Raw genomic sequence first — 144,179 nt, 5'->3', positions numbered from 1 at the left:
ATTGCATCAGAATACAAACAAAAGGCACAATGCCGACTTATGTACAAGAAGATTGGCTCTTCTTACTGTCTATGTTTTGAACCTTTCCTGTGAGACCGGTTTTAGATTTCGATGCTTCACTTCAGGTTTATTGTATCCCTTGGACAATCTTATTGACGTCGAAACACAGAAATTGCATCGGATCTAAATAGAAAAGGCACAATGCCGGGTTAAGTACAAGAAAACGGACTCTTCTTACTGTCTATGGTTTGAACCATTCCTGTGACACTAGTTATAGATTCCGATGCATCACCTCAGGGTTACTGTATCCCTCTGACCTTCTTATTGACGATGAAACACAGAAATTGCATCGGAATTAAATACAAAAGGCACAATGCCGACTTAATTATTAGAAAACTGACTCTTCTTACTGTCTATGTTTTGAACCATTCCTGTGACTCTAGTTATAGATTCCGATGCTTCACTTCAGGTTTACTGTAACCCTCTGACCTTCTTATTGGCGATGAAACACAGAAATTGCATCGGAATTAAATGCAAATAGCACAATGCCGACTCTAGTTCAAGAAGACTGGCTCTTCCTACTGTCTATGTTTTGAACCTTCCCTGTGAGACCGGATTTAGATTCCGATGCTTCACTTCAGGTTTACTGTATCCCTTGGCCCTTCTAATTGACGACGATACACAGAAATTGCATCGGAATTAAATACAAAAGGCACAATGCCGACTTAAGTACAAGGAAACTGACGCTTCTTACTGTCTATGTTTTGAACCATTCCTGTGACACTAGTTATAGATTCCGATGCTTCACTTCAGGTTCACTGTATCCCTGTGACCTTCTTATTGAAGATGAAACACAGAAATTATATCGGAATTAAATACAAAAGGCACAATGCCGACTTCAGTACAAGAAAACTGACCCTTCTTACTGTCTATGTTTTGAACCATTTCTGTGACACTAGTTATAGATTCCGATGCATCACTTCAGGTTTACTGTATCCCTCTGACATTCTTATTGACGATGAAACACAGAAATTGCATCAGAATACAAACAAAAGGCACAATGCCGACTTAAGTACAAGAAGACTGACTCTTCTTACTGCCTATGTTTTGAACCATTCCTGTAACACTAGTAATAGATTCTGATGCTTCACTTGAGGTTTACTGTATCCCTCTGACCTTCATATTGGCGATGAAACACAGAAATTACATCGGAATTAAATACAAAAGGCACAATGCCGACTCAAGTTCAAGAAGACTGGCTCTTCCTACTGTCTATGTTTTGAACCTTTCCTGTGAGACCGGTTTTAGATTCCGATGCTGCACTTCAGGGTTACTGTATCCCTTGGCCGTTCTAATTGACGACGAAACACAGAAAGTGCATCGGAATTAAATAGAAAAGGAACAATGCCGACTTCAGTACAAGAAAACCGACTCTTCTTACTGTCTATGTTTAGAACCATTCCTGTGACACTAGTTATAGATTCCGATGCTTCACTTCAGGTTTCCTGTATCCCTCTGACCGTCTTATTGACGATGAAACACAGAAATTGCATCGGAATTAAAACAAAAGGCACAATGGCGACTCAAGTACAAGAAGACTGGCTCTGGTTACTGTCTATGTTTTGAACCTTTCCTGTGAGACCGGATTTAGATTTCGATGTTTCACTTCAGGTTTACTGTATCCCTTGGACCTTCTTATTTACGACGAAACACAGGAATTGCATCGGAATTAAATAGAAAAGGCACAACGCCGGAATAAGTACAAGAGAACTGACTCTTCTTACTGTCTATGTTCTGAACCATTCCTGTGACACTAGTTATAGATTCCGATGCATCACTTCAGGGTTACTGTATCCCTCTGACCTTCTTATTGACGATGGAACACGGAAATTGCTTCGGAATTAAATACAAATGGCACAATGCCGACTTAATTATTAGAAAATTGACTCTTCTTACTGTCTATGCTTTGAACCATTCCTGTGACTCTAATTATAGATTGCGATGCTTCACTTCCGGTTTACTGTATCCCTCTGACCTTCTTATTGACGATGAAACACAGAAATTGCATCGGAATGAAATACAAAACTCACAATGCCAACTTAAGTACAAGTAAACCGATTCTTCTTACTGTCTATGTTTTGAACCATTCCTGTGACACTAGTTATAGATTCCGATGCTTCACTTCAGGTTTGCTGTATCCCTCTGACCGTCTTAATGACGATGAAACACAGAAATTGCATCGGAATTAAAAACAAAAGGCACAATGCCGACTCAAGTACAAGAAGACTGGCTCTTCTTACTGTCTATATTTTGAACCATTCCTGTGACACTAATTACAGATTCCAATGCATCACTTCAGGGTTACTGTATCCCTCTGACCTTCTTAATGACGATGAAACACAGAAATTGCATCGGAATTAAATTTAAAAGGAACAATGCCCACTTAATTATAAGAAAACTGACTCTTCTTACTGTCTATGCTTTGAACCATTCCTGAGACACTAGTTGTAGATTCCGATGCTTCACTTCAGGTGTACTGTATCCCTCAGACCTTCTTATTGGCGATGAAACACAGAAAATGCATCGGAATTAAATACAAAAGGCACAATGCCGAATTAAGTACAAGAACACTGACACTTCTTACTGTCTACGTTTGAACTATTCCTGTGACATTAGTTATAGATTACGATGCTTCAGTTCAGGTTTACTGTATTCCTCTGACCTTCGTATTAACGATGAAACACAGAAATAGCATCGGACTTAAATACAAAAGGCACAATGCCGACCTAAGTACAAGGAAACTGACCCTTCTTACTGTCTATGTTTTGAACCATTCCTGTGACACTATTAATAGATTCCGATGCTTCACTTCAGGTTTACTGTATCCCTCTGACCTTCTTATTGACGATGAAACACAGAAATTGCATCGGAATTAAATACAAAAGGCACAATGCCGACTTAAGGACAAGAAAACGGACGCCTCTTTCTGTTTATATTTTGAACCACTCCTGTGACCCTTGTTACAGATTCCGATGCTTCACTTCAGGTTTACTGTATCCCTTGGACCGTCTTATTGACGACGAAACACACAAAGTGCACCGGATTTAAATAGAAAAGGCACAATGCCGACTTAAGTACAAGGAAACTGACGCTTCTTACTGTCTATGTTTTGAACCATTCCTGTGACACTAGTTATAGATTCCGATGCATCACCTCAGGGTTACTGTATCCCTCTGACCTTCTTATTGACGATGAAACACAGAAATTGCATCGGAATTAAATACAAAAGGCACAATGCCGACTTAATTATTAGAAAACTGACTCTTCTTACTGTCTATGTTTTGAACCATTCCTGTGACTCTAGTTATAGATTCCGATGCTTCACTTCAGGTTTACTGTAACCCTCTGACGTTCTTATTGGCGATGAAACACAGAAATTGCATCGGAATTAAATACAAATAGCACAATGCCGACTCAAGTTCAAGAAGACTGGCTCTTCCTACTGTCCATGTTTTGAACCTTCCCTGTGAGACCGGTTTTAGATTCCGATGCTTCACTTCAGGTTTACTGTATCCCTTGGCCCTTCTAATTGACGACGATACACAGAAATTGCATCGGAATTAAATACAAAAGGCACAATGCCGACTTAAGTACAAGGAAGCTGACGCTTCTTACTGTCTATGTTTTGAACCATTCCTGTGACACTAGTTATAGATTCCGATGCTTCACTTCAGGTTCACTGTATCCCTGTGACCTTCTTATTGAAGATGAAACACAGAAATAGTATCGGAATTAAATACAAAAGGCACAATGCCGACTTCAGTACAAGAAAACTGACTCTTCTTACTGCCTATGTTTTGAACCATTTCTGTGACACTAGTTATAGATTCCGATGCATCACTTGAGGTTTACTGTATCCCTCTGACCTTCTTATTGACGATGAAACACAGAAATTGCATCAGAATACAAACAAAAGGCACAATGCAGACTTAAGTACAAGAAGACTGACTCCTCTTACTGTCTATGTTTAGAACCATTCCTGCGACACTAGTTATAGATTCCGATGCTTCACTTCAGGTTTGCTGTATCCCTCTGACCGTCTTATTGACGATGAAACACAGAAATTGCATCGGAATTAAAAACAAAAGGCACATTGCCGACTCAAGTACAAGAAGACTGGCTCTGCTTACTGTCTATGTTTTGAACCTTTCCTGTGAGACCGGTTTTAGATTCCGATGCTTCACTTCAGGTTTACTGTATCCCTTGGACCTTCTTATTTACGACGAAACACAGGAATTGCATCGGAATTAAATAGAAAAGGCACAATGCCGGGATAAGTACAAGAGAACTGACTCTTCTTACTGTCTATGTTCTGAACCATTCCTGTGACACTAGTTATAGATTCCGATGCATCACTTCAGGGTTACTGTATCCCTCTGACCTTCTTATTGATGATGGAACACAGAAATTGCTTCGGAATTAAATACAAATGGCACAATGCCGACTTAAATATTAGAAAATTGACTCTTCTTACTGTCTATGCTTTGAACCATTCCTGTGACTCTAATTATAGATTGCGATGCTTCACTTCAGGTTTACTGTATCCCTCTGACCTTCTTATTGACGATGAAACACAGAAATTGCATCGGAATGAAATACAAAACTCACAATGCCAACTTAAGTACAAGTAAACCGACTCTTCTTACTGTCTATGTTTTGAACCATTCCTGTGACACTAGTTATAGATTCCGAGGCTTCACTTCACGTTTACTGTATCCCTCTGACCTTCTTATTGACGATGAGACACAGAAAATGCATCGGAATTAAATACAAAAGGCACAATGCCGACTCAAGTTCAAGAAGACTGGCTCTTCTTATTGTCTATGTTTTGAACCTTTCCTGTGAGACCGGTTTTAGATTCCGATGCTTTACTTCATGTTTACTGTATCTCTTGGCCCTTCTTATTGACGACGAAGCACAGAAAGTGCATCGGAATTAAATAGAAAAGGCATAATGCCGACTTAAGTACACGAAAACTTACTCTTCTTACTGTCAATGTTTTGAACCATTCCTGTGACACTAGTTATAGATTCCGATGCTTCACTTCAGGTTTGCTGTATCCCTCTGACCGTCTTATTGACGATGAAACACAGAAATTGCATCGGAATTAAATACAAAAAAGAACAATACCCACTTAATTATAAGAAAACTGACTCTTCTTACTCTCTATGCTTTGAACCATTCCTGAGACACTAGTTATAGATTCGGATGCTTCACTTCAGGTTTACTGTTTCCCTCTGACCTTCTTATTGACGATGAAACACAGAAATTGCATCGGAATTAAATACAAAAGGCACAATGTCGACACAAGTACAAGTAAACTGACTCTTCTTGCTGACTATGTTTTGAACCAATCCTGTGACACTAGCTATAGATTCCGATTCTTCACTTCAGGTTTACTGTAACCCTCTGACCTTCTTATTGACGATGAAACACAGAAATTGCATCGGAATTAAATACAAAAGGCACAATGCCGACCTGAGTACAAATAAACTGACTCTTCTTGCTGTCTATGTTTTGAACCATTCCTGTGACACTAGTTATAGATTCCGATGCTTCACTTCAGGGTTATTGTATCCCTCTGACCTACGTATTGACGATGACGCATAGAAATTGCATCGGAATTAAAGACAAAAGGCTCAATTCCGACTTTAGTACAAGAAAACTGACTCTTCTTACTGTCTATGTTTTAACCATTCCTGTGAAACTAGTTATAGATTCCTATGCTTCCCTTCAGGTTTACTGTATCCCTCTGACCTTCTTTTTGACGATGAAACACAGGAATTGCATCGGAATTAAATACAAAAAGCACAATGCCGACTTAATTATTAGAAAACTGACTCTTCTTACTGTCTATGTTTTCAACCATTCCTGTGACTCTAGTTATAGATTCCGATGCTTCACTTCAGGGATACTGTAACCCTCTGACCTTCTTATTGGCGATGAAACACAGAAATTTCATCGGAGTTAAATACAAAAGGCACAATGCCGACTCAAGTTCAAGAAGACTGGCTCTTCCTACTGTCTATGTTTTGAACCATTCCTGTGAAACTAGTTATAGATTCCGATGCATCACCTCAGGGTTACTGTATCCCTCTGACCTTCTTATTGACGATGAGACCCAGAAATTGCATCGGAATTAAATACAAAAGGCACAATGCCCACCTAATTATTAGAAATCTGACTCTTCTTACTGTCTAAGTTTTGAACCATTCCCGTGACTCTAGTTATAGATTCCAATGCTTCACTTCAGGTTTACTGTAACCCTCTGACCTTCTTATTGGCGATGAAACACAGATATTGCATCGGAATTAAATACAAAAGGCATAATGCCGACTCAAGTACAAGAAGACTGGCTCTTCCTACTGTCTATGTTTTGAAACTTTCCTGTGAGACCGGTTTTAGATTCCGATGCTTCAGTTCAGGTTTACTGTATCCCTTGGCCCTTCTAATTGTCGACGATACACAGAAATTGCATCGGAATTAAATACAAAAGGCACAATGCCGACTTAAGTACAAGGAAACTGACGCTTCTTACTGTTTATGTTTTGAACCATTCCTGTGACACTAGTTATAGATGCCGATGCTTCACTTCAGGTTTACTGTATCCCTGTGACCTTCATATTGACGTTGAAACACAGAAATTGCATCGGAATTAATTACAAAAGGCACAATGCGGACTTAAGTACAAGAAAACTGACTGTTCTTACAGTCTATGTTTTGAACCATTTCTGTGACACTAGTTATGGATTCCGATGCTTCACTTCAGGTTTACTGTATCCCTCTCACCTTCTTATTGTCGATGAAACACAGAAATTGCATCAGAATACAAACAAAAGGCACAATGCCGACTCAAGTACAAGAAGACTGGCTCTTCTTACTGTCTATATTTTGAACCATTCCTGTGACACTAATTATAGATTCCAATGCATCACTTCAGGGTTACTGTATCCCTCTGACCTTCTTAATGACGATGAAACACAGAAATTGCATCGGAATTAAATTTAAAAGGAACAATGCCCACTTAATTATAAGAAAACTGACTCTTCTTACTGTCTATGCTTTGAACCATTCCTGAGACACTAGTTATAGATTCCGATGCTTCACTTCAGGTGTACTGTATCCCTCAGACCTTCTTATTGGCGATGAAACACAGAAAATGCATCGGAATTAAATACAAAAGGCACAATGCCGAATTAAGTACAAGAACACTGACACTTCTTACTGTCTACGTTTGAACTATTCCTGTGACATTAGTTATAGATTCCGATGCTTCAGTTCAGGTTTACTGTATCCCTCTGACCTTCGTATTAACGATGAAACACAGAAATAGCATCGGACTTAAATACAAAAGGCACAATGCCGACCTAAGTACTAGGAAACTGACCCTTCTTACTGTCTATGTTTTGAACCATTCCTGTGACACTATTAATAGATTCCGATGCTTCACTTCAGGTTTACTGTATCCCTCTGACCTTCTTATTGACGATGAAACACAGAAATTGCATCGGAATTAAATGCAAAAGGCACAATGCCGACTTAAGGACAAGAAAACGGACGCCTCTTTCTGTTTATATTTTGAACCACTCCTGTGACCCTTGTTACAGATTCCGATGCTTCACTTCAGGTTTACTGTATCCCTTGGACCGTCTTATTGACGACGAAACACACAAAGTGCACCGGATTTAAATAGAAAAGGCACAATGCCGACTTAAGTACAAGGAAACTGACGCTTCTTACTGTCTATGTTTTGAACCATTCCTGTGACACTAGTTATAGATTCCGATGCATCACCTCAGGGTTACTGTATCCCTCTGACCTTCTTATTGACGATGAAACACAGAAATTGCATCGGAATTAAATACAAAAGGCACAATGCCGACTTAATTATTAGAAAACTGACTCTTCTTACTGTCTATGTTTTGAACCATTCCTGTGACTCTAGTTATAGATTCCGATGCTTCACTTCAGGTTTACTGTAACCCTCTGACCTTCTTATTGGCGATGAAACACAGAAATTGCATCGGAATTAAATACAAATAGCACAATGCCGACTCAAGTTCAAGAAGACTGGCTCTTCCTACTGTCCATGTTTTGAACCTTCCCTGTGAGACCGGTTTTAGATTCCGATGCTTCACTTCAGGTTTACTGTATCCCTTGGCCCTTCTAATTGACGACGATACACAGAAATTGCATCGGAATTAAATACAAAAGGCACAATGCCGACTTAAGTACAAGGAAGCTGACGCTTCTTACTGTCTATGTTTTGAACCATTCCTGTGACACTAGTTATAGATTCCGATGCTTCACTTCAGGTTCACTGTATCCCTGTGACCTTCTTATTGAAGATGAAACACAGAAATAGTATCGGAATTAAATACAAAAGGCACAATGCCGACTTCAGTACAAGAAAACTGACTCTTCTTACTGCCTATGTTTTGAACCATTTCTGTGACACTAGTTATAGATTCCGATGCATCACTTGAGGTTTACTGTATCCCTCTGACCTTCTTATTGACGATGAAACACAGAAATTGCATCAGAATACAAACAAAAGGCACAATGCCGACTTAAGTACAAGAAGACTGACTCCTCTTACTGTCTATGTTTAGAACCATTCCTGCGACACTAGTTATAGATTCCGATGCTTCACTTCAGGTTTGCTGTATCCCTCTGACCGTCTTATTGACGATGAAACACAGAAATTGCATCGGAATTAAAAACAAAAGGCACATTGCCGACTCAAGTACAAGAAGACTGGCTCTGCTTACTGTCTATGTTTTGAACCTTTCCTGTGAGACCGGTTTTAGATTCCGATGCTTCACTTCAGGTTTACTGTATCCCTTGGATCTTCTTATTTACGACGAAACACAGGAATTGCATCGGAATTAAATAGAAAAGGCACAATGCCGGGATAAGTACAAGAGAACTGACTCTTCTTACTGTCTATGTTCTGAACCATTCCTGTGACACTAGTTATAGATTCCGATGCATCACTTCAGGGTTACTGTATCCCTCTGACCTTCTTATTGACGATGGAACACAGAAATTGCTTCGGAATTAAATACAAATGGCACAATGCCGACTTAAATATTAGAAAATTGACTCTTCTTACTGTCTATGCTTTGAACCATTCCTGTGACTCTAATTATAGATTGCGATGCTTCACTTCAGGTTTACTGTATCCCTCTGACCTTCTTATTGACGATGAAACACAGAAATTGCATCGGAATGAAATACAAAACTCACAATGCCAACTTAAGTACAAGTAAACCGACTCTTCTTACTGTCTATGTTTTGAACCATTCCTGTGACACTAGTTATAGATTCCGAGGCTTCACTTCACGTTTACTGTATCCCTCTGACCTTCTTATTGACGATGAGACACAGAAAATGCATCGGAATTAAATACAAAAGGCACAATGCCGACTCAAGTTCAAGAAGACTGGCTCTTCTTATTGTCTATGTTTTGAACCTTTCCTGTGAGACCGGTTTTAGATTCCGATGCTTTACTTCATGTTTACTGTATCTCTTGGCCCTTCTTATTGACGACGAAGCACAGAAAGTGCATCGGAATTAAATAGAAAAGGCATAATGCCGACTTAAGTACACGAAAACTTACTCTTCTTACTGTCAATGTTTTGAACCATTCCTGTGACACTAGTTATAGATTCCGATGCTTCACTTCAGGTTTGCTGTATCCCTCTGACCGTCTTATTGACGATGAAACACAGAAATTGCATCGGAATTAAATACAAAAAAGAACAATACCCACGTAATTATAAGAAAACTGACTCTTCTTACTCTCTATGCTTTGAACCATTCCTGAGACACTAGTTATAGATTCGGATGCTTCACTTCAGGTTTACTGTTTCCCTCTGACCTTCTTATTGACGATGAAACACAGAAATTGCATCGGAATTAAATACAAAAGGCACAATGTCGACACAAGTACAAGTAAACTGACTCTTCTTGCTGACTATGTTTTGAGCCAATCCTGTGACACTAGCTATAGATTCCGATTCTTCACTTCAGGTTTACTGTAACCCTCTGACCTTCTTATAGACGATGAAACACAGAAATTGCATCGGAATTAAATACAAAAGGCACAATGCCGACCTGAGTACAAATAAACTGACTCTTCTTGCTGTCTATGTTTTGAACCATTCCTGTGACACTAGTTATAGATTCCGATGCTTCACTTCAGGGTTATTGTATCCCTCTGACCTACGTATTGACGATGACGCATAGAAATTGCATCGGAATTAAAGACAAAATCTCAATTCCGACTTTAGTACAAGAAAACTGACTCTTCTTACTGTCTATGTTTTAACCATTCCTGTGAAACTAGTTATAGATTCCTATGCTTCCCTTCAGGTTTACTGTATCCCTCTGACCTTCTTTTTGACGATGAAACACAGGAATTGCATCGGAATTAAATACAAAAAGCACAATGCCGACTTAATTATTAGAAAACTGACTCTTCTTACTGTCTATGTTTTCAACCATTCCTGTGACTCTAGTTATAGATTCCGATGCTTCACTTCAGGGATACTGTAACCCTCTGACCTTCTTATTGGCGATGAAACACAGAAATTGCATCGGAATTAAATACAAAAGGCACAATGCCGATTCAAGTTCAAGAAGACTGGCTCTTCCTACTGTCTATGTTTTGAACCATTCCTGTGAAAATAGTTATAGATTCCGATGCATCACCTCAGGGTTACTGTATCCCTCTGACCTTCTTATTGACGATGAGACCCAGAAATTGCATCGGAATTAAATACAAAAGGCACAATGCCCACCTAATTATTAGAAATCTGACTCTTCTTACTGTCTAAGTTTTGAACCATTCCCGTGACTCTAGTTATAGATTCCAATGCTTCACTTCAGGTTTACTGTAACCCTCTGACCTTCTTATTGGCGATGAAACACAGATATTGCATCGGAATTAAATACAAAAGGCATAATGCCGACTCAAGTACAAGAAGACTGGCTCTTCCTACTGTCTATGTTTTGAAACTTTCCTGTGAGACCGGTTTTAGATTCCGATGCTTCAGTTCAGGTTTACTGTATCCCTTGGCCCTTCTAATTGTCGACGATACACAGAAATTGCATCGGAATTAAATACAAAAGGCACAATGCCGACTTAAGTACAAGGAAACTGACGCTTCTTACTGTTTATGCTTTGAACCATTCCTGTGACACTAGTTATAGATGCCGATGCTTCACTTGAGGTTTACTGTATCCCTGTGACCTTCATATTGACGTTGAAACACAGAAATTGCATCGGAATTAATTACAAAAGGCACAATGCGGACTTAAGTACAAGAAAACTGACTGTTCTTACAGTCTATGTTTTGAACCATTTCTGTGACACTAGTTATGGATTCCGATGCTTCACTTCAGGTTTACTGTATCCCTCTCACCTTCTTATTGTCAATGAAACACAGAAATTGCATCAGAATACAAACAAAAGGCACAATGCCGACTTATGTACAAGAAGACTGACTCTTCTTACTGCCTATGTTTTGAAGATTCCTGCGACACTAGTTGTAGATGCCGATGCTTCACTTCAGGTTTACTGTATCCCTGTGACCTTCATATTGACGATGAAACACAGAAATTGTATCGGAATTAATTACAAAAGGCACAATGCCGAATTAAGTACAAGAAAACTGACTCTTCTTACTGTCTATGTTTTGAACCATTCCTGTGACACTAGTTATGGATTCCGATGCATCACTTCAGGGTTACTGTATCCCTCTGACCTTCTTATTGACGATGAAACACAGAAATTGCATCGGAATTAAATAGAAAAGGCACAATGCAGATTTAATTATAAGAAAACTGACTCTTCTTACTGTCTATGCTTTGAACAATTCCTGTGACACTAGGTATAGATTTCGATGTTTCACTTCAGGTTTACTGTATCCCTCTGACCCTCTTATTTACAATGAAACACAGAAATTGCATCGGAATGAAATACAAAACGCACAATGCCAACTTAAGTACAAGTGAACTGACTCTTCTTACTGTCTATGCTTTGAACCTATCCTGTGACACTAGTTATAGATTCCGATGCTTCACTTCAGGTGTACTGTATCCCTCAGACCTTCTTATTGACGATGAAACACAGAAAATGCATCGGAAATAAATACAAAAGGCACAATGCTGAATTGATAACAAGTAAACTGACTCTTCTTACTGTCTATGTTTGAACTATTCCTGTGACACTAGTTATAGATTCCGATGCTTCAGTTCAGGTTTACTGTATCCCTCTGACCTTCGTATTAACGATGAAACAGTGACATAGCATCGGAATTAAATACAAAAGGCACAATGCCGACCTAAGTACAAGGAAACTGACCCTTCTTACTGTCTATGTTTTGAACCATTCGTGTGACACTAGTAATAGATTCCGATGCTTCACTTCAGGTTTACTGTATCCCTCTGACCTTCTTATTGACGATGAAACACAGAAATTGCATCGGAATTAAATACAAAAGGCACAATGCCGACTTAAGAACAAGATAACTGACGCCTCTTACTGTTTATATTTTGAACCACTCCTGTGAGCCTTGTTACAGATTCCGATGCTTCACTTCAGGTTTACTGTATCCCTTGGACCGTCTTCTTGACGACGAAACACACAAAGTGCATCGGAATTAAATAGAAAAGGCACAATGCCGACTTAAGTACAAGGACACTGACGCTTCTTACTGTCTATGCTTTGAACCATTTCTGTGACACAAGTTATAGATTCCGATGCCTCACTTCAGGTTTGCTGTATCCCTCTGACCGTCTTATTGACGATGAAACACAGAAATTGCATCGGAATTAAAAACAAAAGGCACAATGCCGACTCAAGTACAAGAAGATTGGCTCTTCGTACTGTCTATGATTTGAACCTTTCCTGTGGGACCGGTTTTAGATTCCGATGCTTCACTTCTGGTTTACTGTATCCCTTGGACAATCTTATTGACGACGAAACACAGAAAAAGCATCGGAATTAAATAGAAAAGGCGCAATGCCGGGTTAAGTACAAGAAAACTGACTCTTCTTACTGACTATGGTTTGAACCATTCCTGTGACACTAGTTATAGATTCCGATGCATCACCTCAGGGTTACTGTATCCCTCTGACCTTCTTATTGACGACGAAATACAGAAATTGCATCGGAATTAAATACAAAAGGCACAATGACGACTTAATTATTAGAAAACTGACTCTACTTACTGTCTAAGTTTTGAACCATTCCTGTGACTCTAGTTATAGATTCCGATGCTTCACTTCAGGTTTACTGTAACCCTCTGACCTTCTTATTGGCGATGAAAGACAGAAATTGCATCGGAAATTAATACAAAAGGCACAATGCCGACTCAAGTTCAAGAAGACTGGCTCTTCCTACTGTCTATGTTTTGAACCATTCCTGTGAAACTAGTTATAGATTCCGATGCTTCACCTCAGGGTTACTGTATCCCTCTGACCTTCTTATTGACGATGAGACCCAGAAATTGCATCGGAATTAAATACAAAAGGCACAATGCCCACCTAATTATTAGAAATCTGACTCTTCTTACTGTCTAAGTTTTGAACCATTCCCGTGACTCTAGTTATAGATTCCAATGCTTCACTTCAGGTTTACTGTAACCCTCTGACCTTCTTATTGGCGATGAAACACAGATATTGCATCGGAATTAAATACAAAAGGCATAATGCCGACTCAAGTACAAGAAGACTGGCTCTTCCTACTGTCTATGTTTTGAAACTTTCCTGTGAGACCGTTTTTAGATTCCGATGCTTTAGTTCAGGTTTACTGTATCCCTTGGCCCTTCTAATTGACGACGATACACAGAAATTGCATCGGAATTAAATACAAAAGGCACAATGCCGACTTAAGTACAAGGAAACTGACGCTTCTTACTGTTTATGTTTTGAACCATTCCTGTGACACTAGTTATAGATGCCGATGCTTCACTTCAGGTTTACTGTATCCCTGTGACCTTCATATTGACGATGAAACACAGAAATTGCATCGGAATTAATTACAAAAGGCACAATGCGGACTTAAGTACAAGAAAACTGACTGTTCTTACAGTCTATGTTTTGAACCATTTCTGTGACACTAGTTATGGATTCCGATGCTTCACTTCAGGTTTACTGTATCCCTCTCACCTTCTTATTGTCGATGAAACACAGAAATTGCATCAGAATACAAACAAAAGGCACAATGCCGACTTATGTACAAGAAGACTGACTCTTCTTACTGCCTATGTTTTGAAGATTCCTGTGACACTAGTTGTAGATGCCGATGCTTCACTTCAGGTTTACTGTATCCCTCTGACCTTCTTATTGACGATGAAACACAGAAATTGCATCGGAATTAAATAGAAAAGGCACAATGCAGATTTAATTATAAGAAAACTGACTCTTCTTACTGTCTATGCTTTGAACAATTCCTGTGACACTAGGTATAGATTTCGATGTTTCACTTCAGGTTTACTGTATCCCTCTGACCCTCTTATTTACAATGAAACACAGAAATTGCATCGGAATGAAATACAAAACGCACAATGCCAACTTAAGTACAAGTGAACTGACTCTTCTTACTGTCTATGCTTTGAACCTATCCTGTGACACTAGTTATAGATTCCGATGCTTCACTTCAGGTGTACTGTATCCCTCAGACCTTCTTATTGACGATGAAATACAGAAAATGCATCGGAAATAAATACAAAAGGCACAATGCCGAATTGATAACAAGTAAACTGACTCTTCTTACTGTCTATGTTTGAACTATTCCTGTGACACTAGTTATAGATTCCGATGCTTCAGTTCAGGTTTACTGTATCCCTCTGACCTTCGTATTAACGATGAAACAGTGACATAGCATCGGAATTAAATACAAAAGGCACAATGCCGACCTAAGTACAAGGAAACTGACCCTTCTTACTGTCTATGTTTTGAACCATTCCTGTGACACTAGTAATAGATTCCGATGCTTCACTTCAGGTTTACTGTATCCCTCTGACCTTCTTATTGACGATGAAACACAGAAATTGCATCGGAATTAAATACAAAAGGCACAATGCCGACTTAAGAACAAGATAACTGACGCCTCTTACTGTTTATATTTTGAACCACTCCTGTGAGCCTTGTTACAGATTCCGATGCTTCACTTCAGGTTTACTGTATCCCTTGGACCGTCTTCTTGACGACGAAACACACAAAGTGCATCGGAATTAAATAGAAAAGGCACAATGCCGACTTAAGTACAAGGACACTGACGCTTCTTACTGTCTATGCTTTGAACCATTTCTGTGACACAAGTTATAGATTCCGATGCCTCACTTCAGGTTTGCTGTATCCCTCTGACCGTCTTATTGACGATGAAACACAGAAATTGCATCGGAATTAAAAACAAAAGGCACAATGCCGACTCAAGTACAAGAAGATTGGCTCTTCGTACTGTCTATGATTTGAACCTTTCCTGTGGGACCGGTTTTGGATTCCGATGCTTCACTTCTGGTTTACTGTATCCCTTGGACAATCTTATTGACGACGAAACACAGAAATTGCATCGGAATTAAATAGAAAAGGCGCAATGCCGGGTTAAGTACAAGAAAACTGACTCTTCTTAATGACTATGGTTTGAACCATTCCTGTGACACTAGTTATAGATTCCGATGCATCACCTCAGGGTTACTGTATCCCTCTGACCTTCTTATTGACGACGAAATACAGAAATTGCATCGGAATTAAATACAAAAGGCACAATGACGACTTAATTATTAGAAAACTGACTCTACTTACTGTCAATGTTTTGAACCATTCCTGTGACTCTAGTTATAGATTCCGATGCTTCACTTCAGGTTTACTGTAACCCTCTGACCTTCTTATTGGCGATGAAAGACAGAAATTGCATCGGAAATTAATACAAAAGGCACAATGCCGACTCAAGTTCAAGAAGACTGGCTCTTCCTACTGTCTATGTTTTGAACCTTCCCTGTGAGACCGGTTTTAGATTCCGATGCTTCACTTCAGGTTTACTGTATCCCTTGGCCCTTCTAATTGACGACGATACACAGAAATTGCATCAGAATAAAATACAAAAGGCACAATTCCGACTTAAATACAAGGAAACTGACGCTTCTTACTGTCTATGTTTTGAACCATTCCTGTGACACTAGTTACAGATTCCGATGCTTCACTTCAGGTTTACTGTATCCCTGTGGCCTTCTTATTGACGATGAAACACAGAAATTGTATCGGAATTAAATGCAGAAGACACAATGCCGACTTAAGTACAAGAAAACTGACTCTTCTTACTGTCTATGTCTTGAACCATTTCTGTGACACTAGTTATAGATTCCGATGCATCACTTCAGGTTTACTGTATCCTTCTGACCTTCGTATTGACGATGAAACACAGAAATTGCATCAGAATACAACCAAAAGCACAATGCCGACGTAAGTACAAGAAGACTGACTCTTCTTACTGCCTATGTTATGAACCATTCCTGTAACACTAGTAATAAATTCTGATGCATCACTTCAGGTTTACTGTATCCCTCTGACCTTCTTATTGGCAATGAAAGAGAGAAATTGCATCGGAATTATATACAAAAGGCACAATGCCGACTCAAGTTCAAGAAGACTGGCTCTTCCTACTGTCTATGATTTGAACCTTCCCTGTGAGACCGGTTTTAGATTCCGATGCTTCACTTCAGGTTTACTGTATCCCTTGGCCCTTCTAATTGACGACGATACACAGAAATTGTATCAAAATTAAATACAAAAGGCACAATGCCGACTTAAGTACAAGGAAACTGACGCTTCTTACTGTCTATGTTTTGAACCATTCATGTGACACAAGTTATAGATTCCGATGCTTCACTTCAGGTTTACTGTATCCCTGTGACCTTCTTATTGACGATGAAACACAGAAATTGTATCGGAATTAAATACAAAAGGCACAATGCCGACTTAAGTACAAGAAAACTGACTGTTCTTACTGTCTATGTTTTTAACCATTTCTGTGACACTAGTTATAGATTCCGATGCATCACTTCAGGTTTACTGTATCCCTCTGACCTCCTTATTGACGATGAAACACAGAAATTGCATCAGAATACAAACAAAAGGCACAATGCCGACTTAAGTACAAGAAGACTGACTCTTCTTACTGCCTATGTTTTGAACCATTCCTGTAACACTAGTAACAGATTCTGATGCTTCACTTCAGGTTTACTGTATCCCTCTGACCTTCATATTGGCGATGAAACACAGAAATTGCATCGGAATTAAATACAAAAGGCACAATGCCGACTCAAGTTCAAGTAGACTGGCTCTTCCCACTGTCTATGTTTTGAACCTTTCCTGTGAGACCGGTTTTAGATTCCGATGCTTCACTTCAGGGTTACTGTATCCATTGGCCCTTCTAATTGACGACGAAACACAGAAAGTGCATCGGAATTAAATACAAAAGGCACAATGCCGACTTAAGGACAAGAAAACTGACGCCTCTTACTGTTTATATTTTGAACCACTCCTGTGACCCTTGTTACAGATTCCGATGCTTCACTTCAGGTTTACTGTATCCCTTGGACCGTCTTATTGACGACGAAACACACAAAGTGCATCGGATTTAAATAGAAAAGGCACAATGCCGACTTAAGTACAAGGAAACTGACGCTTCTTACTGTCTATGTTTTGAACCATTCCTGTGACACTAGTTATAGATTCCGATGCTTCACTTCAGGTTCACTGTATCCCTGTGACCTTCATATTGAAGATGAAACACAGAAATTGTATCGGAATTAAATACAAAAGGCACATTGCCGACATCGGTACAAGAAAACTGACTCTTCTTACTGTCTATGTTTTGAACCATTTCTGTGACACTAGTTATAGATTCCGATGCTTCACTTCAGGTTTACTGTATCCCTCTGACCTTCTTATTGACGATGGAACACAGAAATTGCTTCGGAATTAAATACAAATGGCACAATGCCGACTTAATTATTAGAAAACTGACTCTTCTTACTGACTATGCTTTGAACCATTCCTGTGACTCTAATTATAAATTGCGATGCTTCACTTCAGGTTGACTGTATCCCTCTGACCTTCTTATTGACGATGAAACACAGAAAATGCATCGGAATTAAATACATAAGGCACAATGTCGACTCAAGTTCAAGAAGACTGGCTCTTCTTACTGTCTATGTTTTGAACCTTTACTGTGAGACCGGTTTTAGATTCCGATGCTTTACTTCATGTTTACTGTATCTCTTGGCCCTTCTTATTGACGACGAAACACAGAAAGTGCATCGGAATTAAATAGAAAAGGCATAATGCCGACCTAAGTACACGAAAACTTACTCTTCTTACTGTCAATGTTTTGAACCATTCCTGTGACACTAGTTATAGATTCCGATGCTTCACTTCAGGTTTGCTGTATCCCTCTGACCGTCTTAATGACGATGAAACACAGAAATTGCATCGGAATTAAAAACAAAAGGCACAATGCCGACTCAAGTACAAGAAGACTGGCTCTTCTTACTGTCTATATTTTGAACCATTCCTGTGACACTAATTATAGATTCCGATGCTTCACTTCAGGTTTGCTGTATCCCTCTGACCTTCTTATTGACGATGAAACACAGAAATTGCATCGGAATTAAATACAAAAGGCACAATGCCGACCTGAGTACAAGTAAACTGACTCTTCTTGCTGTCTATGTTTTGAACCATTCCTGTGACACTAGTTATAGATTCCAATGCTTCACTTCAGGGTTACTGTATCACTCTGACCTACGTATTGACGATGACGCACAGAAATTGCATCGGAATTAAAGACAAAAGGCACAATGCCGACTTTAGTACATGAAAATTGACTCTTCTTACTGTCTATGTTTTAACCATTCCTGTGAAACTAGTTATAGATTCCTGTGCTTCCCTTCAGGTTTACTGTATCCCTCTGACCTTCTTTTTGACGATGAAACACAGAAATTGCATCGGAATTAAATACAAAAAGCACAATGCCGACTTAATTATTAGAAAACTGACTCTTCTTACTGTCTATGTTTTGGACCATTCCTGTGACTCTAGTTAGGGATTCCGATGCTTCACTTCAGGTTTACTGTAACCCTCTGACCTTCTTATTGGCGATGAAACACAGAAATTTCATCGGAATTGAATACAAAAGTCACAATGCCGACTCAAGTTCAACAAGACTGGCTCTTCCTAGTGTCTATGCTTTGAACCTATCCTGTGAGACCGGTTTTAGATTCCGATGCTTCAGTTCAGGTTTACTGTATCCCTTGGCCCTTCTAATTGACGACGATACACAGAAATTGAATCAGAATTAAATACAAAAGGCACAATGCCGACTTAAGTACACGGAAACTGACGCTTCTTACTGTTTATATTTTGAACCATTCCTATGACACTAGTTATAGATGCCGATGCTTCACATCAGGTATACTGTATCCCTGTGACCTTCATATTGACGATGAATCACAGAAATTGTATCGGAATTAATTACGAAAGGCACAATGCCGACTTAAGTACAAGAAAACTGACTGTTCTTACTGTCTATGTTTTGAACCATTTCTGTGACACTAGTTACAGATTCCGATGTTTCACTTCAGGTTTACTGTATCCCTCTGACCTTCTTATTGTCGATGAAACACAGAAATTGCATCAGAATACAAACAAAAGGCACAATGCCGACTTAAGTACAAGAAGACTGACTCTTCTTACTGCCTATGTTTTGAACCATTCCTGTGACACTAGTTATAGATGCCGATGCTTCACTTCAGGTTTACTGTATCCCTGTGACCTTTATATTGACGATGAAACACAGAAATTGTATCGGAATTATATACAAAAGGCACAATGCCGACTTAAGTACAAGAAAACTGACTCTTCTTACTGTCTATGATTTGAACCATTCCTGTGACACTAGTTATGGATTCCGATGCATCACTTCAGGGTTACTGTATCCCTCTGACCTTCTTATTGACGATGAAACACAGAAATTGCATCGGAATTAAATACAAAAGGCACAATGCCGACTTAAGTACAAGATAACTGACGTCTCTTACTGTTTACATTTTGAACCACTCCTGTGACCCTTGTTACAGATTCCGATGCTTCACTTCAGGTTTACTGTATCCCTTGGACCGTCTTATTGACGACGAAACACACAAAGTGCATCGGATTTAAATAGAAAAGGCACAATGCCGACTTAAGTACAAGGAAACTGACGCTTCTTACTGTCTATGTTTTGAACCATTCCTGTGACACTAGTTATAGATTCCGATGCTTCACTTCAGGTTCACTGTATCCCTGTGACCTTCATATTGAAGATGAAACACAGAAATTATATCGGAATTAAATACAAAATTCACATTGCCGACATCGGTACAAGAAAACTGACTCTTCTTACTGTCTATGTTTTGAACCATTTCTGTGACACTAGTTATAGATTCCGATGCTTCACTTCAGGTTTACTGTATCCCTCTGACCTTCTTATTGACGATGGAACACAGAAATTGCTTCGGAATTAAATACAAATGGCACAATGCCGACTTAATTATTAGAAAACTGACTCTTCTTACTGACTATGCTTTGAACCATTCCTGTGACTCTAATTATAAATTGCGATGCTTCACTTCAGGTTGACTGTATCCCTCTGACCTTCTTATTGACGTTGAAACACAGAAATTGCATCGGAATGAAATACAAAACTCACAATGCCAACTTAAGTACAAGTAAACCGACTCTTCTTACTGTCTATGTTTTAACCATTCCTGTGACACTAGTTATAGATTCCGAGGCTTCACTTCAGGTTTACTGTATCCCTCTGACCTTCTTATTGACGATGAAACACAGAAAATGCATCGGAATTAAATACAAAAGGCACAATGTCGACTCAAGTTCAAGAAGACTGGCTCTTCTTACTGTCTATGTTTTGAACCTTTACTGTGTGACCGGTTTTAGATTCCGATGCTTTACTTCATGTTTACTGTATCTCTTGGCCCTTCTTATTGACGACGAAACACAGAAAGTGCATCGGAATTAAATAGAAAAGGCATAATGCCGACCTAAGTACACGAAAACTTACTCTTCTTACTGTCAATGTTTTGAACCATTCCTGTGACACTAGTTATAGATTCCGATGCTTCACTTCAGGTTTGCTGTATCCCTCTGACCGTCTTAATGACGATGAAACACAGAAATTGCATCGGAATTAAAAACAAAAGGCACAATGCCGACTCAAGTACAAGAAGACTGGCTCTTCTTACTGTCTATATTTTGAACCATTCCTGTGACACTAATTATAGATTCCGATGCTTCACTTCAGGTTTGCTGTATCCCTCTGACCTTCTTATTGACGATGAAACACAGAAATTGCATCGGAATTAAATACAAAAGGCACAATGCCGATCTGAGTACAAGTAAACTGACTCTTCTTGCTGTCTATGTTTTGAACCATTCCTGTGACACTAGTTATAGATTCCGATGCTTCACTTCAGGGTTACTGTATCACTCTGACCTACGTATTGACGATGACGCACAGAAATTGCATCGGAATTAAAGACAAAAGGCACAATGCCGACTTTAGTACAAGAAAACTGACTCTTCTTACTGTCTATGTTTTAACCATTCCTGTGAAACTAGTTATAGATTCCTGTGCTTCCCTTCAGGTTTACTGTATCCCTCTGACCTTCTTTTTGACGATGAAACACAGAAATTGCATCGGAATTAAATACAAAAAGCACAATGCCGACTTAATTATTAGAAAACTGACTCTTCTTACTGTCTATGTTTTGAACCATTCCTGTGACTCTAGTTAGGGATTCCGATGCTTCACTTCAGGTTTACTGTAACCCTCTGACCTTCTTATTGGCGATGAAACACAGAAATTTCATCGGAATTAAATACAAAAGTCACAATGCCGACTCAAGTTCAACAAGACTGGCTCTTCCTAGTGTCTATGCTTTGAACCTATCCTGTGAGACCGGTTTTAGATTCCGATGCTTCAGTTCAGGTTTACTGTATCCCTTGGCCCTTCTAATTGACGACGATACACAGAAATTGAATCAGAATTAAATACAAAAGGCACAATGCCGACTTAAGTACACGGAAACTGACGCTTCTTACTGTTTATATTTTGAACCATTCCTATGACACTAGTTATAGATGCCGATGCTTCACATCAGGTATACTGTATCCCTGTGACCTTCATATTGACGATGAATCACAGAAATTGTATCGGAATTAATTACGAAAGGCACAATGCCGACTTAAGTACAAGAAAACTGACTGTTCTTACTGTCTATGTTTTGAACCATTTCTGTGACACTAGTTGCAAATTCCGATGTTTCACTTCAGGTTTACTGTATCCCTCTGACCTTCTTATTGTCGATGAAACACAGAAATTGCATCAGAATACAAACAAAAGGCACAATGCCGACTTAAGTACAAGAAGACTGACTCTTCTTACTGCCTATGTTTTGAACCATTCCTGTGACACTAGTTATAGATGCCGATGCTTCACTTCAGGTTTACTGTATCCCTGTGACCTTTATATTGACGATGAAACACAGAAATTGTATCGGAATTAATTACAAAAGGCACAATGCCGACTTAAGTACAAGAAAACTGACTCTTCTTACTGTCTATGATTTGAACCATTCCTGTGACACTAGTTATGGATTCCGATGCATCACTTCAGGGTTACTGTATCCCTCTGACCTTCTTATTGACGATGAAACACAGAAATTGCATCGGAATTAAATACAAAAGGCACAATGCCGACTTAAGTACAAGATAACTGACGTCTCTTACTGTTTATATTTTGAACCACTCCTGTGACCCTTGTTACAGATTCCGATGCTTCATTTCAGGTTTACTGTATCCCTTGGACCGTCTTATTGACGACGAAACACACAAAGTGCATCGGTATTAAATAGAAAAGGCACAATGCCGACTTAAGTACAAGGAAACTGACGCTTCTTACTGTCTATGTTTTGAACCATTCCTGTGACACTAGTTATAGATTCCGATGCTTCACTTCAGGTTCACTGTATCCCTGTGACCTAGTTATTAAAGATGAAACACAGAAATTGTATCGGAATTAAATACAAAAGGCACATTGCCGACTTCAGGACAAGAAAACTGACTCTTCTTACTGTCTATGTTCTGAACCATTCCTGTGACACTAGTTATAGATTCCGATGCATCACTTCAGGGTTACTGTATCCCTCTGACCTTCTTATTGACGATGGAACACAGAAATTGCTGCGGAATTAAATACAAATCGCACAATGCCGACTTAATTATTAGAAAACTGACTCTTCTTACTGTCTATGTTTTGAACCATTCCTGTGACTCTAGTTATAGATTCCGAGGCTTCACTTCAGGTTTACTGTATCCCTCTGACCTTCTTATTGACGATGAAACACAGAAAATGCATCGGAATTAAATACAAAAGGCACAATGTCGACTCAAGTTCAAGAAGACTGGCTCTTCTTACTGTCTAAGTTTTGAACCTTTACTGTGAGACCGGTTTTAGATTCCGATGCTTTACTTCATGTTTACTGTATCTCTTGGCCCTTCTTATTGACGACGAAACACAGAAAGTGCATCGGAATTAAATAGAAAAGGCATAATGCCGACCTAAGTACACGAAAACTTACTCTTCTTACTGTCAATGTTTTGAACCATTCCTGTGACACTAGTTATAGATTCCGATGCTTTACTTCAGGTTTGCTGTATCCCTCTGACCGTCTTAATGACGGTGAAACACAGAAATTGTATCGGAATTAAAAACAAAAGGCACAATGCCGACTCAAGTACAAGAAGACTGGCTCTTCTTACTGTCTATATTTTGAACCATTCCTGTGACACTAATTATAGATTCCGATGCTCCACTTCAGGTTTGCTGTATCCCTCTGACCTTCTTATTGACGATGAAACACAGAAATTGCATCGCAATTAAATACAAAAGGCACAATGCCGACCTGAGTACAAGTAAACTGACTCTTCTTGCTGTCTATGTTTTGAACCATTCCTGTGACACTAGTTATAGATTCCGATGCTTCACTTCAGGGTTACTGTATCCCTCTGACCTACGTATTGACGATGACGCACAGAAATTGCATCGGAATTAAAGACAAAAAGCACAATGCCGACTTTAGTACAAGAAAACTGACTCTTCTTACTGTCTATGATTGAACCATTCCTGTGAAACTAGTTATAGATTCCTGCGCTTCCCTTCAGGTTTACTGTATCCCTCTGACCTTCGTTTTGACGATGAAACACAGAAATTGCATCGGAATTAAATACAAAAAGCACAATGCCGACTTAATTATTAGAAAACTGACTCTTCTTACTGTCTATGTTTTGAACCATTCCTGTGACTCTAGTTATAGATTCCGATGCTTCACTTCAGGTTTACTGTAACTCTCTGACCTTCTTATTGGCGATGAAACACAGAAATTTCATCGGAATTAAATACAAAAGTCACAATGCCGACTCAAGTTCAAGAAGACTGGCTCTTCCTACTGCCTATGCTTTGAACTTATCCTGTGAGACCGGTTTTAGATTCCGATGCTTCAGTTCAGGTTTACTGTATCCCTTGGCCCTTCTAATTGACGACGATACACAGAAATTGCATCGGAACTAAATACAAAAGGCACAATGCCGACTTAAGTACACGGAAACTGACGCTTCTTACTGTTTATATTTTGAACCATTCCTGTGACACTAGTTATAGATGCCGATGCTTCACTTCAGGTATACTGTATCCCTGTGACCTTCATATTGACGATGAAACACAGAAATTGTATCGGAATTAATTACAAAAGGCACAATGCCGACTTAAGTACAAGAAAACTGACTCTTCTTACTGTCTATGGTTTGAACCATTCCTGTGACACTAGTTATAGATTCCGATGCATCACCTCAGGGTTACTGTATCAATCTGACCTTCGTATTGACGACGAAATACAGAAATTGCATCGGAATTAAATACAAAAGGCACAATGACGACTTAATTATTAGAAAACTGACTCTACTTACTGTCTATGTTTTGAACCATTCCTGTGACCCTAGTTATAGATTCCGATGCTTCACTTTAGGTTTACTGTAACCCTCTGACCTTCTTATTGGCGATGAAAGACAGAAATTCCATCGGAATTAAATACAAAAGGCACAATGCCGACTCAAGTTCAAGAAGACTGGCTCTTCCTACTGTCTATGTTTTGAACCTTCCCTGTGAGACCGGTTTTAGATTCCGATGCGTCACTTCAGGTTTACTGTATCCCTTGGCCCTTCTAATTGACGACGATACACAGAAATTGCATCAGAATTAAATACAAAAGGCACAATTCTGACTTAAGTACAAGGAAACTGACGCTTCTTTCTGTCTATGTTTTGAACGATTCCTGTGACACTAGTTATAGATTCCGATGCTTCACTTCAGGTTTACTGTATCCCTGTGGCCTTCTTATTGACGATGAAACACAGAAATTGTATCGGAATGAAATACAAAAGGCACAATGCCGACTTAAGTACAAGAAAACTGACTCTTCTTACTGTCTATGTTTTGAACCATTTCTGTGACACTAGTTATAGATTCCGATGCATCACTTCAGGTTTACGGTATCCCTCTGACCTTCTTATTGACGATGAAACACAGAAATTGCATCAGAATACAAACAAAAGGCACAATGCCGACTTAAGTACAAGAAGACTGACTCTTCTTAATGCCTATGTTTTGAACCATTCCTGTAACACTAGTAATAGATTCTGATGCTTCACTTCAGGTTTACTGTATTCCTCTGACCTTCTTATTGGCGATGAAAGACAGAAATTGCATCGGAATTAAATACAGAAGGCACAATGCCGACTCAAGTTCAAGAAGACTGGCTCTTCCTACTGTCTATGTTTTGAACCTTCCCTGTGAGACCGGTTTCAGATTCCGGTGCTTCACTTCAGGTTTACTGTATCCCTTGGCCCTTCTAATTGACGACGATACACCGAAATTGCATCAGAATTAAACACAAAAGGCACTATGCCGACTTAAGTACATGGAAACTGACGCTTCTTACTGTCTATGTTTTGAACCATTCCTGTGACACTAGTTATAGATTCCGATGCTTCACTTCAGGTTTACTGTATCCCTGTGACCTCCTTATTGACGATGAAACACAGAAATTGTATCGGAATTAAATACAAAAGGCACAATGCCGACTTAAGTACAAGAAAACTGACTCTTCTTACTGTCTATGTTTTGAACCATTTCTGTGACACTAGTTATAGATTCCGATGCATCACTTCAGGTTTACTGTATCCCTCTGACCTTCTTATTGACGATGAAACACAGAAATTTCATCAGAATACAAACAAAAGGCACAATGCCGACTTATGTACTAGAAGACTGACTCTTCTTACTGCCTATGTTTTGAACCATTCCTGTAACACTAGTAATAGATTCTGATGCTTCACTTCAGGTTTACTGTATCCCTCTGACCTTCATATTGGCGATGAAACACAGAAATTGCATAGGAATTAAATACAAAAGGCACAATGCCGACTCAAGTTCAAGAAGACTGGCTCTTCCCACTGTCTACGTTTTGAACCTTTCCTGTGAGACCGGCTTTAGATTCCGATGCTTCACTTCAGGGTTACTGTATCCCTTGGCCGTTCTAATTGACGACGAAGCACAGAAAGTGCATCGGAATTAAATAGAAAAGGAACAATGCCGACTTAAGTACAAGAAAACTGACTCTTCTTACTGTCTATGTTTTGAACCATTTCTGTGACACTAGTTATAGATTCCGATGCATCACTTCAGGTTTACTGTATCCCTCTGACCATCTTATTGACGATGAAACACAGAAATTGCATCGGAATTAAATACAAAAGGCACAATGCAGACTTAATTATTAGAAAACTGACTCTTCTTACTGTCAATGCTTTGAACCATTCCTGTGACTCTAATTATAGAATGCGATGCTTCACTTCAGGTTTACTGTATCCCTCTGACCATCTTATTGACGATGAAACACAGAAATTGCATCGGAATTAAATACAAAAGGCACAATGCCGACTTAATTATTAGAAAACTGACTCTTCTTACTGTCTATGTTTTGAACCATTCCTGTGACGCTAGTTATAGATTCCGATGCTTCACTTCAGGTTTACTGTATCCCTCTGACCATCTTATTGACGACGAAACACAGAAAGTGCATCGGAAATAAATAGAAAAGGCACAATGCCGACTTAAGGACACGAAAACTCACTCTTCTTACTGTCAATGCTTTAAACCATTCCTGTGACACTAGTTATAGATTCCGATGCTTCACTTCAGGTTTTCTGTATCCCTCTGACCGTCTTATTGACGATAAAACACAGAAATTGCATCGGAATTAAAAACAAAAGGCACAATGCCGACTCAAGTACAAGAAGACTGGCTCTTCTTACTGTCTATATTTTGAACCATTCCTGTGACACTAATTAAAGATTCCAATTCATCACTTCAGGGTTACTGTATCCCTCTGACCTTCTCAATAACGATGAAACACAGAAATCGCATCGGAATTAAATAAAAAAGGCACAATGCCGATTTAATTATAAGAAAACTGACTCTTCTTACTGTCTATGCTTTGAACCATTCCTGAGACACTAGTTATAGATTCCGATGCTTCACTTCAGGTTTACTGTATCCCTCTGACCTTCTTATTGACGATGAAACACAGATATTGCATCGGAATTAAGTACAAAAGGCACAATGTCGACACAAGTACAAGTATGCTGACTCTTCTTACTGACTATGTTTTGAACCAATCCTGTGACACTAGCTATAGATTCCGATTAATCACTTCAGGTTTACTGTATCCCTCTGACCTACGTATTGACGATGACGCACAGAAATTGCATCGGAATTAAAGACAAAAGGCACAATGCCGACTTTAGTACAAGAAAACTGACTCTTCTTACTGTCTATGTTTTAACCATTCCTGTGAAATTAGTTATAGATTCCTATGCTTCCCTTCAGGTTTACTGTAACCCTCTGACCTTCTTATTGGCGATGAAACACAGAAATTGCATCGGAATTAAATAAGAAAATGCACAATGCCGACTTAATTATTAGAAAACTGACTCTTCTTACTGTCTATCTTTGAACCATTCCTGTGACTCTAGTTATAGATTCCGATGCTTCACTTCAGGTTTACTGTATCCCTCTGACCTTCTTATTGGCGATGAAACACAGAAATTGCATCGGAATTAAATACAAAAGGCACAATGCCGACTCAAGTTCAAGAAGACTGGCTCTTCCTACTGTCTATGTTTTGAACCTTTCCTGTGAGACCGGTTTTTGATTCCGATGCTTCACTTCAGATTTACTGTATCCCTTGGCCCTTCTAATTGACGACGATACACAGAAATTGCATCGGAATTAAATACAAGAGGCACAATGCCGACTTAAGTACAAGGAAACTGACGCTTCTTACTGTTTATGTTTTGAACCATTCCTGTGACACTAGTTATAGATTCCGATGCATCACTTCAGGGTTACTGTTTCCCACTGACCTACTTATTGACGATGAAACACAGAAATTGCATCGGAATTAAATACATAAGGCACAATGCCGAATTAATTATAAAAAAACTGACACTTCTTACTGTTTATGCTTTGAACCATTCCTGTGACACTAGTTACAGATTCCGATGCTTCACTTCAGGTTTACTGTATCCCTGTGACCTTCATATTGTCGATGAAACACAGAAATTGTATCGGAATTAATTACAAAAGGCACAATGCCGACTTAAGTACAAGAAAACTGACTCTTCTTACTGTCTATGTTTTGAACCACTTCTGTGAAACTAGTTATAGCTTCCGATGCTTCACTTCAGGGTTACTGTATCCCTCTGACCTTCTTATTGTCGATGAAACACAGAAATTGCATCAGAATACAAACAAAAGGCACAATGCCGACTTAAGTACAAGAAGACTGACTCTTCTTACTGCCTATGTTTTGAACCATTCCTGTGACACTAGTTATAGATTCTGATGCTTCACTTCAGGTTTACTGTATCCCTCTGACCTTCATATTGGCGATGAAACATAGAAATTGCATCGGAATTAAATACAAAAGTCACAATGCCGACTCAAGTTCAAGAAGACTGGCTCTTCCCACTGTCTATGTTTTGAACCTTTCCTGTGAGACCGGTTTTAGATTCCGATGCTTCTCATCAGGTTTACTGTATCCCTTGGCCCTTCTAAATTACGACGAAACACAGAAAGTGCATCGGAATTAAATAGAAAAGGAACAATGCCGACTTAAGTACTAGAAAACTGACTCTTCTTACTGTCTCTGTTTAGAACCATTCCTGTGACACTAGTTATAGATTCCGATGCTTCACTTCAAGTTTGCTGTATCCCTCTGACCGTCTTATTGACGATGAAACACTGAAATTGCATCGGAATTAAAAACCAAATATCACAATGCCGACTCAAGTACAAGAAGATTGGCTCTTCTTACTGTCTATGTTTTGAACCTTTCCTGTGAGACCAGTTTTAGATTCCGATGCTTCACTTCAGGTTTAATGTATCCCTTGGACCTTCTTATTTACGACGAACCACAGGAATTGCGTCGGAATTAAATAGAAAAGGCACAATGCCGGATAAGTACAAGAGAGCTGACTCTTCTTACTGTCTATTTTTTGAACCATTCCTGTGACACTAGTTATAGATTCCGATGCTTCACTTCAGGTTTGCTGTAACCCTCTGACCGTCTTATTGACGATGAAACACAGAAATTGCATCGGAATTAAAAACAAAAGGCACAATGCCGACTCAAGTACAAGAAGACTGGCTCTTCTTACTGTCTATGTTTTGAAGCATTCCTGTGACACTAATTATAGATTCCAATGCATCACTTCAGGGTTACTGTATCCCTCTGACCTTCTTAATGACGATGAAACACAGAAATTGCATCGGAATTAAATTCAAAAGGCACAATGCCGACTTAATTACAAGAAAACTGACTCTTCTTACTGTCTATGCTTTGAACTATTCCTGTGTCACTAGTGATAGATTCCGATGCTTCACTTCAGGTTTACTGTATCCCTCTGACCTTCTTATTGACGGTGAAACACAGAAATTGCATCGGAATTAAATACAAAAGGCACAATGTCGACATAAGTACAAGTAAACTGACTCTTCTTACTGTCTATGCTTTTGAACCAATCCTGTGACACTAGCTATAGATTCCGATTATTCACGTCAGGTTTACTGTAACCCTCTGACCTTCTTATTGACGATGAAACATAGAAATTGCATCGGAATTAAATACAAAAGGCACAATGCCGACTTGAGTACAAGTAAACTGACTCTTCTTACTGTCTATGTTTTGAACCATTCCTGTGACACTAGTTATAGATTCCGATGCTTCACTTCAGGGTTACTGTATCCCTCTGACCTACGTATTGACGATGACGCACAGAAATTGTATCGGAATTAAAGACAAAAGGCATAATGCCGACTTTAGTACAAGAAAACTGACTCTTCTTACTGTCTATGTTTTAACCATTCCTGTGAAACTAGTTATAGATTCCGATGCTTCCCTTCAGGTTTACTGTATCCCTCTGACCTCCTTTTTGACGATGAAACACAGAAATTGCATCGGAATTAAATACAAATGGCACAATGCCGACTTAAGTACAAGAAAATTGACTCTTGTTACTGTCTATGCTTCGAACCATTCCTGTGACACTAGTTATAGATTCCGATACTTCACTTCAGGTTTACTGCATCCCTCTGACCTTCTTATTGACGATGAAACACAGAAATTGCATCGGAATTAAATACAAAAGGCACAATGCCGTCTTACGTACACGAAAACTGACTCTTCTTACTGTCTATGATTTGAACCATTCCTGTGACACTAGTTATAGTTTGCGAAGCTTCACTTCATGTTTACTGTATCCCTCTGACCTTCTTATTGACGATGAAACACAGAAATTGCATCGGAATTAAATACAAAAGGCTCAATGCCGAATCAAGTACAAGAAGACTGGCTCTTCTTTCTGTCTATGTTTTGAGCCTTTCCTGTGAGACTGGCTTCAGATTCCGATGCTTCACTTCAGGTTTACTGTATCCCTTGGATCTTCTTATTGACGGCGAAACACAGAAAATGCATCGGAATTAAATAGAAAAGTCACAATGCCGGGTTAAGTACAAGAAAACTGACTCTTCTTACTGTCTATGTTTTGAACCATTCCTGTGACACTAGTCATAGATTCCGATGCATCACTTCAGGGTTACTGTTTCCCACTGACCTACTTATTGACGATGAAACACAGAAATTGCATCGGAATTAAATACATAAGGCACAATGCCGACTTAATTATAAAAAAACTGACACTTCTTACTGTTTATGCTTTGAACCATTCCTGTGACACTAGTTACAGATTCCGATGCTTCACTTCAGGTTTTCTGCATCCCTCTGACCTTCTTATTGACGATGAAACACAGAAATTGCATCGGAATTAAATAGCAAACACACAATGCCGACTTAAGTACAAGAAGACTGACACCTCTTACTGTCTATGTTTTGAACCATTGCTGTGACACTAGTTATAGATTCCGATGCTTCACTTCAGCTTTACTGTATCCCTCTGACCTTATTTTTGACGATGAGACACAGAAATTGCATCGGATTTAAATCCAAATGGCACAATGCCGATTTATGTACAAGAAAACTGACTCTTCTTACTGTCTATGTTTTGAACTATTCCTGTGACACTAGTTATGGATTGCGAAGCTTCACTTCAGGTTTACTGTATCCCTCTGTCTTCATATTGACGATGAAACACAGATATTGCATCGGAAATAAATACAAAACGCACAATGCCGACTTAAGTTCAAGAAGACTGACAATTCTTACTGTCTATGTTTTGAACCATTCCTGTGACACTAGTTATAGATTCCGATGCTTCACTTCAGGTTTACTGTATCCCTCTGACCTTCTTATTGACGATGAAACACAGATATTGCATCTTAATTAAATACAAAAGGAACAATGCCGACTTAAGTACTAGAAGACTGACTCTTCCTATTGTCTATGTTTTGAACCATTCCTGTGACACTAGTTGTACATTCCGATGCTTCACTTCAGGTTTACTGTATACCTCTGACTTCTTTATTGACGATGAAACACAGATATTGCATCTTAATTAAATACAAAAGGAACAATGCCGACTTAAGTACTAGAAGACTGACTCTTCCTATTGTCTATGTTTTGAACCATTCCTGTGACACTAGTTGTACATTCCGATGCTTCACTTCAGGTTTACTGTATACCTCTGACTTCTTTATTGACGATGAAACACAGAAATTGCATCGCAATTAAATACAAAAGGCACAATGCCGACTCTAGTACTAGAAGACTGGCTCTTCTTACTGTCTATGCTTTGAACCATTCCTGTGACACTAGCTACAGATTTCGATGTTTCACTTCAGGTTTACTGTATCCCTCTGATCCTCTTATTGACGATAAAACACAGATATTGCATCGCAATTAGATACAAAAACCACAATGCCGACGTAAGTACAAGAAGACTGGCTCTTCTTACTGTCTATGCTTTGAACCATTCCTGTGACACTAGTTATAGAATCCGATGCTTCACTTCAGGTTTACTGTATCCCTCTGACCTTCATATTGACGATGAAACACAGAAATTGCATCGGAATTATATACAAGAGGCATAATGCCGACTTCAGTACAAGAAGACTGACTCTTCTTACTGTCTATGTTTTGAACCATTCCTGTGACCCTAGTTATATATTCCGATGCTTCACTTCAGGTTTACTGTATCCCTGTGACCTTCTTATTGACGATCAAAAACAGAAATTGCATCGGAATTAAATAGAAAAGCACAATGCCGACTAAAGAACAAGAAAACTGACTCTTCTTCACGTCTATGTTTTAAACCATTCCTGCGACACTAGTTATAGATTCTGATGCTTCACTTCAAGTTTACTGTATCACTCTGACCTTCTCATTTACCATGAAACACAGAAATTACATCGGAATTAAATACAATAGGCACAATGCCGACTCAAGTACAAGAAAACTGGCTCTTCTTACTGTCTATGTTTTGAACCTTTCCTGTGAGACCGGTTTTAGATTCCGATGCTTCACTTCAGGTTTACTGTAACCCTCTGACCATATTATTGACGATGAAACACAGAAATTGCATCGGAATTAAATACAAAAGGCTCAATGCCGAATCAAGTACAAGAAGACTGGCTCTTCTTTCTGTCTATGTTTTGAGCCTTTCCTGTGAGACTGGCTTCAGATTCCGATGCTTCACTTCAGGTTTACTGTATCCCTTGGATCTTCTTATTGACGGCGAAACACAGAAAATGCATCGGAATTAAATAGAAAAGGCACAATGCCGGGTTAAGTACAAGAAAACTGACTCTTCTTACTGTCTATGTTTTGAACCATTCCTGTGACACTAGTTATAGATTCCGATGCATCACTTCAGGGTTACTGTTTCCCACTGACCTACTTATTGACGATGAAACACAGAAATTGCATCGGAATTAAATACATAAGGCACAATGCCGACTTAATTATAAAAAAACTGACACTTCTTACTGTTTATGCTTTGAACCATTCCTGTGACACTAGTTACAGATTCCGATGCTTCACTTCTGGTTTTCTGCATCCCTCTGACCTTCTTATTGACGATGAAACACAGAAATTGCATCGGAATTAAATAGCAAACACACAATGCCGACTTAAGTACAAGAAGACTGACACCTCTTACTGTCTATGTTTTGAACCATTGCTGTGACACTAGTTATAGATTCCGATGCTTCACTTCAGATTTACTGTATCCCTCTGACCTTATTTTTGACGATGAGACACAGAAATTGCATCGGATTTAAATCCAAATGGCACAATGCCGATTTATGTACAAGAAAACTGACTCTTCTTACTGTCTATGTTTTGAACTATTCCTGTGACACTAGTTATGGATTGCGAAGCTTCACTTCAGGTTTACTGTATCCCTCTGTCTTCATATTGACGATGAAACACAGATATTGCATCGGAAATAAATACAAAACGCACAATGCCGACTTAAGTTCAAGAAGACTGACAATTCTTACTGTCTATGTTTTGAACCATTCCTGTGACACTAGTTATAGATTCCGATGCTTCACTTCAGGTTTACAGTATCCCTCCGACCGTCTTGTTGACGATGAAACACAGAAATTGCGTCGTAATTGTATACAAAAGGCACAGTGCCGACTCAAGTACAAGAAGATTGGCTCTTCTTACTGTCTATGTTTTGAACCATTCCTGTGACACTAGTTATAGATTCCGATGCTTCACTTCAGGTTTATAGTATCCCACTGACCTTCATATTGGCGATGAAACACAGATATTGCATCTTAATTAAATACAAAAGGCACAATGCCGACTAAAGTACAAGAAAACTGACTCTTCTTACTGTCTATATTTTGAACCATTCCTGTGACACTAGTTATAGATTCCGATGCTTCACTTCAGGTTTACTGTATCCCTCTGACCTTCTTATTGACGATGAAACACAGATATTGCATCTTAATTAAATACAAAAGGAACAATGCCGACTTAAGTACTAGAAGACTGACTCTTCCTATTGTCTATGTTTTGAACCATTCCTGTGACACTTGTTGTACATTCCGATGCTTCACTTCAGGTTTACTGTATACCTCTGACTTCTTTATTGACGATGAAACACAGAAATTGCATCGCAATTAAATACAAAAGGCACAATGCCGACTATAGTACTAGAAGACTGGCTCTTCTTACTGTCTATGCTTTGAACCATTCCTGTGACACTAGCTACAGATTTCGATGTTTCACTTCAGGTTTACTGTATCCCTCTGATCCTCTTATTGACGATAAAACACAGATATTGCATCGCAATTAGATACAAAAACCACAATGCCGACGTAAGTACAAGAAGACTGGCTCTTCTTACTGTCTATGCTTTGAACCATTCCTGTGACACTAGTTATAGAATCCGATGCTTCACTTCAGGTTTACTGTATCCCTCTGACCTTCATATTGACGATGAAACACAGAAATTGCATCGGAATTATATACAAGAGGCATAATGCCGACTTCAGTACAAGAAGTCTGACTCTTCTTACTGTCTATGTTTTGAACCATTCCTGTGACCCTAGTTATATATTCCGATGCTTCACTTCAGGTTTACTGTATCCCTGTGACCTTCTTATTGACGATCAGAAACAGAAATTGCATCGGAATTAAATAGAAAAGCACAATGCCGACTTCAGTACAAGAAAACTGACTCTTCTTACTGCCTATGCTTGGAAGCATTCCTGTGACAGTAGTTATAGATTCCGATGCTTCACTTCAGGTTTACTGCACCCCTCTGACCTTCTTATTGACGATCAAACACAGAAATTGCATCGGAATTAAATAGAAAAGCACAATGCCGACTTCAGTACAAGAAAACTGACTCTTCTTACAGTCTTTGTTTTGAACCATTCCTGTGACACTAGTTATAGATGCCGATGCTTAACTTCAGGTTTACTGTATCCCTCTGACCGTCTTATTGACGATGAAGCACAGAAATGGCATCGGAATTATATACAAAATGCACAATGCCGACTCAAGTACAGGAAGACTGGCTCTTCTTACTGTCTATGTTTTGAACCTTTCCTGTGAGACCAGTTTTAGATTCCGATGCTTGACTTCAGGTTTACTGTATCCCTTGGTCCGTCTTATTGACGACGAAACACAGAAATTGCATCGGAATTAAATACAAAAGGCACAATGCCGACTAAAGAACAAGAAAACTGACTCTTCTTCATGTCTATGTTTTAAACCATTCCTGCGACACTAGTTATAGATTCTGATGCTTCACTTCAAGTTTACTGTATCACTCTGACCTTCTCATTTACCATGAAACACAGAAATTACATCGGAATTAAATACTATAGGCACAATGCCGACTCAAGTACAAGAAAACTGGCTCTTCTTACTGTCTATGTTTTGAACCTTTCCTGTGAGACCGGTTTTAGATTCCGATGCTGCACTTCATGTTTACTGTATCCCTGGGACCTTCTTATCGACGACGAAACACAGAAATTGCATCGGAATTTAACAGAAAAGGCACAATGCCGGGTTAGGTACAAGAAAACTGACTCTTCTTACTATCTATGTTTGAATCATTCCTGTGACACTAGTTATAGATTCCGATGTTTCACTTCAGGGTTACTGTATCTCTCTGACATTCTTATTGACGATGAAACACAGAAATTGCATCGGAATTAAATAGAAAAGGCACAATGCCGACTTCATTATAAGAAAACTGACTCTTCTTACTGTCTATGCTATAAACCATTCCTGTAACACTAGTTATAGATTCCGATGCTTCACTTCAGGTTTACTGTATACCTTTGACCTTCTTATTGTCGATGAAACAGAGAAATTGCATCAGAATTAAATTCAAAGGGCACAATGCCAACTTAAGTACAAGAAAACTGACTGTTCTTACTGTCTATGCTTTGAACCATTCCTGTGACATTAGTTATAGATTCCAATGCTTCACTTCAGGTTTACTGTATCCCTCTGACCTTCGTATTGACGATGAAACACAGAAATTGCATCGGAATTAAATACAAAAGGCACAATGCCGACTCAAGTACAAGAAGTCTGTCTCTTCTTACTGTCTATGTTTTGAACCATTCCTGTGACACTAGTTATAGATTCCGATGCTTCACTTCAGGTTTACTGTATCCCTCTGACCTTCATATTGACGATGAAACACAGAAATTGCATCGGAATTATATACAGGAGGCACAATGCCGACTTAAGTACAAGAAGACTGATTCTTCTTACTGTCTATGTTTTGAACCATTCCTGTGACACTAGTTATAGATTCCGATGCTTCACTTCAGGTTTACTGTATCCCTCTGACCTTCTTATTGACGATGAAACACAGAAATTGCATCTTTATTAAATACAAAAGGCACAATGCCGACTTAAGTACAGGGAGACTCACTCTTCTTACCGTCTATGTTTTGAACCATCCCTGTGACATTATTTATAGATTCCGATGCTTCACTTCAGGTTTACTGTATCCTTCTGACCTTCTTATTGACGATCAAACACAGAAATTGCATCGGAATCAAATACAAAAGGCGCAATGCCGACTCAAGTACAAGAGGACTGGCTCTTCTTACTGTCTATGTTTGAACCTTTCCTGTGAGACCGGTTTCAGATTCCGATGCTTCACTTCAGGTTTACTGTATCCCTTGGACCTTCTTATTGACGACGAAACACAGAAATTGCATCGGACTTAAATAGAAAAGCACAATGCCGACTTAAGTACAAGAAAACTGACTCTCCTTACAGTCTTTGTTTTAAACCATTTCTGTGACACTAGTTATAGATACCGACGCTTCACTTCAGGTTTACTGTATCCCTCTGACCGTCTTATTGACGATGAAACATAGAAATTGCATCGGAATTAAATACAAAACGCACAATGCCGACTCAAGTACAAGAATACTGGCTCTTCTTACTGTATATGTTTTGAACCTATCCTGTGAGGCCGGTTTTAGATTCCGATACTTCACTTCAGGTTTACCTTATCCCTTAGACCTTCTTGTTGACGACCAAACACCGAAACTGCATCGGAATTAAGTAGAAAATGCACAATGTCGACTTAAGTACAAGAAAACTGACTCTTCTAACTGTCTATGTTTTGAACGGTTCCTGTGACATTAGTTATAGATTCCGATGCTTCAGTTCAGGTTTACTGTATCCTTTGGACCTTCTTATTGGCGACGAAATACAGAAATTGCATCGGAATTAAATAGAAAACCCACAATGCCGACTTAAGTACAAGAAGACTGACTCTTCTTACTGTCTATGCTTTGAACCATTCCTGTGACACTAGTTATAGATTCCGATGCTTGACTTCAGGTTTGCTGTATCCCTTGGACCTTCTTATTGACGACGAAACACAGAAATTGCATCGGAATTAAATAGATAAGGCACAATGCCGACTTAAGAACAAGAAAACTGACTCTTCATACTGTCTATGTTTGAACCATTCCTGTGACACTAGTTATAGATTCCGATGCTTCACGTCAGGTTTACTGTATCCCTCTGACCTTCTTAATGACGATGAAATAAAGAAATTGCATCGGAATACAAACAAAAGGCACAATGCCGACTTAAGTACTAGAAGACTGACTCTCCTTACTGTCTATGTTTGAACTATTCCTGTGACACTTGTTATAGATTACGATGCTTCACTTTAGGTTTACTGTATCCCTCTGACCGACTTCTTGACGATGGAACACAGGAATTGCATCGGAATTAAATACAAAAGGCACAATGCCGACTCAAGTACAAGGAGACTGGCTCTTCTCACTGTCTATGTTTTGAACCTTTCCTGTGAGACCGGTTTTAGATTCCGATGCTTCACTTCAGGTTTACTGTATCCCTCTGACCTTCTTACCGTCGATGAAACACAGAAATTGCATTGGAATTAAATACAAAAGGCACAATGCCGACTCAAGTACAAGAAGACTGGCGCTTCTTACTGTCTATGTTTTGAACCTTTCCTGAGAGACCGGTTTCAGAATCCGATGCTTCACTTCAGGTTTACTGTATCTCTTGGACCTTCTTATTGTCGACGAAACACAGAAATTGCATCGGAAATAAATAGAAAAGGCACAAAGCCGGGTTAAGTACAAGAAAACTTACTCATCTTACTGTCTATGCTTTGAACCATTCCTTTGACACTAGTTGTAGATTCCGATGCTTTACTTCAGTTTTACTGTATCCCTCTGACATACTTACTGACGATGAAACACAGAAATTGCATCGGAATTAAATACAAATGTCACAATGCCGACTTAAGTACAAGTTAACTGACTCTTCTTACTGTCTATGTTGTGAACAATCCTGTGGCACTAGTTATAGATTCCGATGCTTCGCTTCAGCATTACTGTTACCCCTGACCATCTTATTGACGATCAAACACAGAAATTTGCATCGGAAGTAAATACAAAAGGCACAATGCCGACTTAAGTACAAGAAGACTGACTCCTCTTTCTGTCTATGTTTTGAACCATTCCTGTGACACTAGTTATAGATTCCGATGCTTCACTTCAGGTTTACTGTATCCCTCTGACCTTCTTTTCGACGATGAAACACAGAAATTGCATCGGAATTAAATACAAAACGCACAATGCCGACTTGAGTACAAGTAAACAGACTCCTCTTACTGTCTATGTTTTGAACCATTCCTGTGACACTAGTTATAGATTCCGATGCTTCACTTCAGGTTTACTGTATCCCTTGGACCTTCTTATTGACGATGAAACACAGAAATTGCATCGGAATTAAATACAAAAGGCACAATGCCGACTTAAGTATTAGAAGACTGACTCTTCCTACTTTCTATGCTTTGAAACACTCCTGTGGCATTAGGTATAGATTCCGATGCTTCACTTTGGGTTTACTGTATCCCTCTGACCTTCTTATTGACGATGAAACACAGAAATTGGATCGGAATGAAATACAAAAGGCACAATGCCGACTTAAGTACAAGAAGACTGACTCCTCTTTCTGTCTATGTTTTGAACCATTCCTGTGACACTAGTTATAGATTCCGATGCTTCACTTCAGGTTTACTGTATCCCTCTGACCTTCTTTTCGACGATGAAACACAGAAATTGCATCGGAATTAAATACAAAAGGCACAATGCCGACTTAAGTACAAGAAGACTGACTCTTCTTACTGTCTATGTTTTGAACCATTCCTGTGACACTAGTTACAGATTCCGAAGCTTCACTTCAGGTTTACTGTATCCCTCCGACCTTCGTATTGACGACGAAACACAGAAAGTGCATCTTAATTAAATACAAATGGCACAATGCCGACATAAGTACAGGAGGCCTGACTCTTCTTACCGTCTATATTTTGAACCATTCCTGTGACACTAGTTATAGATTCCGATGCTTCACTACAGGTTTACTGCATCCCTCTGACCTTCTTATTGACGATCAAACACAGAAATTGCATCGGAATTAAATACAAAAGGCACAATGCCGACTCAAGTACAAGTGGACTGGCTCTTCTTACTGTCTATGTTTTGAACCTTTCCTGTGAGACCGGTTTTAGATTCCGATGCTTCACTTCAGGTTCACTGTATCCCTTGGACCTTCTTATTGACGACGAAACACAGAAATTGCATCGGAATTAAATAGAAATGCACAATGCCGACTTAAGTACAAGAAAACTGACTCCTCTGACAGTCTTTGTTTTGACCCATTCCTGTGACACTAGTTATAGATACCGATGCTTCACTTCAGGTTTACCGTATCCCTCTGACCGACTTCTTGACGATGGAACACAGGAATTGCATCGGAATTAAATACAAAAGGCACAATGCCGATTCAAGTATAAGAAGACTGTTTCTTCTTACTGTCTATGTTTTGAACCTTTCCTGTGAGACCGGTTTTAGATTCCGATGCTTCACTTCAGGTTCACTGTATCTCTTGGACCTCCTTATTGACGACGAAACACAGAAATTGCATCGGAATTAAATAGAAATGCACAATGCCGACTTAAGTACAAGAAAACTGACTCTTCTTACTGTCTATGTTTTGAACCATTCCTGTGACACTAGTTGTAGTTTCCGATGCATCACTTCAGGTTTTTTGTATCCCTATGTCCTTCTTATTGATGGTGAAACACAGATATTGCATCGAAATTAAATACAAAAGGCACAATGCCGACTTGAGTATAAGAAAACTGACTCTTCTTACTGTCTATGATTTGAACCATTCCTGTGACACTAGTTACAGATTCCGATGCTTCACTTTAGGTTTACTTTATCCCTCTGACCTTCTTATTGACGACGAAACACATAAATTGCATCTGAATTAAATACAAAAGGGACAATGCCGCCTCAAGTACAAGAAGACTGGCTCTTCATACTGTCAATGTTTCGAACCTTTCCTGTGAGACCAGTTTTAGATTCCTATGCTTGACTTCAGTTTTACTGTATCCCTTGGACCTTCTTATTGACGACGAAACACAGAAATTGCATCGGAATTAAATAGAAATGCACAATGCTGTCTTAAGTACAAGAAAACTGACTCCTCTTACAGTCATTGTATTGAACCATTCCTGTGACACTAGTTATAGATTCCGGTGCTTCACTTCAGGTTTGCTGTATCCCTCTGACCTTCGTATTGACGACGAAACATAGACAGTGCATCGGTAGTACATACAATAGGCACAATGCCAACTTAAGTACAAGAAGACTGACTCTTCATACTGTCTATGTTTGTAACCTTTCCTGTGACACTAGATATAGATTCCGATGCTTCACTTCAGGTTTACTGTATCCCTCTGACCTTCTTAATGACGATGAAACAAAGAAATTGCATCGGAATTAAATACAAAAGGCACAATGCCGACTTAAGTACAAGAAAACTGACTCTTCTTACAGTCTTTGTTTTGAACCTTTGCTGTGACACTAGTTATAGAAACCGATGCTTCACTTCAGGTTTACCGTATCCCTCTGGCCGTCTTATTGACGATGAAACACAGAAATTGCATCGGAATTAAATACAAAAGGCACAATTCCGACTCAAGTATAAGAAGACTGGCCTTTCTTACTGGCTATGTTTTGAATCTTTCCTGTGAGGCCGGTTTTAGATTCCGATGCTTCACTTCAGGTTTACTGTATCCCTCTGACCTTGTTATTGACGGTCAAACACAGAAATTGCATCGGAATTAAATACAAAAGGCACAATTCCGACTCAAGTACAAGAGGACTGGCTCTTCTTACTGTCTATGTTTTGAACCTTTCCTGAGAGACCGGTTTTAGATTCCGATGCTTCACTTCAGGTTTACTGTATCCCTTGGACCTTCTTATTGACTACGAAACACAGAAATTGCATCGGAAATAAATAGAAAAGCCACAAAGCCGGGTTAAGTACAAGAAAACTTACTCTTCTTACTGTCTATGTTTTGAACCATTCCTGTGACTCTAGTTATAGATTCCGATGCGTCACTTCAGGGTCACTGTATCCCTCTGATCTTCGTATTCCCGATGAAACACAGAAATTGCATCGTAATTAAATACAAAAGCATAATGCCGACCTAACAATAAGAAAACCGAATCTTCTTACTGTCTATGCTTTGAACCATTCCTTTGACACTAGTTATAGATTCCGATGCTTCACTTCAGGTTTACTGTATCCCTCTGACATACTTACTGACGATGAAACACAGAAATTGCATCGGAAATAAATACAAATGTCACAATGCCGACTTAAGTACAAGTTAACTGACTCTTCTTACTGTCTATGTTGTGAACCATACCTGTGACACTAGTTATAGAGATCCGATGCTTCACTTCAGCATTACTGTTACCCCTGTCCATCTTATTGACGATGAAACACAGAAATTGCATCGGAATTAAATACAAAAGGCAGAATGCCGACTTAAGTACAAGAAGACTGACTCTTCTTACTGTCTATGTTTTGAACCATTCGTGTGACACTAGTTATAGATTCCGATGCTTCACTTCAGGTTTACTGTATCCCTCTGACTTTCTTATTGACGATGAAACACAGAAATTGCATCGGAATTAAATACAAAAGGCACAATGCCGACTTGAGTACAAGTAAACAGACTCCTCTTACTGTCTATGTTTTGAACCATTCCTGTGACACTAGTTATAGATTCCGATGCTTCACTTCAGGATTACTGTATCACTTGGACCTCCTTATTGACGATGAAACACAGAAATTGCATCGGAATTAAATACAAAAGGCACAATGCCGACTTAAGTATTAGAAGACTGACTCTTTTTACTATCTATGATTTGAACCATTCCTGTGACACTAGTTATAGATTCCGATGCTTCACTTCAGGTTTACTGTATCCCTCTGAGCTTCATATTGACGATGAAACACAGAAATTGCATCGGAATTATATACAAGAGGCACAATGCCGACTTAAGTACAAGAAGACTGACTCTTCTTACTGTCTCTGTTTTGAACCATTCCTGTGACACTAGTTACAGATTCCGAAGCTTCACTTCAGGTTTACTGTATCCCTCCGACCTTCTTATTGACGACGAAACACAGAAAGTGCATCTTAATTAAATACAAGTGGCACAATGCCGACTTAAGTACAAGGAGACTGACCTTTCAAACTGTCTACGTTTTCAACCATTCCTGTGACACTAGTTGTTGATTCCGATTCTTCACTTCAGGTTTACTGCATCCCTCTGACCTTCTTATTGACGATCAAACACAGAAATTACATCGGAAATAAATACAAAAGGCACAATGCCGACTCAAGTACAAGTGTACTGGCTCTTCTTACTGTCTATGTTTGAACCTTTCCTGTGAGACCGGTTTTAGATTCCGATGCTTCACTTCAGGTTCACTGTATCCCTTGGACCTTCTTATTGACGACGAAACACAGAAATTGCATCGGAATTAAATAGAAATGCACAATGCCGACTTAAGTACAAGAAAACTGACTCTTCTTACAGTCTTTGTTTTGACCCATTCCTGTGACACTAGTTATAGATACCGATGCTTCACGTCAGGTTTACCGTATCCCTCTGACCGACTTATTGACGATGAAACACAGGAATTGCATCGGAATTAAATACAGAAGGCACAATGCCGATTCAAGTATAAGAAGACTGTTTCTTCTTACTGTCTATGTTTTGAACCATTCCTGTGAGGCCGGCTTTAGATTCCGATTCTTCACTTCAGGTTTACTGTATCCCTTGGACCTTCTTAATTGACGACGAAACACAGAAACTGCATCGGAATTAAATAGAAAAGGGACAATGTCGACTTAAGTACAAGAAAACTGACTCTTCTTACTGTCTATGTTTTGAAGCATTCTTGTGACACTAGTTATAGATTCCCATGCATCACTTCAGGTTTTTTGTATCCCTATGACCTTCTTATTGATGGTGAAACACAGATATTGCATCGAAATTAAATACAAAAGGCACAATGCCGACTTAAGTATAAGAAAACTGACTCTTCTTACTGTCTATGATTTGAACCATTCCTGTGACACTAGTTACAGATTCCGATATTCACTTCAGGTTTACTGTATCCCTCTGACCTTCTTATTGACGACGAAACACATAAATTGCATCGGAATTAAATACAAAAGGGACAATGCCGCCTCAAGTACAAGAAGACTGGCTCTTCATACTGTCAATGTTTCGAACCTTTCCTGTGAGACCAGTTTTAGATTCCTATGCTTGACTTCATTTTTACTGTATCCCTTGGACATTCTTATTGACGACGAAACACAGAAATTGCATCGGAATTAAATAGAAAAGTACAAAGCAGACTTAAGTACAAGAAAACTGACTCTTCTTACTGTATATTTTTAGAACCATTCCTGTGACATTAGTTATAGATTCCGATGCTTCCCTTCACGTTTACTGTATCCCTCTGACCTTCTTATTGACGATGAAACACAGAAATTGCATCGGAACTAAATACAAAAGGCCCAATGCCGACTTAAGTACAAGAAGACTGACTCTCCTTACTGTCTATGTTTTAACCATTCCGATGACACTAGTTATAGATTCCGATGCTTCACTTCAGGTTTACTGTATCCCTCTGACCTTCTTATTGACGATGAAACACATAAATTGCATCGGAATTAAATACAAAATGCAGAATGCCGACTCAAGTACAAGAGGACTGGTTTTTCTTACTGTCTATGTTTTGAACCATTCCTGTGACACTAGTTATAGATTCCGATGCTTCACTTAAGGTTTACTGTATCCCTCTGACCTTCATATTGACGACGAAACATAGAAAGTGCATCGGTAGTATATACAATAGGCACAATGCCAACTTAAGTACAAGAAAACTGGCTCTTCTTACTGTCTATGTTTTGAACCTTTCCTGTGAGGCCGGTTTTAGATTCCGATGCTTCACTTCAGGTTTACTGTATCCTTCTGACCTTCTTATTGACGGTCAAACACAGAAATTGCATCGGAATTAAATACAAAAGGCACAATTCCGACTCAAGTACAAGAGGACTGGCTCTTCTTACTGTCTAAGTTTTGAACCGTTCCTGTGAGACCGGTTATAGATTCTGTGGCATCACTTCAATTTTACTGTATCCCTCTGACCATCTTATTGACGATGAAACACAGAAATAGCGTCTTAAATAAATACAAAAGGCACAATGCCGACTTAAGTACAGAAAGACTGACTCTTCTTACTGTCTATGTTTGAACCATTCCTGTAACACTAGTTATAGATTCCAATGCTTCACTTCAGGTTTACTGTATCCCTCTGACCTTGTTATTGACGATCAAACACAGAAAATGCATCGGTATGCAATACAAAAGGCACAATGCCGACTCAAGTACAAGAGGACTGGCTACTCTTACTGTCTATGTTTTGAACCTTTCCTGTGAGACCAGTTTTAGATTCTGATGCTTGACTTCAGTTTTACTGTATCCCTTGGACCTTCTTACTGACGACGAATCACAGAAATTGCATCGGAAATAAATAGAAAAGGCACAAAGCCGACATATGAACAAGAAAACTTACTCCTCTTACTGTCTATGTTTTGAACCATTCCTGTGACACTAGTTATGGATTACGATGCTTGACTTCAGGTTTACTGTATCCCTCTGACCTTCTTATTGACCATGAAACACAGAAATTGCATCGGAATACAAACAAAAGGCACAATGCCGACTCAAGTACAAGAAGACTGGCTCTTCTTACTGTCTATGTTTTGAACCTTTCCAGAGAGACCGGTTTTAGATTCCGATGCTTCACTTTAGGTTTACTGTATCCCTTGGACCTTCTTATTGACTACGAAACACAGAAATTGCATCGGAAATAAATAGAAAAGGCACAAAGCCGGGTTAAGTACAAGAAAACTTACTCTTCTTACTGTCTATGTTTTGAACCATTCCTGTGACTCTAGTTATAGATTCCGATGCATCACTTCAGGGTCACTGTATCCCTCTGATCTTCGTATTCCCGATGAAACACAGAAATTGCATCGTAATTAAATACAAAAGCATAATGCCGACCTAATTATAAGAAAACCGAATCTTCTTACTGTCTATGCTTTGAACCGTTCCTTTGACACTAGTTATAGATTCCGATGCTTCACTTCAGGTTTACTGTATCCCTCTGACCTACTTACTGACGATGAAACACAGAAATTGCATCGGAATTAAATACAAATGTCACAATGCCGACTTAAGTACAAGTTAACTGACTCTTCTTACTGTCAATGTTGTGAACCATACCTGTGACACTAGTTATAGAGATCTGATGCTTCACTTCAGCATTATTGTTACCCCTGACCATCTTATTGACGATGAAACACAGAAATGGCATCGATATTAAATACAAAAGGCACAATGCCGACTTAAGTACAAGAAGACTGACTCTTCTTACTGTCTATGTTTTGAACCATTCGTATGACACTAGTTATAGATTCCGATGCTTCACTTCAGGTTTACTGTATCCCTCTGACCTACGTATAGACGAAGACACACAGAAATTGTATCGGAATTAAATACAAAAGGCACAATGCTGACTTAAGTACAAGAAAACTGACTCTTCTTAATGTCTATGTTTTAACCACTCCTGTGACACTAGTTATAAATACCGATGCTTCACTTCCGATTTACTGTATCCCTTTGACCTTCTTATTGACGATGAAACACAGACATTGCATCGGAATTAAATACAAATGGCACAATGCCGACTTAAGGACAAGAAAACTGACTCTTCTTACTGTCTATGTTTCGAACCATTCCTGTGACACTAGTTATAGATTCCGATACTTCACTTCAGGTTTACTGCATCCTTCTGACCTTCTTATTGACGATGAAACACAGAAATTGCATCGGAATTAAATACAAATGGCACAATGCCGACTTAAGTATAAGAAAACTCACTCTTCTTACTGTCTATGTTTTGAACCATTCCTGTGACACTAGTTATAGTGTGTGATGGTTCACTTCAGGTTTACTGTATCCCTCTGACCTTCATAGTGACGATGAAACACAGAAAATGCATCGGAATTAAATTCAAAAGGCACAATGCCGACTTAAGTACAAGAAAACTGACTCTTCTTACTGTCTACGTTTTGAACCATTCCTGTGACACTAGTAATAGCTTCCGATGCTTCACTTCAGGTTTACTGTATCCCTCTGAGCTTCTTATTGACGATGAAACACAGAAATTGCATCGGAATTAAATACAAAAGGCACAATGCCGACTTAAGTACAAGGAGACTGACCTTTCAAACTGTCTACGTTTTCAACCATTCCTGTGACACTAGTTGTAGATTCCGATGCTTCACTTCAGCTTTACTGTATCCCTCTGACCTTCTTATTGACGATGAAACACAGAAACTGCATTGGAATTAAATACAAAAGGCACAATGCCGACTTAAGTACAAAAAGTCTGACTCTTCTTACTCTCTATGTTTTGAACCATTACTGTGACACTAGTTATAGATTACGATGCTTCACTTCAGGTTGACTGTATCCCTCCGACCGTCTAATTGACGATGAAACACAGAAATTGCATCTTCATTAAATACAAAAGGCACAATTCAGACTTATGTACAAGAAAACTGACTCTTCTTACTGTCTACGTTTTGAACCATTCCTGTGACACTAGTTATAGATTCCGATGCTTCACTTCAGGTTTACTGTATCCCTTGGACCTCCTTATTGACGATGAAACACAGAAATTGCATCGGAATTAAATACAAAAGGCACAATGCCGACTTAAGTATTAGAAGACTGACTCTTCTTACTATCTATGATTTGAACCATTCCTGTGACACTAGTTATAGATTCCGATGCTTCACTTCAGGCTTACTGTATCCCTCTGAGCTTCATATTGACGATGAAACACAGAAATTGCATCGGAATTATATACAAGAGGCACAATGTCGACTTAAGTACAAGAAGACTGACTCTTCTTACCGTCTATATTTTGAACCATTCCTGTGACACTAGTTATAGATTCCGTTGCTTCACTTCAGGTTTACTGCATCCCTCTGACCTTCTTATTGACGATCAAACACAGAAATTGCATCGGAATTAAATACAAAAGGCACAATGCCGGCTCAAGTATAAGTGGACTGGCTCTTCTTACTGTCTATGTTTTGAACCTTTCCTGTGAGACCGGTTTTAGTTTCCGATGCTTCACTTCAGGTTCACTGTATCCATTCGACGTTCTTATTGACGATGAAACAAAGAAATTGCATCGGAATTAAATAGAATGCACAATGCCGATTTAAGTACAAGAAAAGTGAACCATTCCTTTGACACTAGTTGTAGACACCGATGCTTCACTTCAGGTTTACCGTATCCCTCTAACCGTCTTACTGACGATGAAACACAGAAATTGCATCGGAATTAAATACAAAAGTCACAATGCCAATTCAAGTATAAGAAGACTGTTTCTTCTTACTGTCTATGTTTTGAACCATTCCTGTGAGGCCGGTTTTAGATTCCGATGCTTCACTTCAGGTTTACTGTATCCCTTGGACCTTCTTATTGGCGACGAAACAAATAAATTGCATCGGAATTAAATACAAAAGTCACAATGCCGACTCAAGTACAAGAAGACTGGCTCTTCTTACTGTCTATGTTTTGAAACTTTCCTGTGAGACCAGTTTTAAAGTCCTATGCTTGACTTCAGTTTTACTGTTTCCTTTGACCTTCTTATTGGCGACGAAACACAGATATTGCATCGGAATTAAATAGAAAAGGCACAATGCCGACTTACGAACAAGAAAACTGACTCTTCTTACTGTCTATGTTTTGAACTATTCCTGTGACACTAGTTATAGAATACGATGCTTCACTTCTGGTTTACTGTATCCCTCTGACCATCTTATTGACGACGAAACACAGAAATTGCATCGGAATACAAACAAAAGGCACAATGCCGACTTAAGTACTAGAAGACTGACTCTCCTTACTGTCTATGTTTTGAACTACTCCTGTGACACTAGTTATAGATTACGATGCTTCACTTCAGGATTACTGCATCCCACTGTCCTTCTTATTGACGATGAAACACAGAAATTGCATCGGAATTAAATACAAAAGGCACAATGCCGACTTAATTATAAGAAAACTGACTCTTCTTACTGTCTATGCTTTGAATCATTCCTGTGACACTAGATATAGATCCCGATGCTTCACTTCAGGTTCACTGTATCCCTCTGACCTTCTTATTGACGAAGAAACACAGAAATTGCATCGGAATTAAATACAAAGTCACAATGCCGACTTATGTACAAGAAAACTGACTCTTCTTACTGTCTATGTATTAACCATTCCTTTGACACTAGTTATAGATTCCGATGCTACACTTCAGGTTTACCGTATCCCACTGACCTTCTTTTTGACGACAAAACACAGAAATTGCATCGGAAGTAAATACATAAGGCACAATGCCGGCACAAGTACAAGAAGACTGGCTCATCTTACTGTCTATGTTTTGAACCATTCCTGTGACACTAGTTATAGATTCCGATGCTTCACTTGAGGTTTACTGTATCCCTCTGACCTTCTTATTGACGATGAAACACAGAAATTGCATCGGAATTAATACAAAAGGCACAATGCCGACTCAAGTACAAGAAGTCTGGCTCTTCTTACTGTCTATGTTTTGAACCTTTCCTGTGAGACCGGTTTTAGATTCCGATGCTTCACTTCAGGTTTACTGTATCCCTCTGACTTTCTTATTGACGATGAAACACAGAAATTGCATCGGAATTAAATACAAAGGGCACAATGCCGACTCAAGTACAAGAAGACTTGCTCCTCTTACTGTCTATGTTTTGAACCTTTCCTGTGAGACCAGTTTTAGATTCTGATGCTTGACTTCAGGTTTGCTGTATCCCTTGGACCTTCTTATTGACGACGAATCACAGAAATTGCATCGGAATTAAATAGAAAAATCACAAAGCCGCCATATGAACAAGAAAACTGACTCTTCTTACTGTCTATGTTTTGAACCATTCCTGTGACACTAGTTATGGATTACGATGCTTGACTTCAGGTTTACTGTATCCCTCTGACCTTCAAATTGACCATGAAACACAGAAATTGCATCGGAATACAAACAAAAGTCACAGTGCCGACTTAAGTACAAGAAGACTGACTCTTCTTATTGTCTACGCTCTGAACCATTCCTGTGACACTAGTTATAGATTTCGATGCTTCACGTTAGGTTTACTGTATCCCTCTGACCTTCTTATTGACGATGAAACACAGAAATTGCATCGGAATTAAATACAAAAGGCACAATGCCGACTCAAGTACAAGAAGACTGGCTCTTCTTACCGTCTATGCTTTGAACCTTTCCTGTGAGACCGGTTTTAGATTCCGATGCTTCACTTCAGATTTACTGTATCCCTTGGCCCTTCTTATTGACGACGAAACCCAGAAATTGCATCGGAATTAAATACAAAAGGCACAATGCCGACTTATGTACAAGAAAACTGACTCTTCTTACTGTCTACGTTTTGAACCATTCCTGTGACACTAGTTATAGATTCCGATGCTTCACTTCAGGTTTACTGTATCGCTTGGACCTCCTTATTGACGATGAAACACAGAAATTGCATCGGAATTAAATACAAAAGGCACAATGCCGACTTAAGTAAGAGAAGACTGACTCTTCTTACTATCTATGATTTGAACCATTCCTGTGACACTAGTTATAGATTCCGATGCTTCACTTCAGGTTTACTGTATCCCTCTGAGCTTCATATTGACGATGAAACACAGAAATTGCATCTGAATTATATACAAGAGGCACAATGCCGACTTAAGTACAAGAAGACTTACTCTTCTTACTGTCTATGTTTTGAACCATTCCTGTGACACTAGTTATAGATTCCGAAGCTTTACTTCAGGTTTACTGTATCCCTCTGACCTTCTTATTGACGATGAAACACAGAAAGTGCATCTTAATTAAATACATAAGGCACAATGTCGACTTAAGTACAAGAAGACTGACTCTTCTTACCGTCTATACTTTGAACCATTCCTGTGACACTAGTTATAGATTCCGTTGCTTCACTTCAGGTTTACTGCATCCCTCTGACCTTCTTATTGACAATCAAACACAGAAATTGCATCGGAATTAAATACAAAAGGCACAATGCCGGCTCAAGTATAAGTGGACTGGCTCTTCTTACTGTCTATGTTTTGAACCTTTCCTGTGAGACCAGTTTTAAATTCCTATGCTTGACTTCAGTTTTACTGTTTCCTTTGACCTTCTTATTGGAGACGAAACACAGATATTGCATCGGAATTAAATAGAAAAGGCACAATGCCGACTTACGAACAAGAAAACTGACTCTTCTTACTGTCTATGTTTTGAACCATTCCTGTGACACTAGTTATAGAATACGATGCTTCACTTCTGGTTTACTGTATCCCTCTCACCATCTTATTGACGATGAAACACAGAAATTGCATCGGAATACAAACAAAAGGCACAATGCCGACTTAAGTACTAGAAGACTGACTCTCCTTACTGTCTATGTTTTGAACTACTCCTGTGACACTAGTTATAGATTACGGTGGTTCACTTCAGGATTACTGTATCACTCTGACCTTCTTATTGACGATGAAACACAGAAATTGCATCGGAATTAAATACAAAAGGCACAATGCCGACTCAAGTACAAGAAGACTGGCTCTTCTTACTGTCACTGTTTTGAACCTTTCCTGTGACACCGGTTTTCGATTCTGATGCTTCACTTCAGGTTTACTGTATCCCTTGGACCTTCTTATTGACGTCGAAACACAGAAATTGCATCGGAATTAAATACAAAAGGCACAATGCCTACTTAAGTCCAAAAAACTGACTATTCTTACTGACTACGTTTTGAACAATTCCCGTGTGACAGGTTTTAAATTCCGATGCTTCAGTATATGTTTACTACATCCCTTGGACCTTCTTATTGACGATGAAACACAGAAATTGCATCGAAATTAATTACAAAAGGCACAATGCCGACTTAAGTACTAGAAGACCGGCTCTTCTTACTGTCTATGTTTGAACCATTCCTGTGACACTAGTTTTAGATTCCGATGCTTCACTTTAGGTTTACTGTATCCTATTGACCTTCTTATTGACGACGAATCACAGAAATTGCATCGGAATTAAGTACAGAAGGCACAATGCCGACTTAAGTACAAGAAGACTGGCTCTTCTTACTGTCTATGTTTTGAACCATTCCTGTGCCACTAGTCATAGATTCCGATGCTTCACGTCAGCTTTACTGTATCCCTTGGACCTTCTTATTGACGTCGAAACACAGAAATTGCATCGGAATTAAATACAAAAGGCACAATGCCTACTTAAGTACAAGAAAACTGACTATTCTTACTGACTACGATTTGAACAATTCCCGTGTGACAGGTTTTAAATTCCGATGCTTCAGTATATGTTTACTACATCCCTTGGACCTTCTTATTGACGATGAAACACAGAAATTGCATCGAAATTAATTACAAAAGGCACAATGCCGACTTAAGTACTAGAAGACCGGCTCTTCTTACTGTCTATGTTTGAACCATTCCTGTGACACTAGTTTTAGATTCTGATGCTTCACTTTAGGTATACTGTATCCCTTGGGACTTCTTATTGACGACGAAACACAGAAATTGCATTAGAGTTAAATACAAAAGGCACAATGCCGACTTAAGTACAAGTAGACTGGTTCTTCTTACTGTTTATGTTTTTGAACCATTCCTGTGGCACTAGTTATAGATTCCGATGCTTCACTTTATGTTTACTGTATCCCTTGGACCTTCTTATTGACGACGAAACACAGATATTGCATCGGAATTAAATACAAAAGGCACAATGCCGAATTAAGTAGAAGAAGACTAACAATTCTTACTGTCCATGTTTTGAACCATTCCTGTACCACTAGTTATAGATTCTGATGCTTCACTTCAAGTTTTACTGTATTCATTGGACCTTCTTAATGTCGACGAAACACAGAAATTGCATCGGAATTAAATACAAAAGGCATAATGCCGCCTTAAGTACAAGAAGACTGGCTCTTCCTACTGTCTATATTTTGAACCATTCCTGTGACACTAGTTATAGATTCCGATGCTTCACTTCATGTTTACTGTATCCCTTGGACCTTCTTATTGACGACGAAACATAGAAATTTCATAGGAATTAAATACAAAAGGAACAATGCCGACTTAAGTACAAGAACTCTGGCTCTTCTTACTGTCTATGTTTTTAAACATTCCTGTGACACTAGTTATAGTTTCCGATGCCTCACTTCAGGTTTACTGTATCCCTTGGACCTGCTTATTGACGACGAAACACAGAAATTGCATCGGAGATAAATACAAAAGGTACAATGGCGACTTAAGTACAAGAAGACTGGCAATTCTTACTGTCTATATTTTGAAATATTCCTGTGACACTAGTTATAGATTTCGATGCTTCACTTCAGGTTTACTGTATCCCTCTGACCTTCTTATTGACGATGAAACACAGAAAGTGCATCTTAATTAAATACATAAGGCACAATGTCGACTTAAGTACAAGAAGACTGACTCTTCTTACCGTCTATACTTTGAACCATTCCTGTGACACTAGTTATAGATTCCGTTGCTTCACTTCAGGTTTACTGCATCCCTCTGACCTTCTTATTGACGATCAAACACAGAAATTGCATCGGAATTAAATACAAAAGGCACAATGCCGGCTCAAGTATAAGTGGACTGGCTCTTCTTACTGTCTATGTTTTGAACCTTTCCTGTGAGACCAGTTTTAAATTCCTATGCTTGACTTCAGTTTTACTGTTTCCTTTGACCTTCTTATTGGAGACGAAACACAGATATTGCATCGGAATTAAATAGAAAAGGCACAATGCCGACTTACGAACAAGAAAACTGACTCTTCTTACTGTCTATGTTTTGAACCATTCCTGTGACACTAGTTATAGAATACGATGCTTCACTTCTGGTTTACTGTATCCCTCTCACCATCTTATTGACGATGAAACACAGAAATTGCATCGGAATACAAACAAAAGGCACAATGCCGACTTAAGTACTAGAAGACTGACTCTCCTTACTGTCTATGTTTTGAACTACTCCTGTGACACTAGTTATAGATTACGGTGGTTCACTTCAGGATTACTGTATCACTCTGACCTTCTTATTGACGATGAAACACAGAAATTGCATCGGAATTAAATACAAAAGGCACAATGCCGACTCAAGTACAAGAAGACTGGCTCTTCTTACTGTCACTGTTTTGAACCTTTCCTGTGACACCGGTTTTCGATTCTGATGCTTCACTTCAGGTTTACTGTATCCCTTGGACCTTCTTATTGACGTTGAAACACAGAAATTGCATCGGAATTAAATACAAAAGGCACAATGCCTACTTAAGCCCAAAAAACTGACTATTCTTACTGACTACGTTTTGAACAATTCCCGTGTGACAGGTTTTAAATTCCGATGCTTCAGTATATGTTTACTACATCCCTTGGACCTTCTTATTGACGATGAAACACAGAAATTGCATCGAAATTAATTACAAAAGGCACAATGCCGACTTAAGTACTAGAAGACCGGCTCTTCTTACTGTCTATGTTTGAACCATTCCTGTGACACTAGTTATAGATTCCGATGCTTCACTTTAGGTTTACTGTATCCTATTGACCTTCTTATTGACGACGAATCACAGAAATTGCATCGGAATTAAGTACAGAAGGCACAATGCCGACTTAAGTACAAGAAGACTGGCTCTTCTTACTGTCTATGTTTTGAACCATTCCTGTGCCACTAGTCATAGATTCCGATGCTTCACGTCAGCTTTACTGTATCCCTTGGACCTTCTTATTGACGTCGAAACACAGAAATTGCATCGGAATTAAATACAAAAGGCACAATGCCTACTTAAGTACAAGAAAACTGACTATTCTTACTGACTACGATTTGAACAATTCCCGTGTGACAGGTTTTAAATTCCGATGCTTCAGTATATGTTTACTACATCCCTTGGACCTTCTTATTGACGATGAAACACAGAAATTGCATCGAAATTAATTACAAAAGGCACAATGCCGACTTAAGTACTAGAAGACCGGCTCTTCTTACTGTCTATGTTTGAACCATTCCTGTGACACTAGTTTTAGATTCTGATGCTTCACTTTAGGTATACTGTATCCCTTGGGACTTCTTATTGACGACGAAACACAGAAATTGCATTAGAGTTAAATACAAAAGGCACAATGCCGACTTAAGTACAAGTAGACTGGTTCTTCTTACTGTTTATGTTTTTGAACCATTCCTGTGGCACTAGTTATAGATTCCGATGCTTCACTTTATGTTTACTGTATCCCTTGGACCTTCTTATTGACGACGAAACACAGATATTGCATCGGAATTAAATACAAAAGGCACAATGCCGAATTAAGTAGAAGAAGACTAACAATTCTTACTGTCCATGTTTTGAACCATTCCTGTACCACTAGTTATAGATTCTGATGCTTCACTTCAAGTTTTACTGTATCCATTGGACCTTCTTAATGTCGACGAAACACAGAAATTGCATCGGAATTAAATACAAAAGGCATAATGCCGCCTTAAGTACAAGAAGACTGGCTCTTCCTACTGTCTATATTTTGAACCATTCCTGTGACACTAGTTATAGATTCCGATGCTTCACTTCATGTTTACTGTATCCCTTGGACCTTCTTATTGACGACGAAACATAGAAATTTCATCGGAATTAAATACAAAAGGAACAATGCCGACTTAAGTACAAGAACTCTGGCTCTTCTTACTGTCTATGTTTTTAAACATTCCTGTGACACTAGTTATAGTTTCCGATGCCTCACTTCTGGTTTACTGTATCCCTTGGACCTGCTTATTGACGACGAAACACAGAAATTGCATCGGAGATAAATACAAAAGGTACAATGGCGACTTAAGTACAAGCAGACTGGCAATTCTTACTGTCTATATTTTGAAATATTCCTGTGACACTAGTTATAGATTTCGATGCTTCACTTCAGGTTTACTGTATCCCTCTGGCACTCTTATTGACGATGAAACACAGAAATTGCATCGTAATTCAATACAAAACGCACAATGCCGACTTAAGTACAAGAAGACTGGCTCTTCTTACTGTCTATGATTTGAACCATTCCTATGACTCTAGTTATAGATTCCGATGCTTCACTTCAGGTTTACTGTATCCCTTCGACCTTCTTATTGACGACGAAACACAGAAATTGCATCGGAATTAAATACAAAAGGCACAATGCCGACTTAAGTACAAGAAGACTGGCTCTTCTTACTGTCTATGTTTTGAAACATTCCTGTGACACTAGTTATAGATTCCGATGCTTCACTTCAGGTTTACTGTATCCCTTGGACAATATTATTGACGACGAAACACAGAGATTGCATCGGAATTAAATACAAAACGCACAATGCCGACTTAAGTACAAGAAGACTGGCTCTTCTTATGTGTCTATAAGTTTGAACCATTCCTGTGACACTAGTTATAGACTCCGATGCATCACGTCAGGTTTACTGTATCCCTTGGACCTTCTTATTGACGACGAAACACAGATATTGCATCGGAATTAAATACAAAAAGCACAAGGCCGACTTAAGTACAAGACGACTGGCTCTTCTTACTGTCTATGTTTTGAACCGTTCCTGTGACACTAGTTATAGACTCCGATGCTTCACGTCAGGGTTACTGTATCCCTTGGACCTTCTTATTGACGACGAAACACAGAAATTGCATCGGAATAAAATAAAAAAGGCACAATGCCGACTTAAGTACAAGAATACTGGCTCCTCTTACTGTCTATATTTTGAACCATTCCTGTGACACTAGTTATAGATTCCGATGCTTCACTTTAGGTTTACTGTATCCTATTGACCTTCTTATTGACGACGAATCACAGAAATTGCATCGGAATGAAATACAGAAGGCACAATGCCGACTTAGGTACAAAAAGACTGACTATTCTTACTGACTATGTTTTGAACATTTCCTGTGAGACCGGTTTTAAATTCCGATGCTTCACTATATGTTTACTGTATCCCTTGGGACTTCTTATTGACGACGAAACACAGAAATTGCATCGGAGTTAAATACAAAAGGCACAATGCCGACTTAAGTACAAGTAGACTGGTTCTTCTTACTGTTTATGTTTTTGGACCATTCCTGTGACACTAGTTATAGACTCCGATGCTTCACTTCATGTTTACTGTATCCCTTAGACCTTCTTATTGACGACGAAACATAGAAATTTCATCGGAATTAAATACAAAAGGAACAATGCCGACTTAAGTACAAGAACTCTGGCTCTTCTTACTGTCTATGTTTTTAAACTTTCGTGTGACACTAGTTATAGATTCCGATGCCTCACTTCAGGTTTACTGTATCCCTTGGACCTGCTTATTGACGACGAAACACAGATATTGCATCGGAATTAAATACAAAAGGCACAATGCCGAATTAAGTAGAAGAAGACTAACAATTCTTACTGTCCATGTTTTGAACCATTCCTGTACCACTAGTTATAGATTCTGATGCTTCACTTCAAGTTTTACTGTATCCATTGGACCTTCTTAATGTCGACGAAACACAGAAATTGCATCGGAATTAAATACAAAAGGCATAATGCCGACTTAAGTACAAGAAGACTGGCTCTTCCTACTATCTATATTTTGAACCATTCCTGTGACACTAGTTATAGATTCCGATGCTTCACTTCATGTTTACTGTATCCCTTGGACCTTCTTATTAACGACGAAACATAGAAATTTCATCGGAATTAAATACAAAAGGAACAATGCCGACTTAAGTACAAGAACTCTGGCTCTTCTTACTGTCTATGTTTTTGAACATTCCTGTGACACTACTTATAGATTCCGATGCCTCACTTCAGGTTTACTGCATCCCTTGGACCTGCTTATTGACGACGAAACACAGAAATTGCATCGGAGATAAATACAAAAGGTACAATGGCGACTTAAGTACTAGAAGACCGGCTCTTCTTACTGTCTATGTTTTGAACCTTTCCTGTGAGACCAGTTTTAGATTCTGATGCTTGACTTCAGGTTTGCTGTATCCCTTGGACCTTCTTATTGACGACGAATCACCGAAATTGCATCGGAATTAAATAGAAAAATCACAAAGCCGACATATGAACAAGAAAACTGACTCTTCTTACTGTCTATGTTTTGAACCATTCCTGTGACACTAGTTATGGATTACGATGCTTGACTTCAGGTTTACTGTATCCCTCTGACCTTCAAATTGACCATGAAACACAGAAATTGCATCGGAATACAAACAAAAGTCACAGTGCCGACTTAAGTACAAGAAGACTGACTCTTCTTATTGTCTACGCTCTGAACCATTCCTGTGACACTAGTTATAGATTTCGATGCTTCACGTTAGGTTTACTGTATCCCTCTGACCTTCTTATTGACGATGAAACACAGAAATTGCATCGGAATTAAATACAAAAGGCACAATGCCGACTCAAGTACAAGAAGACTGGCTCTTCTTACCGTCTATGCTTTGAACCTTTCCTGTGAGACCGGTTTTAGATTCCGATGCTTCACTTCAGATTTACTGTATCCCTTGGCCCTTCTTATTGACGACGAAACCCAGAAATTGCATCGGAATTAAATACAAAAGGCACAATGCCGACTTATGTACAAGAAAACTGACTCTTCTTACTGTCTACGTTTTGAACCATTCCTGTGACACTAGTTATAGATTCCGATGCTTCACTTCAGGTTTACTGTATATCTTGGACCTCCTTATTGACGATGAAACACAGAAATTGCATCGGAATTAAATACAAAAGGCACAATGCCGACTTAAGTATTAGAAGACTGACTCTTCTTACTATCTATGATTTGAACCATTCCTGTGACACTAGTTATAGATTCCGATGCTTCACTTCGGGTTTACTGTATCCCTCTGAGCTTCATATTGACGATGAAACACAGAAATTGCATCGGAATTATATACAAGAGGCACAATGCCGACTTAAGTACAAGAAGACTTACTCTTCTTACTGTCTATGTTTTGAACCATTCCTGTGACACTAGTTATAGATTCCGAAGCTTTACTTCAGGTTTACTGTATCCCTCTGACCTTCTTATTGACGATGAAACACAGAAAGTGCATCTTAATTAAATACATAAGGCACAATGTCGACTTAAGTACAAGAAGACTGACTCTTCTTACCGTCTATATTTTGAACCATTCCTGTGACACTAGTTATAGATTCCGTTGCTTCACTTCAGGTTTACTGCATCCCTCTGACCTTCTTATTGACGATCAAACACAGAAATTGCATCGGAATTAAATACAAAAGGCACAATGCCGGCTCAAGTATAAGTGGACTGGCTCTTCTTACTGTCTATGTTTTGAACATTTCCTGTGAGACCAGTTTTAAATTACTATGCTTGACTTCAGTTTTACTGTTTCCTTTGACCTTCTTATTGGCGACGAAACACAGATATTGCATCGGAATTAAATAGAAAAGGCACAATGCCGACTTACGAACAAGAAAACTGACTCTTCTTACTGTCTATGTTTTGAACCATTCCTGTGACACTAGTTATAGAATACGATGCTTCACTTCTGGTTTACTGTATCCCTCTGACCATCTTATTGACGATGAAACACAGAAATTGCATCGGAATACAAACAAAAGGCACAATGCCGACTTAAGTACTAGAAGACTGACTCTCCTTACTGTCTATGTTTTGAACTACTCCTGTGACACTAGTTATAGATTACGATGGTTCACTTCAGGATTACTATATCACTCTGACCTTCTTATTGACGATGAAACACAGAAATTGCATCGGAATTAAATACAAAAGGCACAATGCCGACTCAAGTACAAGAAGACTGGCTCTTCTTACTGTCACTGTTTTGAACCTTTCTTGTGACACCGGTTTTCGATTCTGATGCTTCACTTCAGGTTTACTGTATCCCTTGGACCTTCTTATTGACGTCGAAACACAGAAATTGCATCGGAATTAAATACAAAAGGCACAATGCCGACTTAAGTACTAGAAGACCGGCTCTTCTTACTGTCTATGTTTGAACCATTCCTGTGACACTAGTTTTAGATTCCGATGCTTCACTTTAGGTTTACTGTATCCTATTGACCTTCTTATTGACGACGAATCACAGAAATTGCATCGGAATTAAGTACAGAAGGCACAATGCCGACTTAAGTACAAGAAGACTGGCTCTTCGTACTGTCTATGTTTTGAACCATTCCTGTGCCACTAGTCATAGATTCCGATGCTTCACGTCAGCTTTACTGTATCCCTTGGACCTTCTTATTGACGTCGAAACACAGAAATTGCATCGGAATTAAATACAAAAGGCACAATGCCTACTTAAGTACAAGAAAACTGACTATTCTTACTGACTACGATTTGAACAATTCCCGTGTGACAGGTTTTAAATTCCGATGCTTCAGTATATGTTTACTACATCCCTTGGACCTTCTTATTGACGATGAAACACAGAAATTGCATCGAAATTAATTACAAAAGGCACAATGCCGACTTAAGTACTAGAAGACCGGCTCTTCTTACTGTCTATGTTTGAACCATTCCTGTGACACTAGTTTTAGATTCTGATGCTTCACTTTAGGTATACTGTATCCCTTGGGACTTCTTATTGACGACGAAACACAGAAATTGCATCAGAGTTAAATACAAAAGGCACAATGCCGACTTAAGTACAAGTAGACTGGTTCTTCTTACTGTTTATGTTTTTGAACCATTCCTGTGGCACTAGTTATAGCTTCCGATGCTTCACTTCATGTTTACTGTATCCCTTGGACCTTCTTATTGACGACGAAACACAGATATTGCATCGGAATTAAATACAAAAGGCACAATGCCGAATTAAGTAGAAGAAGACTAACAATTCTTACTGTCCATGTTTTGAACCATTCCTGTACCACTAGTTATAGATTCTGATGCTTCACTTCAAGTTTTACTGTATCCATTGGACCTTCTTAATGTCGACGAAACACAGAAATTGCATCGGAATTAAATACAAAAGGCATAATGCCGCCTTAAGTACAAGAAGACTGGCTCTTCCTACTGTCTATATTTTGAACCATTCCTGTGACACTAGTTATAGATTCCGATGCTTCACTTCATGTTTACTGTATCCCTTGGACCTTCTTATTGACGACGAAACATAGAAATTTCATCGGAATTAAATACATAAGGAACAATGCCGACTTAAGTACAAGAACTCTGGCTCTTCTTACTGTCTATGTTTTTAAACATTCTGTGACACTAGTTATAGATTCCGATGCCTCACTTCAGGTTTACTGTATCCCTTGGACCTGCTTATTGACGACGAAACACAGAAATTGCATCGGAGATAAATACAAAAGGTACAATGGCGACTTAAGTACAAGAAGACTGGCAATTCTTACTGTCTATATTTTGAAATATTCCTGTGACACTAGTTATAGATTTCGATGCTTCACTTCAGGTTTACTGTATCCCTCTGGCACTCTTATTGACGATGAAACACAGAAATTGCATCGTAATTCAATACAAAACGCACAATGCCGACTTAAGTACAAGAAGACTGGCTCTTCTTACTGTCTATGATTTGAACCATTCCTGTGACTCTAGTTATAGATTCCGATGCTTCACTTCAGGTTTACTGTATCCCTTCGACCTTCTTATTGACGACGAAACACAGAAATTGCATCGGAATTAAATACAAAAGGCACAATGCCGACTTAAGTACAAGAAGACTGGCACTTCTTACTGTCTATGTTTTGAAACATTCCTGTGACACTAGTTATAGATTCCGATGCTTTACTTCAGGTTTACTGTATCCCTTGGACAATATTATTGACGACGAAACACAGAGATTGCATCGGAATTAAATACAAAACGCACAATGCCGACTTAAGTACAAGAAGACTGGCTCTTCTTATGTGTCTATAATTTTGAACCATTCCTGTGACACTAGTTATAGACTCCGATGCATCACGTCAGGTTTACTGTATCCCTTGGACCTTCTTATTGACGACGAAACACAGATATTGCATCGGAATTAAATACAAAAAGCACAAGGCCGACTTAAGTACAAGACGACTGGCTCTTCTTACTGTCTATGTTTTGAACCGTTCCTGTGACACTAGTTATAGACTCCGATGCTTCACGTCAGGGTTACTGTATCCCTTGGACCTTCTTATTGACGACGAAACACAGAAATTGCATCGGAATAAAATAAAAAAGGCACAATGCCGACTTAAGTACAAGAATACTGGCTCCTCTTACTGTCTATAATTTGAACCATTCCTGTGACACTAGTTATAGATTCCGATGCTTCACTTTAGGTTTACTGTATCCTATGACCTTCTTATTGACGACGAATCACAGAAATTGCATCGGAATTAAATACAGAAGGCACAATGCCGACTTAGGTACAAGAAGACTGACTATTCTTACTGACTATGTTTTGAACATTTCCTGTGAGACCGGTTTTAAATTCCGATGCTTCACTATATGTTTACTGTATCCCTTGGGACTTCTTATTGACGACGAAACACAGAAATTGCATCGGAGTTAAATACAAAAGGCACAATGCCGACTTAAGTACAAGTAGACTGGTTCTTCTTACTGTTTATGTTTTTGGACCATTCCTGTGACACTAGTTATAGACTCCGATGCTTCACTTCATGTTTACTGTATCCCTTGGACCTTCTTATTGACGACGAAACATAGAAATTTCATCGGAATTAAATACAAAAGGAACAATGCCGACTTAAGTACAAGAACTCTGGCTCTTCTTACTGTCTATGTTTTTAAACATTCCTGTGACACTAGTTATAGATTCCGATGCCTCACTTCAGGTTTACTGTATCCCTTGGACCTGCTTATTGACGACGAAACACAGATATTGCATCGGAATTAAATACAAAAGGCACAATGCCGAATTAAGTAGAAGAAGACTAACAATTCTTACTGTCCATGTTTTGAACCATTCCTGTACCACTAGTTATAGATTCTGATGCTTCACTTCAAGTTTTACTGTATCCATTGGACCTTCTTAATGTCGACGAAACACAGAAATTGCATCGGAATTAAATACAAAAGGCATAATGCCGACTTAAGTACAAGAAGACTGGCTCTTCCTACTGTCGATATTTTGAACCATTCCTGTGACACTAGTTATAGATTCCGATGCTTCACTTCATGTTTACTGTATCCCTTGGACCTTCTTATTAACGACGAAACATAGAAATTTCATCGGAATTAAATACAAAAGGAACAATGCCGACTTAAGTACAAGAACTCTGGCTCTTCTTACTGTCTATGTTTTTGAACATTCCTGTGACACTAGTTATAGATTCCGATGCCTCACTTCAGGTTTACTGTATCCCTTGGACCTGCTTATTGACGACGAAACACAGAAATTGCATCGGAGATAAATACAAAAGGTACAATGGCGACTTAAGTACAAGAAGACTGGCATTTCTTACTGTCTATATTTTGAAATATTCCTGTGACACTAGTTATAGATTTCGATGCTTCACTTCAGGTTTACTGTATCCCTCTGACACTCTTATTGACGATGAAACACAGAAATTGCATCGTAATTCAATACAAAAGGCACAATGCCGACTTAAGTACAAGAAGACTGGCTCTTCTTACTGTCTATGATTTTACCATTCATGTGACTCTAGTTATAGATTCCGATGCTTCACTTCAGGTTTACTGTATCCCTTCGACATTCTTATTGACGACGAAACACAGAAATTGCATCGGAATTAAATACAAAAGGCACAATGCCGACTTAATTACAAGAAGATTGGCTCTTCTTACTGTCTATGTTTTGAAACATTCCTGTGACACTAGTTATAGATTCCGATGCTTCACTTCATGTTTACTGTATCCCTTGGACAAAATTATTGACGACGAAACACAGAGATTGCATCGGAATTAAATACAAAACGCACAATGCCGACCTAAGTACAAGACGACTGGCTCTTCTTACTGTCTATGTTTTGAACCGTTCCTGTGACACTAGTTATAGACTCCGATGCTTCACGTCAGGGTTACTGTATCCCTTGGACCTTCTTATTGACGACGAAACACAGAAATTGCATCGGAATAAAATAAAAAAGGCACAATGCCGAATTAAGTACAAGAATACTGGCTCCTCTTACTGTCTATATTTTGAACCATTCCTGTGACACTAGTTATAGATTCCGATACTTCACTTTAGGTTTACTGTATCCTATTGACCTTCTTATTGACGACGAATCACAGAAATAGCATCGGAATTAAATACAGAAGGCACAATGCCGACTTAAGTACAAGAAGACTGACTATTCTTACTGACTATGTTTTGAACATTTCCTGTGAGACCGGTTTTAAATTCCGATGCTTCACTATATGTTTACTGTATCCCTTGGGACTTCTTACTGACGACGAAACACAGAAATTGCATCGGAGTTAAATACAAAAGGCACAATGCCGACTTAAGTACAAGTAGACTGGTTCTTCTTACTGTTTATGTTTTTGCACCATTCCTGTGACACTAGTTATAGACTCCGATGCTTCACTTCATGTTTACTGTATCCCTTGGACCTTCTTATTGACGACGAAACACAGATATTGCATTGGAATTAAATACAAAAGGCACAATGCCGACTTAAGTACAAGTAGACTGGTTCTTCTTACTGTTTATGTTTTTGCACCATTCCTGTGACACTAGTTATAGACTCCGATGCTTCACTTCATGTTTACTGTATCCCTTGGACCTTCTTATTGACGACGAAACACAGAAATTGAATTTGAATTAAATGCAAAAGGCACAATGCCGACTTAAGTACAAGAAGACTGGCTCTTCTTACTGTCTATGATTTCAACCATTCCTGAGGCACTAGTTATAGATACCGATACTTCACTTCAGGTTTGCTGTATCCCTTGGACATTCTTTTTGGCGACGAAACACAGAAATTGAATCGGAATTAAATACAAAAGGCACAATGCCGACTCAAGTACAAGAAGACTGGCTCTTCTTACTGTCTATGTTTTGAAACATTCCTGTGACACTAGTTATAGATTCCGATGCTTCACTTCAGGTTTACTGTATCCCTTGGACAATCTTATTGACGACGAAACACAGAAATTGCATCGGAATTAAATACAAAAGGCACAATGCCGGCTTAAGTACAAGAAGACTGGCTCTTCTTATTGTCTATGTTTTGAATCATTCCTGTGACATTAGCTATAGATTCCGATGCTTCACTTCAGGTTTACTGTATCCCTTGGACCTTCTTATTGTCGATGAAACACAGAAATTGCTTCGGAATTAAATACAAAATGCACTATGCCGACTTAAGTACAAGAAGACTGGCTCTTCTTACTGTCTATGTTTTGAACCATTCCAGAGACACTAGTATTAGATTCCGAAGCTTCACTTCAGGGTTACTGTATCCCTTGGACCTTCTTATTGACGACGAAACACAGAAATTGCAACGGAATTGAATACAAAATTCACAATGCCGACTTAAGTACAAGAAGACTGACTATTCTTACTGACTCTGTTTTGAACATTTCCTGTGAGACCGGTTTTAAATTCCGATGCTTCACTACATGTTTACTGTATCCCTTGGACCTTCTTATTGACGATGAAACACAGAAATTGCATCGGACATAATTACAAAAGGCACAATGCCGCCTTAGGTACTAGAAGACTGGCTCTTCTTACTGTCAATGTTTGAACCATTCCTGTGACACTAGTTATAGATTCCGATGCCTCACTTTAGGTATACTGTATTCCTTGGAACTTCTTATTGTCGACGAAAGAAAGAAATTGCATCGGAGTTAAATACAAAAGGCACAATGCCGACTTAAGTACAAGTAGACTGGTTCTTCTTACTGTTTATGTTTTTGAACCATTCCTGTGTCACTAGTTATAGATTCCGATGCTTCACTTCATGTTTACTGTATCCCTTGGACCTTCTTATTGACGACGAAACACAGAAAGTGCATCGGAATTAAATACAAAAGGCACAATGCCAACTTAAGTACAAGAAGACCGGCTCTTCTTACTGTCTATATTTTGAACCATTCCTGTGACACTAGTTATAGATTCCGATGCTTCACTTCATGTTTACTGTATCCCTTGGACCTTTTTATTGACGACGAAACACAGAAATTTCATCGGAATTAAATACAAAAGGAACAATGCCGACTTTAGTACAAGAACTCTGGCTCTTCTTACTGTCTATGGTTTGAAACATTCCTGTGACACTAGTTATAGATTCCGATGCCTCACTTCAGGTTTACTGTATCCCTTGGACATTCTTATTGACTTCGAAACACAAAATTGCATCGGAATTAAATACAAAAGGCACAATGCCGACGTAAGTACAAGAAGACTCGCTCTTCTTACTGTGTATGTATTGAACCATTCCTGTGACACTAGTTAGAGATTCCGTTGATTCACTTCAGGTTTACTGTATCCCTTGGACCTTCTTATTGACGACGAAACACAGAAATTGCATCGGAGTTAAATACAAAAGGCACAATGCCGACTTAAGTACAAGTAGTCTGATTCTTCTTACTGTTTATGTTTTTGGACCATTCCTGTGACACTAGTTATAGATTCCGATGCTTCACTTCATGTTTACTATATCCCTTGGACCTTCTTATTGACGACGAAACACAGATATTGCATTGGAACTAAATACAAAAGGCACAATGTCGAATTAAGTAGAGGAAGACTAACTCTTCTTACTGCCTATGTTTTGAACAATTCCTGTAACACTGATTATATATTCCGATGCTTCACTTCAGGTATACTGTATCCCTTGGACAATCTTATTGACGACAAAACACAGAAATTGCATCGGAATTAAATACAAAAGGTACAATGGCGACTTAAGTACAAGAAGACTAGCAATTCTTACTGTCTATATTTTGAACCATTCCTGTGACACTAGTTACAGATTCCGATGCTTCACTTCAGGTTTACTGTATCCCTCTGACACTCTTATTGACGATGAAACTCAGAAATTGCATCGGAATTAATTACAAAAGGCACAATGCCGACTTAAGTACTAGAAGACCGGCTCCTCTTTCTGTCTACGTTTGAACCATTCCTGTGACACTAGTTATAGATTCCGATGCTTCACTTTAGGTATACTGTATCCCTTGGGACTTCTTATTGACGACGAAACACAGTTATTGCATCGGAGTTAAATACAAAAGGCACAATGCCGACTTAAGTGCAAGTAGACTGGTTCTTCTTACTGTTTATGTTTTTGGACCATTCCTGTGACATCAGTTATAGATTCCGATGCTTCACTTGATGTATCCCTTGGACCTTCTTATTGACGACGAAACACAGATATTGCATTGGAATTAAATACAAAAGGCACAATGCCGATTTAACTAGAAGAAGACCAACTCTTCTTACTGTCTATGTTTTGAACAATTCCTGTAACACTAGTTATAGATTCCGATGCTTCACTTCAGGTTTACTGTATCCATTGGACCTTCTTATTGACGAGGAAACACAGAAATTGAATTTGAATTAAATGCAAAAGGCACAATCCCGACTTAAGTACAAGAAGATGGCTCTTTTTACAGTCTATGATTTCAACCATTCCTGAGGCGCTAGTTATAGATACCGATGCTTCACTTCAGGTTTGCTGTATCCCTTGGACATTCTTATTGGCGACGAAACACAGAAATTGAATCGGAATTAAATACAAAAGGCACAATGCCGACTCAAGTACAAGAAGACTGGCTCTTCTTACTGTCTATGTTTTGAAACATTCCTGTGACACTAGTTATAGATTCCGATGCTTCACTTCAGGTTTACTGTATCCCTTGGACAATCTTATTGACGACGAAACACAGAAATTGCATCGGAATTAAATACAAAAGGCACAATGCCGGCTTAAGTACAAGAAGCCTATCTCTTCTTATTGTCTATGATTTGAACCATTCCTGTGACTCTAGTTAAAGATTCCGATGCTTCACTTCAGGTTTACTGTATCCCTTGGACCTTCTTATTGACGACGAAACACAGAAATTGCATCGGAGTTAAATACAAAAGGCACAATGCCGTCATAAGTACAAGAAGACTGGTTCTTCTTACTGTCTATGTTTTGAACCATTCCAGAGACACTAGTATTAGATTCCGAAGCTTCACTTCAGGTTTACTGTATCCCTTGCACCTTCTTATTGACGACGAAACACAGAAATTGCATCGGAATTAAATACAAAAGGTACAATAGCGACTTAAGTACAAGAAGACTGGCAATTCTTACTGTCTATATTTTGAACCATTCCTGTGACACTAGTTATAGATTCCGATGCTTCACTTTAGGTATACTGTATCCCTTGGGACTTCTTATTGACGACGAAACACAGATATTGCATCGGAGTTAAATACAAAAGGCACAATGCCGACTTAAGTGCAAGTAGACTGGTTCTTCTTACTGTTTATGTTTTTGGACCATTCCTGTGACATTAGTTATAGATTCCGTTGCTTCACTTGATGTATCCCTTGGACCTTCTTATTGACGACGAAACACAGATATTGCATTTTAATTAAATACAAAAGGCACAATGCCGATTTAACTAGAAGAAGACCAACTCTTCTTACTGTCTATGTTTTGAACAATTCCTGTAACACTAGTTATAGATTCCGATGCTTCACTTGAGGTTTACTGTATCCATTGGACCTTCTTAATGACGACGAAACACAGAAATTGCATCGGAATTAAATACAAAAGGCACAATGCCGACTTAAGTACAAGAAGACTGGCACTTCTTACTGTCTATATTTTGAACCATTCCTGTGACACTAGTTATAGATTCCGATGCTTCACTTCATGTTTACTGTATTCCTTGGACCTTTTTATTGACGACGAAACATAGAAATTTCATCGGAATTAAATACAAAAGGAACAATGCCGACTTAAGTACAAGAACTCTGGCTCTTCTTACTATCTATGTTTTGAAACATTCCTGTGACACTAGTTATAGCTTCCGATGCCTCACTTCAGGTTTACTGTATCCCTCTGACACTCTTATTGACGATGAAACACAGAAATTGCATCGTAATTCAATACAACAGGCACAATGCCGACTTAAGTACAAGAAGCCTATCTCTCTTACTGTCTATGATTTGAACCATTCCTGTGACTCTAGTTAAAGATTCCGATGCTTCACTTCAGGTTTACTGTATCCCTTGGACCTTCTTATTGACGACGAAACACATAAATTGCATCGGAGTTAAATACAAAAGGCACAATGCCGTCATAAGTACAAGAAGACTGGTTCTTCTTACTGTCTATGTTTTGAACCATTCCAGAGACACTAGTATTAGATTCCGAAGCTTCACTTCAGGTTTACTGTATCCCTTGCACCTTCTTATTGACGACGAAACACAGAAATTACATCGGAATTAAATACAAAATTTACAATGCCGACTGAAGTACAAGAAGACTGACTCGACTTACTGCCTATTTTGAACCTTTCCTGTGACACTAGTTATAGATTCCGATGGTACACTTCTGGTTTACTGTATCCCTTGGACCTTCTCATTGACGACGAAACACAGAAATTGAATTTGAATTAAATGCAAAAGGCACAATGCCGACTTAAGTACAAGAAGACTGGCTCTTCTTACTGTCTATGATTTCAACCATTCCTGAGGCACTAGTTATAGATACCGATACTTCACTTCAGGTTTGCTGTATCCCTTGGACATTCTTTTTGGCGACGAAACACAGAAATTGAATCGGAATTAAATACAAAAGGCACAATGCCGACTCAAGTACAAGAAGACTGGCTCTTCTTACTGTCTATGTTTTGAAACATTCCTGTGACACTAGTTATAGATTCCGATGCTTCACTTCAGGTTTACTGTATCCCTTGGAAAATCTTATTGACGACGAAACACAGAAATTGCATCGGAATTAAATACAAAAGGCACAATGCCGGCTTAAGTACAAGAAGACTGGCTCTTCTTATTGTCTATGTTTTGAATCATTCCTGTGACATTAGCTATAGATTCCGATGCTTCACTTCAGGTTTACTGTATCCCTTGGACCTTCTTATTGTCGATGAAACACAGAAATTGCTTCGGAATTAAATACAAAATGCACTATGCCGACTTAAGTACAAGAAGACTGGCTCTTCTTACTGTCTATGTTTTGAACCATTCCAGAGACACTAGTATTAGATTCCGAAGCTTCACTTCAGGGTTACTGTATCCCTTGGACCATCTTATTGACGACGAAACACAGAAATTGCAACGGAATTGAATACAAAATTCACAATGCCGACTTAAGTACAAGAAGACTGACTATTCTTACTGATTCTGTTTTGAACATTTCCTGTGAGACCGGTTTTAAATTCCGATGCTTCACTATATGTTTACTGTATCCCTTGGACCTTCTTATTGACGATGAAACACAGAAATTGCATCGGACATAATTACAAAAGGCACAATGCCGCCTTAGGTACTAGAAGACTGGCTCTTCTTACTGTCAATGTTTGAACCATTCCTGTGACACTAGTTATAGATTCCGATGCCTCACTTTAGGTATACTGTATTCCTTGGAACTTCTTATTGTCGACGAAAGACAGAAATTGCATCGGAGTTAAATACAAAAGGCACAATGCCGACTTAAGTACAAGTAGACTGGTTCTTCTTACTGTTTATGTTTTTGAACCATTCCTGTGTCACTAGTTATAGATTCCGATGCTTCACTTCATGTTTACTGTATCCCTTGGACCTTCTTATTGACGACGAAACACAGAAAGTGCATCGGAATTAAATACAAAAGGCACAATGCCAACTTAAGTACAAGAAGACCGGCTCTTCTTACTGTCTATATTTTGAACCATTCCTGTGACACTAGTTATAGATTCCGATGCTTCACTTCATGTTTACTGTATCCCTTGGACCTTTTTATTGACGACGAAACACAGAAATTTCATCGGAATTAAATACAAAAGGAACAATGCCGACTTTAGTACAAGAACTCTGGCTCTTCTTACTGTCTATGGTTTGAAACATTCCTGTGACACTAGTTATAGATTCCGATGCCTCACTTCAGGTTTACTGTATCCCTTGGACATTCTTATTGACTTAGAAACACAAAATTGCATCGGAATTGAATACAAAAGGCATAATGCCGACGTAAGTACAAGAAGACTCGCTCTTCTTACTGTGTATGTATTGAACCATTCCTGTGACACTAGTTAGAGATTCCGTTGATTCACTTCAGGTTTACTGTATCCCTTGGACCTTCTTATTGACGACGAAACACAGAAATTGCATCGGAGTTAAATACAAAAGGCACAATGCCGACTTAAGTACAAGTAGACTGATTCTTCTTACTGTTTATGTTTTTGGACCATTCCTGTGACACTAGTTATAGATTCCGATGCTTCACTTCATGTTTACTATATCCCTTGGACCTTCTTATTGACGACGAAACACAGATATTGCATTGGAACTAAATACAAAAGGCACAATGTCGAATTAAGTAGAAGAAGACTAACTCTTCTTACTGCCTATGTTTTGAACAATTCCTGTAACACTGATTATATATTCCGATGCTTCACTTCAGGTATACTGTATCCCTTGGACAATCTTATTGACGACAAAACACAGAAATTGCATCGGAATTAAATACAAAAGGTACAATGGCGACTTAAGTACAAGAAGACTAGCAATTCTTACTGTCTATATTTTGAACCATTCCTGTGACACTAGTTACAGATTCCGATGCTTCACTTCAGGTTTACTGTATCCCTCTGACACTCTTATTGACGATGAAACTCAGAAATTGCATCGGAATTAATTACAAAAGGCACAATGCCGACTTAAGTACTAGAAGACCGGCTCCTCTTTCTGTCTATGTTTGAACCATTCCTGTGACACTAGTTATAGATTCCGATGCTTCACTTTAGGTATACTGTATCCCTTGGGACTTCTTATTGACGACGAAACACAGATATTGCATCGGAGTTAAATACAAAAGGCACAATGCCGACTTAAGTGCAAGTAGACTGGTTCTTCTTACTGTTTATGTTTTTGGACCATTCCTGTGACATTAGTTATAGATTCCGATGCTTCACTTGATGTATCCCTTGGACCTTCTTATTGACGACGAAACACAGATATTGCATTGGAATTAAATACAAAAGGCACAATGCCGATTTAACTAGAAGAAGACCAACTCTTCTTACTGTCTATGTTTTGAACAATTCCTGTAACACTAGTTATAGATTCCGATGCTTCACTTCAGGTTTACTGTATCCATTGGACCTTCTTATTGACGAGGAAACACAGAAATTGAATTTGAATTAAATGCAAAAGGCACAATCCCGACTTAAGTACAAGAAGATGGCTCTTTTTACTGTCTATGATTTCAACCATTCCTGAGGCGCTAGTTATAGATACCGATGCTTCACTTCAGGTTTGCTGTATCCCTTGGACATTCTTATTGGCGACGAAACACAGAAATTGAATCGGAATTAAATACAAAAGGCACAATGCCGACTCAAGTACAAGAAGACTGGCTCCTCTTACTGTCTATGTTTTGAAACATTCCTGTGACACTAGTTATAGATTCCGATGCTTCACTTCAGGTTTACTGTATCCCTTGGACAATCTTATTGACGACGAAACACAGAAATTGCATCGGAATTAAATACAAAAGGCACAATGCCGGCTTAAGTACAAGAAGCCTATCTCTTCTTATTGTCTATGATTTGAACCATTCCTGTGACTCTAGTTAAAGATTCCGATGCTTCACTTCAGGTTTACTGTATCCCTTGGACCATCTTATTGACGACGAAACACAGAAATTGCATCGGAGTTAAATACAAAAGGCACAATGCCGTCATAAGTACAAGAAGACTGGTTCTTCTTACTGTCTATGTTTTGAACCATTCCAGAGACACTAGTATTAGATTCCGAAGCTTCACTTCAGGTTTACTGTATCCCTTGCACCTTCTTATTGACGACGAAACACAGAAATTGCATCGGAATTAAATACAAAAGGTACAATGGCGACTTAAGTACAAGAAGACTGGCAATTCTTACTGTCTATATTTTGAACCATTCCTGTGACACTAGTTATAGATTCCGATGCTTCACTTTAGGTATACTGTATCCCTTGGGACTTCTTATTGACGACGAAACACAGATATTGCATCGGAGTTAAATACAAAAGGCACAATGCCGACGTAAGTGCAAGTAGACTGGTTCTTCTTACTGTTTATGTTTTTGGACCATTCCTGTGACATTCGTTATAGATTCCGTTGCTTCACTTGATGTATCCCTTGGACCTTCTTATTGACGACGAAACACAGATATTGCATTGGAATTAAATACAAAAGGCACAATGCCGATTTAACTAGAAGAAGACCAACTCTTCTTACTGTCTATGTTTTGAACAATTCCTGTAACACTAGTTATAGATTCCGATGCTTCACTTCAGGTTTACTGTATCCATTGGACCTTCTTAATGACGACGAAACACAGAAATTGCATCGGAATTAAATACAAAAGGCACAATGCCGACTTAAGTACAAGAAGACTGGCACTTCTTACTGTCTATATTTTGAACCATTCCTGTGACACTAGTTATAGATTCCGATGCTTCACTTCATGTTTACTGTATTCCTTGGACCTTCTTATTGACGACGAAACATAGAAATTTCATCGGAATTAAATACAAAAGGAACAATGCCGACTTAAGTACAAGAACTCTGGCTCTTCTTACTATCTATGTTTTGAAACATTCCTGTGACACTAGTTATAGCTTCCGATGCCTCGCTTCAGGTTTACTGTATCCCTCTGACACTCTTATTGACGATGAAACACAGAAATTGCGTCGTAATTCAATACAACAGGCACAATGCCGACTTAAGTACAAGAAGCCTATCTCTCTTACTGTCTATGATTTGAACCATTCCTGTGACTCTAGTTAAAGATTCCGATGCTTCACTTCAGGTTTACTGTATCCCTTGGACCTTCTTATTGACGACGAAACACATAAATTGCATCGGAGTTAAATACAAAAGGCACAATGCCGTCATAAGTACAAGAAGACTGGTTCTTCTTACTGTCTATGTTTTGAACCATTCCAGAGACACTAGTATTAGATTCCGAAGCTTCACTTCAGGTTTACTGCATCCCTTGCACCTTCTTATTGACGACGAAACACAGAAATTACATCGGAATTAAATACAAAATTTACAATGCCGACTGAAGTACAAGAAGACTGACTCGACTTACTGCCTATTTTGAACCTTTCCTGTGACACTAGTTATAGATTCCGATGGTACACTTCTGGTTTACTGTATCCCTTGGACCTTCTCATTGACGACGAAACACAGAAATTGAATTTGAATTAAATGCAAAAGGCACAATGCCGACTTAAGTACAAGAAGACTGGCTCTTCTTACTGTCTATGATTTCAACCATTCCTGAGGCACTAGTTATAGTTACCGATACTTCACTTCAGGTTTGCTGTATCCCTTGGACATTCTTTTTGGCGACGAAACACAGAAATTGAATCGGAATTAAATACAAAAGGCACAATGCCAACTCAAGTACAAGAAGACTGGCTCTTCTTACTGTCTATGTTTTGAAACATTCCTGTGACACTAGTTATAGATTCCGATGCTTCACTTCAGGTTTACTGTATCCCTTGGACAATCTTATTGACGACGAAACACAGAAATTGCATCGGAATTAAATACAAAAGGCACAATGCCGGCTTAAGTACAAGAAGACTGGCTCTTCTTATTGTCTATGTTTTGAATCATTCCTGTGACATTAGCTATAGATTCCGATGCTTCACTTCAGGTTTACTGTATCCCTTGGACCTTCTTATTGTCGATGAAACACAGAAATTGCTTCGGAATTAAATACAAAATGCACTATGCCGACTTAAGTACAAGAAGACTGGCTCTTCTTACTGTCTATGTTTTGAACCATTCCAGAGACACTAGTATTAGATTCCGAAGCTTCACTTCAGGGTTACTGTATCCCTTGGACCTTCTTATTGACGACGAAACACAGAAATTGCAACGGAATTGAATACAAAATTCACAATGCCGACTTAAGTACAAGAAGACTGACTATTCATACTGACTCTGTTTTGAACATTTCCTGTGAGACCGGTTTTAAATTCCGATGCTTCACTATATGTTTACTGTATCCCTTGGACCTTCTTATTGACGATGAAACACAGAAATTGCATCGGACATAATTACAAAAGGCACAATGCCGCCTTAGGTACTAGAAGACTGGCTCTTCTTACTGTCAATGTTTGAACCATTCCTGTGACACTAGTTATAGATTCCGATGCCTCACTTTAGGTATACTGTATTCCTTGGAACTTCTTATTGTCGACGAAAGACAGAAATTGCATCGGAGTTAAATACAAAAGGCACAATGCCGACTTAAGTACAAGTAGACTGGTTCTTCTTACTGTTTATGTTTTTGAACCATTCCTGTGTCACTAGTTATAGATTCCGATGCTTCACTTCATGTTTACTATATCCCTTGGACCTTCTCATTGACGACGAAACACAGAAATTGCATCGGAATTAAATACAAAAGGCACAATGCCGACTTAAGTACAAGAAGAGTGGCTCTTCTTACTGTCTATGTTTTGAACCATTCCTGTGACACTAGTTATAGATTCCGATGCTTCACTTCATGTTTACTGTATCCCTTGGACCTTCTTATTGACGACGAAACACAGATATTTCATCGGAATTAAATACAAAAGGAACAATGCCACCTTTAGTACAAGAACTCTGGCTCTTCTTACTGTCTATGTTTTGAAACATTCCTGTGACACTAGTTATAGATTCAGATGCCTCAGTTCAGGTTTACTGTATCCCTTGGACATTCTTATTGGCTTCGAAACACAGAAATTGCATCGGAATTAAATACAAAAGGCACAATGCCGACGTAAGTACAAGAAGACTCGCTCTTCTTACTGTGTATGTTTTGAACCATTCCTGTGACACTAGTTATAGATTCCGCTGATTCACTTCAGGTTTACTGTATCCCTTGGACCTTCTTATTGACGACGAAGCACAGAAATTGGATCGGAATTAAACACAAAAGGCACAATGCCGTCATAAGTACAAGAAGACTGGCTCTTCTTACTGTCTATGTTTTGAACCATTCCAGAGACACTATTACTAGACTCCGAAGCTTCACTTCAGGTTTACTGTATCCCTTGGACCTTCTTATTGACGACGAAACACAGAAATTGCATCGGAATTAAATACAAAATGTACAATGCCGACTGAAGTACAAGAAGACTGACTCTTCTTACTGCCTATGTTTTGAACCTTTCCTGTGACACTAGTTATAGATTCCGATGGTACACTTCTGGTTTACTGTATTCCTTGGACGTTTTTGTTGACGACGAAACACAGAAATTGAATCTGAATTAGATGCAAACGGCACAATGCCGACTTAAGTACAAGAAGACTGGCTCTTCTTACTGTCTATGATTTCAACCATTCCTGAGACACTAGTTGTAGATACCGATGCTTCACTTCAGGTTTACTGTATCCCTTGGACCTGCTTATTGACAACGAAACACAGTAATTGCATCGGAGTTAAATACAAAAGGTACAATGGCGACTTAAGTACAAGAAGACTGGCAATTCTTACAGCCTATATTTTGAACCATTCCTGTGACACTAGTTATAGATTCCGATGCTTCACTTCAGGTTTACTGTATCCCTCTGACACTCTTATTGACGATGAAACACAGAAATTGCATCAGAATTAAATACAAAAGGCACAATGCCGACTTAAGTACAAGAAGACTGGCTCTTCTTACTGTCTATGTTTTGAAACATTCCTGTGACACTAGTTATAGATTCCGATGCTTCACTTCCGGTTTACTAAATCCCTTGGACAATCTTATTAACGACGAAACACAGAAATTGCATCGGAATTAAATACAAAACGCACGATGCCGACTTAAGTACTAGAAGACTGGCTCTTCTTATGTGTCTATAAGTTTGAACCATTCCTGTGACACTAGTTATAGACTCCGATGCATCACGTCAGGTTTATTGTATCCCTTGGACCTTCTTATTGACGAAGAACACAGATATTGCATCGGAATTAAATACAAAAGGCACAATGCCGACTTAAGTACAAAACGGCTGGCTCTTCTTACTGTATATGTTTTGAACCATTCCTGTGACATTAGTTATAGGTTCCGATGCTTCACTTCAGGTTTACTGTATCCCTTGGACCTTCTTATTGACGACGAAACACAGAAATTGCATCGGAATTAAATACAAAATGCACAACGCCGACTTAAGTACAAGAAGACTGGCTCTTCTTACTATCTATATTTTGAACCATTCCTGTGACACTAGTTATAGATTCCGATGCTTCACTTCATGTTTACTGTATTCCTTGGACCTTCTTATTGATGACGAAACATAGAAATTTCATCGGAATTAAATACAAAAGGAACATTGCCGACTTAAGTACAAGAACTCTGGCTCTTCTTAATGTCTATGATTTGAAACATTCCTGTGACACTAGTTATAGATTCCGATGCCTCACTTCAGGTTTACTGTATCCCTCTGACACTCTTATTGACGATGAAACACAGAAATTGCGTCGTAATTCAATACAAAAGTTCACAATGCCGACATAAGTACAAGAAGCCTATTTCTTCTTATTGTCTATGATTTGAACCATTCCTGTGACTCTAGTTAAAGATTCCGATGCTTCACTTCAGGTTTACTGTATCCCTTAGACCTTAGTATTGACGACGAAACACAGATTGCATCGGAATTAAATGCAAAAGGCACAATGCCGTCACAAGTACAAGAAGACTGGTTCTTCCTACTGTCTATGTTTTGAACCATTCCAGAGACACTAGTATTAGATTCCGAAGCTTCACTTCAGATTTACTGTATCCCTTGCACCTTCTTATTAACGACGAAACACCGAAATTGCATCGGAATAAAATACAAAATGTACAATGCCGACTGAAGTACAAGAAGACTGACTCTTCTTACTGCCTATTTTGAACCTTTCCTGTGACACTAGTTATAGATTCCGATGGTACACTTCTGGTTTACTGTATCCCTTGGACCTTCTTATTGACGACGAAACACAGAAATTGAATTTGAATTGAATGCAAAAGGCACAATGCCGACTTAAGTACAAGAAGACTGGCTCTTCTTACTGTCTATGATTTCAACCATTCCTGAGACACTAGTTACAGATACCGATGCTTCACTTCAGGTTAACTGTATCCCTTGGACCTTCTTATTGACGACGAAACACAGAAATTGCAACGGAATTAAATACAAAAGGCACAATGCCGACTTAAGTACAAGAAGACTGACTATTCTTACTGACTCTGGTTTGAACATTTCCTGTGATACCGGTTTTAAATTCCGATGCTTCACTGTATGTTTCCTGTATCCCTTGGACCTTCTTATTGACGATGAAACACAGAAATTGCATCGGACATAATTACAAAAGGCACAATGCCGACATAGGTACTAGAGAACTGGTTCTTACTACTGTCAATGTTTGAACCATTCCTGTGACACTAGTTATAGATTCCGATGTCTCACTTTAGGTATACTGTATTCCTTGGATTTTCTTATTGTCGACGAAAGACAGAAATTGCTTCGGAGTTAAATACAAAAGCCACAATGCCGACTTAAGTACAAGTACACTGCTTCTTCTTACTGTTTATGTTTTTGAACCATTCCTGTGTCACTAGTTATAGATTCCGATGCTTCACTTCATGTTTACTGTATCCCTTGGACCTTCTTATTGACGACGAAACACAGAAATTGCATCGGAATTAAATACAAAAGGCACAATGCCGACTTAAGTACAAGATGACTGGTTCTTCTTACTGTCTATATTTTGAACCATTCCTGTGACACTAGTTATAGATTCCGATGCTTCACTTCATGTTTACTGTATCCCTTGGACCTTCTTATTGACGACGAAACACAGAAATTTCATCGGAATTAAATACAAAAGGAACAATGCCGACCTTAGTACAAGAACTCTGGCTCTTCTTACTGTCTATGTTTTGAAACATTCCTGTGACACTAGTTATAGATTCCGATGCCTCACTTCAGGTTTACTGTATCCCTTGGACTATCTTATTGACTTCGAAACACAGAAATTGCATCGGAATTAAATACAAAAGGCACAATCCCGACGTAAGTGCAGGAAGACTCGCTCTTCTTTCTGTGTATGTTTTGAACCATTCCTGTGACACTAGTTATAGATTCCGTTGATTCACTTCAGGTTTACTGTATCCCTTGGACCTCCTTATTGACGACGAAACACAGTAATTGCATCGGATTTCAATACAAAAGGCACAATGCCGACTTAAGTACAAGTAGACCGGTTCTTCTTACTGTTTATGTTCTTGTACCATTCCTGTGACACTAGTTATAGATTCCGATGCTTCACTTAATGTTACTGTATCCCTTGGACCTTCTTATTGACGACGAAACTCAGAAATTGGATCGGAATTAAATACAAAAGGCACAATGCCGTCATAAGTACAAGAAGACTGGCTCTTCTTACTGTCTATGTTTTGAACCATGACAGAGACACTGTTATTAGATTCCGAAGCTTTACTTCAGGTTTACTGTATCCCTTGGACCTTCTTATTGACGACGAAACACAGAAATTGCATCGGAGTTAAATACAAAAGGCACAATGCTGTCATAGGTACAAGAAGACCGGTTCTTCTTACTGTCTATGTTTCGAACCATTCCAGAGACACTAGTATTAGATTCCGAAGCTTCACTTCAGGTTTACTGTATCCCTTGCACCTTCTTATTGACGACGAAACACAGAAATTGCATCGGAATTAAATACAAAATGTACAATGCCGACTGAAGTACAAGAAGACTGACTCTTCTTACTGCCTATTTTGAACCTTTCCTGTGACACTAGTTATAGATTCCGATGGTACACTTCTGGTTTACTGTATCCCTTGGACCTTCTTATTGACGACGAAACACAGAAATTGAATTTGAATTAAATGCAAAAGGCACAATGCCGACTTAAGTACAAGAAGACTGGCTCTTCTTACTGTCTATGATTTCAACCATTCCTGAGACACTAGTTATAGATACCGATGCTTCACTTCAGGTTTACTGTATCCCTTGGACCTTCTTATTGACGACGAAACACAGAAATTGCATCGGAATTAAATACAAAAGGCACAATGCCAACTTAAGTACAAGAAGACTGGCTCTTCTTACTGTCTATGTTTTGAAACATTCCTGTGACACTAGTTATAGATTCCGATGCTTCACTTCAGGTTTACTGTATCCCTTGGACCATCTTATTGACGACGAAACACATAAATTGCATCGGAATTAAATACAAAAGGCACAATGCCGGCTTAAGTACAAGAAGACTGGCTCTTCTTACTGTCTATGTTTGGAACCATTCCTGTGACATTAGTTATAGATTCCGATGCTTCACTTCAAGTTTACTGTATCCCTTGGACCTTCTTATTGACGATGAAACACAGAAATTGCATCGGAATTAAATACCAAATGCACTATGCCGACTTAAGTACAAGAAGACTGGCTCTTCTTACTGTCTATGTTTTGAACCATTCCAGAGACACTAGTATTAGATTCCGAAGCTTCACTTCAGGTTTACTGTATCCCATGGACAGAAATTGCAACGGAATTAAATACAAAAGGCACAATGCCGACTTAAGTACAAGTAGACTGACTATTCTTACTGACTCTGTTTTGAACATTTCCTGTGAGACCGGTTTTAAATTCCGATGCTTCACTATATGTTTACTGTATACCTTGGACCTTCTTATTGACGAGGATACACAGAAATTACATCTGACATAATTACAAAAGGCACAATGCCGCCTTAGGTACTAGAAGACTGGCTCTTCTTACTGTCAATGTTTGAACAATTCCTGTGACGCTAGTTATAGATTCCGATGCTTCACTTTAGGTATACTGTATTCCTTGGAACTTCTTATTGTCGACGAAAGACAGAAATTGCATGGGAGTTAAATACAAAAGGCACAATGCCCACTTAAGTACAAGTAGACTGGTTCTTCTTACTGTTTATGTTTTTGAACCATTCCTGTGTCACTAGTTATAGATTCCGATGCTTCACTTCATGTTTACTGTATCCCTTGGACCTTCTTATTGACGACGAAACACAGAAATTGCATCGGAATTAAATACAAAAGGCACAATGCCGACTTAAGTACAAGATGACTGGTTCTTATTACTGTCTATATTTTGAACCATTCCTGTGACACTAGTTATAGATTCCGATGCTTAACTTCATGTTTACTGTATCCCTTGGACCTTCTTATTGACGACGAAACACAGAAATTTCATCGGAATTAAATACAAAAGGAACAATGCCGACCTTAGTACAAGAACTCTGGCTCTTCTTACTGTCTATGTTTTGAAACATTCCTGTGACACTAGTTATAGATTACGATGCCTCACTTCAGGTTTACTGTATCCCTTAGACTATCTTATTGACTTCGAAACACAGAAATTGCATCGGAATTAAATACAAAAGGCACAATCCCGACGTAAGTGCAGGAAGACTCGCTCTTCTTTCTGTGTATGTTTTGAACCATTCCTGTGACACTAGTTATAGATTCCGTTGATTCACTTCAGGTTTACTATATCCCTTGGACCTCCTTATTGACGACGAAACACAGTAATTGCATCGGATTTCAATACAAAAGGCACAATGCCGACTTAAGTACAAGTAGACCGGTTCTTCTTACTGTTTATGTTCTTGTACCATTCCTGTGACACTAGTTATAGATTCCGATGCTTCACTTAATGTTACTGTATCCCTTGGACCTTCTTATTGACGACGAAACTCAGAAATCGGATCGGAATTAAATACAAAAGGCACAATGCCGTCATAAGTACAAGAAGACTGGCTCTTCTTACTGTCTATGTTTTGAACCATGACAGAGACACTATTATTAGATTCCGAAGCTTTACTTCAGGTTTACTGTATCCATTGGACCTTCTTATTGACGACGAAACACAGAAATTGCATCGGAGTTAAATACAAAAGGCACAATGCTGTCATAGGTACAAGAAGACCGGTTCTTCTTACTGTCTATGCTTCGAACCATTCCAGAGACACTAGTATTAGATTCCGAAGCTTCACTTCAGGTTTACTGTATCCCTTGCACCTTCTTATTGACGACGAAACACAGAAATTGCATCGGAATTAAATACAAAATGTACAATGCCGACTGAAGTACAAGAAGACTGACTCTTCTTACTGCCTATTTTGAACCTTTCCTGTGACACTAGTTATAGATTCCGATGGTACACTTCTGGTTTACTGTATCCCTTGGACCTTCTTATTGACGACGAAACACAGAAATTGAATTTGAATTAAATGCAAAAGGCACAATGCCGACTTAAGTACAAGAAGACTGGCTCTTCTTACTGTCTATGATTTCAACCATTCCTGAGACACTAGTTATAGATACCGATGCTTCACTTCAGGTTTACTGTATCCCTTGGACCTTCTTATTGACGACGAAACACAGAAATTGCATCGGAATTAAATACAAAAAGCACAATGCCAACTTAAGTACAAGAAGACTGGCTCTTCTTACTGTCTATGTTTTGAAACATTCCTGTGACACTAGTTATAGATTCCGATGCTTCACTTCAGGTTTACTGTATCCCTTGGACCATCTTATTGACGACGAAACACATAAATTGCATCGGAATTAAATACAAAAGGCACAATGCCGGCTTAAGTACAAGAAGACTGGCTCTTCTTACTGTCTATGTTTGGAACCATTCCTGTGACATTAGTTATAGATTCCGATGCTTCACTTCAAGTTTACTGTATCCCTTGGACCTTCTTATTGACGATGAAACACAGAAATTGCATCGGAATTAAATACCAAATGCACTATGCCGACTTAAGTACAAGAAGACTGGCTCTTCTTACTGTCTATGTTTTGAACCATTCCAGAGACACTAGTATTAGATTCCGAAGCTTCACTTCAGGTTTACTGTATCCCATGGACAGAAATTGCAACGGAATTAAATACAAAAGGCACAATGCCGACGTAAGTACAAGAAGACTCGCTCTTCTTACTGTGTATGTTTTGAACCATTCCTGTGACACTAGTTATAGATTCTGTTGATTCACTTCAGGTTTACTGTATCCCTTGGACCTTCTTATTGACGACGAAACACAGAAATTGCATCGTAATTAAATACAAAAGGCACAATGCCGACTTAAGTAGAAGAAGACTGGCTCTTCTTACTGTCTATGTTTTGAAACATTCCTGTGACACTAGTTACCGATTCCGATGCTTCACTTCAGGTTTACTGTATCCCTTGGACCATCTTATTGACGACGAAACACAGAACTTGCATCGGAATTAAATACAAAAGGCACAATGCCGGCTTAAGTACAAGAAGACTGGCTCTTCTTACTGTCTATGTTTTGAACCATTCCTGTGACATTAGTTATAGATTCCGATGCTTCACTTCAGGTTTACTGTATCCCTTGGACCTTCTTATTGACGATGAAACACAGAAATTGCTTCGGAATTAAATACAAAATGCACTATGCCGACTTAAGTACAAGAAGACTGGCTCTTCTTACTGTCTATGTTTGAACCATTCCAGAGACACTAGTATTAGATTCCGAAGCTTCACTTCAGGTTTACTGTATCCCTTGGACCTTCTTTTAGACGACGAAACACCGAAATTGCAACGGAATTAAATACAAAAGACACAATGCCGACTTAAGTACAAGAAGACTGACTATTCTTACTGACTCTGTTTTGAACATTTCCTGTGAGACCGGTTTTAAATTCCGATGCTCCACTATATGTTTACTGTATCCCTTGGACCTTCTTATTGACGATGAAAAACAGAAATTGCATCGGAATTAAATACAAAATGCACAACGCCGACTTAAGTACAAGAACACTGGCTCTTCATACTGTCTATGTTTTGAAACATTCCTGTGACACTAGTTATAGATTCCGATGCTTCACTTTAGGTTTACTGTATCCATTGGACCTTCTTATTGACGACGAAACATAGAAATTTCATCGGAATTAAATAAAAAAGGAACAATGCCGACTTAAGTACAAGAACTCTGGCTCTTCTTAATGTCTCTGTTTTGAAACATTCCTGTGACACTAGTTATAGATTCCGATGCCTCACTTCAGGTTTACTGTATCCTTCTGACACTCTTATTGACGATGAAACACAGAAATTGCATCGTAATTCAATACAAAATGTACAATGCCGACTTATGTACAAGAAGACTGGCTCTTCTTACTGTCTATGTTTTGAACCTTTCCTGTGAGACCGGTTTCAGATTCCGATGCTTCACTTCAGGTTTACTGTATCCCTTGGACCTTCTTATTGACGACGAAACACAGAAATTGCATCGGAGTTAAATACAAAAGGCACAATGCCGTCATAGGTACAAGAAGACCGGTTCTTCTTACTGTCCATGTTTTGAACCATTCCAGAGACACTAGTATTAGATTCCGAAGCTTCACTTCAGGTTTACTGTATCCCTTGCACCTTCTTATTGACGACGAAACAGAGAAATTGCATCGGAATTAAATACAAAATGTACAATGCCGACTGAAGTACAAGAAGACTGACTCTTCTTACTGCCTATTTTGAACCTTTCCTGTGACACTAGTTATAGATTCCGATGGTACACTTCTGGTTTACTGTATCCCTTGGACCTTCATATTGACGACGAAACACAGAAATTGAATTTGAATTAAATGCAAAAGGCACATTGCCGACTTAAGTACAAGAAGACTGGCTCTTGTTACTGTCTATGATTTCAACCATTCCTGAGACACTAGTTATAGATACCGATGCTTCACTTCAGGTTTACTGCATCCCTTGGACCTTCTTATTGACGACGAAACACAGAAATTGCATCGGAGTTAAATACAAAAGGTACAATGGCGACTTAAGTACAAGAAGACTGGCAATTCTTACTGTCTATGATTTGAAACATTCCTGTGACTCTAGTTATAGATTCCGATGCTTCACTTCTGGTTTACTGTATCCCTTGGACCTTCTTATTGACGATGAAACACAAAAATTGCATCGTAATTCAATACAAAAGGCACAATGCCGACTTAAGTACAAGAAGACTGGCTCTTCTTACTGTCTATGATTTGAAACATTCCTGTGACTCTAGTTATAGATTCCGATGCTTCACTTCTGGTTTACTGTATCCCTTGGACCTTCTTATTGACGACGAAACACAGAAATTGCATCGGAATTAAATTCAAAAGGCACAATGCCGACTTAAGTACAAGATGACTGGCTCTTCTTAGTGTCTATGTTTTGAAACATTCCTGTGACACTAGTTATTGATTCCGATGCTTCACTTCAGGTTTACTGTATCCCTTGGACAATCTTATTGACGACGAAACACAGAAATTGCATCGGAATTAAATACAAAAGGCACAATACCGACGTAAGTACAAGAAGACTGGCTCTTCTTACTGTCTATATTTTGAACCCTTCCTGTGACACTAGTTATAGATTCCAATGCTTCACTTCATGTTTACTGTATCCCTTGGACCTTCTTATTGACGACGAAACACAAAAATTTCATCGGAATTAAATACAAAAGGAACAATGCCGACTTTAGTACAAGAACTCTGGCTCTTCTTACTGTCTATGTTTTGAAACGTTCCTGTGACACTAGTTATAGATTCCGATGCCTCACTTCAGGTTTACTGTATCCCTTGGACATTCTTATTGACTTCAAAACACAGAAATTGCATCGGAATTAAACACAAAAGGCACAATGCCGACGTAAGTACAAGAAGACTCGCTCTTCTTACTGTGTATGTTTTGAACCATTCCTGTGACACTAGTTATAGATTCCGTTGATTCACTTCAGGTTTACTGTATCCCTTGGACCTTCTTATTGACGACGAAACACAGAAATTGGATCGGAATTACATACAAAGGGCACAATGCCGTCATAAGTACAAGAAGACTGACTCTTCTTACTGCCTATGTTTTGAACCTTTCCTGTGACACTAGTTATAGATTCCGATGGTACACTTCTGGTTTACTGTATTCCTTGGACCTTTTTATTGACGACGAAACTAAGAAATTGAATCTGAATTAGATGCAAAAGGCACAATGCCGACTTAAGTACAAGAAGACTGGCTCTTCTTACTGTCTATGTTTTGAACCATTCCAGAGACACTATTATTAGATTCCGAAGCTTCACTTCAGGTTTACTGTATCCCTTGGACCTTCTTATTGACGATGAAACACAGAAATTGCATCGTAATTCAATACAAAAGGCACAATGCCGACTTAAGTACAAGTAAACTGGTTCTTCTTACTGTTTATGTTTTTGGACCATTCCTGTGACACTAGTTATAGATTCCGATGCTTCACTTAATGTTACTGTATCCCTTGGACCTTCTTATTGACGACGAAACACAGATTTTGCTATGGAATTAAATACAAAAGGCACAATGCCGAATTAAGTTGAAGAAGACTAACTCTTCTTACTGTCTATGTTTTGAACAATTCCTGTAACACTAGTTATAGATTCCGATGCTTCACTTCAGTTTTACTGTATCAATTGGACCTTCTTATTGACGACGAAACATAGAAATTTCATCGGAATTAAATAAAAAAGGAACAATGCCGACTTAAGTACAAGAGCTCTGGCTCTTCTTAATGTCAATGTTTTGAAACATTCCTGTGACACTAGTTATAGATTCCGATGCCTCACTTCAGGTTTACTGTATCCCTCTGACACTCTTATTGACGATGAAACACAGAAATTGCATCGTAATTCAATACAAAATGTACAATGCCGACTTATGTACAAGAAGACTGGCTCTTCTTACTGTCTATGATTTGAACCATTCCTGTGACTCTAGTTATAGATTCCGTTGATTCACTTCAGGTTTACTGTATCCCTTGGACCTTCTTATTGACGACGAAACACAGAAATTGCATCGGAGTTAAATACAAAAGGCACAATGCCGTCATAGGTACAAGAAGACCGGTTCTTCTTACTGTCCATGTTTTGAACCATTCCAGAGACACTAGTATTAGATTCCGAAGCTTCACTTCAGGTTTACTGTATCCCTTGCACCTTCTTATTGACGACGAAACACAGAAATTGCATCGGAATTAAATACAAAATGTACAATGCCGACTGAAGTACAAGAAGACTGACTCTTCTTACTGCCTATTTTGAACCTTTCCTGTGACACTAGTTATAGATTCCGATGGTACACTTCTGGTTTACTGTATCCCTTGGACCTTCTTATTGACGATGAAACACAGAAATTGCATCGGAATTAAATACCAAATGCACTATGCCGACTTAAGTACAAGAAGACTGGCTCTTCTTACTGTCTATGTTTTGAACCATTCCAGAGACACTAGTATTAGATTCCGAAGCTTCACTTCAGGTTTACTGTATCCCATGGACCTTCTTATTGACGACGAAACACCGAAATTGCAACGGAATTAAATACAAAAGGCACAATGCCGACTTAAGTACAAGAAGACTGACTATTCTTACTGACTCTGTTTTGAACATGTCCTGTGAGACCGGTTTTAAATTCCGATGCTTCACTATATGTTAACTGTATCCCATGGACCTTCTTATTGACGAGGAAACACAGAAATTGCATCGGACATAATTACAAAAGGCACAATGCCGCCTTAGGTACTAGAAGACTGGCTCTTCTTACTGTCAATGTTTGAACCATTCCTGTGACACTAGTTATAGATTCCGATGCTTCACTTGGGTATACTGTATTCCTTGGAACTTCTTATTGTCGACGAAAGACAGAAATTGCATGGGAGTTAAATACAAAAGGCACAATGCCGACTTAAGTACAAGTAGACTGGTTCTTCTTACTGTTTATATTTTTGAACCATTCCTGTGTCACTAGTTATAGATTTCGATGCTTCACTTCATGTTTACTGTATCCCTTGGACCTTCTTATTGACGACGAAACACAGAAATTGCTTCGGAATTAAATACAAAAGGCACAATGCCGACCTAAGTACAAGAAGACTGGCTCTTCTTACTGTCTATAATTTGAACCATTCCTGTGACACTAGCTATAGATTCCTATGCTTCACTTCATGTTTACTGTATCCCTTGGACCTTCTTATTGACGACGAAACACAGAAATTTCATCGGAATTAAATACAAAAGGAACAATGCCGACTTTAGTACAAGAACTCTGGCTCTTCTTACTGTCTATGTTTAGAAACATTCCTGTGACACTAGTTATAGATTCCGATGCCTCACTTCAGGTTTACTGTATCACTTGGACATTCTTATTGACTTCGAAACACAGAAATTGCATCGGAATTAAATACAAAAGGCACAATGCCGACGTAAGTACAAGAAGACTCGCTCTTCTTACTGTGTATGTTTTGAACCATTCCTGTGACACTAGTTATAGATTCCGTTGATTCACTTCAGGTTTACTGTATCCCTTGGTCCTTCTTATTGACGACGAAACTCAGAAATTGGATCGGAATTAAATACAAAAGGCACAATGCCGTCATAAGTACAAGAAGACTGGCTCTTCATACTGCCTATATTTTGAACCATGACAGGGACACTATTATTAGATTCCGAAGCTTTACTTCAGGTTTACTGTATCCCTTGGACCTTCTTATTGACGACGAAACACAGAAATTGCATCGGAATTCAATACAAAATGTACAATGCCGACTGAAGTACAAGAAGACTGACTCTTCTTACTGTCTATGTTTCGAACCATTCCTGTGACATTAGTTATAGATTCCGATGCTTCACTTCAGGTATACTGTATCCCTTGGACCTTCTTATTGACGATGAAACACAGAAATTGCATCGGAATTAAATACAAAATGCACTATGCCGACATAAGTACAAGAAGACTGGCTCTTCTTACTGTCTATGTTTTGAACCATTCCAGAGACACTAGTATTAGATTCCGAAGCTTCACTTCAGGTTTACTGTATCCCTTGGACCATCTTATTGACGACGAAACACAGAAATTGCATCGGAATTAAATACAAAAGGCACAATGCCGGCTCAAGTACAAGAAGACTGGCTCTTCTTACTGTCTATGTTTTGAACCATTCCTGTGACATTAGTTATAGATTCCGATGCTTCACTTCAGGTTTACTGTATCCCTTGGACCTTCTTATTGACGATGAAACACAGAAATTGCATCGGAATTAAATACAAAATGCACTATGCCGACTTAAGTACAAGAAGACTGGCTCTTCTTACTGTCTATGTTTTGAACCATTCCAGAGACACTAGTATTAGATTCCGAAGCTTCACTTCAGGTTTACTGTATCCCTTGGACCTTCTTATTGACGACGAAACACCGAAATTGCAACGAAATTAAATACAAAAGGCACAATGCCGACTTAAGTACAAGAAGACTTTCTATTCTTACTGACTCTGTTTTGAACATTTCCTGTGAGACCGGTTTTAAATTCCGATGCTTCACTATATGTTTACTGTATCCCTTGGACCTTCTTATTGACGACGAAACACAGAAATTGCATCGGAGTTAAATACAAAAGGTACAATGGCGACTTAAGTACAAGAAGACTGGCAATTCTTACAGTCTATACTTTGAACCATTCCTGTGACACTAGTTATAGATTCCGATGCTTCACTTCAGGTTTACTGTATCCCTCTGACACTCTTATTGACGATGAAACACAAAAATTGCATCGTAATTCAATACAAAAGGCACAATGCCGACTTAAGTACAAGAAGACTGGCTCTTCTTACTGTCTATGCTTTGAACCATTCCTGTGACTCTAGTTATAGATTCCGATGCTTCACTTCTGGTTTACTGTATCCCTTGGACCTTCTTATTGACGACGAAACACAGAAATTGCATCGGAATTAAATACAAAAGGCACAATGCCGACTTAAGTACAAGATGACTGGCTCTTCTTAGTGTCTATGTTTTGAAACATTCCTGTGACTCTAGTTATAGATTCCGATGCTTCACTTCAGGTTTACTGTATCCCTTGGACCATCTTATTGACGACGAAACACAGAAATTGCTTTGGAATTAAATACAAAAGGCACAATGCCGGCTTAAGTACAAGAAGAGTGGCTCTTCTTACTGTCTATGTTTGGAACCATTCCTGTGACATTAGTTATAGATTCCGATGCTTCACTTCTGGTTTACTGTATCCCTTGGACCTTCTTATTGACGACGAAACACAGAAATTGCATCGGAATTAAATACAAAAGGCACAATGGCGACTTAAGTACAAGATGACTGGCTCTTCTTAGTGTCTATGTTTTGAAACATTCCTGTGACACTAGTTATAGATTCCGATGCTTCACTTCAGGTTTTCTGTATCCCTTGGACCATCTTATTGACGACGAAACACAGAAATTGCTTTGGAATTAAATACAAAAGGCACAATGCCGGCTTAAGTACAAGAAGACTGGCTCTTCTTACTTTCTATGTTTGGAACCATTCCTGTGACATTAGTTATAGATTCCGATGCTTCACTTCAGGTTTACTGTATCCCTTGGACCTTCTTATTGACGATGAAACACAGAAATTGCATCGGAATTAAATACCAAATGCACTATGCCGACTTAAGTACAAGAAGACTGGCTCTTCTTACTGTCTATGTTTTGAACCATTCCAGAGACACTAGTATTAGATTCCGAAGCTTCACATCAGGTGTACTGTATCCCATGGACCTTCTTATTGACGACGAAACACCGAAATTGCAACGGAATTAAATACAAAAGGCACAATGCCGACTTAAGTACAAGAAGACTGACTATTCTTACTGACTCTGTTTTGAACATGTCCTGTGAGACCGGTTTTAAATTCCGATGCTTCACTATATGTTTACTGTATCCCATGGACCTTCTTATTGACGAGGAAACACAGAAATTGCATCGGACATAATTACAAAAGGCTCAATGCCGCCTTAGGTACTAGAAGACTGGCTCTTCTTACTGTCAATGTTTGAACCATTCCTGTGACACTAGTTATAGATTCCGATGCTTCACTTAGGTATACTGTATTCCTTGGAACTTCTTATTGTCGACGAAAGACAGAAATTGCATGGGAGTTAAATACAAAAGGCACAATGCCGACTTATGTACAAGTAGACTGGTTCATCTTACTGTTTATGTTTTTGAACCATTCCTGTGTCACTAGTTATAGATTTCGATGCTTCACTTCATGTTTACTGTATCCCTTGGACCTTCTTATTGACGACGAAACACAGAAATTGCTTCGGAATTAAATACAAAAGGAACAATGCCGACTTTAGTACAAGAACTCTGGCTCTTCTTACTGTCTATGTTTAGAAACATTCCTGTGACACTAGTTATAGATTCCGATGCCTCACTTCAGGTTTACTGTATCACTTGGACATTCTTATTGACTTCGAAACACAGAAATTGCATCGGAATTAAATACAAAAGGCACAATGCCGACGTAAGTACAAGAAGACTCGCTCTTCTTACTGTGTATGTTTTGAACCATTCCTGTGACACTAGTTATAGATTCCGTTGATTCACTTCAGGTTTACTGTATCCCTTGGTCCTTCTTATTGACGACGAAACTCAGAAATTGGATCGGAATTAAATACAAAAGGCACAATGCCGTCATAAGTACAAGAAGACTGGCTCTTCTTACTGTCTATGTTTTGAACCATGACAGAGACACTATTATTAGATTCCGAAGCTTTACTTCAGGTTTACTGTATCCCTTGGACCTTCTTATTGACGACGAAACACAGAAATTGCATCGGAATTCAATACAAAATGTACAATGCCGACTGAAGTACAAGAAGACTGACTCTTCTTACTGTCTATGCTTCGAACCATTCCTGTGACATTAGTTATAGATTCCGATACTTCACTTCATGTTTACTGTATCCCTTGGACCTTCTTATTGACGATGAAACACAGAAATTGCATCGGAATTAAATACAAAATGCACTATGCCGACATAAGTACAAGAAGACTGGCTCTTCTTACTGTCTATGTTTTGAACCATTCCAGAGACACTAGTATTAGATTCCGAAGCTTCACTTCAGGTTTACTGTATCCCTTGGACCATCTTATTGACGACGAAACACAGAAATTGCATCGGAATTAAATACAAAAGGCACAATGCCGGCTCAAGTACAAGAAGACTGGCTCTTCTTACTGTCTATGTTTTGAACCATTCCTGTGACATTAGTTATAGATTCCGATGCTTCACTTCAGGTTTACTGTATCCCTTGGACCTTCTTATTGACGATGAAACACAGAAATTGCATCGGAATTAAATACAAAATGCACTATGCCGACTTAAGTACAAGAAGACTGGCTCTTCTTACTGTCTATGTTTTGAACCATTCCAGAGGCACTAGTATTAGATTCCGAAGCTTCACTTCAGGTTTACTGTATCCCTTGGACCTTCTTATTGACGACGATACACCGAAATTGCAACGAAATTAAATACAAAAGGCACAATGCCGACTTAAGTACAAGAAGACTTTCTATTCTTACTGACTCTGTTTTGAACATTTCCTGTGAGACCGGTTTTAAATTCCGATGCTTCACTATATGTTTACTGTATCCCTTGGACCTTCTTATTGACGACGAAACACAGAAATTGCATCGGAGTTAAATACAAAAGGTACAATGGCGACTTAAGTACAAGAAGACTGGCAATTCTTACAGTCTATACTTTGAACCATTCCTGTGACACTAGTTATAGATTCCGATGCTTCACTTCAGGTTTACTGTATCCCTCTGACACTCTTATTGACGATGAAACACAAAAATTGCATCGTAATTCAATACAAAAGGCACAATGCCGACTTAAGTACAAGAAGACTGGCTCTTCTTACTGTCTATGATTTGAACCATTCCTGTAACTCTAGTTACAGATTCCGTTGATTCACTTCAGGTTTACTGTATCCCTTGGTCCTTCTTATTGACGACGAAACTCAGAAATTGGATCGGAATTAAATACAAAAGGCACAATGCCGACGTAAGTACAAGAAGACTCGCTCTTCTTACTGTGTATGTTTTGAACCATTCCTGTGACACTAGTTATAGATTCCGTTGATTCACTTCAGGTTTACTGTATCCCTTGGTCCTTCTTATTGACGACGAAACTCAGAAATTGGATCGGAATTAAATACAAAAGGCACAATGCCGTCATAAGTACAAGAAGACTGGCTCTTCTTACTGTCTATGCTTTGAACCATGACAGAGACACTATTATTAGATTCCGAAGCTTTACTTCAGGTTTACTGTATCCCTTGGACCTTCTTATTGACGACGAAACACAGAAATTGCATCGGAATTCAATACAAAATGTACAATGCCGACTGAAGTACAAGAAGACTGACTCTTCTTACTGTCTATGCTTCGAACCATTCCTGTGACATTAGTTATAGATTCCGATACTTCACTTCATGTTTACTGTATCCCTTGGACCTTCTTATTGACGATGAAACACAGAAATTGCATCGGAATTAAATACAAAATGCACTATGCCGACTTAAGTACAAGAAGACTGGCTCTTCTTACTGTCTATGTTTTGAACCATTCCAGAGGCACTAGTATTAGATTCCGAAGCTTCACTTCAGGTTTACTGTATCCCTTGGACCTTCTTATTGACGACGATACACCGAAATTGCAACGAAATTAAATACAAAAGGCACAATGCCGACTTAAGTACAAGAAGACTTTCTATTCTTACTGACTCTGTTTTGAACATTTCCTGTGAGACCGGTTTTAAATTCCGATGCTTCACTATATGTTTACTGTATCCCTTGGACCTTCTTATTGACGACGAAACACAGAAATTGCATCGGAGTTAAATACAAAAGGTACAATGGCGACTTAAGTACAAGAAGACTGGCAATTCTTACAGTCTATACTTTGAACCATTCCTGTGACACTAGTTATAGATTCCGATGCTTCACTTCAGGTTTACTGTATCCCTCTGACACTCTTATTGACGATGAAACACAAAAATTGCATCGTAATTCAATACAAAAGGCACAATGCCGACTTAAGTACAAGAAGACTGGCTCTTCTTACTGTCTATGATTTGAACCATTCCTGTAACTCTAGTTATAGATTCCGTTGATTCACTTCAGGTTTACTGTATCCCTTGGTCCTTCTTATTGACGACGAAACTCAGAAATTGGATCGGAATTAAATACAAAAGGCACAATGCCGACGTAAGTACAAGAAGACTCGCTCTTCTTACTGTGTATGTTTTGAACCATTCCTGTGACACTAGTTATAGATTCCGTTGATTCACTTCAGGTTTACTGTATCCCTTGGTCCTTCTTATTGACGACGAAACTCAGAAATTGGATCGGAATTAAATACAAAAGGCACAATGCCGTCATAAGTACAAGAAGACTGGCTCTTCTTACTGTCTATGTTTTGAACCATGACAGAGACACTATTATTAGATTCCGAAGCTTTACTTCAGGTTTACTGTATCCCTTGGACCTTCTTATTGACGACGAAACACAGAAATTGCATCGGAATTCAATACAAAATGTACAATGCCGACTGAAGTACAAGAAGACTGACTCTTCTTACTGTCTATGCTTCGAACCATTCCTGTGACATTAGTTATAGATTCCGATACTTCACTTCATGTTTACTGTATCCCTTGGACCTTCTTATTGACGATGAAACACAGAAATTGCATCGGAATTAAATACAAAATGCACTATGCCGACAAAAGTACAAGAAGACTGGCTCTTCTTACTGTCTATGTTTTGAACCATTCCAGAGACACTAGTATTAGATTCCGAAGCTTCACTTCAGGTTTACTGTATCCCTTGGACCATCTTATTGACGACGAAACACAGAAATTGCATCGGAATTAAATACAAAAGGCACAATGCCGGCTCAAGTACAAGAAGACTGGCTTTTCTTACTGTCTATGTTTTGAACCATTCCTGTGACATTAGTTATAGATTCCGATGCTTCACTTCAGGTTTACTGTATCCCTTGGACCTTCTTATTGACGATGAAACACAGAAATTGCATCGGAATGAAATACAAAATGCACTATGCCGACTTAAGTACAAGAAGACTGGCTCTTCTTACTGTCTATGTTTTGAACCATTCCAGAGGCACTAGTATTAGATTCCGAAGCTTCACTTCAGGTTTACTGTATCCCTTGGACCTTCTTATTGACGACGATACACCGAAATTGCAACGAAATTAAATACAAAAGGCACAATGCCGACTTAAGTACAAGAAGACTTTCTATTCTTACTGACTCTGTTTTGAACATTTCCTGTGAGACCGGTTTTAAATTCCGATGCTTCACTATATGTTTACTGTATCCCTTGGACCTTCTTATTGACGACGAAACACAGAAATTGCATCGGAGTTAAATACAAAAGGTACAATGGCGACTTAAGTACAAGAAGACTGGCAATTCTTACAGTCTATACTTTGAACCATTCCTGTGACACTAGTTATAGATTCCGATGCTTCACTTCAGGTTTACTGTATCCCTCTGACACTCTTATTGACGATGAAACACAAAAATTGCATCGCAATTCAATACAAAAGGCACAATGCCGACTTAAGTACAAGAAGACTGGCTCTTCTTACTGTCTATGATTTGAACCATTCCTGTAACTCTAGTTATAGATTCCGATGCTTCACTTCTGGTTTACTGTATCCCTTGGACCTTCTTATTGACGACGAAACACAGAAATTGCATCGGAATTAAAAACAAAAGGCACAATGCCGGCTTAAGTACAAGAAGACTGGCTCTTCTTACTGTCTATGTTTGGAACCATTCCTGTGACATTAGTTATAGATTCCGATGCTTCACTTCAGGTTTACTGTATCCCTTGGACCTTCTTATTGACGATGAAACACAGAAATTGCATCGGAATTAAATACCAAATGCACTATGCCGACTTAAGTACAAGAAGACTGGCTCTTCTTACTGTCTATGTTTTGAACCATTCCAGAGACACTAGTATTAGATTCCGAAGCTTCACTTCAGGTTTACCGTATCCCATGGACCTTCTTATTGACGACGAAACACCGAAATTGCAACGGAATTAAATACAAAAGGCACAATGCCGACTTAAGTACAAAAGACTGACTATTCTTACTGACTCTGTTTTGAACATGTCCTGTGAGACCGGTTTTAAATTCCGATGCTTCACTATATGTTTACTGTATCCCATGGACCTTCTTATTGACGAGGAAACACAGAAATTGCATCGGACATAATTACAAAAGGCACAATGCCGCCTTAGGTACTAGAAGACTGGCTCTTCTTACTGTCAATGTTTGAACCATTCCTGTGACACTAGTTATAGATTCCGATGCTTCACTTAGGTATACTGTATTCCTTGGAACTTCTTATTGTCGACGAAAGACAGAAATTGCATGGGAGTTAAATACAAAAGGCACAATGCCGACTTAAGTACAAGTAGACTGGTTCTTCTTACTGTTTATGTTTTGAACCATTCCTGTGTCACTAGTTATAGATTTCGATGCTTCACTTCATGTTTACTGTATCCCTTGGACCTTCTTATTGACGACGAAACACAGAAATTGCTTCGGAATTAAATACAAAAGGCACAATGCCGACCTAAGTACAAGAAGACTGGCTCTTCTTACTGTCTATAATTTGAACCATTCCTGTGACACTAGTTATAGATTCCGATGCTTCACTTCATGTTTACTGTATCCCTTGGACCTTCTTATTGACGACGAAACACAGAAATTTCATCGGAATTAAATACAAAAGGAACAATGCCGACTTTAGTACAAGAACTCTGGCTCTTCTTACTGTCTATGTTTAGAAACATTCCTGTGACACCAGTTATAGATTCCGATGCTCACTTCAGGTTTACTGTATCACTTGGACATTCTTATTGACTTCGAAACACAGAAATTGCATCGGAATTAAATACAAAAGGCACAATGCCGACGTAAGTACAAGAAGACTCGCTCTTCTTACTGTGTATGTTTTGAACCATTCCTGTGACACTAGTTATAGATTCCGTTGATTCACTTCAGGTTTACTGTATCCCTTGGTCCTTCTTATTGACGACGAAACTCAGAAATTGGATCGGAATTAAATACAAAAGGCACAATGCCGTCATAAGTACAAGAAGACTGGCTCTTCTTACTGTCTATGTTTTGAACCATGACAGAGACACTATTATTAGATTCCGAAGCTTTACTTCAGGTTTACTGTATCCCTTGGACCTTCTTATTGACGACGAAACACAGAAATTGCATCGGAATTCAATACAAAATGTACAATGCCGACTGAAGTACAAGAAGACTGACTCTTCTTACTGTCTATGTTTCGAACCATTCCTGTGACATTAGTTATAGATTCCGATGCTTCACTTCAGGTTTACTGTATCCCTTGGACCTTCTTATTGACGATGAAACACAGAAATTGCATCATAATTAAATACAAAATGCACTATGCCGACATAAGTACAAGAAGACTGGCTCTTCTTACTGTCTATGTTTTGAACCATTCCAGAGACACTAGTATTAGATTCCGAAGCTTCACTTCAGGTTTACTGTATCCCTTGGACCATCTTATTGACGACGAAACACAGAAATTGCATCGGAATTAAATACAAAAGGCACAATGCCGGCTCAAGTACAAGAAGACTGGCTCTTCTTACTGTCTATGTTTTGAACCATATCTGTGACATTAGTTATAGATTCCGATGCTTCACTTCAGGTTTACTGTATCCCTTGGACCTTCTTATTGACGATGAAACACAGAAATTGCATCGGAATTACATACAAAATGCACCATGCCGACTTAAGTACATGAAGACTGGCTCTTCTTACTGTCTATGTTTTGAACCATTCCAGAGACACTAGTATTAGATTCCGAAGCTTCACTTCAGGTTTACTGTATCCCTTGGACCTTCTTATTGACGACGAAACACCGAAATTGCAACGAAATTAAATACAAAAGGCACAATGCCGACTTAAGTACAAGAAGACTTTCTATTCTTACTGACTCTGTTTTGAACATTTCCTGTGAGACCGGTTTTAAATTCCGATGCTTCACTATACGTTTACTGTATCCCTTGGACCTTCTTATTGACGACGAAACACAGAAATTGCATCGGAGTTAAATACAAAAGGTACAATGGCGACTTAAGTACAAGAAGACTGGCAATTCTTACAGTCTATACTTTGAACCATTCCTGTGCCACTAGTTATAGATTCCGATGCTTCACTTCAGGTTTACTGTATCCCTCTGACACTCTTATTGACGATGAAACACAAAAATTGCATCGTAATTCAATACAAAAGGCACAATGCCGACTTAAGTACAAGAAGACTGGCTCTTCTTACTGTTTATGATTTGAACCATTCCTGTGACTCTAGTCATAGATTCCGATGCTTCACTTCTGGTTTACTGTATCCCTTGGACCTTCTTATTGACGACGAAACACAGAAATTGCATCGGAATTAAATACAAAAGGCACAATGCCGACTTAAGTAGAAGATGACTGGCTCTTCTTAGTGTCTATGTTTTGAAACAATCCTGTGACACTAGTTATAGATTCCGATGCTTCACTTCAGGTTTACTGTATCCCTTGGACCATCTTATTGACGACGAAACACAGAAATTGCTTTGGAATCAAATACAAAAGGGACAATGCCGGCTTAAGTACAAGAAGACTGGCTCTTCTTACTGTCTATGTTTGGAACCATTCCTGTGACATTAGTTATAGATTCCGATGCTTCACTTCAGGTTTACTGTATCCCTTGGACCTTCTTATTGACGATGAAACACAGAAATTGCATCGGAATTAAATACCAAATGCACTATGCCGACTTAAGTACAAGAAGACTGGCTCTTCTTACTGTCTATGTTTTGAACCATTCCAGAGACACTAGTATTAGATTCCGAAGCTTCACTTCAGGTTTACTGTATCCCATGGACCTTCTTATTGACGACGAAACACCGAAATTGCAACGGAATTAAATACAAAAGGCACAATGCCGACTTAAGTACAAGAAGACTGACTATTCTAACTGACTCTGTTTTGAACATGTCCTGTGAGACCGGTTTTAAATTCCGATGCTTCACTATATGTTTACTGTATCCCATGGACCTTCTTATTGACGAGGAAACACAGAAATTGCATCGGACATAATTACAAAAGGCACAATGCCGCCTTAGGTACTAGAAGGCTGGCTCTTCTTACTGTCAATGTTTGAACCATTCCTGTGACACTAGTTATAGATTCCGATGCTTCACTTCATGTTTACTGTATCCCTTGGACCTTCTTATTGACGACGAAACACAGAAATTTCATCGGAATTAAATACAAAAGGAACAATGCCGACTTTAGTACAAGAACTCTGGCTCTTCTTACTGTCTATGTTTAGAAACATTCCTGTGACACTAGTTATAGATTCCGATGCCTCACTTCAGGTTTACTGTATCACTTGGACATTCTTATTGACTTCGAAACACAGAAATTGCATCGGAATTAAATACAAAAGGCACAATGCCGACGTAAGTACAAGAAGACTCGCTCTTCTTACTGTGTATGTTTTGAACCATTCCTGTGACACTAGTTATAGATTCCGTTGATTCACTTCAGGTTTACTGTATCCCTTGGTCCTTCTTATTGACGACGAAACTCAGAAATTGGATCGGAATTAAATACAAAAGGCACAATGCCGTCATAAGTACAAGAAGACTGGCTCTTCTTACTGTCTATGTTTTGAACCATGACAGAGACACTATTATTAGATTCCGAAGCTTTACTTCAGGTTTACTGTATCCCTTGGACCTTCTTATTGACGACGAAACACAGAAATTGCATCGGAATTCAATACAAAATGTACAATGCCGACTGAAGTACAAGAAGACTGACTCTTCTTACTGTCTATGTTTCGAACCATTCCTGTGACATTAGTTATAGATTCCGATGCTTCACTTCAGGTTTACTGTATCCCTTGGACCTTCTTATTGACGATGAAACACAGAAATTGCATCGGAATTAAATACAAAATGCACTATGCCGACATAAGTACAAGAAGACTGGCTCTTCTTACTGTCTATGTTTTGAACCATTCCAGAGACACTAGTATTAGATTCCGAAGCTTCACTTCAGGTTTACTGTATCCCTTGGACCATCTTATTGACGACGAAACACAGAAATTGCATCGGAATTAAATACAAAATGCACAATGCCGGCTCAAGTACAAGAAGACTGGCCCTTCTTACTGTCTATGTTTTGAACCATTCCAGAAACACTAGTATTAGATTCCGAAGCTTCACTTCAGGTTTACTGTATCCCTTGGACCATCTTATTGACGACGAAACACAGAAATTGCATCGGAATTAAATACAAAAGGCACAATGCCGGCTCAAGTACAAGAAGACTGGCTCTTCTTACTGTCTATGTTTTGAACCATATCTGTGACATTAGTTATAGATTCCGATGCTTCACTTCAGGTTTACTGTATCCCTTGGACCTTCTTATTGACGATGAAACACAGAAATTGCATCGGAATTAAATACAAAATGCACCATGCCGACTTAAGTACATGAAGACTGGCTCTTCTTACTGTCTATGTTTTGAACCATTCCAGAGACACTAGTATTAGATTCCGAAGCTTCACTTCAGGTTTACTGTATGCCTTGGACCTTCTTATTGACGACGAAACACCGAAATTGCAACGAAATTAAATACAAAAGGCACAATGCCGACTTAAGTACAAGAAGACTTTCTATTCTTACTGACTCTGTTTTGAACATTTCCTGTGAGACCGGTTTTAAATTCCGATGCTTCACTATATGTTTACTGTATCCCTTGGACCTTCTTATAGACGACGAAACACAGAAATTGCATCGGAGTTAAATACAAAAGGTACAATGGCGACTTAAGTACAAGAAGACTGGCAATTCTTACAGTCTATACTTTGAACCATTCCTGTGCCACTAGTTATAGATTCCGATGCTTCACTTCAGGTTTACTGTATCCCTCTGACACTCTTATTGACGATGAAACACAAAAATTGCATCGTAATTCAATACAATTGGCACAATGCCGACTTAAGTACAAGAAGACTGGCTCTTCTTACTGTTTATGATTTGAACCATTCCTGTGACTCTAGTCATAGATTTCGATGCTTCACTTCTGGTTTACTGTATCCCTTGGACCTTCTTATTGACGACGAAACACAGAAATTGCATCGGAATTAAATACAAAAGGCACAATGCCGACTTAAGTAGAATATGACTGGCTCTTCTTAGTGTCTATGTTTTGAAACAATCCTGTGACACTAGTTATAGATTCCGATGCTTCACTTCAGGTTTACTGTATCCCTTGGACCATCTTATTGACGACGAAACACAGAAATTGCTTTGGAATCAAATACAAAAGGCACAATGCCGGCTTAAGTACAAGAAGACTGGCTCTTCTTACTGTCTATGTTTGGAACCATTCCTGTGACATTAGTTATAGATTCCGATGCTTCACTTCAGGTTTACTGTATCCCTTGGACCTTCTTATTGACGATGAAACACAGAAATTGCATCGGAATTAAATACCAAATGCACTATGCCGACTTAAGTACAAGAAGACTGGCTCTTCTTACTGTCTATGTTTTGAACCATTCCAGAGACACTAGTATTAGATTCCGAAGCTTCACTTCAGGTTTACTGTATCCCATGGACCTTCTTATTGACGACGAAACACCGAAATTGCAACGGAATTGAATACAAAAGGCACAATGCCGACTTAAGTACAAGAAGACTGACTATTCTTACTGACTCTGTTTTGAACATGTCCTGTGAGACCGGTTTTAAATTCCGATGCTTCACTATATGTTTACTGTATCCCATGGACCTTCTTATTGACGAGGAAACACAGAAATTGCATCGGACATAATTACAAAAGGCACAATGCCGCCTTAGGTACTAGAAGACTGGCTCTTCTTACTGTCAATGTTTGAACCATTCCTGTGACACTAGTTATAGATTCCGATGCTTCACTTCATGTTTACTGTATCCCTTGGACCTTCTTATTGACGACGAAACACAGAAATTTCATCGGAATTAAATACAAAAGGAACAATGCCGACTTTAGTACAAGAACTCTGGCTCTTCTTATTGTCTATGTTTAAAAACATTCCTGTGACACTAGTTATAGATTCCGATGCCTCACTTCAGGTTTACTGTATCACTTGGACATTCTTATTGACTTCGAAACACAGAAATTGCATCGGAATTAAATACAAAAGGCACAATGCCGACGTAAGTACAAGAAGACTCGCTCTTCTTACTGTGTATGTTTTGAACCATTCCTGTGACACTAGTTATAGATTCCGTTGATTCACTTCAGGTTTACTGTATCCCTTGGTCCTTCTTATTGACGACGAAACTCAGAAATTGGATCGGAATTAAATACAAAAGGCACAATGCCGTCATAAGTACAAGAAGACTGGCTCTTCTTACTGTCTATGTTTTGAACCATGACAGAGACACTATTATTAGATTCCGAAGCTTTACTTCAGGTTTACTGTATCCCTTGGACCTTCTTATTGACGACGAAACACAGAAATTGCATCGGAATTAAATATCTAAAAAATGTACAATGCCGACTGAAGTACAAGAAGACTGACTCTTCTTACTGTCTATGTTTCGAACCATTCCTGTGACATTAGTTATAGATTCCGATGCTTCACTTCAGGTTTACTGTATCCCTTGGACCTTCTTATTGACGATGAAACACAGAAATTGCATCGGAATTAAATACAAAATGCACTATGCCGACATAAGTACAAGAAGACTGGCTCTTCTTACTGTCTATGTTTTGAACCATTCCAGAGACACTAGTATTAGATTCCGAAGCTTCACTTCAGGTTTACTGTATCCCTTGGACCATCTTATTGACGACGAAACACAGAAATTGCATCGGAATTAAATACAAAAGGCACAATGCCGGCTCAAGTACAAGAAGACTGGCTCTTCTTACTGTCTATGTTTTGAACCATTCCTGTGACACTAGTTATAGATTCCGATGCTTCACTTCAGGTTTACTGTATCCCTCTGACACTCTTATTGACGATGAAACACAAAAATTGCATCGTAATTCAATACAAAAGGCACAATGCCGACTTAAGTACAAGAAGACTGGCTCTTCTTACTGTCTATGATTTGAACCATTCCTGTGACTCTAGTTATAGATTCCGATGCTTCACTTCTGGTTTACTGTATCCCTTGGACCTTCTTATTGACGACGAAACACAGAAATTGCATCGGAATTAAATACAAAAGGCACAATGCCGACTTAAGTACAAGATGACTGGCTCTTCTTAGTGTCTATGTTTTGAAACATTCCTGTGACACTAGTAATAGATTCCGATGCTTCACTTCAGGTTTACTGTATCCCTTGGACAATCTTATTGACGACGAAACACAGAAATTGCATCGGAATTAAATACAAAACGCACAATACCGACTTAAGTAGAAGAAGACTTTCTCTTCTTATGTGTCTATAAGTTTGAACCATTCCTGTGACACTAGTTATAGACTCCGATGCATCACGTCAGGTTTATTGTATCCCTTGGACCTTCTTATTGACGACGAAACACAGATATTGCATCGGAATTAATTACAAAAGGCACAATGCCGACTTAAGAACAAGACGACTGGCTCTTCTTACTGTGTATGTTTTGAACCATTCCTGTGACACTAGTTATAGGTTCCGATGCTTCACTTCAGGTTTACTGTTTCCTTTGGACCTTCTTATTGACGACGAAACACAGAAATTGCATCGGAATTAAATACAGAAGGCACAATTCCGACTTAAGTACAAGAAGACTGACTATTCTTACTGACTATGTTTTGAACATTTCCTGTGAGACCGGTTTTAAATTCCGATGCTTCACTATATGTTTACTGTATTCCTTGGACCTTCTTACTGACGATGAAACACAGAAATTGCATCGGAATTAATTACAAAAGGCACAATGCCGACTTAAGTACAAGAAGACTGGCTCTTCTTACTGTCTATGATTTCAACCATTCCCGAGACACTAGTTATAGATACCGATGCTTCACTTCAGGTTTACTGTATCCCTTGGACCTGCTTATTGACGACGAAACACAGAAATTGCATCGGAATTAAATACAAAAGGCACAATGCCTGCTTAAGAACAAGAAGACTGGCTCTTCTTGGTGTCTATGTTTTGAACCATTCCTGTGACACTAGTTATAGATTCCGATGCTTCACGTCAGGTTAACTGTATCCCTTGGACCTTCTTATTGACGACGAAACACAGAAATTGAATCGGAATTAAGTACAAAAGGTACAATGCCGACTTCAGTACAAGAAGACTGGCTCTTCTTACTGTCTACGCTTTGAACCATTCCTGTGACACTAGTTATAGATTCCGATGCTTCACTTCAGGTTTACTGTATCCCTTGGACATTCTTATTGACGACGAACCACAGAAAATGCATCGGAATTAAATACAAAAGGTACAATGCCGACTTCAGTACAAGAAGACTGGCTCTTCTTACTGTCTATGCTTTGAACCCTTCCTGTGACACTAGTTATAGATTCCGATGCTTCACTTCAGGATTACTGTATCCCTTGGATCTGCTTATTGACGACGAAACACAGAAATTGCATCGGAATTAAATACAATACTTACAATGCCGTCTTAAGTACAAGAAGACTGGCTCTTCTTACTGTCAATGTTTTGATCCATTCCTGTGACACTAGTTATAGATTCCGAAGCTTCACTTCAGGTTTACTGTATCCCTTGGACTTTCTTATTGACGACGGATCACAGAAATTGCATCCGAATTTATTACATAAGGTACAATGCCGACTTAAGAACCATCAGACTGACTCTTCTTACTGTCAATGCTTTGAACCATTCCTGTGACACTAGTTATTGCTTCCGATACTTCTCTTCAGGTTTACTGAATCCCTCTGACCTTCTCATTGACGATGAAACACAGAAATTGCATCGGAATTAAATACAAAAGGCACAATGCCGTCTTAAGTGAAAGAAGACTGGATCTTCTAACTGTCTATGTTTTGAACCATTCCTGTGACACTAGTTATAGATTCCGATGCTTCACTTCAGGTTTACTGTATCCCATGGAACTTCTTATTGACGACGAAACACAGAAATTGAATCGGAATTAAATGAAAAATGCACAATGCCGACTTAAGTACAAGAAGAGTTGCTCTTCTAACTGTCCATGATTTGAACCATTCCTGAGACACTAGTTATAGATTCAGATGCTTCACTTCAGGTTTACTGTATCCCTTGGACATTCTTATTGACGACGAACCACAGAAAATGCTTCGGAATTAAATACAAAAGGTACAATGCCGACTTAAGCACAAGAAGACTGGCTCTTCTTACTGTCAATGTTTTGAACCCTTCCTGTGACACTAGTTATAGATTCCGAAGCTTCACTTCAGGTTTACTGTATCCCTTGGACTTTCTTGTTGACGACGAAACACAGAAATTGCATCGGAATTTAATACAAAAGGCACAATGCCGACTTAAGAACCATCACACTGACTCTTCTTACTGTCAATGCGTTGAACCATTCCTGTGACACTAGTTATAGTTTCCGATACTTCTCTTCAGGTTTACTGAATCCCTCTGAACTTCTTATTGACGATGAAACACAAAAATTGCATCGGAATTAAATACAAAAGGCACAATGCCGTCTTAAGTGAAAGAAGACTGGATCTTCTAACTGTCTATGTTTTGAACCATTCCTGTGACACTAGTTATAGATTCCGATGCTTCACTTCAGGTTTACTGTATCCCATGGAACTTCGTATTGTCGACGAAATACAGAAATTGGATCGGAAATATATACAAAAGGCACAATGCCGACTTATGTACAAGAAGACTGGCTCTTCTTACTGTCTATGATTTGAATCATTCCTGAGACACTAGTTATAGATTCCGATGCTTCACTTCATTTTTCCTGTATCCCTTGGACCTATTTATTGACGACGAAACACAGAAATTGCATTGGAATTAAATTCAAAAGGCACAATGCCGACTTAAGTACAAGACGACTTGCTCTTCTTACTGTCTATGTTTTGAACCATTCCTGTGACACTTGTTATAGGTTCCAAAGCTTCACTTCAGGTTTACTGCATCCCTTGGAAATTCTTATTGACCACGACACACAGATATTGCATCGGAATTAAATACAAAAATCACAATGCCGACTTAAGTACAAGAAGACTGGCCCATCTTACTGTCTATATTTTGAACCTTTCCTGTGACACTAGTTATAGATTCCGATGGTACACTTCTGGTTTACTGTATCCCTTGGACTTTCTTATTGACGACGAAACACAGAAATTGAATCTGAATTAAATGCAAAAGGCACAATGCTGACTTAAGTACAAGAAGACTGGCTCTTCTTACTGTCTATATTTTGAACCATTCCTGTGACACTAGTTATAGATTCCGATGCTTCACTTCATGTTTACTGAATCCCTTGGACCTTCTTATTGACGACGAAACACAGATATTAAATCGGAATTAAATACAAAAGGCACAATGCCGTCATAAGTACAAGAGGACTGGCTCTTCTTACTGTCTATGTTTTGAACCATTCCAGAGACACTATTATTAGATTCCGAAGCTTCACTTCAGGTTTACTGTATCCCTTGGACCTTCTTATTGACGACGAAACACAGAAATTGCATCGGAATTAAATACAAAATGTACAATGCCGACTGAAGTACAAGAAGACTGAATCTTCTTACTGCCTATGTTTTGAACCTTTCCTGTGACACTAGTTATAGATTCCGATGGTACACTTCTGGTTTATTCTATTCCTTGGACCTTCTTATTGACGACGAAACACAGAAATTGAATCTGAATTAGATGCAAAAGGCATAATGCCGACTTAAGTACAAGAAGACTGGCACTTCTTACTGTCTATGATTTCAACCATTCCTGAGACACTAGTTGTAGATACCGATGCTTCACTTCAGGTTTACTGTATCCCTTGGACCTGCGTATTGACGACGAAACACAGAAATTGCATCGGAGTTAAATACAAAAGTACAATGGCGACTTAAGTACAAGAAGACTGGCAATTCTTACAGTCTATATTTTGAACCATTCCTGTGACACTAGTTATAGATTCCGATGCTTCACTTCAGGTTTACTGTATCCCTCTGACACTCTTATTGACGATGAAACACAGAAATTGCATCGTAATTCAATACAAAAGGCACAATGCCGACTTAAGTACAAGAAGACTGGCTCTTCTTACTGTCTATGTTTTGAAACATTCCTGTGACACTAGTTATAGATTCCGATGCTTCACTTCAGGTTTACTGAATCCCTTGGACAATCTTATTGACGACGAAACACAGAAATTGCATCGGAATTAAATACAAAACACACAATGCCGATTTAAGTATAAGAAGACTGGCTCTTCTTATGTGTCTATAAGTTTGAACCATTCCTGTGACACTAGTTATAGACTCCGATGCATCACGTCAGGTTTATTGTATCCCTTTTACCTTCTTATTGACGACGAAACACAGATATTGCATCGGATTTAAATACAAAAGGCACAATGCCGACTTAAGTACAAGACGACTGGCTCTTCTTACTGTATATGTTTTGAACCATTCCTGTGACACTAGTTATAGGTTCCGATGCTTCACTTCAGGTTTACTGTATCCCTTTTACCTTCTTATTGACGACGAAACACAGAAATTGCATCGGAATTAAATACAAAATGCACAACGCCGACTTAAGTACAAGAAGACTGGCTCCTCTTACTGTCTATATTTTGATCCATTCCTGTGACACTAGTTATAGATTCCGATTCTTCACTTTAGGTTTACTGTATCCTATTGACCTTCTTATTAACGACGAATCACAGAAATTGCATCGGAATTAAGTACAGAAGGCACAATGCCGACTTAAGTACAAGAAGACTGACTATTCTTACTGACTATGTTTTGAACTTTTCCTGTGAGACCGGTTTTAAATTCCGATGCTTCACTATATGTTTACTGTATTCCTTGGACCTTCTTATTGACGATGAAACACAGAAATTGCATCGGAATTAATTACAGAAGGCACAATGCCGACTTAAGTACAAGAAGACTGGCTCTTCTTACTGTCTATGATTTCAACCATTCCTGAGACACTAGTTATAGATACCGATGCTTCACTTCAGGTTTACTGTATCCCTTGGACATTCTTATTGAGGACGAAACATAGAAATTTCATCGGAATTAAATACAAAAGGAACAATGCCGACTTAAGTACAAGAACTCTGGCTCTTCTTACTGACTATGTTTTGAAACAATCCTGTGATACTAGTTACAGATTCCGATGCCTCACTTCGGGTTTACTGTATCCCTTGGACATTCTTATTGACTTCGAAACACTGAAATTGAATCTGAATTAAATGCAAAAGGGACAATGCCGACTTAAGTACAAGAAGACTGGCTCTTCTTACTGTCTATGATTTCAACCATTCCTGAGACACTAGTTATAGATACCGATGCTTCTCTTCAGGTTTGCTGTATCCCTTGGACCTGTTTATTGACGACGAAACACAGAAATTGCATCGGAATTAAATACAAAAGGTACAATGGCGACTTAAGTACAAGAAGACTGGCTATTCTTACTGTCTATATTTTGAACCATTCCTGTGACACTAGTTATAGATTCCGATGCTTCACTTCAGGTTCACTGTATCCCTCTGACACTCTAATTGACGATGAAACACAGAAATTGCATCGTAATTCAATACAAAAGGCACAATGCCGACTTAAGTACAAGAAGCCTATATCTTCTTACTGTCTATGATTTGAACCATTCCTGTGACTCTAGTTAAAGATTCCTATGCTTCACTTCAGGTTTACTGTATCCCTTGGACCTTCTTATTGACGACGAAACACAGAAATTGCATCGGAATTAAATACAAAAGGCACAATGCCGTCATATGTACAAGAAGACTGGTTCTTCGTACTGTTTATGTTTTGAACCATTCCAGAGACACTAGTATTAGATTCCGAAGCTTCACTTCAGGTTTACTGTATCCCTTGAACCTTCTTATTGACGACGAATCACAGAAATTGCATCGGAATTAAGTACAGAAGGCACAATGCCGACTTAAGTACAAGAAGACTGACTATTCTTACTGACTATGTTTTGAACTTTTCCTGTGAGACCGGTTTTAAATTCCGATGCTTCACTATATGTTTACTGTATTCCTTGGACCTTCTTATTGACGATGAAACACAGAAATTGCATCGGAATTAATTACAGAAGGCACAATGCCGACTTAAGTACAAGAAGACTGGCTCTTCTTACTGTCTATGATTTCAACCATTCCTGAGACACTAGTTATAGATACCGATGCTTCACTTCAGGTTTACTGTATCCCTTGGACATTCTTATTGAGGACGAAACATAGAAATTTCATCGGAATTAAATACAAAAGGAACAATGCCGACTTAAGTACAAGAACTCTGGCTCTTCTTACTGACTATGTTTTGAAACAATCCTGTGATACTAGTTACAGATTCCGATGCCTCACTTCGGGTTTACTGTATCCCTTGGACATTCTTATTGACTTCGAAACACTGAAATTGAATCTGAATTAAATGCAAAAGGGACAATGCCGACTTAAGTACAAGAAGACTGGCTCTTCTTACTGTCTATGATTTCAACCATTCCTGAGACACTAGTTATAGATACCGATGCTTCTCTTCAGGTTTGCTGTATCCCTTGGACCTGTTTATTGACGACGAAACACAGAAATTGCATCGGAATTAAATACAAAAGGTACAATGGCGACTTAAGTACAAGAAGACTGGCTATTCTTACTGTCTATATTTTGAACCATTCCTGTGACACTAGTTATAGATTCCGATGCTTCACTTCAGGTTCACTGTATCCCTCTGACACTCTAATTGACGATGAAACACAGAAATTGCATCGTAATTCAATACAAAAGGCACAATGCCGACTTAAGTACAAGAAGCCTATATCTTCTTACTGTCTATGATTTGAACCATTCCTGTGACTCTAGTTAAAGATTCCTATGCTTCACTTCAGGTTTACTGTATCCCTTGGACCTTCTTATTGACGACGAAACACAGAAATTGCATCGGAATTAAATACAAAAGGCACAATGCCGTCATATGTACAAGAAGACTGGTTCTTCGTACTGTTTATGTTTTGAACCATTCCAGAGACACTAGTATTAGATTCCGAAGCTTCACTTCAGGTTTACTGTATCCCTTGAACCTTCTTATTGACGACGAAACACAGAAATTGCATCGGAATTAAATACAAAATGTACAATGCCGCCTGAAGTACAAGAAGACTGACTCTTCTTACTGCCTATGTTTTGAACCTTTCCTGTGACACTAGTTATAGATTCCGATGGTACACTTCAGGTTTACTGTATCCCTTGGACCTTCTTATTGACGACGAAACACAGAAATTGCATCGGAATTATATACAGAAGGCACGATGCCGACTTAAGTACTAGAAGACTGTCTCTTCTTACTGTATATGTCTTGAACCATTCCTGTGACACTAGTTATAGATTCCGATGCTTCACGTCAGCTTTACTGTATCCCTTGGACCTTCATATTGACGACGAAACACAGAAATTGCAACGGAATTAAATACAAAAGGCACAATGCCGACTTAAGTACAAGAAGACTGACTATTCTTACTGACTCAGTTTTGAACATTTCCTGTGAGACCGGTTTTAAATTCCTATGCTTCACTATATGTTTACTGTTTCCCTTGGACCTTCTTATTGACGATGATACACAGAAATTGCATCGGACATAATTACAAAAGGCACAATGCCGACTTAGGTACTAGAAGACTGGCTCTTCTTACTGTCAATGTTTGAACCATTCCTGTGACACTAGTTATAGATTCCGATGCTTCACTGTAGGTATAATGTATTCCTTGGAACTTCTTATTGTCGTCGAAAGACAGAAATTGCATCGGAGTTAAATACAAAAGCCACAATGCCGACTTAAGTACAAGTAGACTGGTTCTTCTTACTGTTTATGTTTTTGAACCATTCCTGTGTCACTAGTTATAGATTCCGATGCTTCACTTCATGTTTACTGTATCCCTTGGCCCTCTTATTGACGACGAAACACAGAATTTGTATCGGAATTAAATACAAAAGGCACAATGCCGACTTAAGTACAAGAAGACTGGCTCTTCTTACTGTCTATATTTTGAACCGTTCCTGTGACATTAGTTATAGATTCCGATGCTTCACTTCGTGTTTACTGTATCCCTTGGACCTTCTTATTGACGACGAAACACAGAAATTTCATCGGAATTAAACACAAAAGGAACAATGCCGACTTTAGTACAAGAACTCTGGCTCTTCTTACTATCTATGTTTTGAAACATTCCTGTGACACTAGTTATAGATTCCGATGCCTCACATCAGGTTTACTGTATCCCTTGGACATTCTTATTGACTTCGAAACACAGAAATTGCATCGGAATTAAACACAAAGGGCACAATGCCGACGTAAGTACAAGAAGACTCGCTCTTCTTACTGTGTATGTTTTGAACCATTCCTGTGACACTAGTTATAGATTCCGTTGATTCACTTCAGGTTTACTGTATCCCTTGGACCTTCTTATTGACGACGAAACACAGAAATTGCATTGGAGTTAAATACAAAAGGCACAATGCCGACATAAGTACAAGAAGACTGACTCTTCCAACTGTCTATGTTTTGGACCATTCCTGTGACACTAGTTATAGATCCCGATGCTTCACTTCATGTTTACTGTATCCCTTGGACCTTCTTATTGACGACGAAATACAGATATTGCATTGGAATTAAATACAAAAAGCACAATGCCGAATTAAGTAGAAGAAGACTAACTCTTCTTACTGCCTATGTGTTGAACAATTCCTGTAACACTAGTTATAGATTCCGATGCTTCACTTCAGGTTTACTGTATCCATTGGACCTTCTTAATGACGACGAAACACAGAAATTGCATCGGAATTAAATACAAAAGGCACAATGCCGACTTAAGTACAAGAAGACTGGCTCTTCTTACTGTCTATATTTTGAACCATTCCTGTGACACTAGTTATAGATTCCGATGCTTCACTTCATGTTTACTGTATTCCTTGGACTTTTCTTATTGACGACGAAACATAGAAATTTCATCGGAATTAAATACAAAAGGAACAATGCCGACTTAAGTACAAAAACTCTGGCTCTTCTTACTGTCTATGTTTTGAAACATTCCTGTGACACTAGTTATAGATTCCGATGCCTCACTTCAGGTTCACTGTATCCCTCTGACACTCTTATTGACGACGAAACACAGAAATTGCATCGTAATTCAATACAAAAGTCACAATGCCGACTTATGTACAAGAAGCCTACCTCTTCTTATTGTCTATGATTTGAACCATTCCTGTGACTCTAGTTAAAGATTCCGATGCTTCACTTCAGGTTTACTGTATCCCTTGGACCTTCTTATTGACGACGAAACACAGAAATTGCATCGGAATTAAATACAAAAGGCAGAATGCCGTCATAAGTACAAGAAGACTGGTTCTTCTTACTGTCTATGTTTTGAACCATTCCAGAGACACTAGTATTAGATTCCGAAGCTTCACTTCAGGTTTACTGTATCCCTTGCACCTTCTTATTGACGACGAAACACAGAAATTGCATCGGAATTAAATACAAAATGGACAATGCCGACTGAAGTACAAGAAGACTGACTCTTCTTACTGCCTATTTTGAACCTTTCCTGTGACACTAGTTATAGATTCCGATGGTACACTTCTGGTTTACTGTATCCCTTGGACCTTCTTATTAACGACGAAATACAGAAATTGAATTTGAATTAAATGCAAAAGGCACAATGCCGACTTAAGTACAAGAAGACTGGCTCATCTTACTATGATTTCAACCATTCCTGAGACACTAGTTATAGATTCCGATGCTTCACTTCAGGTTTACTGTATCCATTGGACCTTCTTAATGACGACGAAACACAGAAATTGCATCGGAATTAAATACAAAAGGCACAATGCCGACTTAAGTACAAGAAGACTGGCTCTTCTTACTGTCTATATTTTGAACCATTCCTGTGACACTAGTTATAGATTCCGATGCTTCACTTCATGTTTACTGTATTCCTTGGACTTTTCTTATTGACGACGAAACATAGAAATTTCATCGGAATTAAATACAAAAGGAACAATGCCGACTTAAGTACAAAAACTCTGGCTCTTCTTACTGTCTATGTTTTGAAACATTCCTGTGACACTAGTTATAGATTCCGATGCCTCACTTCAGGTTCACTGTATCCCTCTGACACTCTTATTGACGACGAAACACAGAAATTGCATCGTAATTCAATACAAAAGTCACAATGCCGACTTATGTACAAGAAGCCTATCTCTTCTTATTGTCTATGATTTGAACCATTCCTGTGACTCTAGTTAAAGATTCCGATGCTTCACTTCAGGTTTACTGTATCCCTTGGACCTTCTTATTGATGACGAAACACAGAAATTGCATCGGAATTAAATACAAAAGGCACGATGCCGACTTAAGTACAAGAAGACTGTCTCTTTTTACTGTATATGTCTTGAACCATGCCTGTGACACTAGTTATAGGTTCCGATGCTTCACGTCAGCTTTACTGTATCCCTTGGACCTTCTTATTGACGACGAAACACAGAAATTGCAACGGAATTAAATACAAAAGGCACAATGACGACTTAGGTACAAGAAGACTGACTATTCTTACTGACTCTGTTTTGAACATTTCCTGTGAGACCGGTTTTAAATTCCGATGCTTCACTATATGTTTACTGTATCCCTTGGACCTTCTTATTGACGATGAAACACAGAAATTGCATCGGACATAATTACAAAAGGCACAATGCCGACTTAGGTACTAGAAGACTGGCTCTTCTTACTGTCAATGTTTGAACCATTCCTGTGACACTAGTTGTAGATTCCGATGCTTCACTTTAGGTATACTGTATTCCTTGGATTTTCTTATTGTCGACGAAAGACAGAAATTGCATCGGAGTTAAATACAAAAGCCCCAATGCCGACTTAAGTACAAGTAGACTGGTTCTTCTTACTGTTTATGTTTTTGAACCATTCCTGTGTCACTAGTTATAGATTCCGATGCTTCACTTCAGGTTTACTGTATCCCATGGAACTTCGTATTGACGACGAAATACAGAAATTGGATCGGAAATATATACAAAAGGCACAATGCCGACTTATGTACAAGAAGACTGGCTCTTCTTACTGTCTATGATTTGAATCATTCCTGAGACACTAGTTATAGATTCCGATGCTTCACTTCATTTTTCCTGTATCCCTTGGACCTATCTATTGACGACGAAACACAGAAATTGCATTGGAATTAAATTCAAAAGGCACAATGCCGACTTAAGTACAAGACGACTTGCTCTTCTTACTGTCTATGTTTTGAACCATTCCTGTGACACTTGTTATAGGTTCCAAAGCTTCACTTCAGGTTTACTGCATCCCTTGGAAATTCTTATTGACCACGACACACAGATATTGCATCGGAATTAAATACAAAAATCACAATGCCGATTTAAGTACAAGAAGACTGGCCCATCTTACTGTCTATATTTTGAACCTTTCCTGTGACACTAGTTATAGATTCCGATGGTACACTTCTGGTTTACTGTATCCCTTGGACTTTCTTATTGACGACGAAACACAGAAATTGAATCTGAATTAAATGCAAAAGGCACAATGCTGACTTAAGTACAAGAAGACTGGCTCTTCTTACTGTCTATATTTTGAACCATTCCTGTGACACTAGTTATAGATTCCGATGCTTCACTTCATGTTTACTGAATCCCTTGGACCTTCTTATTGACGACGAAACACAGATATTAAATCGGAATTAAATACAAAAGGCACAATGCCGTCATAAGTACAAGAGGACTGGCTCTTCATACTGTGTATGTTTTGAACCATTCCAGAGACACTATTATTAGATTCCGAAGCTTCACTTCAGGTTTACTGTATCCCTTGGACCTTCTTATTGACGACGAAACACAGAAATTGCATCGGAGTTAAATACAAAAGTACAATGGCGACTTAAGTACAAGAAGACTGGCAATTCTTACAGTCTATATTTTGAACCATTCCTGTGACACTAGTTATAGATTCCGATGGTACACTTCTGGTTTACTCTATTCCTTGGACCTTGTTATTGACGACGAAACACAGAAATTGAATCTGAATTAGATGCAAAAGGCATAATGCCGACTTAAGTACAAGAAGACTGGCACTTCTTACTGTCTATGATTTCAACCATTCCTGAGACACTAGTTATAGATACCGATGCTTCACTTCAGGTTTACTGTATCCCTTGGACCTGCTTATTGACGACGAAACACAGAAATTGCATCGGAGTTAAATACAAAAGTACAATGGCGACTTAAGTACAAGAAGACTGGCAATTCTTACAGTCTATATTTTGAACCATTCCTGTGACACTAGTTATAGATTCCGATGCTTCACTTCAGGTTTACTGTATCCCTCTGACACTCTTATTGACGATGAAACACAGAAATTGCATCGTAATTCAATACAAAAGGCACAATGCCGACTTAAGTACAAGAAGACTGGCTCTTCTTACTGTCAATGTTTTGAAACATTCCTGTGACACTAGTTATAGATTCCGATGCTTCACTTCAGGTTTACTGAATCCCTTGGACAATCTTATTGACGACGAAACACAGAAATTGTATCGGAATTAAATACAAAACACACAATGCCGATTTAAGTATAAGAAGACTGGCTCTTCTTATGTGTCTATAAGTTTGAACCATTCCTGTGACACTAGTTATAGACTCCGATGCATCACGTCAGGTTTATTGTATCCCTTGGACCTTCTTATTGACGACGAAACACAGATATTGCATCGGATTTAAATACAAAAGGCACAATGCCGACTTAAGTACAAGACGACTGGCTCTTCTTACTGTCTATGTTTTGATCCATTCCTGTGACACTAGTTATAGATTCCAATGCTTCACTTTAGGTTTACTGTATCGTATTGACCTTCTTATTGACGACGAATCACAGAAATTGCATCGGAATTAAGTACAGAAGGCACAATGCCGACTTAAGTACAAGAAGACTGACTATTCTTACTGACTATGTTTTGAACTTTTCCTGTGAGACCGGTTTTAAATTCCGATGCTTCACTATATGTTTACTGTATTCCTTGGACCTTCTTATTGACGATGAAACACAGAAATTGCATCGGAATTAATTACAGAAGGCACAATGCCGACTTAAGTACAAGAAGACTGGCTCTTCTTACTGTCTATGATTTCAACCATTCCTGAGACACTAGTTATAGATACCGATGCTTCACTTCAGGTTTACTGTATCCCTTGGACATTCTTATTGAGGACGAAACATAGAAATTTCATCGGAATTAAATACAAAAGGAACAATGCCGACTTAAGTACAAGAACTCTGGCTCTTCTTACTGACTATATTTTGAAACAATCCTGTGATACTAGTTACAGATTCCGATGCCTCACTTCAGGTTTACTGTATCCCTTGGACATTCTTATTGACTTCGAAACACTGAAATTGAATCTGAATTAAATGCAAAAGGGACAATGCCGACTTAAGTACAAGAAGACTGGCTCTTCTTACTGTCTATGATTTCAACCATTCCTGAGACACTAGTTATAGATACCGATGCTTCTCTTCAGGTTTGCTGTATCCCTTGGACCTGTTTATTGACGACGAAACACAGAAATTGCTTCGGAATTAAATACAAAAGGTACAATGGCGACTTAAGTACAAGAAGACTGGCTATTCTTACTGTCTATATTTTGAACCATTCCTGTGACACTAGTTATAGATTCCGATGCTTCACTTCAGGTTCACTGTATCCCTCTGACACTCTAATTGACGATGAAACACAGAAATTGCATCGTAATTCAATACAAAAGGCACAATGCCGACTTAAGTACAAGAAGCCTATATCTTCTTACTGTCTATGATTTGAAACATTCCTGTGACTCTAGTTAAAGATTCCTATGCTTCGATTCAGGTTTACTGTATCCTTTGGACCTTCTTATTGACGACGAAACACAGAAATTGCATCGGAATTAAATACAAAAGGCACAATGCCGTCATATGTACAAGAAGACTGGTTCTTCGTACTGTTTATGTTTTGAACCATTCCAGAGACACTAGTATTAGATTCCGAAGCTTCACTTCAGGTTTACTGTATCCCTTGAACCTTCTTATTGACGACGAAACACAGAAATTGCATCGGAATTAAATACAAAATGTACAATGCCACCTGAAGTACAAGAAGGCTGACTCTTCTTACTGCCTATGTTTTGAACCTTTCCTGTGACACTAGTTATAGATTCCGATGGTACACTTCTGGTTTACTGTATCCCTTGGACCTTCTTATTGACGACGAAACACAGAAATTGAATTTAAATTAAATGCAAAAGGCACAATGCCGACTTAAGTACAAGAAGACTGGCTCTTCTTACTGTCTATGATTTCAACCATTCCTGAGACACTAGTTATAGATACCGATGCTCCACTTCAGGTTTACTGTATCCCTTGGACCTTCTTATTGACGACGAAACACAGAAATTGCATCGGAATTATATACAGAAGGCACGATGCCGACTTAAGTACTAGAAGACTGTCTCTTCTTACTGTATATGTCTTGAACCATTCCTGTGACACTAGTTATAGATTCCGATGTTTCACGTCAGCTTTACTGTATCCCTTGGACCTTCTTATTGACGACGAAACACAGAAATTGCAACGGAATTAAATACAAAAGGCACAATGCCGACTTAAGTACAAGAAGACTGACTATTCTTACTGACTCAGTTTTGAACATTTCCTGTGAGACCGGTTTTAAATTCCGATGCTTCACTATATGTTTACTGTTTCCCTTGGACCTTCTTATTGACGATGATACACAGAAATTGCATCGGACATAATTACAAAAGACACAATGCCGACTTAGGTACTAGAAGACTGGCTCTTCTTACTGTCAATGTTTGAACCATTCCTGTGACACTAGTTATAGATTCCGATGCTTCACTTTAGGTATACTGTATTCCTTGGAACTTCTTATTGTCGTCGAAAGACAGAAATTGCATCGGAGTTAAATACAAAAGCCACAATGCCGACTTAAGTACAAGTAGACTGGTTTTTCTTACTGTTTATGTTTTTGAACCATTCCTGTGTCACTAGTTATAGATTCCGATGCTTCACTTCATGTTTACTGTATCCCTTGGACCTTCTTATTGACGACGAAACACAGTATTTGTATCGGAATTAAATACAAAAGGCACAATGCCGACTTAAGTACAAGAAGACTGGCTCTTCTTACTGTCTATATTTTGAACCGTTCCTGTGACTTTAGTTACAGATTCCGATGCTTCACTTCGTGTTTACTGTATCCCTTGGACCTTCTTATTGACGACGAAACACAGAAATTTCATCGGAATTAAACACAAAAGGAACAATGCCGACTTTAGTACAAGAACTCTGGCTCTTCTTACTATCTATGTTTTGAAACATTCCTGTGACACTAGTTATAGATTCCGATGCCTCACTTCAGGTTTACTGTATCCCTTGGACATTCTTATTGACTTCGAAACACAGAAATTGCATCGGAATTAAACACAAAGGGCACAATGCCGACGTAAGTACAAGAAGACTCGCTCTTCTTACTGTGTATGTTTTGAACCATTCCTGTGACACTAGTTATAGATTCCGTTGATTCACTTCAGGTTTACTGTATCCCTTGGACCTTCTTATTGACGACGAAACACAGAAATTGCATTGGAGTTAAATACAAAAGGCACAATGCCGACATAAGTACAAGAAGACTGACTCTTCCAACTGTCTATGTTTTGGACCATTCCTGTGACACTAGTTATAGATCCCGATGCTTCACTTCATGTTTACTGTATCCCTTGGACCTTCTTATTGACGACGAAATACAGATATTGCATTGGAATTAAATACAAAAAGCACAATGCCGAATTAAGTAGAAGAAGACTAACTCTTCTTACTGCCTATGTTTTGAACAATTCCTGTAACACTAGTTATAGATTCCGATGCTTCACTTCAGGTTTACTGTATCCATTGGACCTTCTTAATGACGACGAAACACAGAAATTGCATCGGAATTAAATACAAAAGGCACAATGCCGACTTAAGTACAAGAAGACTGGCTCTTCTTACTGTCTATATTTTGAACCATTCCTGTGACACTAGTTATAGATTCCGATGCTTCACTTCATGTTTACTGTATTCCTTGGACTTTTCTTATTGACGACGAAACATAAAAATTTCATCGGAATTAAATACAAAAGGAACAATGCCGACTTAAGTACAAAAACTCTGGCTCTTCTTACTGTCTATGTTTTGAAACATTCCTGTGACACTAGTTATAGATTCCGATGCCTCACTTCAGGTTCACTGTATCCCTCTGACACTCTTATTGACGACGAAACACAGAAATTGCATCGTAATTCAATACAAAAGTCACAATGCCGCCTTATGTACAAGAAGCCTACCTCTTCTTATTGTCTATGATTTGAACCATTCCTGTGACTCTAGTTAAAGATTCCGATGCTTCACTTCAGGTTTACTGTATCCCTTGGACCTTCTTATTGACGACGAAACACAGAAATTGCATCGGAATTAAATACAAAAGGCAGAATGCCGTCATAAGTACAAGAAGACTGGTTCTTCTTACTGTCTATGTTTTGAACCATTCCAGAGACACTAGTATTAGATTCCGAAGCTTCACTTCAGGTTTACTGTATCCCTTGCACCTTCTTATTGACGACGAAACACAGAAATTGCATCGGAATTAAATACAAAATGGACAATGCCGACTGAAGTACAAGAAGACTGACTCTTCTTACTGCCTATTTTGAACCTTTCCTGTGACACTAGTTATAGATTCCGATGGTACACTTCTGGTTTACTGTATCCCTTGGACCTTCTTATTAACGACGAAATACAGAAATTGAATTTGAATTAAATGCAAAAGGCACAATGCCGACTTAAGTACAAGAAGACTCTCTCATCTTACTATGATTTCAACCATTCCTGAGACACTAGTTATAGATTCCGATGCTTCACTTCAGGTTTACTGTATCCATTGGACCTTCTTAATGACGACGAAACACAGAAATTGCATCGGAATTAAATACAAAAGGCACAATGCCGACTTAAGTACAAGAAGACTGGCTCTTCTTACTGTCTATATTTTGAACCATTCCTGTGACACTAGTTATAGATTCCGATGCTTCACTTCATGTTTTCTGTATCCCTTGGACCTTCTTATTGACGACGAAACACAGAAATTTCATCGGAATTAAATACAAAACGAACAATGCCGACTTTAGTACAAGAACTCTGGCTCTTCTTACTGTCTATGTTTTGAAACATTCCTGTGACACTAGTTATAGATTCCGATGCCTCACTTCAGGTTTACTGTATCCCTTGGACATTCTTATTGACTTCGAAACACAGAAATTGCATCGGAATTAAATACAAAATGCACAATGCCGACGTAAGTACAAGAAGACTCGCTCTTCTTACTGTCTATATTTTGAATCATTCCTGTGACACTAGTTATAGATTCCGATGCTTCACTTCAGGTTTACTGTATACATTGGACCTTCTTAATGACGACGAAACACAGAAATTGCATCGGAATTAGATACAAAAGGCACAATGCCGACTTAAGTACAAGAAGACTCGCTCTTCTTACTGTCTATATTTTGAACCATTCCTGTGACGCTAGTTGTAGATTCCGATGCTTCACTTCAGGTTTACTGTATCCCTTGGACCTTCTTATTGACGACGAAACACAGAAATTGCAGCGGAGTTAAATACAAAAGGCAGAATGCCGTCATAAGTACAAGAAGACTGGTTCTTCTTACTGTCTATGCTTTGAACCATTCCAGAGACACTAGTATTAGATTCCGAAGCTTCACTTCAGGTTTACTGTATCCCTTGCACCTTCTTATTGACGACGAAACACAGAAAATGAATCGGAATTAAATACAAAATGTACAATGCCGACTGAAGTACAAGAAGACTGACTCTTCTTACTGCCTATTTTGAACCTTTCCTGTGACACTAATTATAGATTCCGATGGTACACTTCTGGTTTACTGTATCCCTTGGACCTTCTTATTGACGACGAAACACAGAAATTGAATTTGAATTAAATGCAAAAGGCACAATGCCGACTTAAGTACAAGAACTCTGGCTCTTCTTACTGTCTATTTTTTGAAACATTCCTGTGACACTAGTTATAGATTCCGAAGCTTCACTTCAGGTTTACTGTATCCCTTGCACCTTCTTATTGACGACGAAACACAGAAATTGCATCGTAATTAAATACAAAATGTACAATGCCGACTGAAGTACAAGAAGACTGACTGTTCTTACTGCCTATTTTGAACCTTTCCTGTGACACTAGTTTCAGATTCCGATGCCTCACTTCAGGTTTACTGTATCCCTCTGACACTCTTATTGACGATGAAACACAGAAATTGCATCGTAATTCAATACAAAAGGCACAATGCCGACTTAAGTACAAGAAGCCTATCTCTTCTTACTGTCTATGATTTGAACCATTCCTGTGAAACTAGTTAAAGGTTCCGTTGATTCACTTCAGGTTTACTGTATCCCTTGGACCTTCTTATTGACGACGAAACACAGAAATTGCATCGGAATTAAATACAAAAGGCACAATGCCGTCATAAGTACAAGAAGACTGGCTCTTCTTACTGTCTATGTTTTGAACCATTCCAGAGACTCTATTATTAGATTCCGAAGCTTCACTTCAGGTTTACTGTGTCCCTTGGACCTTCTTATTGACGACGAAACACAGAAATTGCATCGGAATTAAATACAAAATGTACAATGCCGACTGAAGTACAAGACGACTGACTCTTGTTACTGCCTATTTTTTGAACCTCTCATGTGACACTAGTTATAGAATCCGATGGTATACTTCTCGTTTACTGTATTCCTTGGACCTTCTTATTGACGACGAAACACAGAAATTGAATCTGAATTAGATGCAAAAGGCACAATGCCGACTTAAGTACAAGAAGACTGGCTCTTCTTACTGTGTATGATTTCAACCATTCCTGAGACACTAGTTATAGATACCGATGCTTCACTTCAGGTTTACTGTATCCCTTGGACCTGCTTATTGACGACGAAACACAGAAATTGCATCGGAGTTAAATACAAAAGGTACAATGGCGACTTAAGTACAAGAAGACTGGCAATTCTTACAGTCTATATTTTGAACCATTCCAGTGACACTAGTTATAGATTCCGTTGCTTCACTTCAGGTTTACTGCATCCATCTGACACTGTTATTGACGATAAAACACAGAAATTGCATCGTAATTCAATACAAAAGGCACAATGCCGACTTAAGTCCCAGAAGACTGGCTCTTCTTACTGCATATGATTTGAACCATTCCTGTGACTCTAGTTATAGATTCCGAAGCTTCACTTCAGTTTTACTGTATCCCTTGTGCCTTCTTATTGACGACGAAACACAGAAATTGCATCGGAATTAAATACAAAAGGCACAATGCCGACTTAAGTACAAGAAGACTGGCTCTTCTTATGTGTCTATAAGTTTGAACCATTCCTGTGACACTAGTTATAGACTCCGATGCATCACGTCAGGTTTATTGTATCCCTTGGACCTTCTTATTGACGACGAAACACAGATACTGCATCGGAATTAAATACAAAAGGCACAATGCCGACTTAAGTACAAGACGACTGGCTCTTCTTACTGTATACGTTTGAACCATTCCTGTGACACTAGTTATAGGTTCCGATGCTTCACTTCAGGTTTACTGTATCCCTTCGACCTTCTTATTGACGACGAAACACAGAAATTGCATCGGAATTAAATACAAAATGCACAACGCCGACTTAAGTACAAGAAGACTGGCTCCTTTTACTGTCTATATTTTGAACCATTCCTGTGACACTAGTTATAGATCCCGATGCTTCACTTTAGGTTTACTGTATCCTATTGACCTTCTTATTGACGACAAATCACAGAAATTGCATCGGAATTAAATACAGAAGGCACAATGCCGACTTAAGTACAAGAAGACTGACTATTCTTACTGACTATGTTTTGAACATTTCCTGTGAGACCGGTTTTAAATTCCGATGCTTCACTATATGTTTATTGTATTCCTTGGACCTTCTTATTGACGATGAAACACAGAAATTGCATCGGAATTAATTACAAAAGGCACAATGAGGACTTAAATACAAGAAGACTGGCTCTTCTTACTGTCTATGATTTCAACCATTTCTGTGACACTAGTTATAGATTCCGATGCTTCACTTCAGGATTACTGTATCCCTTGGATCTGCTTATTGACGACGAAACACAGAAATTGCATCGGAATTAAATACAATACGTACAATGCCGTTTTAAGTACAAGAAGACTGGCTGTTCTTACTGTCAATGCTTTGAACCATTCCTGTGACACTAGTTATAGTTTCCGATAATTCTCTTCAGTTTTACTGAATCCCTCTGACCTTCTTATTGACGATGAAACACAGAAATTGCATCGGAATTAAATACAAAAAAGGCACAATGCCGTCTTAAGTGAAAGAAGACTGGATCTTCTAACTGTCTATGTTTTGAACCATTCCTGTGACACTAGTTATAGATTCCGATGCTTCACTTCAGGTTTACTGTATCCCATGGAACTTCGTATTGACGACGAAATATAGAAATTGGATCGGAAATATATACAAAAGGCACAACGCCGACCTAAGTACAAGACGACTGGCTCTTCTTACTGTCTATGTTTTGAACCAGTCCTGTGACACTAGTTATAGGTTCCGATGCTTCACTTCAGGTTTACTGCATCCCTTGGAAATTCTTATTGACGACGACACACAGAAATTGCATCGGAATTAAATACAAAAATCACAATGCCGACTTAAGTACAAGAAGACTGGCTCATCTTACTGTCTATATTTTGAACCTTTCCTGTGACACTAGTTATAGATTCCGATGGTACACTTCTGGTTTACTGTATCCCTTGGACTTTCTTATTGACGACGAAACACAGAAATTAAATCTGAGTTAAATGCAAAAGGCACAATGCCGACTTAAGTACAAGAAGACTGGCTCTTCTTACTGTCTATGATTTCAACCATTCCTGAGACACTAGTTATAGACACCGATGCTTCACTTCAGGTTTACTGTATCCCTTGGACCTGTGTATTGACGACGAAACACAGAAATTGCATCGGAGTTAAATACAAAAGCTACAATGGCGACTTAAGTACAAGAAGACTGGCAATTCTTACAGTCTATATTTTGAACCATTCCTGTGACACTAGTTATAGATTCCGATGCTTCACTTCAGGTTTAGTGTATCCCTCTGACACTCTTATTGACGATGAAACACAGAAATTGCATCGTAATTCAATACAAAAGGCACATTGCCGACTTAAGTACAAGAAGACGGGCTCTTCTTACTGTCTATGATTTGAACCATTCCTGTGACTCTAGTTATAGATTCCGATGCTTCACTTCAGGTTTACTGTATCCCTTGGACCTTCTTATTGACGACGAAACACAGAAATTGCGTCGGAATTAAATACAAAAGGCACAATGCCGACTTAAGTACAAGACGACTGGCTCTTCTTACTGTATATGTTTTGAACCATTCCTGTGACACTAGTTACAGGTTCCGATGCTTCACTTCAGGTTTACTGTATTTCTTGGACCTTCTTATTGACGACGAAACACAGAAATTGCATCGGAATTAAATACAAAATGCACAACGCCGACTTAAGTACAAGAAGACTGGCTCCTCTTACTGTCTATATTTTGAACCATTCCTGTGACACTAGTTATAGATTCCGATGCTTCACTTTAGGTTTACTGTATCCTATTGACCTTCTTGTTGACAACGAATCACAGAAATTGCATCGGAATTAAATACAGAAGGCACAATGCCGACTTAAGTACAAGAAGACTGACTATTCTTACTGACTATGTTTTGAACATTTCCTGTGAGACCGGTTTTAAATTCCGATGCTTCACTATATGTTTACTGTATTCCTTGGACCTTCTTATTGACGTTGAAACACAGAAATTGCATCGGAATTAATTACAAAAGGCACAATGCCGACTTAAGTACAAGAAGACTGGCTCTTCTTACTGTCTATGATTTCAACCATTCCTGAGACACTAGTTATAGATACCGATGCTTCACTTCAGGTTTACTGTATCCCTTGGACCTGCTTATTGACGACGAAACACAGAAATTGCATCGAAATTAAATACAAAAAGTACAATGGCGACTTAAGTACAAGAAGACTGGCAATTCTTACTGTCTGAATTTTGAACCATTCCTGTGACACTAGTTATAGATTCCGATGCTTCACTTTAGGTTTACTGTATCCTATTGGCCTTCCTATTGACGACGAATCACAGAAATTGCATCGGAATTAAATACAGAAGGCACGATGCCGACTTAAGTACAAGAAGACTGTCTCTTCTTACTGTCTATGTCTTGAACCATTCCTGTGACACTAGTTATAGGTTCCGATGCTTCACGTCAGCTTTACTGTATCCCTTGGACCTTCCTATTGACGACGAAACACAGAAATTGCATCGGAGTTAAATACAAAAGGCACAATGCCGGCTTAAGTACAAGAAGACTGGCTCCTTTTAGTGTCTATGTTTTGAACCATTCCTGTGACACTAGTTATAGATTCCGATGCTTCACTTCAGGTTTACTGTATCCCTTGGACATTCTTATTGACGACGAACCACAGAAAATGCATCGGAATTAAATACAAAAGGTACAATGCCGACTTAAGTACAAGAAGACTGGCTCTTCTTACTGTCTATGCTTTGAACCATTCCTGTGACACTAGTTATAGATTCCGATGCTTCACTTCACGTTTACTGTATCCCTTGGATCTGCTAATTGACGACGAAACACAGAAATTGCATCGGAATTAAATACAATACGTACAATGCCGTCTTAAGTACAAGAAGACTGGCTCTTCTTACTGTCAATGTTTTGAACCATTCCTGTGACACTAGTTATGGATTCCGAAGCTTCACTTCAGGTTCACTGTATCCCTTGGACTTTCTTATTGACGACGAAACACAGAAATTGCATCGGAATTTAATACAAAAGGCACAACGCCGACTTAAGAACCATCAGACTGACTCTTCTTACTGTCAATGCTTTGAACCATTCCTGATACACTAGTTATAGTTTCCGATACTTCTCTTCAGGTTTACTGAATAACTCTGACCTACTTATTGACGATGAAACACAGAAATTAAATCAGAATTAAATACAAAAGGCACAATGCCGTCTTAACTGAAAGAAGACTGTATCTTCTAACTGTCTACGTTTTGAACCATTCCTGTGACACTAATTATAGATTCCGATGCTTCACTTCAGGTTTACTGTACCCCATGGAACTTCGTATTGACGACGAAATGCAGAAATTGGATCGGAAATATATACAATAGGCTCAATGCCGACTAAAGTACAAGAAGACTGGCTCTTCTTACTGTCTATGATTTGAACCATTCCTGAGACCCTAGTTATAAATTCCGATGCTTCACTTCAGGTTTACTGTATCCCTTGGACCTGCTTATTGACGACGAAACACAGAAATTGCATCGGAATTAAATACAAAAGGTACAATGGCGACTTATGTACAAGAAGACTGGCAATTCTTACTGTCTGTATTTTGAACCATTCCTGTGACACTAGTTATAGATTCCGATACTTCACTTTAGGTTTACTGTATCCTATTGGCCTTCCTATTGACGACGAATCACAGAAATTGCATCGGAATTAAATACAGAAGGCACGATGCCGACTTAAGTACAAGAAGACTGTCTCTTCTTACTGTCTATGTCTTGAACCATTCCTGTGACACTAGTTATAGATTCCGATGTTTCACGTCAGCTTTACTGTATCCCTTGGACCTTCCTATTGACGACGAAACACAGAAATTGCATTGGAATTAAATACAAAAAGCACAATGCCGAATTAAGTAGAAGAAGACTAACTCTTCTTACTGCCTATGTTTTGAACAATTCCTGTAACACTAGTTATAGATTCCGATGCTTCACTTCAGGTTTACTGTATCCATTGGACCTTCTTAATGACGACGAAACACAGAAATTGCATCGGAATTAAATACAAAAGGCACAATGCCGACTTAAGTACAAGAAGACTGGCTCTTCTTACTGTCTATATTTTGAACCATTCCTGTGACACTAGTTATAGATTCCGATGCTTCACTTCATGTTTACTGTATTCCTTGGACTTTTCTTATTGACGACGAAACATAAAAATTTCATCGGAATTAAATACAAAAGGAACAATGGCGACTTAAGTACAAAAACTCTGGCTCTTCTTACTGTCTATGTTTTGAAACATTCCTGTGACACTAGTTATAGATTCCGATGCCTCACTTCAGGTTCACTGTATCCCTCTGACACTCTTATTGACGACGAAACACAGAAATTGCATCGTAATTCAATACAAAAGTCACAATGCCGCCTTATGTACAAGAAGCCTACCTCTTCTTATTGTCTATGATTTGAACCATTCCTGTGACTCTAGTTAAAGATTCCGATGCTTCACTTCAGGTTTACTGTATCCCTTGGACCTTCTTATTGACGACGAAACACAGAAATTGCATCGGAATTAAATACAAAAGGCAGAATGCCGTCATAAGTACAAGAAGACTGGTTCTTCTTACTGTCTATGTTTTGAACCATTCCAGAGACACTAGTATTAGATTCCGAAGCTTCACTTCAGGTTTACTGTATCCCTTGCACCTTCTTATTGACGACGAAACACAGAAATTGCATCGGAATTAAATACAAAATGGACAATGCCGACTGAAGTACAAGAAGACTGACTCTTCTTACTGCCTATTTTGAACCTTTCCTGTGACACTAGTTATAGATTCCGATGGTACACTTCTGGTTTACTGTATCCCTTGGACCTTCTTATTAACGACGAAATACAGAAATTGAATTTGAATTAAATGCAAAAGGCACAATGCCGACTTAAGTACAAGAAGACTGGCTCATCTTACTATGATTTCAACCATTCCTGAGACACTAGTTATAGATTCCGATGCTTCACTTCAGGTTTACTGTATCCATTGGACCTTCTTAATGACGACGAAATACAGAAATTGCATCGGAATTAAATACAAAAGGCACAATGCCGACTTAAGTACAAGAAGACTGGCTCTTCTTACTGTCTATATTTTGAACCATTCCTGTGACACTAGTTATAGATTCCGATGCTTCACTTCATGTTTTCTGTATCCCTTGGACCTTCGTATTGACGACGAAACACAGAAATTTCATCGGAATTAAATACAAAACGAACAATGCCGACTTTAGTACAAGAACTCTGGCTCTTCTTACTGTCTATGTTTTGAAACATTCCTGTGACACTAGTTATAGATTCCGATGCCTCACTTCAGGTTTACTGTATCCCTTGGACATTCTTATTGACTTCGAAACACAGAAATTGCATCGGAATTAAATACAAAATGCACAATGCCGACGTAAGTACAATAAGACTCGCTCTTCTTACTGTCTATATTTTGAATCATTCCTGTGACACTAGTTATAGATTCCGATGCTTCACTTCAGGTTTACTGTATACATTGGACCTTCTTAATGACGACGAAACACAGAAATTGCATCGGAATTAGATACAAAAGGCACAATGCCGACTTAAGTACAAGAAGACTCGCTCTTCTTACTGTCTATATTTTGAACCATTCCTGTGACGCTAGTTATAGATTCCGATGCTTCACTTCAGGTTTACTGTATCCCTTGGACCTTCTTATTGACGACGAAACACAGAAATTGCAGCGGGGTTAAATACAAAAGGCAGAATGCCGTCATAAGTACAAGAAGACTGGTTCTTCTTACTGTCTATGCTTTGAACCATTCCAGAGACACTAGTATTAGATTCCGAAGCTTCACTTCAGGTTTACTGTATCCCTTGCACCTTCTTATTGACGACGAAACACAGAAAATGAATCGGAATTAAATACAAAATGTACAATGCCGACTGAAGTACAAGAAGACTGACTCTTCTTACTGCCTATTTTGAACCTTTCCTGTGACACTAATTATAGATTCCGATGGTACACTTCTGGTTTACTGTATCCCTTGGACCTTCTTATTGACGACGAAACACAGAAATTGAATTTGAATTAAATGCAAAAGGCACAATGCCGACTTAAGTACAAGAACTCTGGCTCTTCTTACTGTCTATTTTTTGAAACATTCCTGTGACACTAGTTATAGATTCCGAAGCTTCACTTCAGGTTTACTGTATCCCTTGCACCTTCTTATTGACGACGAAACACAGAAATTGCATCGTAATTAAATACAAAATGTACAATGCCGACTGAAGTACAAGAAGACTGACTGTTCTTAATGCCTATTTTGAACCTTTCCTGTGACACTAGTTTCAGATTCCGATGCCTCACTTCAGGTTTACTGTATCCCTCTGACACTCTTATTGACGATGAAACACAGAAATTGCATCGTAATTCAATACAAAAGGCACAATGCCGACTTAAGTACAAGAAGCCTATCTCTTCTTACTGTCTATGATTTGAACCATTCCTGTGAAACTAGTTAAAGGTTCCGTTGATTCACTTCAGGTTTACTGTATCCCTTGGACCTTCTTATTGACGACGAAACACAGAAATTGCATCGGAATTAAATACAAAAGGCACAATGCCGTCATAAGTACAAGAAGACTGGCTCTTCTTACTGTCTATGTTTTGAACCATTCCAGAGACACTATTATTAGATTCCGAAGCTTCACTTCAGGTTTACTGTGTCCCTTGGACCTTCTTATTGACGACGAAACACAGAAATTGCATCGGAATTAAATACAAAATGTACAATGCCGACTGAAGTACAAGACGACTGACTCTTGTTACTGCCTATTTTTTGAACCTCTCCTGTGACACTAGTTATAGAATCCGATGGTATACTTCTGGTTTACTGTATTCCTTGGACCTTCTTATTGACGACGAAACACAGAAATTGCATCGGAATTAAATACAAAAGGCACAATGCCGACTTAAGTACAAGAAGACTGGCTCTTCTTATGTGTCTATAAGTTTGAACCATTCCTGTGACACTAGTTATAGACTCCGATGCATCACGTCAGGTTTATTGTATCCCTTGGACCTTCTTATTGACGACGAAACACAGATATTGCATCGGAATTAAATACAAAAGGCACAATGCCGACTTAAGTACAAGACGACTGGCTCTTCTTATTGTATACGTTTGAACCATTCCTGTGACACTAGTTATAGGTTCCGATGCTTCACTTCAGGTTTACTGTATCCCTACGACCTTCTTATTGACGACGAAACACAGAAATTGCATCGGAATTAAATACAAAATGCACAACGCCGACTTAAGTACAAGAAGACTGGCTCCTTTTACTGTCTATATTTTGAACCATTCCTGTGACACTAGTTATAGATCCCGATGCTTCACTTTAGGTTTACTGTATCCTATTGACCTTCTTATTGACGACAAATCACAGAAATTGCATCGGAATTAAATACAGAAGGCACAATGCCGACTTAAGTACAATAAGACTGACTATTCTTACTGACTATGTTTGAACATTTCCTGTGAGACCGGTTTTAAATTCCGATGCTTCACTATATGTTTATTGTATTTCTTGGACCTTCTTATTGACGATGAAACACAGAAATTGCATCGGAATTAATTACAAAAGGCACAATGAGGACTTAAATACAAGAAGACTGGCTCTTCTTACTGTCTATGATTTCAACCATTTCTGTGACACTAGTTATAGATTCCGATGCTTCACTTCAGGATTACTGTATCCCTTGGATCTGCTTATTGACGACGAAACACAGAAATTGCATCGGAATTAAATACAATACGTACAATGCCGTTTTAAGTACAAGAAGACTGGCTGTTCTTACTGTCAATGCTTTGAACCATTCCTGTGACACTAGTTATAGTTTCCGATAATTCTCTTCAGTTTTACTGAATCCCTCTGACCTTCTTATTGACGATGAAACACAGAAATTGCATCGGAATTAAATACAAAAAAGGCACAATGCCGTCTTAAGTGAAAGAAGACTGGATCTTCTAACTGTCTATGTTTTGAACCATTCCTGTGACACTAGTTATAGATTCCGATGCTTCACTTCAGGTTTACTGTATCCCATGGAACTTCGTATTGACGACGAAATATAGAAATTGGATCGGAAATATATACAAAAGGCACAACGCCGACCTAAGTACAAGACGACCGGCTCTTCTTACTGTCTATGTTTTGAACCAATCCTGTGACACTAGTTATAGGTTCCGATGCTTCACTTCAGGTTTACTGCATCCCTTGGAAATTCTTATTGACGACGACACACAGAAATTGCATCGGAATTAAATACAAAAATCACAATGCCGACTTAAGTACAAGAAGACTGGCTCATCTTACTGTCTATATTTTGAACCTTTCCTGTGACACTAGTTATAGATTCCGATGGTACACTTCTGGTTTACTGTATCCCTTGGACTTTCTTATTGACGACGAAACACAGAAATTAAATCTGAGTTAAATGCAAAAGGCACAATGCCGACTTAAGTACAAGAAGACTGGCTCTTCTTACTGTCTATGATTTCAACCATTCCTGAGACACTAGTTATAGATACCGATGCTTCACTTCAGGTTTACTGTATCCCTTGGACCTGTGTATTGACGACGAAACACAGAAATTGCATCGGAGTTAAATACAAAAGCTACAATGGCGACTTAAGTACAAGAAGACTGGCAATTCTTACAGTCTATATTTTGAACCATTCCTGTGACACTAGTTATAGATTCCGATGCTTCACTTCAGGTTTAGTGTATCCCTCTGACACTCTTATTGACGATGAAACACAGAAATTGCATCGTAATTCAATACAAAAGGCACATTGCCGACTTAAGTACAAGAAGACGGGCTCTTCTTACTGTCTATGATTTGAACCATTCCTGTGACTCTAGTTATAGATTCCGATGCTTCACTTCAGGTTTAGTGTATCCCTTGGACCTTCTTATTGACGACGAAACACAGAAATTGCGTCGGAATTAAATACAAAAGGCACAACGCCGACTTAAGTACAAGACGACTGGCTCTTCTTACTGTATATGTTTTGAACCATTCCTGTGACACTAGTTACAGGTTCCGATGCTTCACTTCAGGTTTACTGTATTTCTTGGACCTTCTTATTGACGACGAAACACAGAAATTGCATCGGAATTAAATTCAAAATGCACAACGCCGACTTAAGTACAAGAAGACTGGCTCCTCTTACTGTCTATATTTTGAACCATTCCTGTGACACTAGTTATAGATTCCGATGCTTCACTTTAGGTTTACTGTATCCTATTGACCTTCTTGTTGACAACGAATCACAGAAATTGCATCGGAATTAAATACAGAAGGCACAATGCCGACTTAAGTACAAGAAGACTGACTATTCTTACTGACTATGTTTTGAACATTTCCTGTGAGACCGGTTTCAAATTCCGATGCTTCACTATATGTTTACTGTATTCCTTGGACCTTCTTATTGACGTTGAAACACAGAAATTGCATCGGAATTAATTACAAAAGGCACAATGCCGACTTAAGTACAAGAAGACTGGCTCTTCTTACTGTCTATGATTTCAACCATTCCTGAGACACTAGTTATAGATACCGATGCTTCACTTCAGGTTTACTGTATCCCTTGGACCTGCTTATTGACGACGAAACACAGAAATTGCATCGAAATTAAATACAAAAAGTACAATGGCGACTTAAGTACAAGAAGACTGGCAATTCTTACTGTCTGAATTTTGAACCATTCCTGTGACACTGGTTATAGATTCCGATGCTTCACTTTAGGTTTACTGTATCCTATTGGCCTTCCTATTGACGACGAATCACAGAAATTGCATCGGAATTAAATACAGAAGGCACGATGCCGACTTAAGTACAAGAAGACTGTCTCTTCTTACTGTCTATGTCTTGAACCATTCCTGTGACACTAGTTATAGGTTCCGATGCTTCACGTCAGCTTTACTGTATCCCTTGGACCTTCCTATTGACGACGAAACACAGAAATTGCATCGGAGTTAAATACAAAAGGCACAATGCCGGCTTAAGTACAAGAAGACTGGCTCCTTTTAGTGTCTATGTTTTGAACCATTCCTGTGACACTAGTTATAGATTCCGATGCTTCACTTCAGGTTTACTGTATCCCTTGGACATTCTTATTGACGACGAACCACAGAAAATGCATCGGAATTAAATACAAAAGGTACAATGCCGACTTAAGTACAAGAAGACTGGCTCTTCTTACTGTCTATGCTTTGAACCATTCCTGTGACACTAGTTATAGATTCCGATGCTTCACTTCACGTTTACTGTATCCCTTGGATCTGCTAATTGACGACGAAACACAGAAATTGCATCGGAATTAAATACAATACGTACAATGCCGTCTTAAGTACAAGAAGACTGGCTCTTCTTACTGTCAATGTTTTGAACCATTCCTGTGACACTAGTTATAGATTCCGAAGCTTCACTTCAGGTTCACTGTATCCCTTGGACTTTCTTATTGACGACGAAACACAGAAATTGCATCGGAATTTAATACAAAAGGCACAACGCCGACTTAAGAACCATCAGACTGACTCTTCTTACTGTCAATGCTTTGAACCATTCCTGTGACACTAGTTATAGTTTCCGATACTTCTCTTCAGGTTTACTGAATAACTCTGACCTACTTATTGACGATGAAACACAGAAATTAAATCAGAATTAAATACAAAAGGCACAATGCCGTCTTAACTGAAAGAAGACTGTATCTTCTAACTGTCTACGTTTTGAACCATTCCTGTGACACTAATTATAGATTCCGATGCTTCACTTCAGGTTTACTGTACCCCATGGAACTTCGTATTGACGACGAAATGCAGAAATTGGATCGGAAATATATACAAAAGGCTCAATGCCGACTAAAGTACAAGAAGACTGGCTCTCCTTACTGTCTATGATTTCAACCATTCCTGAGACCCTAGTTATAAATTCCGATGCTTCACTTCAGGTTTACTGTATCCCTTGGACCTGCTTATTGACGACGAAACACAGAAATTGCATCGGAATTAAATACAAAAGGTACAATGGCGACTTATGTACAAGAAGACTGGCAATTCTTACTGTCTGTATTTTGAACCATTCCTGTGACACTAGTTATAGATTCCGATACTTCACTTTAGGTTTACTGTATCCTATTGGCCTTCCTATTGACGACGAATCACAGAAATTGCATCGGAATTAAATACAGAAGGCACGATGCCGACTTAAGTACAAGAAGACTGTCTCTTCTTACTGTCTATGTCTTGAACCATTCCTGTGACACTAGTTATAGATTCCGATGTTTCACGTCAGCTTTACTGTATCCCTTGGACCTTCCTATTGACGACGAAACACAGAAATTGCATTGGAATTAAATACAAAAGGCACAATGCCGACTTAAGTACAAGTAGACTGGCTCATCTTACTGTCTATATTTTGAACCTTTCCTGTGACACTAGTTATAGATTCCGATGGTACACCTCTGGTTTACTGTATCCCTTGGACTTTCTTATTGACGACGAAACACAGAAATTGAATCTGAATTAAACGCAAAAGGCACAATGCCGACTTAAGTACAAGAAGACTGGCTCTTCTTACTGTCTATGATTTCAACCATTCCTGAGACACTAGTTATAGATACTGATGCTTCACTTCAGGTTTACTGTATCCCTTGGACCTGCTTATTGACGACGAAACACAGAAATTGCATCGGAATTAAATGCAAAAGGTACAATGGCGACTTAAGTACAAGAAGACTGGCAATTCTTACTGTCTATATTTTGAACCATTCCTGTGACACTAGTTATGGATTCCGATGCTTCACTTCAGGTTTACTGTATCCCTCTGACACTCTTATTGACGATGAAACACAGAAATTGCATCGTAATTAAATACAAAAGGCACAATGCCGACTTAAGTACAAGAAGACTGGCTCTTCTTACTGTCTATGATTTGAACCATTCCTGTGACACTAGTTATAGGTTCCGATGCTTCACTTCAGGATTACTGTATCCCTTGGACCTTCTTATTGACGACGAAACACAGAAATTGCATCGGAATTAAATACAAAAGGCACAATGCCGTCATAAGTACAAGAAGACTCGTTCTTCTTACTGTGTATGTTTTGAACCATTCCTGTGACACTAGTTATAGATTCCGTTGCTTCACTTCAGGTTTACTGTATCCCTTGGTTCTTCTTATTGACGACGAAACACAGAAATTGCATCGGAATTAAATACAAAAGGCACAATGCCGTCAAAAGTACAAGAAGACTGGCTCTTCTTACTGTCTATGTTTTGAACCATTCCAGAGACACTAGTATTAGATTCCGAAGCTTCACTTCAGGTTTACTGTATCCCTTGGACCTTCTTATTGACGACGAAACACAGACATTGCATCGGAATTAAATACAAAATGTACAATGCCGACTGAAGTACAAGAAGACTGACACTTCTTACTGCCTATGTTTTGAACCTTTCCTGTGACCCTAGTTATAGATTCCGATGGTACACTTCTCGTTTACTGTATCCCTTGGACCTTCGTATTCACGACGAAACACAGAAATTGAATCTGAATTAAATGAAAAAGGCACAATGCCGACTTAAGTACAAGAAGACTGGCTCTTCTTACTGTCTATGATTTCAACCGTTCCTGAGACACTAGTAATAGATACCGATGCTTCACATCAGGTTTACTGTATCCATTGTAAATGCTTATTGATGACGAAAAACAGAAATTGCATCGGAATTAAATACAAAATGTACAATGGCGACTTAAGTACAAGAACACTGGCAATTCTTACCGTCTCTATTTTGAACCATTCCTGTGACACTAGTTACAGATTCCGATGCTTCACTTCAGGTTTACTGTATCCCTCTGACACTCTTATTGACGATGAAACACAGAAATTGCATCGTAATCCAATAGAAAAGGCACAATGCCGACTTAAGTGCAAGAAGACTGGCTCTTCTGACTGTCTATGATTTGAACCATTCCTGTGACTCTAGTTATAGATTCCGATGCTTCACTTCAGGTTTTCTGTATCCCTTGGACCTTCTTATTGACGACGAAACACAGAAATTGCATCGGAATTTAATACAAAAGGCACAACGCCGACTTAAGAACCATCAGACTGACTCTTCTTACTGTCAATGCTTTGAACCATTCCTGTGACACTAGTTATAGTTTCCGATACTTCTCTTCAGGTTTACTGAATAACTCTGACCTACTTATTGACGATGAAACACAGAAATCAAATCAGAATTAAATACAAAAGGCACAATGCCGTCTTAACTGAAAGAAGACTGTATCTTCTAACTGTCTACGTTTTGAACCATTCCTGTGACACTAATTATAGATTCCGATGCTTCACTTCAGGTTTACTGTACCCCATGGAACTTCGTATTGACGACGAAATGCAGAAATTGGATCGGAAATATATACAAAAGGCTCAATGCCGACTAAAGTACAAGAAGACTGGCCCTTCTTACTGTCTATGATTTGAACCATTCCTGAGACCCTAGTTATAAATTCCGATGCTTCACTTCAGGTTTACTGTATCCCTTGGACCTGCTTATTGACGACGAAACACAGAAATTGCATCGGAATTAAATACAAAAGGTACAATGGCGACTTATGTACAAGAAGACTGGCAATTCTTACTGTCTGTATTTTGAACCATTCCTGTGACACTAGTTATAGATTCCGATACTTCACTTTAGGTTTACTGTATCCTATTGGCCTTCCTATTGACGACGAATCACAGAAATTGCATCGGAATTAAATACAGAAGGCACGATGCCGACTTAAGTACAAGAAGACTGTCTCTTCTTGCTGTCTATGTCTTGAACCATTCCTGTGACACTAATTATAGATTCCGATGTTTCACGTCAGCTTTACTGTATCCCTTGGACCTTCCTATTGACGACGAAACACAGAAATTGCATTGGAATTAAATACAAAAGGCACAATGCCGACTTAAGTACAAGTAGACTGGCTCATCTTACTGTCTATATTTTGAACCTTTCCTGTGACACTAGTTATAGATTCCGATGGTACACCTCTGGTTTACTGTATCCCTTGGACTTTCTTATTGACGACGAAACACAGAAATTGAATCTGAATTAAACGCAAAAGGCACAATGCCGACTTAAGTACAAGTAGACTGGCTCTTCTTACTGTCTATGATTTCAACCATTCCTGAGACACTAGTTATAGATACTGATGCTTCACTTCAGGTTTACTGTATCCCTTGGACCTGCTTATTGACGACGAAACACAGAAATTGCATCGGAATTAAATACAAAACGTACAATGGCGACTTAAGTACAAGAAGACTGGCAATTCTTACTGTCTATATTTTGAACCATTCCTGTGACACTAGTTATGGATTCCGATGCTTCACTTCAGGTTTACTGTATCCCTCTGACACTCTTATTGACGATGAAACACAGAAATTGCATCGTAATTAAATACAAAAGGCACAATGCCGACTTAAGTACAAGAAGACTGGCTCTTCTTACTGTCTATGTTTTGAAACATTCTTGTGACACTAGTTATAGATTCCGATGCTTCACTTCAGGTTTACTGTATACCTTGGACAATCTTATTGGCGACGAAACACAGAAATTGCATCGGAATTAAATACAAAAGGCACAATGCCGACATAAGTACAAGAAGACTGGCTCTTCTTATGTGTCTATAAGTTTGAACCATTCCTGTGACACTAGTTATAGACTCCGATGTATCACGTCAGGTTTACTGTATCCCTTGGACCTTCTTATTGACGACGAAACACAGATATGGCATCGGAATTAAATACAAACGGCACAATGCCGACTTGAGTACAAGACGACTGGCTCTTCTTACTGTCTATGATTTGAACCATTCCTGTGACACTAGTTATAGGTTCCGATGCTTCACTTCAGGATTACTGTATCCCTCGGACCTTCTTATTGACGACGAAACACAGAAATTGCATCGGAATTAAATACAAAAGGCACAATGCCGTCATAAGTACAAGAAGACTCGTTCTTCTTACTGTGTATGTTTTGAACCATTCCTGTGACACTAGTTATAGATTCCGTTGCTTCACTTCAGGTTTACTGTATCCCTTGGTTCTTCTTATTGACGACGAAACACAGAAATTGCATCGGAATTAAATACAAAAGGCACAATGCCGTCAAAAGTACAAGAAGACTGGCTCTTCTTACTGTCTATGTTTTGAACCATTCCAGAGACACTAGTATTAGATTCCGAAGCTTCACTTCAGGTTTACTGTATCCCTTGGACCTTCTTATTGACGACGAAACACAGACATTGCATCGGAATTAAATACAAAATGTACAATGCCGACTGAAGTACAAGAAGACTGACACTTCTTACTGCCTATGTTTTGAACCTTTCCTGTGACCCTAGTTATAGATTCCGATGGTACACTTCTCGTTTACTGTATCCCTTGGACCTTCGTATTCACGACGAAACACAGAAATTGAATCTGAATTAAATGAAAAAGGCACAATGCCGACTTAAGTACAAGAAGACTGGCTCTTCTTACTGTCTATGATTTCAACCGTTCCTGAGACACTAGTAATAGATACCGATGCTTCACATCAGGTTTACTGTATCCATTGTAAATGCTTATTGATGACGAAAAACAGAAATTGCATCGGAATTAAATACAAAATGTACAATGGCGACTTAAGTACAAGAACACTGGCAATTCTTACCGTCTCTATTTTGAACCATTCCTGTGACACTAGTTACAGATTCCGATGCTTCACTTCAGGTTTACTGTATCCCTCTGACACTCTTATTGACGATGAAACACAGAAATTGCATCGTAATCCAATAGAAAAGGCACAATGCCGACTTAAGTGCAAGAAGACTGGCTCTTCTGACTGTCTATGATTTGAACCATTCCTGTGACTCTAGTTATAGATTCCGATGCTTCACTTCAGGTTTTCTGTATCCCTTGGACCTTCTTATTGACGACGAAACACAGAAATTGCATCGGAATTACTGTCTTCTTACTGTCTATGTTTTGAACCATTCCTGTGACACTAGTCATAGATTCCGATTCTTCACGTCAGCTTTACTGTATCCCTTGGACCTTCTTATTGACGACGAAACATAGAAATTGCATCGGAATTAAATACAAAAGGCACAATGCCGACTTAAGTACAAGAAGACTGACTATTCTTACTCACTATGTTTTGAACATTTCCTGTGAGACAGGTTTAAAATTCCGATGCTTCACTATATGTTTACTGTATCCCTTGGACCTTCTTATTGACGATGAAACACAGAAATTGCATCGGAATTAATTACAAAAGGCACAATGCCGACTTAAGTACTAGAAGACCGGCTCTTCTTACTGTCTATGTTTGAACCATTCCTGTGACACTAGTTATAGATTCCGATGCTTCACTTTAGGTATACTGTATCCCTTGGGACTTCTTATTGACGACGAAACACAGAAATTGTATCGGAGTTAAATACAAAAGGCACAATGCCGACTTAAGTACAAGTAGACTGGTTCTTCTTACTGTTTATGTTTTTGGACCATTCCTGTGACACTAGTTATAGATTCCGATGCTTCTCTTCATGTTTACTGTATCCCTTGGACCTTCTTATTGACGACGAAACCTAGATATTGCATCGGAATTAAATACAAAAGGCACAATGCCGAATTAAGTAAAGGAAGACTAACTCTTCTTACTGTCTATGTTGTGAACCATTCCTGTAACACTAGTTATAGATTCCGATGCTTCACTTCAGGTTTACTGTATCCCTTGGACCATCTTATTGACGACGAAACATAGAAATTTCATCGGAATTAAATACAAAAGGAACAATGCCGACTTAAGTAGAAGAACTCTGGCTCTTCTTACTGTCTATGTTTTGAAATATTCCTGTGGCACTAGTTATAGATTCCGATGCCTCACTTCAGGTTTACTGTATACCTTGGACATTCATATTGACTTCGAAACACAGAAATTGCATCGGAATTAAATACCAAAGGCACAATGCCGACTTAAGTACAAGAAGACTGACTATTCTTACTGACTCTGTTTTGAACATTTCCTGTGAGACCGGTTTTAAATTCTGATGCTTCACTATATGTTTACTGTATCCCTTGGACCTTCTTATTGACGATGAAACACAGAAATTGCATCGGACATAATTACAAAAGGCACAATGCCGACTTAAGTACAAGAAGACTGGCTCTTCTTACTGTCTGAATTTTGAACCATTCCTGTGACACTAGTTATAGATTCCGATGCTTCACTTCATGTTTACTGTATCCCTTGGACCTTCTTATTGACGACGAATCACAGAAATTTCATCGCAATTAAATACAAAAGGAACAATGCCGACTTTAGTACAAGAACTCTGGCTCTTCTTACTGTCTATGTTCTGAAACAGTCCTGTGACACTAGTTATAGATTCCGATGCCTCACTTCAGGTTTACTGTATCCCTTGGACATTCTTATTGACTTCGAAACACAGAAATTGCATCGGAATTAAATACAAAAGGCACAATGCCGACGTAAGTACAAGAAGACTTGCTCTTCTAACTGTCCATGATTTGAACCATTCCTGAGACACTAGTTATAGATTCCGATGCTTCACTTCAGGTTTACTGTATCCCTTGGACATTCTCATTGACGACGAACCACAGAAAATGCATCGGAATTAAATACAAAAGGTACAATGCCGACTTAAGTACAAGAAGACTGGCTCTTCTTACTGTCAATGTTTTGAACCATTCCTGTGACACTAGTTATTAATTCCGAAGCTTCAGTTCAGGTTTACTGTATCCCTTGGTCTTTCTTATTGACGACGAAACACCGAAATTGCATCGGAATTTAGTACAAAAGGCACAATGCCGACTTAAGAACCATCAGACTGACTCTTCTTACTGTCAATGTTTTGAACCATTCCTGTGACACTAGTTATAGTTTCCGATACTTCTCTTCAGGTTTACTGAATCCCTCTGACCTTCTTATTGACGATGAAACACAGAAATTGCATCGGAATTAAATACAAAAGGCACAATGCCGTCTTAAGTGAAAGAAGACTATATCTTCTAACTGTCTATGTCTTGAACCATTCCTGTGACACTAGTTATAGATTCCGATGCTTCACTTCAGGTTTACTGTATCCCATGGGACTTCGTATTGACGACGAAATACAGAAATTGGATCGGAAATATATACAAAAGGCACAATGCCGACTAAAGTACAAGAAGACTAGCTCTTCTTACTGTCTATGTTTTGAACCATTCCTGAGACACTAGTTATAGATTCCGATGCTTCACTTCAGGTTTACTGTATCCCTTGGACCTATTTATTGACGACGAAACACAGAAATTGCATTGGAATTAAGTACAAAAGGCACAATGCCGACTTAAGTAGAAGACGACTGGCTCTTCTTACTGCCTATGTTTTGAACCATTCCTGTGACACTAGTTACAGGTTCCGATGCTTCACGTCAGGTTTACTGCATCCCTCGGAAATTCCTATTGACGACGACACACAGAAATTGCATCGGAATTAAATACAAAAATCACAATGCCGACTTAAGTACAAGAAGACTGGCTCATCTTACTGTCTATATTTTGAACCTTTCCTGTGACACTAGTTATAGATTTCGATGGTACACTTCTGGTTTACTGTATCCCTTGGACTTTCTTATTGACGACGAAACACAGAAATTGAATCTGAATTAAATGCAAAAGGCACAATGCCGACTTAAGTACTAGAAGACGGTCTCTTCTAACTGTCTATGATTTCATCCATTCCTGAGACACTAGCTATAGATACCGATGCTTCACTTCAGGTTTACTGTATCCCTTGGACCTGCTTATTGACGACGAAACACAGAAATTGCATCGGAATTAAATACAAAAGGCACAATGCCGTCATAAGTACAAGAAGACTGGTTCTTCTTACTGTCTATGTTTTGAAACATTCCTGTGACACTAGTTATAGATTCCGATGCCTCACTTCCTTTTTACTGTATCCCTTGGACAATCTTATTGACTTCGAAACACAGAAATTGCATCGGAATTAAATACAAGAGGCACAATGCCGACGTAAGTACAAGAAAACTCGTTGTTCTTACTGTGTATAATTTGAACCATTCCTGTGACACTAGTTATAGATTCCGTTGCTTCACTTCAGGTTTACTGTATCCCTTGGTAATTCTTATTGACGACGAAACACAGAAATTGCAACGGAGTTAAATACAAAAGGCACAATGCCGTCATAAGTACAAGAAGACTGGCTCTTCTTACTGTCTATGTTTTGAACCATTCCAGAGACACTAGTATTAGATTCCGAAGCTTCACTTCAGGTTTACTGTATCCCTTGGACCTTCTTATTGACGACGAAACACAGATATTGCATCTGAATTAAATGAAAAAGGCACAATGCCGACTTAAGTACAAAAAGACTGGCCCTTCTTACTGTCTATGATTTCAACCATTCCTGAGACACTAGTTGTAGATACCGATGCTTCACTTCAGGTTTACTGTATCCCTTGTACCTGCTTATTGATGACGAAAAACAGAAATAGCATCGGAATTAAATTCAAAAGGTACAATGGCGACTTAAGTACAAGAACACTGGCAATTCTTACTGTCTATATTTTGAACCATTCCTGTGACACTAGTTATAGGTTCCGATGCTTCACTTCAGGTTTACTGTATCCCTCTGACAAACTTATTGACGATGAAACACAGAAATTGCATCGTAATTCAATAGAAAAGGCACAATGCCGACTTAAGTACAAGAAGACTGGCTCTTCTTACTGTCTATGTTTTGAACCATTCCTGTGACACTAGTCACAGATTCCGATTCTTCACGTCAGCTTTACTGTATCCCTTGGACAATATTATTGGCGACGAAACACAGAAATTACATCGGAATTAAATACAAAAGGCACAATGCCGACATAAGTACATGAAGACTGGCTCTTCTTATGTGTCTATAAGTTTGAACCATTCCTGTGACACTAGTTATAGACTCCGAAGTATCACGTCAGGTTTACTGTATCCCTTGGACCTTCTTATTGACGACGAAACACAGATATTGCATCGGAATTAAATACAAAAGGCACAATGCCGACTTGAGTACAAGACGACTGGCTCTTCTTACTGTCTATGATTTGAACCATTCCTGTGACACTTGTTATAGGTTCCGATGCTTCACTTCAGGTTTACTGTATCCCTTGGACCTTCCTATTGACGACGAAACACAGAAATTGCATCGTAGTCAATATAGAAAAGGCACAATGCCGACTTAAGTACAAGAAGACTGGCTCTTCTTACTGTCTATGATTTGAACCATTCCTGTGACTCTAG

Source organism: Schistocerca americana, chromosome 3 (genome assembly GCF_021461395.2).
Source record: "Schistocerca americana isolate TAMUIC-IGC-003095 chromosome 3, iqSchAmer2.1, whole genome shotgun sequence".
Classification (NCBI taxonomy): Eukaryota; Metazoa; Arthropoda; class Insecta; order Orthoptera; family Acrididae; genus Schistocerca; species Schistocerca americana.
Note: the sequence above shows the minus strand (reverse complement) of the source record.